Below are 130,325 nucleotides of genomic sequence, written 5' to 3' on the forward strand. Positions count from 1 at the left end.
CACAACAAGGTAAGGGGAAGATTTGTCAAATTTAATACTTGATTCTACTAGATGTTTGTTCTGATAAAGTATTCCATGGGTTGATCAATATTTAATTAGCAGTTTTTCCTGAGTTTTCTCAGAAATACTGTTTCTCTTACTTGAAATTCCCAACTATACTTGTCAAATTACCAGTGGTGTGACATGACTTTGTTATAATGTAAGTTGAACAGGGGCCACGCACATTTACACTTGGATAAAAAAATAACATCACTCTGAATTAATATTTAATAATAATAATGATCCAATTATATAATTCAATTAAACTTCCATTGGATTTGATAAATAACAAAGCAAAATGTTAATCAGATTGCTATGGGTCACCTAAACACACACTTATCTACTCTCCTGAATAGTATTACTCACATTCAAGTAGTTTGACATGTACTTGTGACATCACCACACTTCACAATGCCCTGATGATGCTATGAACATGCATTTTTTAAATTTGAAACCAGTGGGCATTGATCTGTGCACTATGCATGGTATGGCAGGGTAACTGTGGCTCTAAAGACTGTACTGTAAATCAGACGAACCTGTATATCCGTCCCCTCAAATACATTTGGTATTGATATACATACAGTACTGTAACTTGATCATGAAAAGGTGCTGCTAAATGTCAGCATAGTAAACACAAAGAACTGGCAACATATTTTGATAGTATTTTAGTGATACAGGCTTTTGTATCAGTGCATACCGGTGACGAGTTTATTTACCACAAAACAGAAGTTATACTTTATATTACAGGTGTCATTTATGCTATTAAAGAATACAGCTTCCTTTTGGTGTGAATCTTGAACCCACGAGTCCTGTGAAGGCCAGCATGATAGACAGCAGTATTGGTGATCAAGATGATTCAAATGTGTGCTCTTGAATTGGACACAGAATAATAATTCTACGATAAGAGTGAGTTTAACCAACCTCTTCAGCTCAGTTACCTATATACGAACGATTCAAAGCAGGGTATCGCCTTTTATTAATGAGCACTCTGACGTACGGTCATCCAAGCAATAATAAGCAAACAAGACGAGGGCACCTTCATTTAAAGAGGCTTCTGAAAATGACTATCACAGTGTGTTTCTCATCCCATGTTCAAGATTGTGTATGAATAGATTTGTTTTGCTCACACTTAAGTTGGTTGGACACAGCCAGTCACCCCCTGTGATTGTGATGGATGTAAACTGTGGTAAATGTTGAGGCGACCGCTGAGCAAATGGTCAGCGCAGTACAAGTGATGTGACGTTATCAGTAAGATGTCACTTATCTGCTGTACCAAATACTGAGCTACTTTTGTCATTGAAAGAATGTGTTTTGTTCATTTTGTCATGAGGTTTTGAACCTTGTTGAAATTGCGGTTACATGTAACAGGATGATGGCTTTCCCGTGTGTTTCTGAACTCAACAATAAATTGTTGTCCATTAATCTACCAAATATTGTAGCTTTTTTGTCCTCAGCATTCTTTTGTTTTGGAATCACACTTTAGCTGGTAGATATGTAAAATGCATCATGGAGGACACAAGATCGCACAAGAATGCATATTGAGAAACACCTCAAATTTCAAAATAGTTACGCCCATGACCCTTGGAGGCAGGACTTGACTAACTATAAAGTGTTTTTTCTACGACCTATTTGCTGGATGTCAGCTCCTTCTGAGCGACAAGAGATAGTGACAGTCATTGTTCAGACTTATAGATCCACAGTTTTATGCATAACCTCACTTTGACCATCACCTTTACCTCGAATGCCACATTGACTGTAAAACTTAGCAAAGATGCACAGTGTGGACCTATAGGCACATATATGCACTAAGGAGATCCCCTTCAGAACAGCCCTGGAAGTGGCCACAGAGAGGGATGGAGTGCTACTACCTCAATCACCTGATTCACAGTTTGAGGATTGAGATAGGAAAGTTGAGTTCAGTCACAGAGACACCTGTGTCCTCTGCTCTCTTGCACTCATCACTGTTTGACACGGTATGTAATTAAAATGTTTGAACACTAGGAGGAGAACATGTTCCACCTATTGGCATAATTTGCGCACATAGATGGTGCACTTGTGTTATTTAAAGTCTCTTGGACAGCTTCATGTACTGTAGGTCCTGAGGGATGGACTCATTAGCGGACATACCCATAGCTGCAGTGTAAGGGGTTTTGGATGCCAAACCTGCCTGACCATCTGCTTGGCTGGGTAACTGCCAAGAGAAACCTCTCATCAGACTGAGAAGTTCCACAAACCAACGCCTCCCCGGCCAATGTGGGGAAATCTGTAGATCTCTGTACCGCTAAGAGCTGACCCTGGAGGGGGAGAGCTATGAAATCGAGGTGTACAGCCTGCAGCTCTAAGACAGTGATGTGCTCCGAGGACCAAGGCGGCTCCTACAGGCCATTTACCATTTTGCCCTCACTGACAGCGCACCCATCCCATCAGAGAGGCATCTGTGGTCACTAATGACCTCATGGATGGAATTTCCCACAGGGGAATATGCTGGGTCAGAGGAGTCCTGTTCCAGCAGAGGATGGCCCTCGTCACGCCCTCGTCACTGTGATTCTCCTCCTCCTGTCCCACTTGGGTTGGAGGTAAAAAGAGTTAAGCTATCGCTGGAGGGGCTGAGCTCTGTACGCCCAAGGGAGTCACTGCAGTTACTGCAGATATCATATCCAGCAACCTCTGAAACATAGACAATGGCGACCGCTTGCCAAGGTGAAAGTAGTTTGGGAGAGCCGGCATGTTGTTTACCCTCCGAGGGGTGAGGAAAACTGTAATGGTTAGGGAACTGAAACAGAGGCCTATATGAAGACAACCTGTTGACTTGGTTCCAGGTTGATCTTTTTTTTTTGACAAGATCATCTCTCCTTATGGCATGAGTACCATGTTGGAGGGATCGTCTTGTGCTATACTGATAAACAGACCAGACAACTTGAAACTCTATACTATGTGACTGAGTTGAGGAATTTTAAACCAGGTAGCATACAGTGGGATCTACATTGCACATAATCTACACTCCACATTTCCACTGTTACAGAATTTACTGCACTTTCAGTAAAACATGCTTTGTTTTGATGTCTTGATATACAGAGAACCCTTCTTTTGGCTTCCGAACCATTAAAAGGCTCACATTGATTCAGTGTGATCATGTGACACTACTGACTAGTGTACAAACACTATCAGTAGTGTACAATAGTAGTGTACAATAACATTTAATTCACATTACATGCAGGAAAGTCTCTGCCAGGGCCTGGTTTGCTTCAGGCGAGAATTTATGTGCAATTTTTTGTTAAGAGGAATCTGAGGAAAGCTGGTTTTGAAAATATTCTGCCAGATAACTAAAAAAAAAAAAAAGAGCATCCATTGTTAATAGATCTATCAAATGAAGAAGAGCTATGCTTCTGTGAGCCTAATTAAACTCAAGTAATAGAGCCATGATGTGGGACTCCATGTTATTAGCTCAGGAGACACAGAGGAATTCACAAGGTCAACAAGACGCACAGTTAACCTTCTTAGTGCGGCGGGTCAGAGATCCTTCATCTGCTACATGCCAACAAGATGAATACCGGAGCGCACTTTGCACCAACAGAGTTACTTAAATCACTTGTTTTGGCATTTCTAATGTACAATTAAACACCTGTTTTCTTGGCTTATATGATAAACCACGGCCTTGTGAGTCACTGTGTGGGTGCATATCATTTTTGTAAGTGGTGTACCTAATAAACCAGCCACTAAATGTATATTCTGTAATAAGCATGTAATAGGACTAAGGACTAAGGACTAAGCTATATATTTTCATTACATTGATCTGATAAGTCTATTCCTGATACTCGTTTTGATATCATCTTGTCCATGATATGAGGCATTAAATACCCATATGACCCTATTAAAATATCAGTTGTTTATATCTTTTCCTATTAAGATCTACAGCTTCAACTAATCCCTGAGCTGAAATATCTAAGTGAGCAGAAGCCACACAGTAAACTTTGCTAGCTTCGTTCAGCAACTTCCCAGCTTTACAATATGCATGTAAAATATAATCATTATAGTTGCAGGTCTGCTTTATGAGGCACTGAGCACAACAGACGGACTATCACAACTATATAATGTAGTTTATAAGTGTAGTATTGGTATAGAAAAATATAGATGAGATAAGATGAAAGTGTTTACTGCAAAATCTGCTCTAGCCTGCAGAAAAAAGTGCTTTAAAAATATTAATTACATTTCTTTTGATGAAACCATGGCCATCAGTTCCTGAAGGCATAGTTAGTTCAAATTTTCAATGGGATTTTGAGTCATTTGTCAGATTGTGGTCATGCATAGCAATCACACAAAGTCTCACAAAGAGGTTGACAACTAGATAATCATCAAAAAATAACACTGATGTTTTGTGAAAATAACTGGAGTAACAAGAGATCTGCGTGCTCTTATTAAGGACCAAAATAGAATATATTAAAATCTTCAAAAAATTATAATATTAGAAACTCTAACAGTTAGTGATATTGTAGAACCATGTGGTTTCGCATTAAAAAGAAAGATGCCACAAATGAAACTCTCATTCATTCAGACCCCTGGTACTTTTAGATGTGTACTGTTTTTCAAATAGAACATGAAGAAATAATCACAAAACAGCTGTATGTAATATACTCTGTAATCCTGCTGTATGCTGGTTAAAAACACCTCTACAAGGACCTCATCAACAATTAGAATGTTTTTTTTTTAAATATTTTTTGGTAGGCCTTGCAAGCTCATAATTCCCACGTCAACCTCATTTTAACTGGGATTGTGACTGCTAGAGAGTCAGTGGTCACTTTTTGAGTTTAACCCGTTTAAAAAAAAACATGTGAATGATGTGATGAGGCCCCTGAAGGTGGAATTTCAATTTGTGTGAAGTATATATACAGATATACAGATCATTTAGAGTCACAGCACTATTATGGACATTTAAAACAAGACAGATGGACACTAAAACCATGATCCCCTGTGCATGAACCATGCTTTAGTGGCTTAATGCACCTCTACATTATGCTAAAAGTACATTATGAACAGAAAACAATTTGGTCTAAATGTAAATACAAATGCTACATTTCAAAGCAATGTCAAACAGCTTCACATTTTGTAACTATTAAATATCAGTTATTGACATTTTTATGCACAGTATTATCATAACGGATTAAGGCCACACTGTTAAAGTACATTATTTGCATATTGCTTGTCTTTAGAAATGTCCATTAATAAATGTCTGGCAGCTGGCTGTAATTCCTGTCCCAGTATCCGCCAGAAAACAGCCAGTCCTGAGAGCTGTTGTGGGGGTTTTGCCCCTGTTGAAACCACCTGAAAACACAGAGGAGATTATCTTTCAGTAAGAGCTTCTGGCACATCGAGATGCCAGAAAATTAAAATACAGACAACTGAGAGAAAATGAGGAAAGAAGGTAAGGTCAGTTTCATCACATGGTTATGAGTAATCTGCATGGTCAGTGTTGGTGGTGTTGCATTTGATTAAAATGACTAAACTATTGTACTGCCTATGCTGCATAAAAACGGCAAAAAAATGTATTTGGTAAGAAGGCTACTGTAGTATTTGAGTAATTCCATCAAGCGCCAGAAAGTGGAGCTGCCATGCCAGTGATAGTAAGAGCAGATTAATGGTTCAGTGTATTGTGTCCTAATTTCACCTCGACTTAGTGATTCTTTATCATCAGTGATTCTGTATCATATCTCAGCATCAACAGGCACACAGTGATAGAAATGATTCGATTTTAGAGAGTAACAAGTTGTTTAGTATTAATGAGACGGCAGTCTGTGATGACATCACACATGTAAAGCACACCAGTCAAACAGCAAGTAACTCTAACCTTGGGCCGAGGGCAGGGCTCCTTTACATCAAAGCCAGGATGCAACAGAAAAACAAGACAATGTAAGAGAAAGGCTTCAGCATTTCAAAGCAACAAAGTATAAAGCAGTATTGAGAGAGCTGATATAAATGCAGTATCAAAGATTTCAATTACATTCATGCCACAAAGCTTGAAAACGTATTATTGTATATAGTTGTAAATTACATGAAAGCCAGTGCAGCTTCGCAAAACAGGAATATTCTGAGTTGACCAGGTTGACACTTTGTAAATATTAAATATCAATTCTTCCCAGTTTTATGCACACTGTTACCATAATGGATCACGGTCATGGTGTTTAAATGCAATATTTATATATTGCTTCTAATTAGCTGGTCCATTAAAATGCAGTAACAAATACTGTGCTTGCATTTAGATCACAAAGAAAACTTATTTTTGAATAAATTTGCTGATGAGAGCTAGTTGAGTATAGCAATTTAGGGAGGAGAATACTTTTGAAGAGTTGACCAGTTTCATTAACAATCTCACCTCGTCTTCCACTCTTCATCGGTCTTGGAGCGGTTTTTGCGAGCAGCTCTCTGCTTTTCCTCTAGCCTTTTCTTCTCCTCACTTGCGAGATCTACAAGGGGAAAGCATTTCAATAACCTTGCCGAGTTTCAGTCTATAGTGAAAAGATTTAGATTTGCAGATAGAGTATGTTCCTAATAATCAATACCAATATCACCGTTCTCCATGGCTCGTATGTCTGGCCTCAGCCTACAGTCTGTCTTAGGAATGACTCCCTCCATCTCCTTGTGCAGCTCGTTCAGTTGCATTGCAAAGGACGTAAAGCTGTACATCTTCAATTAAAAATAAACAGTTAGTCTCATATATTAAAACACACATCATCAGATACATATAATATCTGCAAAGGCAAAGCATAGCCGATCACCTCCGGGATTTGTATGTTGTGTTTTCTTCATCATGTCTTTGAGACTATGCTTCAATTAAAGCCCATATACAGTATACAATAATCAATAATCAGTCTGACCTCAGTGGAGTTGGCCGGTCTGGGGGCGATCCTCCACAGCAGCTGGCTGCCAGGAATGACTTCCACAGTCTCTGTGTCTGGCAGGGGGATTTCCTCCGTCTCCTCACCTCCACCCTGCACATAAACACACACACACTCACTGCTCAGCTGCAGAAATGACACTGGACTGCCACCACTAAACACTGATGAAGCTCTCTGCGAGATGCTGTGTGTTTGTATTATTGTTATAGTGCGTTACACTGCATCTATTGACTGGTGTAATCGAATTGTGCAGTAAGGATGGAAATTAGGTCTTCTGCTATATTATCATTTTATTTGATGCCTTTGATAGCTTTGAGATGTAAATAAAGTAAAATATGTTAAAGTTCATACCTGTTTGCAGACTTTTTTCTCTTCTGCCCCCTTCTTGTCATTTCTCTTATGTGCTTCCAGTGCAGCAGGATCCATTAAGTACAAACACTCGGTCCACTTCCCATAGAGAGCACAGAGCTTCTTTTTGCTGCGTAAAACACACAAACACATCCTCAGGCCTAAACATCGGATAATGACTTCAGTCCGTTTTCACAACAACAACAACAACTCTTAAACTGACAGAAAGACTGCTTTTGGGTATATAATGGGGATTCTACTTTGCATCAGCTAAAATGGCTGCCATATACTTTAAAAAATGAAAATAATCACAGTTTCATGTGTGGAGAGCGCTTCAGACTTAGCAAGCTTAAAATAAACCTCTGGAATATTCAGCCAAGTGAAATTTTGCCAGGGAAACATTGATTTTCCAAGTCTCATGAGCCAAAGCATTGCTCATTCCTTTGGCAGTATCAAGCATTATATGCCAAAGACAAATTAAGTATTTTTATGAGGGTGTGTAGCTGATAAGTGTGAGTAAATCATGACTGAGATGTGAATGGATGGACCTGCCAACATTGAGTGTACAAACATGTTTTCGCCCATCTGCTTCTATGGCATGCTAGCTCGTCTTTCCCTTGGTTGTGTCTGTTTTAGATTTCATTTAATTTAATTTTCCAACCACGTGTCCTTCAAGAGCTGGCATTCATGACAATTAAGAATGTATTCATAACTAATCTGCCTGGGTAAATTGTTAATTTATGATTTTGTCTATCTTTTGGATACTGATGTCTTGCACTCTGAGGTAGAAATGTGCTCCAGTGGGAAACTGGCTCAAATATTTAAGCTATAGCCAATAGACCTACTTAACTTTGTAGGTCCCGATTCATAAATGAATCATATTTACTGGGGTTCAAATAAGGGAGAAACCCTTATTGTCACAGAGTCAGACAAATTCTTTGAACAACATACATAATTTTCAATATGTGCAGAATATTTATAGGTACTTTAAGGTAAATCATACCTTTTGTCCAGGATATACCCTTCCACCTTGTGCAGTTCTTTGCCAAAAAGGCCGCATGGTTTGAAATTCAAGCAGCACCTTTCTCCAGTTCTAGGCAAAAACAGAAATAACAGAATATCCTTTCACTCTCTACTGTTCCAGTCATACAAAACTTCCTCATTTTTCCAGTCTCTTTTCCTTCTTGTTGGTCAAACTTCCTCAATGTATTTACATCAACTGTGTCAGACTTGGTCTAAATATCCTAAGCTTTAAATCATGATCTTTAAAATAAGTATGGTGTCCAATATATGCCACAAAAATCTACCTAAACAAGTATTCCCAGAAGTAGAAGGGTTTATTTTTTGTCCTCTTACTTGTGGTTAATCACCTCCACATTTCCATACTGCTCAATCCACAGCTGGCCCACAATAATATTGTGAACACAGCATGTAGGGTTTGTCCATGTGTAGGCTTCATTGTGCCTGTAGAAAAAAAGACACAGTGACTTGAGTAGAGCAAGCAAAATGATAATAATGTTAATGTAAAAAATGGTCAGTAATGTTAATTTGTATCAGCTTGAAGGCCATACTTGGGCAGCTCCAGTGTGATGATGCCTTTCGGCTCAGCCTCCACACTTTTGCCCCAGAACTTGAGTTTGGGGTAGATGGAGCCGTGGAAGACAAAGTCTTTCTTCAGGCCCTCGGCGTGGAAGGCGCTGACTGGAGGATGGTGGCTCACCTGCTCCGATATCAGCCTGAAGCCCAGGTCCTCTCTGGGAGCAAGTGCACACATGTGATGTATGTTTGGTTGAGTCCGTTAAGTGAATGTAAATATTCAGTGTTGACTACATGTTATAGGACATTCCCTCTCACCTGACCAGTTCATAGGTTTCTCCCAGCAGCGGGTTGAAGGGTTTCCCTGTCCGCTCCCACTGGGAGGCCACAGCGGACACAGCAAACGCAGCCACACACTGCCAATGTCAAACAAATACACACTCAAAATCATACATTAACTCAAAATGAAAGGTAAAATCCACTCAGAATAGTAAAAAAAACAACAAAACAAAGCAAAAAAAAAATCTGTTATGTAATTGTGAATGGATAAACGCTTCCCGCACACTATTTATATTTACAAGACCTCCATCTGGCATTCATCTTAGTGTAATTGTAACGTCAACACTATTTTGACCTGAGAAATTGGATGACTGGGTGTCAACATAACATTTCCCAGATAAAACGGAGCGTATACCTTCATCCTGTCAATGGAGTCTGTGGAGGCGTTGGCCTGGTGGATGAGGTAAGTGTGCTCCATGTACTCCGTCAGGCGCTGCAAGAAGCTGAGGGGCTCATTGAAAATCACAGGCATTGTAATCTTGGAGAGTTCCTGAAAGAGAAAGGAAGTGCAATTGAGGGTGGAGGACACATTAGAGAGAGAAAATAAAGTCACTTCACAATGCGATCGCTCTATGTAATTTTCACGCTTGATGTTGAACAGACAGCGTGGAATTTGGTCACAAGATGTCCCATATTGTGGCACAAGATCACAAAGTTAAAGCAGCAAAGGATGAATAAAAAGGTCTTGTGTGTTGAATTTAAAAATCACATATGGCAGGCATCCTTCTCTAATATCTTATGGAGCCAAAAGAAACACAACTTTAGAAAATATATGATTAGTGTGAATACGGCGGTCCGTACACCCTCCACATTCCATATCAGGATTATAACGTGCTGAACCCTTTCATGCCTTCAGCCGGCAGTACAGAAAAGCACACAGTGAGACATGCTATTCAGCACATTACATACATATTTTCCAACATGCTGTTCATTAAAATGGTTTGGAGAAAGACAGTATATCATCATCATTTGCCACTTTACAGTCATCTATCAGTGAAAACTCACCATTCCAATGCACTTCCTCAGGATACTCCAAATGCTAAAGTCATTTCTTGAAAACATAGGCGCAGGTAAGCTGGACCTGAGACGACACACACACACACACACACACACACACACACACACACACACACAGAGAGACAAATTTGCATTACTTCTATAAGGCTTTGTAAGTTGTATCGACTTTGTGCCACTGCTACTAAAATAGCCACATTTCATTAGATTAAATGTGCCAGACATGCCGCGGTCATATCTTATTCAAGCGAATATAGTCTTCAGGCCACAACAAAAGCCCTTAGTGTAGTTTCAGGCACAGGTAACAATGACAAATTGGACCAAAGCCCAGAGAGACAATCAACACCAATATACAAGGCGTCCAGCAGAACTAGGAACAATCCTGCAGTAACTGTTTGACAGGAGTTAACTCATTTCTAATAGATTTAGAGGAGCAGCCAAGTGGAACTATTTTATCCACTTTAAAGTTTTAAAGGTTGAAGTTTGGATGGTTTCTCTAAATTGGAGGAGCAATAGCAAATAAGACATTGAAAAAATAAAACAACAGAGTTAAAAAAAAACAACAAGTATTAAAACTGATATCCATCTAAAAAGTGTGAACTCCACTCCACAGCCTGAAGGGATTAGTCAACGTCGGATCGTACTGCGGTCCGATTATTGCATTACACTGTGACCACATCAATATTTAACAGGTCCAACACAGAGCTCAGTCCTTTCAATACAAGCCATTCTCTTGCCTTCACCAGGCTGGCCCTCTCTCTAAATTATTCACACTCTGAACTGGCAAGACCTGAGAGAACATATGAAAATCAAAATAAAGCTCAGTCAGAAAACAGAACTGTCAGGGCAAGAGCAGGATAGAGAGAACATTAAAACAAAACACTCAGAGAGGTGATACATTAGTCAAAAGGGGCAAAAACAGAAGCTGAACCTTTGGATTTAAAATATAACGGCTCTAAAAAACATCAAACACACTGATGTGAGGAGACGAGCCCTTTTTTGAATTTGTTTCTGTTTTGATGCGAGGTGGATAAAAGCAGGGTGTCAGCGGTCCATTTGGGAAATTGTAGGGTCGTACAGCACCGCTGACCTATGCTCTGGGATCCCATTGGGCTGAGTCTCCTCCTCGTTGCCATGGTGATCCTCTTGTGACATGCTGGTGGGGTTGCTGCGATTGCTGCTTAACAGGACAGAGCCTTCCTCCTCCTCGTCTTCCTCAAAGGAATGGCTGGCCACCGTCTCAAAGCCGCTCAGGGAGTGGTCCGAGTCCGATTCTGAGAGACACGGGAGAGAGAGACAGAGCAGGGCGTCTGCAGGTGTCAGAAATATCGATTTCACACTTTTTAAGCCGTTTTGAATACCTGGAAATGTATTTAGGACCAATTTAAAAACCAAAATTAAGAAATAAAAGTTCTGAAACAATAAATGGGCAGTATAAGGAAAAAGGCACCAGGAAATTAATTATATTAATTAGCATATTCTACTACAAACTCCAAAACTTCACTACAAACTTAGTACATCTCTGTGTTAAGAGTGGACATGCAATGCAAAGAAAATATAAAAGGAGAAATGAGATCTACTACTGTTAAGGCCTTAGATTTAAATAATGCAAGACTTTTCTAACCCATGGATACCTTGCGTAGTTTAGTGGCGAGCCAGTGTACACACATGCATGACAGCAGTAGGAATAATAGATTTATGTCACTGATCAATCATTACCATATTCATTATCATGCTCAGTAATAGATCCATACTCATAACAACTATGAATATAGATCTACCATATGAGTATGGATCTATCATTAGTGTTTAATTTAATTTAACCTTGACATATCCAGGCAGTCCAATCCAATTAGTTTTTCTTTTCCAAGAGAGAACTGGGTACGTAAGGCATCCAGCAACAAATTAGATCAAAAATAAACAGAAGTCCTTTCAAGACTTACTAATGAAGTTTGAATACACAGTTAATAAGAAAAAATGAGTACATTCCAAAAATTTTCCTGCAGAATTTCTGTAGATCAAAGTTGTGTAGCCGTTGTGAAAGCAGTCACTGGGAATCAATCAGGCCCATTTTTATTTCACTATCATGCAGGTTTTCCACACAAAAAAATCAATCACAATCATTCGTGTGAAAAGGCTTCAAGTTATTTTAACACAACAGGTAAACACTTAAGCTCATGACACGCTTGAGTCGGACGTACCAAAGCAATTCCCCACCAGGAAAAAGAGTTCCAGCGCCCTACAGGTGAATGACAGAGCGTGGGATGTGTGAGCGGAGCTTGTCACAAAACCTCCTGCATCAATCCCCCAAATCCAGTCCTGTTTGACAACTGTCAACTCACCAGACACAGCGTCGTAGAACTCATCCTCGCTCAGCGCGCTGCGTGGTGAAGATCCCTTGACGACGGATTGCTCAAGTTCGTGATGCTCTGTAGCCAGAGTCTGCAGCGCTTCAGACAGGATCTTATTCTTCTCTACCTCCTGCTCCAATTTCAGACTGCGCACCTGAGCACACCGCGCACACACACACGCACGTACACACACACACACACACACACACACACACACACACACACACACACACACGACACACAATGAGCAGGCAAATCACACATAAAAACACATCAGCCCAACTGAATTTGATGACAGATAATTGTAGATGAGAAATAAAACCATGGTTACCAACATTTTATTCCAAGGCTATTTTCAAACAAAACAGTGCATGATTGTCAGAGAAACTGAGTCAGACCAGCAGTGTTGCTCTGAACTGAGCCTGGACAGCAATAGGTCAGTAAATACACAGCATAGTGACTGGCTGATCGCCCCCCTGCTCAGTCCTCTGATCAGCAGACCCAGAAGCAGACAATGCTGAGCGGGACGAGCCATGTTTATCTGTAATGCAGGACAGCTGCCTCGAAGCCGCTGTCTCAAATGGCTTGCCAGAGAACATGATTCCCATGGAGGAGAAGAGATCAAATGACGGTAATGGACTGGGATATAAACAATTAGCCAAACCTCCCTTTTAGGCGACGCATTATTGTGTATAATTTGAAGATGTGCTCATTTTTCAAACGCTCCTTTCCCCAAATATTACTTCAGCGCTTCCATCAACATATTTTCACTCGGCTGATAATGCGTGAACGCGAAGATAGGAGACCGAAGAAAGAGGCCAGGTTTCATTTAGGACTTCACCCATGTCGAAGATACAGGAAAGGCCTACTTTATGGATGATTTCTACCCAAGACAGTAAGACAAGAAATGGTACCGTTGAGTGGGGAAAAAGAGGTTTATAATAATGACAAGGTCCCACCACCTGCAGATGAATCACAAACAAGAGACTATATTGAACCCAAGGGATAAGTTATTTTTGCTTGGCCCCCTCCACCGCCTCCTGGAACCGGTTAAGGATTCAATATTTTGCTCAAGGACACTTCAGCAGAGCAGACGCTTGCTGTCACAGGGGATTGAACCCAGATCGGTCTCCCTGCTGCCCGTAAAGTTTCACTATGAGCCTGTTTCAGTCTGTGTAACATTATGTGGGTCTCACACAGGCCGAGATACGCACATTTGAGCTGTTCCTATTGAGACTAGGCCTATTCAACGTGCGCATTGAGATTTTGTGTGCCCTTTCCCTTGCGTACGGGATGCCAACTGTGTGATCTGGCTCTGCATATCAGCACAGCTGAATGATCGAGGCCCGTGTGCCCATGTGCAAATGCTGGCTGCGCCGGGTGTCCATTAAACTGAGCACATTCAAATGATTTCTTGGCACCTTCCGCGCGTCCTGGTGCTGCCGTCTCTTCAGATGATCTCTTAGAAATTCAACTGACTGGTGTGCGAGATGAAGCTGTGTGAGTGTGTGTGTGGGTCGGAGGAAAACGAAGAGACGTGCAGAAAAATACATTCCAAGCATTCCAGGATTTAGTGGACTGAGATCATCGTGTTTTTTAACATTTAATGATTTTAATGGTACTGGTTATGGCTTCAAATTTTTGTGACTCAACAATTCATATCCCATTGGATGTCTTTCGCATTTATTAGTGTGCAAATTTCTTGTTTTAGATGAGGAAATCGATGGGAGCTCGACATATTGCAGGGTTTTGTGTGCATAAAGAAAGGCATGTATAAACGGGCTGAATCTGTGTATCATAATGTGAAGGTGAACATTCCTTGATTTGCATATTCAACACCTTTAGTGTGCATCTTGCCGCTGATCCTCTTGTCTTATTATTCATTTCAGTTGCAATGAACTGCATTGAAACACTCTGGTGCATCAAAAGCAGCATTAAAAATCAATGAACAGTGATTAACCAGTGGATGATTCTCATTCTGATGTGTTGCTCTGAATGAAATTGAATGGTTCAGTATGTGCCAGTATTCTACAATTAGTAATTGTGGAAACTAAAATTGTGATACACGATTATACAAAATTAAGTGTGAAGCCCTAGCAATACATATGTGGAAACTGCCCTCTATGCATACACAAATACACAAACAAATACTTCCGCACATGCAAATGGACACATATGCACTGATCAATCAATTCCACTGTATGAACTGTATCAATCAAGACCTCAGTATTACAGCTTCCTTTGACTGCAGCTGTGTCTGATAGCTTGTAAACCAGAGCGCTGCCGGGCCGGATGCTATTACAGTGAAATCATGCGGGGTCAATGGTGTTTGCCTCAGTGTTTACATTTACTTTACCAATGCCATTTCTTCACCTGCATGCTGAACACCTGAGAGTGTCCAGCATTTTGTCCAGATTACCAGGCCATTCAGGAGTTCACATGCATCAGTAAACCTCAAGATGCCACAGCCTTCTGGACTAAACATTGGAAATGGACGCTGTTATGTAAAACACTTTGTTATGTAAAGCACTATGTAGATAAATGCAATATGAATAAAGCTTATTATTAATATTATTATTGTAATTATTATTACATTATTGCAACACAGGGTGGGTTCTGGTTGCGAGCTACAACCAGCTGTGGCATCCAGTTTTCTGGCATGGTATAATTTATCCATTGAATCCATCCATTATAATCAAATCCATTGAATCACACACAAAAAAATCCATCTGACAGCTTATAATCATTGCGCTTGAATGACAGGCTTTCATAAGATAGTGTGAATTGTGCCCGCAGTTCTTTATGAAATATGGAATTTTTCAAGGCAATGTGATTCTTCTTACATAACAAACACACAAAACACCACTGATAACAGCTTTCCTGTTGATTGCAGCATTTATATTCTGCATGTTTTTGTTTACCTGTGTTGCAACAAGTTCTGGGGAATAAATTGCTGGTAATGTACTGATAGAATAGATAAAAAAAAATGAGACAGCTCAGGCAAAGGCATTCGCACAGAGGCAATCTGCCCTGGAGAAGTGACACTTACCCCTTCCTGTCTGGAGAAGAGGCCGAGACAGACGCTCAGATTGGAACTGGTCTCGCTTGACAACTCACACACCTCCTGCATTTTCTGTAATATGGTGGATGGAAACCCTGACGGGACAAACAAGGACACAACATTTGTTGATGAGGGAAAGCTGGTGCCAAATAATTTGCTGCAATGCAAAATATCACACGTTCTCACCACTCGATATTTACTTGTAGAGTGAAACAAGATGCTAAAGAAGCAGAAAGACAAACTGCAGTTAACTCGAAGATAAACTTATGTGTTTTCTTAATGTGTTAATGTGTTTTCTATTTAATGTTCTCAGAAAAGCTACAAACAGCAACAGGCCAGATACAGAGGTCTAAATCAGTGGTTGTCAACCTGGGGGTTGGGACCCCCCAGGTGGTCGTGAGATCATTTTGGGGGGGGGGGGTCGCAAGATACTGAATAGTTTTCAGCCTCTAGACCTCCTCTGATAATGAATCAAATTAAACCTGAAAAGAGAAAATCACTCTGCATGTTTGTCATGGGGGTCGCGAATAGACATCGCTTTGTTTTAAAGGGTCACGAGCCAAAAAGGTAGAGAACCACTGGTCTAAATGACAGGAACCTTAATAATATGGATTCAGACATATTCTATCAATATTGTGCATTTAAAGTTCCTTGTTAATGTGTGTAGCTGTAATTACAAGGTTTCCATTTCTATTCTTAAGCGGCTCATATTAGTGAGGTTCTACATCTGTTATGTATATTACGTCATTTACCCCCCAAAAAAAGAAAAGACAAGAAAAAAACATCACAACTGACAATGAAATAAAAGGTTTTACTTTCTTCAAGCCCGTCATTTTTCACCATGGACAGGAAAGCTGCCACCTCCTTCTCCAGTCGTTTACGGCTGGCCTCAGCTGCCTGGATCCAGAGAGACACAGGGGCAGAGCGGATGAACAAACAGCACAGGATGGGACGTCTGGGGGCATCCGAGTACAGTGAAAACACTATAATTATGTTGACGTATTAATTATAGATTTTTTTGTTCGCTGCCACCTGTAGTGAGTCTGTGAGTTCCCCGAGTGAGATCACCTCCTCTTCCTCCTCCTCGCTGCCCTGATCTTGGGAGCAGTAGTGTGTGCTGTAGGCAGAGTGGTCCTCCAGCGCATCCAGCCAAGCCTGCAGGACAGTAACATCTTTTCACTCATGTCATTAGGAAAACCAAACATGACAGCAAGGATACCGAACTGATCTAGTAGAAAAAGGCACTTGAGATTAGAGCCAGAAAAAGAAAGACTCTCACTTTTCTTGTTGCCTCTGGGTCATTTTTGGGTGAAACTTTGAAGTGATGCACGCTGTCGTCAAAGCACTTGAGGGTAAAAAAGCAGTTATCTCTCGCTCTGATCTGGAAAGCAAAACCTAAAGATTAAAAAGAGCATTGCAGCTTGTGGGAGTGCTGACATCTTGGTCTGAATCTGGGTCAGGAGAGCAAGAATCTTTAATACTATATCTTTTATCACCTTGTTAACACAACAGTCGAAAAGGAGTATCATTTTGAAATCTTGGCTTACCAAACAGTGAGCCTGTGTCAGGGATTTACAGCCTTGCCTTCTGATATTGGCAGCTGCATCTGACCTTCAGATATATATGTATATATGAGAGAGAGAGGGAGAGAGAGAGAGAGAGACAGAGAGAGAGAGAGAGAGAGAGAGAGAGAGTTTTCTAAGACATCTTTCCATAATCTGTGTGAAAAATGTTTAAACAAGTAGTGCTGGTACCTACTGTTTAGAATACCAGGACAAAACCCCGTCCTGCAGGACGACCCAGTAGGAGCGCCAGCCGAAGAATCTGGAGGTCTGCGGGACGAACCAGAAGATCAGAATGAGCGTTCTCCTTCTCAGTGGTTTCTATCGTGTGTTATTTAATAATCATGGCCACACTCTACTACCTTCCAGAGGAGTCCTTCAAATGTCTTGACGTGGCGGGTCATACCCTGTGACGGACAGAGATTAGGAACATGAATAAAATATAAAACACATAACTTTGGGAAGGACACGATCAGCACTAAAGCACTCACTCGATGGACGTTGACTTCAAGGACCTGCTTCATCACTGTATCGTTGGCCAGGTCGAACACAGTCTGGCCTGGGAGATATTGACACAAAACGATTGGTGTTTTAGTACAACAGAAAACACTGATATGGAGGCAAAACATATGACTTGACCCCTAAAGGCTGATAGCAACGATTTGTATCTATCAAGGTTGTGAAACTGAAGTCTGGAACTTCTTTTTACCATCTGAACATGACACCTGAACCTGACATTTCATAACAAGAATCGCTTAAACAAACCAAGACAATGTGTACGGTTTCTCCCACTTTCCTTGCCCTTAAAGGTAAAAAAAGAGACAAAAACTCCAAACTCCAAGAACACAGAAAAACAAAACAGAAAGCAAAGGCGCAAATTTTCAAGCTGCTAACCGACTACTCTCAGCTCTGTTTTTTCTACTCCCAGGAACTTAGTTTTACTGCTGTGCAACAAGGCAAAATTAGCTTGCCGGACATTCTGTCATGAAGCCCTGGGAACTAATGGGGCCTCGGTGATTTTAACAGCAGAAGTCACTCTCGACAGATGGCTCCGGCTGATGAGTTTTACCATTCTTGTTCTTGGTAATTGGGCTGGCCCCGCTCTTGAGCAGCTTCAGGGCACATTGCTTCTGGCCTCGGTAGGCTGCACAGTGGAGCGGAGTGTTACCCAGCAGATCAGTGCAGTTGATGTCTGGTGGCTTCTTCTTGTTGAGCTAGAACGAACAGAGAAGAAAGAAAGAGCCATAAATCCTGTCTCTAGACTCAGAGTAACTGGCTGGGCCTAAGTGTCCTGAAGGTGTTTGGTATTCCTCTAAGCATTAAAGCATGAACGCGGCTGTGCCCGGCTGACATTTTGGCTGAATTAGCCGAACTGCGAGCGGAGGAACCAAGTGGAAACTTTGATTCCTCGCTCTCAGTCCAGGATTTGGCGTAGCTACAGCTCACACGGTGTGACTGCCACGACTTCCCAAGGCTTTACTTCTTACTGTGTTTATTCTGTGTATTTTGTTTATGTTTGTTTATGTTCCATTTTGTTATCAAGCCACTGCACGCCTGACCGTCCAGGAAGGGGGATCTCTCTCTCTCTCTCTGTGATGCCCTTCCCAAGGTTTCTTCTATTTTTTTCCCAATGAGATTTGAGTTTGGGTTTTTCCTTGTTCTCATTGAGAGTCTAAGGTTTGCTGGTTGACGTTTTTGATTTCATTTATGTTTTCATAATGTGGGTGTTGTGAAGCCCTTTGAGACTGTGACTGTGATTAAAGGCTATACAAATAAACCTGACTTGACAAGTATGCTAGACAATTTATAGCTGACAAGTACAGACATACACACACACACCCCTTTTGGCCCATTACACTGACTACAGAAATCAGCCCATTGCAGCTGTATTCAGTTGTTAGCCGAAAACTGAGAGCAAAGACAACAAACCAGAGTGTGTCACTAACCAGCTGAGTCAGAGTTGAAAGATCTCCTTCTCTCGCGGCTTCCAAAAGTTGTTCCTCCAGTTTCCTCTCCTCTGTTCTCTCAGCCGCTGACACCAGCAAAAGGATGTGATTTCAAAGAAATAATTTGAGATGATTTATAAGGATTAATACATGTTATATAAATATATTGTATGAATTGTATGTCACTCTGATTAAACATTAAACAAACAATATATTCATGGAGATTGACAAATTCAGTTTTCCATGACATCTCTTAGATGACAACACGTCTCTCAGTCTCTCACCTTCTAACATGCTTCTGATCTCTGCATTTTGAGTGACATCTTTGGGAATCTGTGCTGTCCCATTGATGACAGTAGCACATGCATCAAAGCGCAGCAGCAGCATGACAACCTCCTGATCAATACGTGATTGAGTGATTGATTGATTCAACGAGTGGATGAAAAAATACATGCACAAAATCATACTCATCAAAACAAGAAAGCATTAAGTGACAACGTTAATAAACTTAAAATCAGAGAATAAAATTCAGGAAACATAAAGGTACCTTTCGTCCTGTGAAGGCAGCTTTGTGCAGTGGCATGTCTCCCATGTTATTGGGCAAGTTGGCGTCTGCTCCTGCCTGCAGTATGTATGCAACACACAACACACACACACACACACACACACACACACATTACCCCTGCAGTTATTCAAAACCTACAGAGTGCCAATAAAAATCTCAAATCTCTGTTAATTTACAGCAAAAAGACACCATACCTTAAGCAGTTCCTCCACTACATCTTTGTGTCCAAAGTAACAGGCCAAGTGAAGCGGAGTCCATCCCAGGTTGGACTTGCTCTTACCTGAACACAGATCACATGTTACACAAATACAGCAATTCAACCATCACCAGTGGATTCTAGCTCACACCGACACTAGGGATGGGACAAAATTACACAGTTACGCAGTACAAAAATGTGACAATATGCATCGTGCGGCAGAAAAATGAATCGCGATATTAGCTTCATTTTACTCTGCTGTATGAAATCACAAATGAGACGGCTCGCCCATCGCAATTTCACAAGCTCTCCATCCACATTATATTATTTGCACTTTGTAATGCCATTTTTAAATTGTTGTTTTCATTCTAGCAAGCCAATGCCAAGATCTGTGGCTCAGAAATAAACATATTCCTGCACAGTCAGACTTTGCTGTCATTGAACTTTTATTTATTACATCGTATCCTGGTTGTATCGAATCGTGAACCCCACATCGCGTATCGAATCGTATCGTGAGATAAGCATATCCTCCCATCCCTAACCAACACACTTTTATTATTATTATTATTGTTATTCCCATCTGGTAGCGATGTGCACCTTTGCAGTTGATGTTGATCTGCGTCTCTTCCTTAATCGTGGACATGAGGAGCCTCTGAATCCCGGGCAAGTCTCCATTCCTGGCGTGACGCAGGAACTGTTCCTCCGGCTCCAGCTCCTCCATAGACCCTGCACAGCAAACACATCAACAGCAAGGGAAAAAAAACAAAAAAAACTTTGTGTTTTATATATACATTTTTTACTTTTAATTAATCAATGATGCATTGAGTGTTTGAAAACAACCCTGCAGGTGTTTGTGGTTTAGTTCATTTTGAATCATCATTAGAGCTCAGTGACAGCGCCTAGAGAAAGCTGATGAGCTTATGCTTTTATCAGCAGCATCACGTTTGCTGTTCTCTAGAGGCGACGTTAGGGGAGCTTTCTAAAGTATTTCAACAGATTTAAAACTTTAGAAGCAAGGATACATGACTCGGGAGAACACGTTTGTCTCCCAATTAAAGTGACTCCTGAAACCTCTCAAAAGTGAAGTCTGTTTTGGAGAGGTTGTTGGGGCTCGTGTTGCCTGAGAACACATCACCTCTAATTGCTTAAGCCACATAGGAAAAGGTCACAAGAGCTTGTGTTGTCAGAGGATGAGGAAATTTCAAAACAACTGTCAGAAGGGGAGAAGGAGGAAATCATAATCGTTGGCAGTCACCAGACTAGCCTCTAATCTTCTTGCACTGTCTTTTTATCTATGTCTTTATTTTTATTTTATTTATGTAAAGCACTTTGAATTGCCGTTGTGTATGAAATGTGCTATATAAATAAACTTGCCTCGCCTTGCCTTGCCTTGCAGGAAGGAAAAAGTCACCCCCTCTCTCCTCTATGCAGCGTAAATCCACATGACGTTCGGCATTTGCAGTGAAAATGCTGGTATGCGGCAAGAAAAAAGCTTGCTGTCCGTAATGTCATGGAATGTCATGTGACTATTGGGAAAGATTAATGGACCACATCAATAAGAAAGTGACAAAGCAGGCTGGGTCGTGCCGTGCCCTGAATATCTCCGAGGCTTTGAGAAGACAGAGGGTTTACTGGCACAGAAACAGGTTTACCTGGGATTCAAAAGCATGTGACAGTTATTCACAGTTACTCAGCTGGTCTTTCTACTGCTGGCTTCAATCTCTGGGCTCCAGTTAGTTATAGTAGACCCACAATCTCCTCAAATCCCCTGTGATACTGTGTAATGGCATGTTTAACGTAATCAGATTACATTACGGCATGAACTTTATTTAATCTTATTTTATTCATAGACTTGCTTTCATGTAGCTAATGTCTTTTTTTTTTTTTTCCCAACTTTTCAATCTTGTGTTGGCTGTGTTTTAATTTCATTTCATTTATAATTTATCTTTTATACCCAGTTTCTCTTTTGAATGTGTTTCTCACTGTTATTTCTTCTTCATACAATTTACTATTCATGTGTTTTATTCCTTTTAATAAAGTACTTTGTAAACTCTGATTTTAGGCAAGTGTTGTACAAAGAGACTTAGTTTAATTTAGTACTTTGATTTCCCTTTCTCATTTTCAAGCTGTAATGCTGAAGACTATAAAGAGCCTAAAGTGCTGAGCAGCAGAGTCTGGAGATGGTGGTCAAGATTGCAGCTTGTCTTGTGACTTCCTTTATATCTTCCATTTCCAGGTTTTTACAAAGAACACAGTAAAGTGAATCTACTCTAGACTGAGTGAGGATTTGCAGTTTGGAAGCTTCAAGTCCCTGTTAAATACAATTCACACCATTTCTTTTCATAGCCTACACATTGACACTAGTAGGCTGAATTTGTAGTGTAAAATCAACATGAAGTGATGTCAGGTTAGTATCAAATAATTACTACAAATTAGTGGCATAAGGCAAGAAACTGATTGGGCCTTTCATTTTTCAGGCAAACCTTGAATGGATAATTACAATTCAGTGGTAATGTAGAGCAAACAGGGGAACACAGTCTGCCAGGCACTTACTGATTAAACTCGGGGAATCCTAGACAGAAAAATCCTATTCAGCCCGGAGACAGACAACTGCTCTCACATTGTCTCCTGTTGAGGTGGTTGAAGAGGTCGGCATGTGATTTTCTGAGCCCCCTGAGGCGTTTTCCTCCTCCTCCTCTACTTGATTAGAAACAACCGCACGGCCGGCAGGTCGCCTTCATCCTCCGAAACAACATCACTCTCATGCGAGCTGCGTTTCAGGCTTATCTTTTAAACCGACGTGAACCGGTGGAGCAAAAAAGCGCGTCACACACACACCTCTGTTTTCTGTTTACACTGATATCAGCTGATCTTTGCACTGCGGAACTCGCCTGGGCCAGACTCTTGTACGTTTCAAAATAAAAGCCCCATGTCTCGTTTTTAAAATAAATCTTTGTAAATCAATTATTTTGATATTTTAATATAATTTCCCAGACTAAATCCACTCACATGGCCTTATAGATGATCTACGATGAATTAACATTCACAAATGCCGTTTAGTTTAGTTTACGCTCTGGACGTGTGCAAGACACCGCTATTCAGTCAAAATGCGGCAGACTCCAGAAGCCAAACCGTACGCACCCAATGTAATTCGCCCTGGAAGTAGTTTAATAACTCCACACATACATACTGGTCTCATGGGCTGTACAGTTGTCTTATTTTCTGACTGTCTACCTGTAGTGACTAATTCATTGTCATCATTTTTCTAACGTTGGTTAGGCGATGATATAAATAAATGGCCGACATCCTAAATCCGGAGAATGCAGGGGATCTTCAATCTCAAGTAAGCTGCCTGTCTTGACACTCTCTCAGATAAAGTTACAACCCAACAGCCTGGCAAATAGTTTAGTGCCAGTTTAGCTGTAGTGTTTAGAGGCGGCCTGCAGAGAGCGTAATTCAAATAGCCACTGTCGCCAGATCTTGATCTTGAATATCCCAGAGACCAAATTAACAAACATAAAAAATAAACCACTAACAACCCACAAATGCAAACCCAAGAGCTGCAAGAATAATGTTCATAATGCATGAGCACAGACTGCAGAACAAAAGAGGAGAACAAACACTGCAAGTTGTTCCCAAGGAGTCTGGCTTCATTAACACCTGTTCATGTGATGTGTCAAGCTCGTGCTCTTCATCAGACCTCACACTGCGCACAGAGACCACAAAGCAACACACTGCAGCCCCATCATGACCACTGGCTGCAAAGATAAAAAAAAAAGATGAAAGAGGCACACTAACATCATCACAAGCACACATGAATAATGAAAATGATTTCCACTACACTTGTATTTTTGTGTGCTGTGTTGAGTAAAGTTTATTTTATTTTTACCCCTTTAGTCTAATTCCCCATCAGTTGTAATGTAACATTGTTTGAGTGTGAAGTGTGTGTGCAGATGGGCAGATTTTCTTATCACAAAGAATGAGATGCTGGTGCTCTCTATTCTAAGTATTCTAAGTTCTAATTTCTATTCTAAGTATTCTAAGTTCTCTATTCCTTTTCAAGTACAATGCATCAAAGTTTTTGCCTGCAGAGAGTGAGAGTTGAAACTTGTGGGTGTGAGGAACAGTGAGGTCTTCAGTACAACACATCCAAATAATAAAATGTTAGTTGTAATACAAGCGTAATACCTGCAGACTTATATCACTGCTGTATTATTGATGATGTTGCTACATAATTGTTTCCTCTCATTTAGATTGAAGAGGTCGAGGCGCTCTCCTCCATATATGGTGATGAATGGTGTGTTATAGATGAAGCAGCTAGAATATTTTGCATCAAAATATCCAATAACTTGGAGGAGCCAAAACTGACTGCATGTTTACAGGTAAAAACAACTCACTTATTAAACACGTGTGTATCCTTGCAATATGTAATAAAATGTATGTTTTTTTTTTAAATGATCAGATAATTCTCCCTCCTGATTATCCGAGCGCAGCACCGCCCATCTACCAGATTAAGTAAGTCCATTTACCTTTTAAATTGAATCTTAGGGCCAAGAACTGAATTCACAGAGCAACATCCCACTTGAAGCCCCACTCCTCCTCATGGAGCGTCCCACTCAATAACCCTCTCACTGCTCTCTGCTTTTGTAGTGCAGCCTGGCTGCGAGGCCTCGAGAGGGTAAAATTGGCAAACAGCCTTGAAGACCTTTATGTGTGAGTGCTTTTCATAATTTCTGACTTTGTGAGCTATTGTAGAGCGATAATAGCCACAAAAAAAAAGTTTCTGATTATTTCCATAAACAGCACAATACTTTCCATAGTATATCTTGTGGAGAATCGACCCTCACAAGGAACTATTTCCATTTCAACAGAGAGAATGCAGGCGAGAGCATCCTCTACCTCTGGGTGGAGAAAATTCGAGAATTTCTCATTGAGAAATCCCAAAGCACAGAAACAGGTGAGGTGTGAAAAATGAAATTTTTGATTAAAGCCCACACTTCCATGAGAAATTTGTAATAACCTGAAATCATTTGATAGACATTTATGAATCCAAAACGACTTACTGCACAGTACTGTGAGAGAAACTGGTCTCCACTAAGTTACAGTACATAGTAACGTCTAATTGACTCTGATATGGCCTATTGTTCATCAATAGGTAAGTTATTGAACCATTCTTTTTAAATAAAATGGTTATATCAAATATCCATTTAAATCCACTTCCCCCCCTGAAGCCTTGTCTAACAAGCTTTCCAGTTTAAGTTGTGCTAAGATACTCCTCCATTCGTAATACAGCTATGTGATGTGGTCCGAAGCGCGGCTGTGATAAGATGAGCACAAAGACCTGTGGGGGCAGTAAAAAAAAAGCTCCCTCCTGTGTCTGAGTTTGAGTGACTGCAGTGAATTAAGATCCCTATCTAAGTAATGACTTCTGTTACCTAGACAGAATCTTTTGAAGTGTAAAAAGAGTAAAAGATATCCAAATTAAAGGTTTTCTCTAAGTGTCACGCTGGATCAGGTTTTTTGGGGAGGTTTTCTCGGTTATCTATGGATGAGCCCGGCAGTATCTATCAGTGAGTCAGACGGCCTCTTTTGAGCAACAAGCCTGAAAAATATTAACTGTCTTCACCATTGTTGTGAAGCGCAAATCTTCTCCTCTCGATGATTCATGTGGTAATTAGAGTAATTGGTCGCCGTGCTTTAGCTCAGAGAGCTGGGATTGACAGCTTATTCCCATTTAAATGACAAAAATGTGGTGGAGAGAGAGGAAGTGATAATGTTCGAGATGCACATTTCGGAGAAAAGGAAATGAAAAGGGAGTAAACATGACAGAGAGGACACTGAAACTAAAGAGGAATAATGGGACAGATAATGAAGTTTAGATGAATGACTAAGACCATCAGAGAGACTTAATGTTTGTGCATCTAAATATGAATGTTTTCACACATTTAGAATGGATTTTGGCAGTGTGCGTACGTGTGTGTGTGTGTGTGTGTGTGTGTGTGTAAGGTTGTGCATGCACACGTGTGCAATTATGCATCTTAGTAAAAGTATATAAGTAGATTAAGAAAATGCAAGCATATTGACTTAATACAGTACTCAACTTCAAATTGTTTTTAGATGTGTAACCAATTCAACTTCAAACATAATGTTTTTTACTATTGTAATACTTATCTAAATCACAGCTTTTCCTATTTTCTTTAAGGTTTTAGAGAAATTAAAAATCTTACATATTAAAAATATTTACTCTCAGAGCCTGGTTGCTATGTATTTCTACCTAATTGGTGTCATCTGCTATGAGGACTCTGTCTATAATAGGTCATGAAACTATATTAATGGTAGTGTTAAGGTCACGTAATGGTAATTTGGTCATGAGTTTCACAGTAGGTGTCCATTTTAATGAGAAGTTGCCTGGCCCGCAGAAGGGGCCTTTAGGGACACAAAAAATTTTGTCTGTAAAAAAAAAATCTTTACATCAAGGCATAATGTTTATTACATTACTACTTCAGTGGAACAACCAGAAAAGGTGAATATGATGACTGAGGAGGAAGAGGATGATGATGATGATGAAGATGTTCCAGACTTCAGGACACTGAAACTGAACACAGAAAATGCTCATCTCTTCATGGATCATGCAAATGGTATGGCCCATTGAATTAGCAGCATTTTTATTATAAATTCCTTATAACGCCCACGTCTCTAAGGCACGATGTATGACATTTTCTGCTGCAGATGAAGAGGTTCCTCCAATACAACATGGGACGACCATCACAGACCGACGCAGCACCTTCCAGCCTCACTTAGCACCTGTGGTGACGCCCAGACAGGTGCAGCACGTTTTAACATGTCATTTGCATTCAGTTTCCGAGTCGACAATATGTGTTCAGCATGCTTGATTTCTCAACAAAATACCAATCAAAGATCTAGTTCCTATGCATCAGATCCTTCAATGAGAAAGTTAAAAGTTAAAATATTGTATTTTTCACCGACTGTTATTTCATGGTGTGAGAATGTGTGTCCCCGTCTTCAAATATGTGAACAGCTCCTGAGCGTTTAGGTAGAAATTACCCCTGAGATGAGGATCTTGCACAGGAGCGGCATTCGGTGTCCTAATTTACTCACCAATTTAGAAACTGAAACATCCTCTGGCTGGTTCCCGGTAGCTAAATCTCACTCTCCGGGTAACATAACAGCTCCTCTTAAAAGCTTCCATCTGCTATGAAGTGCCGTTTGTACAAAAATAATTACAGACGTTGCCGTCCTCCAGAGAGAGGATGAACTGAGTAGACTAAAACATGTAATTACTCAACACATTGTGTTCATTAAGAGTCTGCCTTCCACCTTCACACATAATTTACACATTTCCTTGTTTTTCAATTAATATTTGTAAACTTAAACAGGAAATTAGACCAAATATTCTAACCAGTGATTTAATTTGAGACACAAAACCAAGAGGTGTTCCACTGACAACAAATAGGAGACTGATTTTGTGAACTGATTTCTTCAAGCTTTTTCATCCAAATGAGCTTTATTTTATTGTAACACTACCAGGAATGACCATATCCCTGTAAAATCACACCGGGTTGTATCACTGTTACACTAGCTTCGGGAGATAGTTGCTAATGTACACAAATCCTGAATAAACTATGAGCGCATTTAATGGATCGCCCCAGCGGGAATCAAACACTTGGCAGTCTTAGCACCGTGCACACAAAGCCAGTTTTCCAAGATCACGTAATATATGAATTCTGTTTTGGGTGCATTTCACTTTAAATTGCACAGGCATATGTGCGTAAGTGACTGGAAACCTAAAATGATGTTAACTCCTTTTGAATAGAAATGTAGTCTTGGCTCCACTGGTAAAGCTCTTTAGACTGTTCCAAAATTTTGATGTAAAACAAAACACAATTTTGTATTTGTCATAAAGCTCCAGCGGCTCTGGAATAGCTCGGCTGAAGGCAGTTAATATTTTGAATTTAGAGTTTTCTTTCTTGTGCGATTAAATGTTCTGACAGCTCTGTAATGCTGTTGTGTGCATTAGACAACTGCATCCGACAGTCTGATGACCTCAGTAACCCTGTCATCTCCTCAGCTGCAGCATCAGTTTCAACCTGATATGTAATATATACTCTGGCTTAGAGCGCAGGGTAAAATCACGTTGGCCATAGACTTACAAAAACACCTCCACAGTGCTGCATATTGATGTGTCAGTATTTTGTTTTTAATAGAATGGATGTAGAGGCACAGTAGGAGTGGAGTGGGGAAGGAAGAGGTGATCATCTGCTATCATTTTTATTGCTGTATCCGTTTTGTGTTGCAGGTTAAAGCGGTCCTGGACAAGCTGTATGAAAACAAGAAGATTGCTAGTGCCACTCATAATATTTATGCATACAGGTCAGCTATGTCAGATACGTGTGATGTGATGTCCACATTGGCTTTATTATGCAAACCATGCTAACATTCTCAGTTACATGGTTGGTCTTTTAGTGTGTGTCATTAGTGGAGAATAACATTACATAAATAAAGATTCAAGGCCTGTCAATCCTTTCAAAAGTGCCCATTACTGCAATTAAAGGTCAAGAAAGGCAATGGAGAAAATGATGTGGCTTCTGGACAATGTTGTGTATTGCATGAATAAACGTATGTGTGTGTGTGCGTGCGTGTCTACTCACACATGCCTGTGTACACAACTTCTCAGCTTGGCCTAATGAGGTCGATGAAGAGCTGCTGATGCACTGCCTGGGTGGCCATTACTCAGAGGGAGGAAATGTTGACATTTAGACCACTTTAAAAAGTTTCCTCTGAAGAGGCTGCCAGGCCTCGGTGTCACGCTCTGACCAAAACGTCTCACGTTCTCTTACCTAATGCCAAGCTGTTGTGATTCTGTCTGTTGTAGAATCTACTGTGAGGACAAGCAGAGCTTCATGCAGGACTGTGAAGATGATGGCGAGACGGCTGCAGGGGGGAGATTGCTCCATTTACTACAGGTTACTGCATGTTTTTAATCTGCTGTGCTTGACCCAACAGATCACTCTTTCAGCTGTGTGTACTACTGTATACTGGGCTGTATACTGGTGCAGCACACACAAAACTAGTGCATATTAAATGAAATGCAAACTGTGACCAAACTGTATACAAAGTGTACCATTCCTACGCAGATTTTTTGTAACCACATCATTAACTTTTTGGTTGCAGAATCCAACTTCCTTGCATGGTTATTTGGTGTTGGCTCATTTTCCTGGTCTGCATAATTTGGCACCTGTTGTACCTTTTAAACTGTGATTGGTATGGATAAGGAGCCCGACTCCTGAGAAGAACTTGCGCCAAAATCTAATTAGTTTGTCAAAGGTGACCAGGTGGCCATGGCAACTGTCTCTCCTAGATCATTAAGCGACTGTTAATGAAGAAGCCAAGTGATGTGAAAAAGGATAAACTACCGTATCAATGGGAGAGCATTTGAAATCAATTTTGAGAATATCTGCTATTACACCACCAACACTAGGTATCCTGTGTGAGTGGACATGAGATAAAATTGGGTTGATGTGGCTTAAATCAAAGGGACAAAGCTAGTTTTGTTTGAGGCAGTAGTGCAAGCTAGAGGCAAACATATAATTTAGATTATTTTATTTCTTGTGACAACAGTATGTCTAGACAGAAGCGGAGCTCTTACAGAGTTCTACAAAGTGACAGCACTAAGAAACACACCACCAGTATTTAACTTACTGTGTTGATTAGTTAATGTGCAGTTTGCCTTTGAAGCATCTCTTCTTATTATTTTTATGCCCATACTCCACTGTGCGGCTTCCCTATATTGACAGGTTTGCATAATGCGTAAATTTCCCTTTCATCCCTTTCTAGAGGAATTTGGTACCATGACAGTAATTTCACACCGTTACTAATCTTTTCATTTTTCATATCAAAGAGCCACTTGTCACCGCTTTATGTTGTCAGATGGCACAATGATTCACACACACACCCACATCACACTAAAATGTGCTATTGTCCACACACTTTTTGTTTCCCCTTCGTATTGTATGAAGGTTTGTGAAAACAAAAAGTTATGATGAGTTGTAGCAATTCTGTCGCAGTCAATACCGGCTGGTGCTGACTCGGGTACGAAGTGTCAAAGCATTTCCAGATGAGATCCATGACTCGTGTCCATGTTCATACCCATTCATAAGATGGCAGTGTGACCCCGTTACAGAGAGAGATACATCTGACATGGTGCATTGGATTCTTGCTGAGTGTCAGAAGTCGTGCCCTACTGTACACAGTTCAGATGAATCAAGCTGAACAGCGAGAGTGGGCCATTTACAAAATACATTACAACATTCTTGGCTCTAAATTACTTAAATTACTACTTTATCAATTACTGATCATTTGAAGAGCTATGCTTCTACAAGCAACCGTTTCAGTTAAACATAATTAAATGAATATAAAATGAAATGTGAACCCAGCTAGTTCCCCTGATACATGCTCTTCTTAATCTATGTGAGTATATCACCAGACTCAAAGGTATGTGAGGATCGTAGGCGGTGACTTGCTGCAGCTGACTGACCTACTGTAACCAGCAGAGTGATAGCATCACCTCTGTCTTCCTGCTCATCCTTTCGTGCAACATACTGATTAATCTGCCACTTGTGACACTCTCAACACACTGAGCAATTTACATTAAGAGCTTTCTCTTTAATCTGTTCCTCTCTAATCTCATTCCTCTCTATCCCTTTCTTCCCGTTTCCTCATTTAGATTTGTGCTTTATTCATTTCTGCCTGTGAATGGGAAGTGTGAGGTAATGAATAAAAGAAGACTCTGATTAATAGAGTTAGCAGCCAGATGAGGATGCGTCCCCTTACCCACCAGATTGCACTTTTGTGTGTCTTGCAACGCCGAGCCAAATTCTCCCTCTCTGTGTTAAAGGCGTTTGATTGACAGCTGATGGCCTGAGTCAGATATGCTGCACGGAGACGCGTTCTCTGTGTTGCATCTGGTGTGAATTGTTTCCCTGGTGGAACATGGCTGCCAAGCAAGGATGTTTTCGCCACCATTTGCAACCTGCGTGGCTTCTCAGTCATTTCTCTGACCTCTCTTTCTTCCTCTCTCTCTTTCTCTGTATTTCTCTCTCTCTCTCTTACTCACTCTTGCCCCGTACGCATGCAAGCGCACACTCACATAAATGCCTACCTTGCCTTTTTGTGTCTCACTACAGATTCTCGACGTGCGTAACGTCATGGTGGTTGTGTCTCGGTGGTATGGCGGTATTCTGTTGGGCCCAGATCGCTTCAAACACATCAACAACTGTGCTAGAAACATCTTAGTACAGGAAGGATACACCTCCTCCACGGTGAGACACTATTTGGGTCACTATCTGCTGAGAACCACTTCTGTGTCTTGTAGTTTCATTGCTAAAGACCCCACCCTGTGAAAAGTAACGGTTTAGCATTTTTTGTTTTGCAGCGTTGTTTTCCGGCAGCTAGACAAGCGTCAGAAAGCAAGAGGTCTAGCAACAGCGCAGTGTCAGTCTTGTCCAAGTTTCCCACGTCTGCTATATAGATAAAGGGGATATAATTATTGTTACAGTAAAACATAGTAAACAATATTTTGTCTCTTTTAGCTTGGCTTGACTATGCAGTCGCTGTCACATTATGGATATTGGTTGATTTGAAATGTCTGTCTGGCTGCAGCACATGTTCTGGAGATCAAACACTTTCTCCTTGCTTTCACCAGCTAAAGTTAGGGGCAGTATGCTTTGAAGTGTTCTTTGTGTGCAGCGAAGTCATCCCATTGATAACATGATTGACCTTTGAGCTGCAGCCACAGATAGATTAAAGGTACTGCAAACCTGCTCTTAAAAGTGTCCCACTTTAAAACCCCATAAAAACACTGTAGAAGTCGGCGCTTGGTTCAGCTGCACATGATTTCCCCTCTTTCTCTCCATCATGTTCATATTTCCTCGATGTAAAGTTAATGAGTTTTACATTTGCTGTAGTGGTGTTTTCTTGATTAGAGGAAATTATTTTGTAGCTTTTTTCCTCATGCTTGCGGAAGCTCCTTAAGTCAAACGGAAAACACACAACAGGAAGATTGAATCACCACTCTGACGAACACAGTCCCACACCTAGGCATTTTACATCAAACAAATTTCTCCAGTTAAGATGCATTTCTCGCAGGTTTGAAAGAGGTTCATCTCTTGTGCAAACTGTCAGGGGATTGGAAAAACAAAACCCAATATTTCACATCACTTTATGCCTGTAACTGTTCCTACAAAATCACATCCTGCTATCAGCTCAAAGTATGAAGAACTCTCTTGAGTGTTGAGTCTTTGCAGCGCCTTGGAAAGGAAATTATTTATACAGCGGCTTCAGAAAGTATTTAACCCCCTTGACTTTTTTGGCGTCTCTTGGTGTTGCAGCCTGAACTCAAAATGGATTCAATCAGGATTTTTTTGTCAAATCTACACAAATTACCCTATTTTTGCAGATTTGTTGAAAATGAAATACAGAAATATATCATTTAAGAAGTATTCAATCCCCTGTGTAAATACTTTGAAGCACCTCTGGCATCGATTACAGTTTAGAAACATCTCTATCAGCTTGGCATATTTTTTTGGGATTCTCTCCCGTTCTTCCTTGCAGATTTGCTCAAGCTTGGTCAAGTTGGATGGGGACCATCTGTGAACAAAAAATTATTCAAGTCATCCCACAGATTTTCAATGGGATCCCAGTAGGGGGTTTGGCTGGGTCACTCAAGGACTTTCACATTGTTGTTCTGAAGCCACTCCAATGTTGATTTAACTTTATTCTTAGGGCCCTTTTCCTGTTTGAACAAAAGTCGTCATTTCAATCTAAAGTCTATGGCACTCTGAAGCAGGTTTCCCTCAAGAATTTGCCTCTTTTTGGCTCTATCTCTCTATTGTTACAAGTTTCCCAGTCTCTGAAAAGCACTCCCACAGCCTCACCACGCTTTACAGTAGGGAAGGCGTTCAGTACAGTAGGTGATGAGCTGTTCCCGGTTTTCGCCAAACATAGCGCTTTGTATCACGGCTGAAGAGTTCAATTTTACTTTCATCACAGCAGCAAATCTTTTGCCTTGTGCTTTCAGAGTCTTTCACATGCCTTTTTGCAAACTTCAGACATTGCTGTTGTGCCTCTTTTCCAGGAGTGGTTTCCCTCTGGCCACTCTGCTGTGCAGCTTAGATCTATGAAGTGCTGCACTGACTGTTGTCCTTCCAGCGGAATCTCTCATCACAGCCATAAACTCTAGCTCTGTCAGATTGGTCCTTGGGTTTTCTCTGACTGAGGACAAGCAGCTGTAGGAAGAGTAGTTCCACAGGTAGTTCCACATTTTTTCCATTTCCAGAAGGACTCTACTACTATGCTCTTGTAAACTCTCAACGCTTTAGAAATTGTTTTATACTCAAATCTATGCCTCCTCCTGTTTTTTTACTAAATCATGGCAGGTCAATTCATTTGATCATTGGTGGACTCAAACCAAGTCACTGAGGACATTCAAAGGAATGAAGATGTATCCTGACTCAATTCGGAGAGCAACTGCAAAGGGTTGAATACTTACTGACTCAAAAATGTTCTACCTTTCATTTTTATTTAAAAAAATGTTAATGAAAACCTTTGACATTATGAGTTATTATGTGCAGATTAAATCCAATTTTTATCCATTTTTAATCCAGGCTGTAACACCACATTATGGGGAAGAAGTCATGTTTGACATTCTGCAGGCACTGTATGAATATGTAACGTATTTTGCAGGCTGGGTTCTGCATTTAACAGGATTATCAGTAATGTTTGTTTTTTGTCTAAACAAGCTGTTGAGCGGTTGGGTGAGCTACAAGTTGGCAGACCGGATTATCAGTGCAAATATTAGCAGAAAATGTTTGATAGTAGTATTTTAGATTGCAATGTTTGGCTTGATGCAGTAATTGGAATACATTAAAACAGTACGGTGATTACCAATCAGTACATTGTAATTTGCACATTTTAGTAAGGCAGGGAAACGCAGCAGGAAACCAGACAAAGGCGTCTGTCAAAATGGAGTCATGAGCTGTTGAAAGATAACATTCAAATGTTCAGCATGGAAAAAGCTTTTGCACCGTTAAGTAGAGTGCTAATGTTAGATAATCATTACCCTGATCGTGTTCTAATCTTCTTCTATTGTTTGACAGGATGAGGCTACCAAAACAGGAGGGAAGAACAAAAAGCCAAGGAACAAGAAGACCAAATGAATCTGAAAAAAAAAAAAAAATCTAATCAAACACATTTTGATGATGCCACCTGCCAGTTTATTTCAGTAGAAGTCATTTTGAGCTGATTCACAGACATCTTAACAGGGTTGAACAGGGAATTCTTCTAATAAAAATGAATGAAGTCTATTTTCTGGCAATTAATGAACCGTCACATTATTTATCCCAAATACCCCTGAGAACCCCAGGGCTATTTCTAATCTCTTCTAGGATTTTTTTTAATGAATTTATATTAGGAGCTGATCTCTTTCATCCTGTTTTAGACCCCTGAATTTTTACATTACTCCATTTGGTTTGAGAAGCTTTGATATGTTAATTGCCATGCAATACACATGTTTTCATTAAAACAATGAAGCCTTGGGATGCATACAGAAAATCTGACTTTTACTGTTTGTTTCCTTCTTTGTTTATAGGCTAGTTGGTGTCTCACACTGGCATTATCCATTCAGGTTTATTAAAAAAAATGAGAACATAATCTTTACATACTTAAAAAGCTGAGTTTGTCCATGATAAGACAAAGACAGTCTTTAAATAGTAATTCTGTTTAAGTAGTAGTCCTGCTTTCCCACTGCTTTTTATGCACTCCTTATTCCTTGTAAATATTAATTCAGCCTTCAGCCAAAATCTGCATCCCAAATTCACAGACAATTTATTCAATGTTGCTCCCAAGAAATATGATCAAACATTGCTGCCCTGCCAATGTCTAATTTCGTTGAGTTTCATTGACTCGCTCGCTCTCTCATACACACTTCACATGTATAGTCCCTTTTCCCCACTGCATTTGGCATCCACTTCAGTCCTGCTAAATATTCAGCTTTTCACAGTTGCCTCTTCCCTCTGAGCATTTACCTCTCGCCGTGGCTCCTGTGGGGTTTTGCCTCACCTCTCCGTTTTTGTGTCACTCAATCCCTTGAAAGACGTGGTCTGCATACTAACCGCTCTGGGCTTGGCTTTAGACAGCAGAGGATTGCTATCTAAAAATATCCTGTTCATCTGCACACTTGTCAGTTTGGCTTCCATTGCTGTCACTCGACCACTGTGATGGACAAAGTTGACTTTTATGTTGAGTGTTCAGTGTTGGGAGAACAAAAATGATGACATGATCCAGGAAGGACGTTTTACTAGACTTGATAGACAGTAGGCAGTTTTTACTCCAGGCTCATATAAAATTACCTTCAAAATTTGAATTGTGGCCAATGCAGATGGCAGGCCAAGTGCCTAAAATCCTTGAGGTCCATCTCTGGACTTAAAGCTCCCCATTCATTTCAGCTATTGAGAATAATTACACCCCAATTCATTTAGCTGAGAGCCTCGTCCTTGACAAGCTGTCATCATGCTGAACTATCGTAGCCCCTAATCACTTCTTTTAGTGTCTTGTGGAGAACTCATGGAGCTAAATTCGTACTCAACACAGAGGAGCATAATTAGCCTACTTAAGAGACTTGAAATTTCTGTTGCATCCATGCAACTTCAGTTGGCTGTTGATTGTGACACATGAAGTAGGAAATACAAAAAAGATACAGGCAACACAAAAGTTATAAAATGAAATGTGGTAAATTGTGCCGTCCACAGTGGGAGAGCTTCTCATTATGTGTAGGCTGGATCAAGTTAGAATAGGGCTTCAGTTTGGTTTTACGCTGCAGAATGTCAACAAACTTTTGTGTCTTTCGTTTGGATTCAAGTTACAGCAATAATCTCAGAATATAAAGCCAAAGTCTGCAATGATGATTTTGAATAACTCAGTGATAGGCCACTGCTTCCATTCAGCATTCAATTAATATGCAGCCAGTATTCATGAGAATACTGTCAGGGCATTGATCAGGATGTTTTTCAGAGGCTGACAGACTTTGGTCATCAAGAAACCTTTTTGACACAAAAGCCAAGTTGCTGCAGCTTTGAATAGCCTTATCTGAAATAAAATAACAGAATACTAATAATGCAATACTAAAATACTGTTAGCACTGACACTTTCCATATTCCAACGACCGCTACAGGTTTCTGCCATAATCTCTTCCAATGGAAATACTTAATTTGAATTTCATGGTGGGAGCACTTGCCTTTCATATGTTGATGAATAGTGAGATTAGTGAATCTGCTGTTTGTTTGGATAATCAGGTGAACAAGCCATGCTGTGACATAGGTATTAGTTTAAGGAGAATCTTGGAAAAACAAAGGAAAAAAGGGATGGTAATGCCTCATTTATTCAGCCTTTTGTGAAGTGGATTTGTGTGAATCCAAAATGAGGAGTTTCACCTCAGCATCACATCACTGAACCAGAATTAGTTGTTAGTTTGTGTAAATCTCTAGTCCGCCTAAATGCGGAGAACTGCGTCACTGCCGTGCAGGCATGTTGCGGTTCTAATCATGTCAAATCAGTGATCACCTTGTCTGCAGGCAGCGGCCAGCCTGCTGCACGCGCCTCTCCACACTCCAGCTTTTGATCGACTGTCGGGCGGACAAAGGAGCAAAGCGTCAAGCAAGCAGAAATCACCACAGTGAGGCCGGAAGTCACTTTACCTTCAAAATAAAAGCGTAAATACTTGCTCGGTCTCTCTCTCTCTCTCTCTCTCTCTCTCTCTCTCTCTCTCTCTCTCTCTCTCTCTCTCTCTCGGCCCCAATAAGAAACAATTGCCCCACTGCTATAGCTTAAAATTGCTCTGTGCAGTTGCAGTGTTTCCTGAGTTTGCTGTCTTTTCAATGTCTTTTTTGTGTAAAGCACAAAAACTTACTTTTACTTACTTTCTAAAATGCACTCCTAAAAGATTGTGGACATCTTTTCAAGTTGTCTGGTAGGCTATAGCCCACGTTTTGTGTTTGATTCTTTACCTGTTGCATTTTACATAGGCTATGCCTCCATGAATAATAGGCTAGTACATCCTGTGAAAAGGATATTTTGAGGAAAAACAATCGTATTTTAATACATTACCGGTTCCTCCTTACATACATTCCTCAATGTTTTATTTGAACCCCCGAAAGACGTTGCAATATAATTTAATCAATAAGGGTTTTATTTTGGAAAATGTGACCGGACGTTGTCTTTATGTTTTACTCTGTCTGTCTTGACAGTGGCGACAAAAGCAACGGTGCGCTCCGCGGTGACCGCACAGCAGCAGCGTTGTTAACCAACTGGGTAACCGGAGAGGAGAGCGCGCACAAAGGATCTACAATCACTATTATCATCCAAACTTGTGTCTTTCCAGGTCACAGAATAGGCTATTCTGGGACAATGGGAAATTTGGGGAAAGTGTCTTCATTTAATCATAGGTCTCCATTCATGTTTGACTCCTTGGTAATGTGGAAGGCAACGGCGGAGCGCGTGCCTCGACTAGTTGGGTGTTTGTGCTTGTTGAATCCAAAAGGTCTATAATGATTTTGACATTAAACTAACTATGGGCGCTCACATTCTGGAGTCCAACTCCAGCGGCAACTTGACTCCTGCGGTGCACGAGGCTGGGACTGTCCTCCCGGGCTACCTGGTGGTGATCTTATCGGTCCTCATGGTGACTCTGGTTGTCGTTGTTGTGGCTGGAAACGCACTTGTCATCATGGCTTTTATTGTGGATAAATCCCTGAGAAATCAAAGCAACTACTTCTTCCTGAACCTTGCTATATCTGATTTTCTCGTGGGTGAGTTGGCACCTCTCTCTTTCTCTGTGTCTGCCTTGAAATTCGCTCAAATGGCCCTCAACAATCTTTTGTTCGTCCCTAATGAAAAAAAATCACCAAAATATAGGTGCTATTTTCATTCCCCTAATACAATCTTCCTATTTACTTGTGTCTGTGGTACTCAATAGTGAGTTCATGGTGACCTTATCGTCCTTTATGGTATTTTGTTTCGTTTTGTTTGGGTATTACTAAAGGATTTATCATGTTTATTTGCACAGCATCCTCTTAAAATTTATCATAGCATTATAACATTTATTTTTGTAAGGCATCCACCCGCTCCTCTCAGTGTGTCTCTCTTACTGCATCATTGGTTACATTGTACTCTCTAATGAAGCCACCAATGCTGGGTGCTCTTATTTCTAAAATGTCTTTCACCAGGAGAAAACACTGCAGGGATTGTCGGTAATGTGCAGCCAGCCACCAAAATCCATGAATTTATCCATTTAATTGATCCCAAATCTTACGTCAGACTGTCTGGAGGTGTTGAGAAGTGTGAATGTTGTTCTTATTTGACCTGTCTGCTGTGATATTGCGTTCTGGCATAGAGGGAGGTGTTGGTTGGGGCTAAGTCATCATCCAGTGCCTGTTCCAGGTGCCTTCTGCATCCCCGTGTACATCCCCTACAACCTGACAGGCCGGTGGATGCTGGGTAAGGGCCTCTGCAAGGTGTGGCTGATCATGGACTACCTGCTCTGCAGCGCCTCAGTCTTCAACATTGTCCTCATTAGTTATGACCGCTTCCTGTCAGTCACCAGAGCAGTAAGTAGTAGGCTGCAGAGATACTCATTATCACACACACACACACACACACACATGAACAGTTGGCATATGTAAAAGGGGCTAACACTACACCATTCAATTCTGAAATGTGTTACTGCCCAGGAAGAGTTTGCCTCGTATCAGAAGCTCATTTGCATTCACTGCTTTATTCCCTTACAGAGGCGCCTGGCTTAGATCTATCATTTTGCCTGATCAGTTTCAACACAGAGCTTGAACAATATGGCTAGTTGGTTGGTAAATATTTTGAATGCAAACAGTCACAGTTGCTGTCCACTCTGCTTATCAGTGACAGCAATACAGATGGAGGTGGTAAACAAATATAATTGAGAAAGAGGGTTCTCTAATCGGGACAAAAACAACCTCATCTTTACTGCTTCTGAGTTGTTGGCTCCATCAGTGTAGGACCAGCTAATACATTATTTAATAACTTTGTGTAATATTAACACAATGACTTTGTAGTATGGCCTGAATCATCCCATCAATTCAGCTTAATTCTGAGATTAAAAAAAAAAATATATATATATATATATTTAAAAGTCTCCCAGAGAACATGCTGTTTAGCTCAACTGGTGGTTGATTGGCATTAGTACTTACATTTTTGTATGTGGATAATGTTTATGGACTAGTATCCTGTCACATTTTTTACTTTAATAAAATTCTTAGCAGCCAACTTTTCAAAAAAGTAAACGATTTATTTAGCTGTATGTGGTGCGGAAGAGGATTAGGGTCACAGGTGAGAAATTTATTTGAGTTCTGAGATTAAAGAAAGTCAGAATTCTGAGAATAAAGTCAGAACTCAGAATTCTGACTTTAATCTCAGAACTCACATTTTTCACATGTGGCCCAAATCCTCTTCTGTAATATGGTAATGGCTGCATTTGGAGTCATATAACCCTTTTCTATAGTTTTGAATGATAATAATAATAATACAAATCTCAATAGTTTACTAGAATTGTAATCATATTGAATAAATATACTGTATTAGCATACTTAGCCACAGCAACATTAAGTAAGCATAGTTGTGTTTCTCACAGCGAGTAACCCAACTATGGTGATTGAAGCGATATTCGTTGGTTTGAGGCAAGGAAAAAGAAATGAGAACAAAAAGAAAACAGACTAAGTGCTGCATAGAAAACCTAAAAGATAGAGTTTAAACTGAGAGGAAGTGAACTGCAAATGGAGCGAACGTGAAGAAAATGAGTGATGGGTGAAGACTGGGGAAGGAGAGGATCAGGAGAAAACAGATGTCTCCTTCACACTCTTGTGTTGCATCAGTGACTATTGCTCTTAGCTTGAAACTCCCCTCCTTCCCCTGGCTTCACTGACACTCCATGGAGAAAAGGCCCCATAAGTGGGTTTTATTTACCACATCGCACTCTCCCAGCCGCACTCTCCATGGCCGTACAATACAAACAGTTTTGGTTCATTGTAATGAGCTGCTCAGAACAAAAGCCAGCATGTTTGTCAGCCAGTTGGAATGTGAACAGCCGTTAACTGTTTGAAATTTAACAAATATTATTTATTGCATGGCATATTTTATATCGCCTTTCACCTGTTTATGTCATTCGTTCGTCACGCACAGTGCATCACTGCATCACTGCCAGTCACTCTTCTAATGTACTTTTGATGCAGGTTAAATACAGGGCTCAGCGAAACATGACCCGCCATGCTGTGACCAAGATGGTGGCCGTGTGGGTGCTGGCCTTCCTCCTCTACGGCCCCGCCATCATCTTCTGGGAGACAATCATCGGCCAAAGCATCGTCCCGGCCAACGAGTGCTTCGCTGAGTTTTATTTCACCTGGTACTTCCTGCTAAGCGCTTCAACCTTTGAGTTCTTCTGCCCCTTTGTGTCGGTGGCCTTCTTCAACCTCAGCATCTACCTGAACATCCACCGCAGGAACAAGAGCCGGGCCGCCTGCATGGAGGACGCCGCCGACACGCAGAGAGAAGCCAAGACGCACAGAGACGGCGGCGCCTGGTCCGTGTTTTTCGTTAAGACTCGCAAGGTGTCGTCCAGCGAGCCCACTGCTATTTCTGCAGTTATCGAGGATGATGACATTCTGTCCCCCTCTTCCTGCGGGGACCCCAACACCAGCCAGATCTTCATGCAGAGGAAGAAGTTCTCTCCTTGCCGGAAAGACTCCAGGCTTTTTCAGCCCACGGCCGCCTGCCTCGCACCTGGCCGCAGAACACAGGGATCTCGCCTCTCCCGTGACAAAAAGATTGCCAAATCTCTGGCCATTATTGTCTGCATTTTTGGGATTTGCTGGGCTCCTTACACGCTACTGATGATTATTCGCGCCGCCTGTAGTGGTAAATGTGTGGAGAACCACTGGTACGAGATTACATTCTGGCTTCTGTGGCTGAATTCTGCCATCAACCCCTTCTTGTACCCTCTCTGCCACAGTAGCTTTCGAAGGGCTTTCGCTAAGATCCTGTGTCCTAAAAGACAATCAGTCCAACCTCAGATTGAGACTCAGTCTTGCTAGATGGACTCAATTGCACTTTGATGTTTTATGAATGCAGTAACTATTGTTGGTCAAACACTGTAAAAATCCATCTACTGTTTTTCCATCAAAAATCCAGCTTTCGGAATAAGAATCAAGTTTGCATTAAAGTTGAATTAAAGTCAGGTCAGGATTTCACAACATATTTGACAGCAATACCACAACAAAACAAAGCGCAAGAAAGAAAACTGCATTTGTAACAGTCTTGTAACGTGGTAAATCAGTGGACTTTCATGCCACATGTAAAGGTGAATGTAGTTGCTGCTTCTTCGTTGACAGGCAGGCATGTTGTTACACCGGAGCGGGCCTCTAAGAGCAGGTGCCACTTTTTTCAAATGGCATACGTCTTCATTTCAAAATTTCTACTAGCCTTCACAGGCACTCTGTGCGAGTTAGACAGGACAGGAGTGACGCTTCCTTGCTGCTGAGTTCTTTACTTTCTGAAATCTGTGTAGTAATGGCTTTGGGCAGCCAGATAGGAGATAGGAGAGTATTACCATAATCTAGTCTGAGATCTTGCAAAAGAACTGCAGCACATTGAGTTGTTGAATTCTGGTCTATATGTCTGAATGAAGGCATAATGGAGTGGGACAAGGCAAGAAAACCTTTTAACTCCAATATGAGTCAAACTGACACGAGGGTTTGTGTGGTCTTAAATGGTTTTGTCAACTTTCATGACCTTAGGTACGTGCGGGTATGTGAAGACTTACTATTGCTACACCCAGTAAAGAAATGGAATAAAAACAAAAAAAATTCATGACCTTAGGGTGCATGAAACCCATTCAGTACTCATCGTAGAATTTAAAAAATGCATTAGTGTCAACTTGAAAATAAGACCTTTTGCGTAATTCCTGAACAATGTATTTAGCGAGTACAAGCTTTTCATCATGCAGCAATAGGATGACAAATGTTGAGTATTTAAAGTTCAAAGCACCTAAATGAAAAAAAAGAGAAAAGCTATTCGTTTACTGACTACTGAGTGCACTTTTATCACTGTTGATGTTTTTTAATCACTTTATCTTAAAAGTGGGAGCAGCGGAGCATTAATTGTATCCGAGTGCCAACACTGAAAACGCACTCAATTTTAAGAGTAGTTTTTGTTGCTGTACAAAAATGTACAGCACTGTAACATGAGAGAAGCATTAAAATTTTTGTACAATAATGTCTGTGCCAAACTACGTCATTGTGTTCTTTTAGTGTGGTATCTCTTCAAAGATTTCATTGGTTTGTACTACAGAAACAACTACTTGACTACTTTGTATCTAGGCTATGAATGTGTGTGAGTGTAAGTGGCAAAAGTCCAAAGAAAGAATAAAAAGGAGACTGTCTGCAATCACGTAAACTTTGTAATTGTACATGTTAATACGACAACTTCTAATACAGAGAGAGTTAAGTATTTTGAGACGGTTCAAGGTTTGTAATTGGTCGTGGTTCCTATGATAAGATAAGGAGATGAAAGATTTACATGTGTGGGTTGAGAGATGAGTGGGTGGAGTGGAACGTTACAGGAATGTGAATGGCACTACCTGGAGGTTCACTGACGTCTTTATATTTCTCCACCACATTCATTCATCTCATTGTCTGTGTCATATACAGGCTAGCAAATCACTTTTGAACTCAGAAAAACTCCCATCAAATGTAAAGACTAAACCGAAAAATGTTAAAACCATTGAAACGCTGACACTGCTTTCAGATGCATTTAAGAAGGAGGAAGTCTCCGAGGAACAACAGAGTCATCACTGCAGTGCAAACAAGGAATTCTTGTTTTCAAGAATGTTGTCACGCTTTTATTATCTGATAACAAGCACAAGACAAACGAGAGACATGGCAGAAGTTTAGGGCTTTGACCTTTGTTACATATTTTCAGCATAGACATGCTGAAAAAACGTCCGGAAAAGCATCCTTAGGGATTGAAGAACGCCAGGAAATAACAGTATTGCTTTGCCTGTGGGAATTATGTGGGACTTGTTATTTGGGAGAAAAAACAGACCCTGAGAGATCCTTGGAGCAAACCACAAAACCATGGGACACAGAAAGCGACCAAATCCTAGTGTTGAGAGGAATGACATTGTAACTAGATGGTGATTTCTATCTGACCTTGTTTCAGTCAATAAATGGATCAACATGTGTTGAAGGTTAAGTTTTCTAATAATCCTACAGAACTGGAGATATAAAGCATGTAGTATACATTTTTTAGAAGACAGGTGCACAGTCAAAGGTTCAAAAATGTGTAATTTTTAAGCCAAAAAAGGGACAGATGCATAAGATCAATATAGATCTTTACTTGAGCATTCAGTGATTTTGTTCAGCAGATGACTGTGTACAGATGTGTATGTGCATTGTTAGTAAAATCTCAGTAAAACTGTGGTAAGGTTCATCCTATTCATCATATTTTCTATCTCTAATTCTGTTTTTCTATTAAAACCCCATCCAGAAAAAACATCACTGTGGACAGAAAAAAAATCCACCACTTCACATCCTGCTTGTTATTTGAAATCAAAACATCACTCAAGGGAATTATTAAGCAATGTGTCTCAGCTGTATAACTTGTTAATATTGGCCAGTTGCTATTAAATCTCCCATGGTACAACCTGTGATTTTAAAACCTCAGATGTGCGGTGACACCTCCAGATTTTGTGGCTGTCCTCTTTGACATGGGCTCATTAGGATAAATACATCTTTGTTGTTACACATTAACCCCATTTAATACTGCCGGCTGACAACGGCTTTAATGCACTGGTTAGGTGTGGATGCAGACGTTAGTTGAAAACAAAAACGCTTTCCCTAAACAGACCCAACAATTTGAGTCATTTGTGACAAGACTTTCACACATGCTTCTCAGAATCTAGCAGTTAGAATGGAAATAAACCTCGGAGTCAAGCAGTACGAGTGGCTTTTTTTCAGAATGGGTGACAAAGTCAATTTGGAGGCATTTTTGAAAAGGTCAGCAGAGGATGAGATGAATAGACTGTGGTTTAGGTGACCCGCACAAAGACACAGGTGGACTTGCAAATTGAAAACAAATTGCTCAGTGCTAGTATTGACATTGTTTCTGTGAACTGCAGGAGACCAAAGAACCAATATTCACTGCCTTTCAAAAAGAAAATTGCTAGTGGTTCACATCCTTCTGGTTTGCATTTGGATTTCTCTGGGATACAAATGCGATGATACAAATATAATTGTTATTGAACAAAACGTCTCCTTGTGAACACACAACACGTAAAAACAAAAAAACCCAGATGAGGTCCTTGAGGACGGGAGAGTGAATACATATAGAATTCTTGAATAGAGGTTTATGTCAGAGAGATGCTCAACTGCACATAGACTAAGTGCCTGTGACAAGATATGGCAGCATAAAGATAGCTGCCTCTTTCTGAACAATGTAACAAATGTGCTTGAAAGATGACAAGCCACATGCAGTCATGTCATTTGGAAAGGACAAGAGAAATATTACCCTTTTGTATTTCACTGGAAATGCTTTTTGAAAGCCCCACTCTCTACCTGCAGTACGGCACTCTGCTGAAATGTTATTGCCCACTGCTAGCTTTGTTTATATTGGAATTACTTCGACTGAAAGCATATTCTTCACACTCAAAACTGATAAACTGAGTTGTTGTTGAAAGAACTGGCAGTATGTAACAGCTGAAATTAAGTTTTATATGTATTCTGACACTGTAAAAGGTTTGAAAAGAAGAAACACAGACAGTATTTTGAGTTAGGACGGGTTATGAAAGTTGCAGAGTGGTGTAGTAATGCATTTCTATTTTCCTCAGAAACCTGAGTGCGAAAAACAAAACCCAACACAACAGTATTGTGACGTCTATGTAAGACGGGTCCTACCTCCATGGTCATTCAAGTCTTTGCTTTTCCACCATTCAATTCAATGTTTCTTGTCTGTTTCTGTATAAGTTGTTTATGATGATTTATTGTGTTGTATGCCTCACTGCAAACCAAATTTCCCATTTGGGAAGAACAAAGTCTTGAACTGGAAGTTAAATTCTTTGGGACTTTAAGTGACATTAAAGTGCGGTTAACTCAGTGTAGAATGGCTTCACTCACATTGGACTTTTCAACTGTGACTACACAGTCGTGTTATATTATTGTGAGTAAATTTAACTGGCAGATAGACTTTGTACTTGGATAAAAGAGTTTTTCTGCCAGAGGGTTTGTGCTCAGTGAAGAGGTGTCAGGGTGAGTGACGTGTAGCGACGGGCTGCAGACTGGAGAAATCTTATTTATCTTTCATCATGACACTGCTAAACATTGTTTTGGAAACTTTTGTTACAGATCATGACCCACAGTTACTTTGTCATTATATTGTACAGCCAACGACAACAAAAAAATACTGTCTTGAGATCATAAAACAATAATAAAGAGTAGTAATATCTGTGCCATAGGAGCATACATCTTATGAGCGTGATATATGCAGATAGAATTATACATAACAACACCTCTTAATAGCACTCAAAATATTATTTAAACATTCTTAGTAAGATGAACCATGCTGGTAAAAGACAACAACAAAAAAACAAAAGAAATGCACACCTGCACCGGAGAAGAGCTGACCACCACAAAAAAAAAGCCAAATAAATTAATAAATTAATGATGCATTGAGGTTTTGAGTGTGCAGCAACTTTTTTTTCAAGATAGCAACACGATCCTGGCAAGAAATCTTGTTAATTGACATTGCTTAATTTTTGTTGCCACTACTGTTTGAGGAACTGTAGCAGTGGTAGATGGTAGAGTGGTGGAGATGAAGCACAGAAGTATGCAAAACAAATGAAGGACAGGTCAAGCTGAGTTAACCACCGGACCTCAGATGGATTTCATTATTATTAATATTATTCAATGACATATATTTTAATTATTCTTTATTTATTCACAGTCAAGTGAGCAGCTCAGCACCACCCTGCTTCGTATTCATAGTTTCATACACTCGCACCTGAGAGCTGCCCGGTGCAGTCAGCTGGGGGTCAAGTGCCTTGCTCAAAGGCACTTTGATGGAAGTTGTTTAAGAAGGGGGAGAGTGTTTCTCGTCAGTCCAGGATTTGAACCTTCCATTCACAAGGCCGCTTCTCCAACCACCAGACTACCGCATGTGGAACAGCATGTTTTAACTGCAACTTTGTGGGAGCGACTACAATCCATGAACACTGTATGTACTGTATACATGATTTGTCAAGAGTTCAAGGGCAAAGCCACTAAATTTTACACTACTAATTTTATTTTTATTAAACGTAACCCCTATGCCCCAAGGCATTAATATCACCAGTAACTTCATTACTGTATCCAATACCTAAAAATGAGTTTTCCCAGCTCAGTAATCTGTATCGTAGTTGCCAACACCTTCTTTTTATCTGGGATTTTGCACTTAATTTACAATTCCACTGAACATCACTAGTCAGTAGTCAGGAGACAATTTACAGGGGATAAGGTCTGATAGGTATTTTTGATTTGAGAGCTGAAGCAAACGAATCCTCACAGGTTTCGGTAATGCTCTCTGGTTTCTGTTCCAGAGAAGAGTTCCTGTGTCCTGAGTAAAATGAGCATTATCAGGCTGCCAGGCAGTGGATTTGACGAACAAAGCTGACATGATGTGAGACAATAATATTGCTTTGTCTTCCAGTTGGCCCATCAGACGCCAAGATTAATACTGTTTTCAATGTAGATGAAAGGTTTAGATTATGTCATATTGTGTGACATTTTTGAAGCCACCTAAGATTGGACATCATCCACCCCTGCTATTTTGTGAATGATGCAGCTGATGGGATTGTTCCAGATTCAATGCATCATTGACAAGTCAGCCTTCTGTTCCACTTTGTTACCGTCTTGTACGTCTGTTCCCTAAAATAGCATTGCTTAAATATGGTAGATTCTAAGAAAACTCATGAGTAAGCGCTGATATTTCAACTGACGCAGCCCTTTCATGTAGTGTTTTTGAGGTGCAGGAACAAGAGAAAGCAGACATCTGAGGAGGGTTTAGATGGTCTGTATACAGGCTCAGTGTGACCAGCAGAGACTTGGAGATCAATCACTTTAAACCCTCAAATGTATTTTCATGTGTAGGGCGCTCTCTTTAGGTAAAAATACAGCATTGCAAAGCATTATGAATTACATGAGTATACTACTATGTATTTATATCCTTATCTATTCAGGTGGGTAATTGCTTTTTGTGTTGCTCTTGCTGGTTCTGCTAGCCTTTGTCATTTCTTAATGACTAGTACTATTATTAGCACTACTTAGAGTCAAAGGTCAGCTGCAAAGTAAAGGTTAGCCTCAATATCCTGCTTAAAGCTTCTTTCGTCCTGATTTGGAAAACACTACACCTGGAGAAATTGTGCATCCACAGTGAGCGTTTTGATGTATCGGTGTTGTAATAAATTTGAATAGTGCATTGTGAATCTTTATCATAAGCATATTTAACATTAAAAAAAAACGGTACAACTTTAACATATGGTGCTGAAAGAACAGGGTAGCTGTTGGATATATACAAGACGAATGTGAGTATCGTCAATAGAACTTGCAGCAGTTACCTGTGAGATACGTCAAATCATTTGCAGTTATTTCACTGTAGCTACCATGTAGGTTCACCAGGTGAACACCTTATACTAAAGCAAACCATTCCCAGTAGTTTTACGTCATTTCAAACTCGAGTTTGTACCATTGCCTTCTGTTGGCAATAGCCAGTGCGATAATCCCTTTCCACCCAACCAAGTCTCAATTTGGCCTTGACAGGCTGTGATAGGACCCCCCAGGCTCTGCGTCACTCAGCCCGCCCAGGCGCTATATATACTGTCACTGACTGTCAATCAAACCATTCCCAGTAGTTTAATACTAACGTCATGCCTATAACCGATAATTTACCAGGTCCTGTGGAAAAAGCCCCCGGGTAGGATCCATGTTGTGGTGATGGACTATTGCAAGCATTACCAGACATTGTACAGTAATTTCGGCCTTTGAGCACCGTATGCTGAAGTGAAGATGTTCAGCATATTTCCAAGTAAAAACAAACACAACCTAACCTGTTAAAAGCCTTTTAATAGTGTAAACAGTTTATATGTAAAATAAGCTCTTTTATTATGTTCACCCCAGCAATTTAAGGTTGATTAGCTGTTTAAAACACATCTAAATGGCTCATAGCCATCTATTGATTGATTGATTGATTACATTTATATAGCGGACTCAACTCATCCACCACCGGTGTGTAGCACCCACCTGGGTGATGCACGGCAGCCAGTGAGCTGAACGCTCACCACACATCAGCTATCTCAGTGGAGGCTAGGCTAAATTTAGGTTACATGGGGTTGAAAACTGAAAGTTTAGTAGACGTCTACGTCCTAGTTAGACCAGGCTATATGTATGTTTAGATGTTCAGTTGACGACTGCTGCCCTCGTTTCTCTGAATTTTTAGCGCTGACCTCAGCCCCTTCCCATCGCCGCATGCTGCCTCTCTTTCTTTTTTCCTCTCTGTTTTCTCCTGTCATTGTTGCCCATGATTCTCTCATTGTTTTGCCCGGCACCTATTGCACGATGAGCTGTCCCGGGGGGATCCCTCTCTGCCTCAGCCCGCCCAAGGTTTCTTCCAAGTTTTCCTACTAAGGTTTTTCTTGGGAGTTTTTCCTTGTGTGCAAAGAGGGTCTAAGGCTGGGGGTGCCAGGTAGGTTAGGCTATGATTGTTTGTCTTGCTAAAATCTGCTCTTGTGCTTTTCGCTATACTTGTCCTATATTATTTTGTTCACCGCTGATTTTTGTTTAGCTAGATCTAGTTAGACTCATTCTCTGTAAAGTCCTCTGAGACATGCTTGTGATAAAGGGCTATATAAATAAACAAACAAACAAACAAACAAACAAACAGCTACAAGATATGATGTAGACATATACTAAACTTTAACTTTTCAACCCTATTTAACCAGGTTAGCCTAGACGTTTAACCAACACATTTTCAACACTTAAAGGAATAGTTCGGTATTTTGAACCCTGGGCCCCAAATAACATGTTTTCTGTCATGATCCCTATTAGTAGAAACCATAACTTCACTAGCCGCCTGCTCCGGCCGTCCGGTAACACCAGGAAGCCCCTTCCCACTCTACTGCAATAGTTTGAAAACTATGATAAACGTTGTTTTGCAAAACAGGACACCCACAGTATAATCATACCGGTTTCAGTATGATATCTTGAAATAATTGGAAAAAAACGTTATTTTTGGATTCTTCTGGCTCTCGTGGAGCTTACACCGGTTTAGAAGGTAGTCCGTCTGAGAAAAAACAGTTCCTATCCAAATAGAACACAATTATTGACACTTGAAAACAGTAAAAGATAGACTAAATCACCTTCACCAAAAAAGGAAAATGCTAAGTGACAAACTATTGATATATGTAGGCCTAAGTTTTGAACACAATTAAAACAGTATTTAAATACCATCTTTTTCTCTATTAGTTATATATTTTTTCTTTTACAGTGTAATGTGTCTACATGGAACAAGCACAGATCCTGTACAGACCCACGCCGCGTTTTAAATTCTATGTACTGAAGCACTGCGACACGGTTAAATGACCTAATTCCACTAACGTTACTTAAATACCACAAGGTAACGTTAAAGGCACCTACCGTTTAAGTCTGCATGGCAGCGAAGACGAGTTACTGTCTACAAATCCCCGTTACTGACTGTGGAATGTGAAGTTTCACTTTTGTTTTCACACAGGAGATTCTGTGGACTGAGTTCAATGCTGCTGGTCTGCTGTCTGTACATCTCCAAATTACAGACATGACATGATGCGCACATCAGGTGCATTAGAGATCGATTTAGATCCATTTCTATACAGTGAGCAACTTTTGATTTTGTGCCTCTGTATGGGAAACACTGCACCGCACAGTCAAAAACGCCCTCTAGAGGCCATCTGACGAAGCGCATCATCTCACTAAGCGTTACCTGACTGACTGCCTGACTGACTGCCTGACCTAAATCTGCCTTGTGATGCCCTCGGCTGCGCCGTGGGAAAAAAGGGTAACTACATAAATCTTAACAATGGAGTAAAGATCAACACAACCAACTATCCTACATGAAACGTGCATGGCTGCACACATATTAGGCTACATTCTCTTGTTTAAAGACCACTAGCATTGTATTGTGGATCTGTAATGCTCCATTAACTTACATTTTCACATCTAGCACCTCTAGCAAGCTAATGTAAAGCACATTACAATATAAGAAGATAATTAATGAGAACTTGAGGCTGATACAATTCAAATTATTCAACAGAGTTTATTATTCCCACCCCACCCCACAGGTACCATAACATTGTGTGTGTGTGTGTCTGTGTGTGTGTGCTAAATGTTATTGAAGTGATGCATCTATTCAAACGATTTTCTTCCCGTCTGCAGCTGGCCTCATCAACAAGCCCCGGGACCCCCACTGACACGGACCCTTATCCCCTCCCCCCATAGGCACTACACATTACATTAATGTACAGTCTCCACATCTGACTCAATGCGTTACATTAACGCACATCCTTTTGGACATCTTTTTGATCTCTGTACTGTGAACATATTCTCTATACTCCATACTGTTAACCTTTGCACATTCTCTGGTCAATATTTTGCACATTCCTGCACAAACTGTACAGCTTTTTCATTTCACTTTAAAAAAACAGATATATTGCACATATTTTTTATTATATTTTTTTCATATTCTGTATTATTTATGTTTCTTGACTTTCTTGACTTGCAGTACTTCCTCCTCCTCCTCCTCCCCCATACTAAAAACAGGAGTGAAAGGCCCAGGTCAAGGATTTCAGTCCAGCTACCGTCCCTTGCAGTTTGAGGGCTTTTATTTTACAACTTTAATTTTGCTGGTTAATTTGATGCCCACTCACTGGGTTCAGAGGTATCAAACACAAGGCAGAGTCCAGTTTGGGATGAGGTTGGGATATGATTGGCATGCTTGGTGATTGATGACATATGTGATTTCGATAGTGAATGTCCCGTATCACAAACTGAATGAATGATGCCGTGCCGTATGAATTTGGCCGAGCGCCAGGATGCTGTGCGTCGGCCATATAGGATTTAGCAGACATTGATCTGACCGTATTTCCTATTGCAAATGATTGTAATGAGTCAACTTACATGGGCAAGAACGCAAAAAGACAATCAGTTGTTAAACTGAAGATCCAGATGCAATTGAGTCAGACGCGACAACCTCTTCCTCCATTCACAGCGTATCCAAGCTGCTTATAAGGATTGCTCAGAAAGGGCGTGTGACGGCCGCGGAAAAAGGAGACCTACAGGAAATTCTTCACACAAATATTGCAATTACTTCCTATCAGACATTGTTGGGTAAAAAGGACTACTTGGACAGCTTAACTCTATTCATATACATTTATAATTTTTCATTTATTTTCTGAACTCAGCCACACAATTTCTCTAATTTCTTTGAGTTGTTCGCTGCTTTCATCCCGGTGCAGCTGGACCGGCTGGAGGCTTGGCAGCGTGTTTATGCTTCAAGGCTGTAAGACATTTAGGCCTATATCACACACACACACACACACACACACACACACACACACACCTAAGAAGCATATGACATCCAATTGCACACACATTTTGACTTATTTTACATACATTAGTCTTGAAAAGTTTGACATGTAAATGCATACATCTACAAGCCTACTCCAAATACAAATAAAGGGTAAATATCATTTCAAATAATCCAAACTCATTTTTGGCATTCAATAGGCAGCTTGGCCCGCTGTTTCTCCTCCACCAATCAGAACACAGCTTTGCATCGCCATTCTAACCGATTATGACATCATTGGATGAGCTGGAGTCTGCTCTACCAATCAGAGCCTGTCTCAGCTGCACTGATGTCATCACAATCAGAATTCTGACGTGTTTGGTCACAGCAGCTCAGGACAAAAAGCCCAGCTGGAGGTCTTGAGCTTCAAGACCAGTGCCAGCCGCTCCAAAGGTGCGGTCTGGCGGTTAGCGATGGCGATTCGTTGAAGAGCTGGTGGTTGGTATGAAGAGACGCAGTTCGCCTCCCACTGTAGCAAGCCTGCCAGCCAGCCCAAACGGTGGTCTGGCGGTCGCAGTTGAGGCGCAGTTTGCCTCCCGCTGAAGCAAACCCGCCACCCAGTCCAAACTATCAAAATTAACTAGAAAAAAAAATAAAAACTTCAAAAAAAAAGTCGACGCGAGAGACACCACCAATCTCGTTCGTCCCCCCGCAACCTACCTGAAAAGCAGCTTCACGAGCTACTTTTCCTGAATTTCCCCAAGGGGATTGATAAAGTGCTATCTTATCTTATCTTATAGGGTTGTAGGCCCTTCTCAAAGTCCACAGTAAGAGCTTTACCAGGGGTTCCAGGGAATGTGCTGGGTGCTGCCGCTGCTGCCCTTGCAGCAGTACCATTAAGCCAGGTGGTAGTTAGTCAGTAGTGGCAAGCAACAACACCGCTGCTGCTGCTGCTGCTGCTGCTGCTGCTGCTGCTCCTACAGCTGCTGCAGCAGTATAGGCCTAGTAATGGTAGTTCCAGTACTTCTCATTACAGATATCTTAAATATTTTAAAGTACCATTTTGGCTAGTCATAATGTAATGAGAGATATTGTAAATTAGCATTTAAGATATCTCTCATTACATTATGATCAACCAAAATGCTAATTTAAACCTAACAAAGAACCTTTTACCTATTGGTTCTTCAAAGAACCCTTTGTATTAAGTGGTTTAAAGAACCTCAGAAGGTTCTTAAATGTGATGCCATAAGAGAACCTTTTAAGTTTGTACAAAGGACCTTTTACCTAGTGGTTCCCTAAAGAACCATTTCAACTGGGTACCCATAAAGGTTCTTTGACATGATGCCATAGGGGAACCTTAATGGTTCCATCAGGAAACTTTCATAGATAGTTTAACCAACCAGGGTTGTTTTGAAATCTGCCAGCTAAAAGCAAACACCTGTACCAGCTGCTTCAGTTACTTTCATTTTTATGAAAACCCCTGGTGGTTCTTCACAGAAACACGGCAGCACATAAATAAGTAGGTTACCAAAGATAAGAAATGTAAATGCATTTAACAAAGTAATTAAAAACAAGCAATTCAGCCCTGTTTTGAATGGACTACAAGCTCAACCACCTCAACTATCAGCTGCAGCATTTCTATGAAAACACATATAGGGATTACTATAGGAGTCCAAGCTCACAGAGTGAGCTAAGGTTGAGACCTTAAGTAAAATAAAAGAATCTTGAAAACTGAAACAATGTTCTGTTGTCATTCATTTGTTAAAAAGGAATACAAGTGTTGAGTAACAATAATGATCCAAAAATGCCTCCTCTGGCACATAGCCTTGTTTTAGTGTGTTGGCAATAGCAAAAAACAAGTTTTCCCATGAAATTCCCTTTTTTTTTTTCCACAACTTTTTTTTCACTTGGCTGGCTACTGCTGTGACAATTTGACAACTCTAAAACACACGATGTCAAAGTTTTTTCAGCAGCTTCATTCCACCAAAGGTGTTGGGCCTTGTTGGGGAAAACATCTAGCTGGTGCTCCTTGAAATGTCATCTTTAACATATCATGTTGTGAGGGTAAAATGGCCCATAAGATGCTGAACATCAATGATGTAGTTTTAAAACCATCACCACCAGCTGCTGGGAGAAAATCAATTGCATAAGGAACCCTAACAGAGTCAAATATTCAAATCAACAATAGGCATGATGAGTAACACAGCACAATATATCAACAGCATAAAGTATATTTTTAATGCGTTTACCCTGGCAACAAATTAAGATCAGAGACAATCCTACAAGGCAGATTAGAAATAAAAACCAAAATATATTCAGATTTTTCACCGAAAGCTAGAGATGTATCTGGGTGAAAAGGCATGTACAACTGCACTTAGACCATCTGCATTAAAAACAGTCATTTTAAAAATAAAATATTTTCAGACTACATTTTACTGCTACTACTGCATTTTTTAATTAATTTCAATGATGGGACTTAAAGTCAGGGTCCTTGTTCAACGCACTGAGAAGGAACTGCAGGAATCGAAGCTAGAAATATCCCATGGTGGGTTTCGCTGACTCATCTGGTTCTTCGCATGGCAGTGATACATCCTGTTCTTTTCTAATGACATAAAAAGAAGCAAAATAAAAACGACTAAATTTAAAAGGTCGTCCAGTTACATCCAGGGTTCCCACACATTTTCCTTTTCAAAAACCCATGCTTTTCCAGACTGAATTTTGAGACTGGATTTGTCTGTGTTCACTACTCGTGGCTGGGCACTTTGTCTAAACTTTTGCCGGACCGCTCAGCAGGCCGGCTAATAATAGTCAATGTCCCTAACTGACTCCCCATTATTGAAACGTGCATGCACGACTCTATGTCTGACTGACTCCCGGTGTTTCCCATACAAAGACTCATACTGGCAAGGCCGCCACAAAATCAAAAGTTGGTCAGTGTATAGAAATGGATTTAAATCGATCTGTAACACGCCTGATGTGCACATCACATCATGTCTGTAATTTGGCGATGCACAGACCAGCAGACCAGTAGCATTGTACTCAATCCAGCAAGCCTCCCGTTGTGAAAACTAAATGAAACTTAAAATTATATCCATGGAGCCACGAGATCTATCTTCTGGCCACATCTTAGTAACTCATTGGGAACAAAATCTGGGTATATGTCATGGCCACAACTTACTAACGCGTGGGAACGAGATCCTTATGTTGTGGGAACGACTTAGTAAAGTGTAACAGATCCAGGTCTCCACAGCACAAAGTGGGCCTTTGAGTAACATTCTTTTCCCAGGCATAAAGATGGCCCTTCACCTTTAAGGGTACACAACTGTCACAATGACGCTGATCAAGCCTAAGAAGTGGATTTTCCCCACCAGTCAGAGACATCTAAACTAAAATTTTCAGCGCTTATCTGCAAACATCTAGACTGCAACAGACCAGGGGCCAGTTGCATAAACATAGACCTAGTCTTAGACTTAAATGTGACCTTAAGTCAAACTTGCTATAGGCACTTTTACTTACCTGTTCCTACTATTTCTTAGTTGTAAATCCCTAATGGGTTGTTTATGTCTCCAAAGACTCACTCTCTTCTTCAGGTATTTCCAAAAACCAAAGATTTGCCATCTTGTATGAAACAGCTTCAGTATTTAAACTTCCCACTCTGACAGTTAGGCCGACTCGTTGTCATAACAACAAAATTATTAATTCAAGATTAGCCAGGGGGAAGGTGGATAACTTTCCTACCTCAAAATAAATCAGTCGTAATATTTAAGTAGGCTACACACAGTCTTAAATAGCCTAGTCCAACCTGAGAATCTAAGACCAGTCTAAGGCTTATAGACTAGTCTTAAACTAGCTTTATGCAACTGGCCCCCCTCACACACACACACAGACTCACACGCTGGATAAATTTGAGTAGTGCATTGTGAATGTTTATCATAAGATTTACATAAAAAAAATCTTTACATATTCAACACAAATAGTTGTCTTCGATGAGCCTGTGATATTGCAACATGGCTGCAACTGTCTTGTAAATTTAAGGGATATGTTTCAAATAATAACAATAAAAGAGTCACAAAAATATTTTGTATTAACAGTCACAATCTTGGGGACCATTCAGATTAAAATATTCCAAATAAAACAAAATAGGATTTAGTCTATAGCAAACACATGGAACAACAGTGTGTGTGTCATAGCATCATGTTCTTACGCTCTGTATTACACAAACAGGTCGCTCCTGCCTGAGACTGTAACATTACAGAAATATGTGAAATGCAAAAAATGACACACTAGGAATATCTGGAAAATGGGAAATACAGAATGCTCTCATCCCACAAATGTTTTGTGGCTCATTTTCTGCTAGCAACTTTTGCTTCAACTATATAATGACTTTGTACTTCAAAAATCTCTATCTCATCTGAAGTTAGGTTATGAAACGGCAACAAATTCAAATTGAAAAAGCTTGTGGTTAAAACCCTCATTAATTTTCCCATAGAGAAATGGACTACAGATTCAGGAGACTTATTGGGCAAAAAAGTAGTCATGCTTTTGTGCCCTATACTACCATGTCATTGCTGCATTATAACTTTACTCTAGTGGCTCAATACAGTCTCACTGATATGATGAAACCTCATCCCCTTTTGCAGCCTGATTACTTTTGACCTCACTGTGTATTCAGACAGCATGCAGAGGTGAGCGGCTCTGAAAACACTCAGCTGAGTATATAGAAAAGTCATTTTCCTAGCATGACTAGACTGATGCCACTTGGGATGATGAAGCACCACTCAGTCTCAGGTTGGATTTCCCCCTACTGTGCCTCCTTCTCTGAAAAGACCCAGACCAAGGCGCTTCAAAATATTTATTACACTTGGAGAAACTGCAGGGCTTCTGTCTGAATGTGGAACTTAATGCATCATCACTTCCTTTTCAAAAGGGAAAAATTAAACTTATCACACTGAATGAGGCTTTATTCTTGCATGCTGTTTTATCTCTTCACTGAGAAGCAATCTGCAGCAGTAGCTTGTATTACACATCACAGAGAACATTCTCTTCATAAAATGAATAACAGTACTAATATATGCTATGTCATATTGCAGTTATACTCTATGCACTAGTCAATTACATTATCATTGATACTCACCAGGAATACTGCAGTCTTCTGCTCATGTCAGTTTTCACATTTCAAGTTTTTATGGTCATCTGAGATTAACAGGAAAGTTTCAGTTCACACAGAAAGATACGCCATTTATTACCTTTACAGTATGAAAGGGCACGAGGGCATCCTGATGGCTTTCCATGCATTTCTCAATCAGCAATTAAGTTGGCTGATCAAGATATCTAGAATATTCATCTCAACTGAAACAACATGGTATATTTACATACAACCATTTAGATAAAATTAAAAGGCACTATTTTGTCAACAAATTAAAGAAAATCAACTTCTGAAATAATATCCTGTCTAAACAATGTCTAAAAAATGAGAACAGTTGCTCCCGGAATAATCCATCACAGTTGATGGTATGACACAAAGCACTGCTGTCTATTGGTTCACCAAGAGACAACTTTCCATCACCTCACTCACTTTCCCACATAGACACACCCTGCTGCATCCTCCATGTTGTTCTCCAAAGACAGGCCAGCGTCTGAAACCGTCACAGCAGGCAGCATCAAAAGGCTGTGAGATTCTGGGCTTGACCTGCTGCTTTAAAGCTGCTTTTGAATCAGAAGCAACTCATAATTGGGCAATCACAACTGAGGCTTTATTGACTGCTGAGAGAGTGCCTGCCACTGATAAAAAACCTTTTCAGCAGCACTGCTTTGACCATGTGGCGACTGCAATCTCATCTGCACATTAGCCATGAATTGGCAATGCACAGATGGAGAATGTGTCTGTATAAAGTCTTGCGTAGTGTGGAGGGTTCGGAGATTCAGTCAGATTGATGTCTTATTTTTTTGGAGTACAGGCAAAGATGACGGATGGGTAAGGGATTTCAATGCTCCTCTCGGCCTTTGTATAAAACTATCTGACAGACTCCAATAGTTATATTCCATGTGAGTTGCTCAACATTGAAACACTCTTCATGTCAGGCCAGAAACAGCAATCATTCCTTCCTGGGAAACACAGCCAGCTGTATGTTCCTAGGCTGTGTTTTGCCTAGTACTTGTCAGCCACAAATGTGCTCACTGAATCCAAACATTTCACACTGAGCCTCTTCTGCAGGGATTGAAATCAATGAAGCAGGGATCTCAAAACCAACAGTGGCATCTGGCTGCTTTGTGGTCCTGCAGTGTGTGGTGAGTGACAGCCACGTTTCCATAAAGCCGAGCTGTGCACCCTCGGCACACCCGCTGTCAAAGAAACCTGGTGTCTCCCTGGTACAGTACAGCCAGTCTCGGACAATGCCTGCAGAACCGCAACACAGAAATGAGCTTAAATCCGAACATCACTGGCTTATTGAAGTATTAAGAAAGATTTCCTGCTTCTGCAACACACACAGCCCACTGTGATTTCAGCTGTGCTTTATTGTCTGGTGGCATGTGAGCCGCAGCCAACACGGCATGTTTAACAGAGAGCGGATCCTGTAGAAGTAATCACGACTCAGATTTGTGTGCTGTAATTGAAATGAAGGAACCAGCAGAGCGAGCGGCAGATTCGCGCAGATAAAACATCTGCCACAGATGGAACGCGCGAGTCACAATGCCAGTAGTCTTCAAAGCAAAAAAAAAAAACGTGAAAAACACCCATGCAGATAAGGGAGCCAGCCAGTTGATAGGTGTAACAGTTGGTTGTTCAGCAACATGTGCCATCATTTTATCAGCAAATGCCATATTAGAATATTGAAAGGGGATATTTCCACATTCTGGAACAAAGAACACCAGGTCAGGGATTTGAAACACCTTTATGTCCGTCTTCTGCCAAGATTCATATAGGCTTGTAGGTGTATTAAATCTGTCTTCTTGAGCAGGCATGGAAACTATTACAACATCCTTCTGACCTTTTCCCTTCTTATTTTCAGGATATTCTGTTGTGATAATGTCATCTTTCAGCTCACAGAGAAGCAGATTTTTCAGGTTCTGGTTTTGACGCGCTGTATAGGTTTGCCATCATCGAAGCCATTCCAGTCTTCCATCTCCGATTCTTAGGCGTCCATAGTACAACGGCACAACATCACGGGGGATATTTATCTCTAGGAGCTGTAAGAAGAGAAACATATATCACAATAAATTCAAGGAAAACACACACAAGATTGAAATTTCGATCAAAGGGGTAAATCATTTCTTTCATCCTTGGCCAAACCCTGTTTACAAAGAAGCAACTTCTTCCATAAACAACTCACACGGACCCTTCAGTTGACTTCACTGTCTGAAGACTCCAAGGATCCATAAAGTTCTGACATTGCATCTTCTTTAACCAACACAAACTTCTCTCCGTCTTGCGTCACAACAAACTTTTCAACGTCTTCACACAGCGTGAGAGAAGAAGATTCCTCTATCTCTTCTTTCATCTCGTCTGGTAAATGTAGTGCCTGAGGTGAAAAATTGTGAAAAAAAAAAAAATGTTTTGAAGTTTTGAAGAGCAAGTGGATGAAACTGTAAACCTCCCTCCAAATCCTTTCACTTCTTTCTCTCAAAGGTATGACAAGCCCACAGATCTACTGACCTGTTCAGTAAATCCATGTGTGTGTGATATGCTGGCAGAGGGAGAGACATCAGGCTCTTCTTTAACTGTAACACACTGTATTTCTCCAAATGCCTGGTGGCTGTCTTGTATCAGAAATTCTTCCGTCTCCACCTTCACTTGCAATTCCCCGTGCAGCGACTGATAATCCTAGAAAGTACCAAAGTTCATAAGGTTAAGGCAGTCTGAGCTGATATCCGATCAAAACACCTCGAAGTATAAACAAGGGTAAATTTAAGTATTTTTAATTAAGTAAATTTGCTACATACACAGATAAATGACTATGTAATAAATACATTAAGAGAAACATCAGACTTGGTGGCCATGATGAAATCAAACCTGATCAAACTCCAAGCAATCTGCCATTTCATATCCTCCAGCGGTCTCTGCCAGCTTGTCGCAGGAGATCTGCACACGATCTATTAACACACATAAAACAATATGTGCAACAAATGTTGGCTGTCTTGGCAATTAGCAAGCAAAAGTATGAACCACAAAAACAGCATCCTGCAGGAATGAAATTAAGAGATTAACTTCTCCTACACAGAAAGAGAAGTGACAGAAGACAGCCTTAAAATTAAATTAAGGACACAGTTATGAAGCAGACCTTATATAAGTGTCTTTACTCCAGTGAGCACAAGGTTTAGTTCTATGTGGCTCACTGAATACACCCACAGAAGTTACCAGACTGATATCTTGTAACTCCATTTACATATGAAGCTTAATTAATAGGTTCCACATAGAGTTTTTTTTTTTTAAAGAGTACGGAGGAACAGGAGAGAAAGTTGTCGTGTGACTCAACCCCAGACCAGCAGGGCTGTGTAAGGATCCAGACTGAGATAAGGGTCCTCACCACCACACCACCGCTGGTATAAAAAGCACAGTATAAAAAGAGCCACCCACCCATTGTCAGTGTTTTGCAGCAGGCAACAAATGGAAAATTAGGCTGCTAAAAGTGTCATTTCAGAACAAGGAACAATTCCTAATTTGAATGCATTATGTAAAAGACCAGACTCAAACTGAAGTCTCCACAGGGGAGCCCACCCTCGCAGAGAACATAATCAACACTCACCCCACCACGACCTCTGACACACATAGCACAATTGTAGTTGATTTTCTGGAAGAGCTTAATTGGCTTAATGATATACAGCACATTTGTTTTTACCTTTGAAGTTTCTGTTTTCTAGTTTCTTGCTTCTCTTGTGTTGCCCACACCCTGCCTGGCCATCAGAGGTGAAATACTGGTCGCCCATATTAAGAGAAGGTATCCAGTCAGGATTTGAGACATCGTATAATGTGGCAGGGGCACCTGAAAAATTTAACAGATCGAGTTAACACCAGTGTTTCCTACACAAACTTTGAGATATCTGTGGCACTCCAACACAATATCAGACAGACCCGCCACAAACAGATTTCCCAGACTGGCAAAATAACAAAATCAACATTACCTTTTCAGTTACAACAGTCTTTTTCCATTGCACTGTGTTTACACTGTATTATGCACCTCAGCCTAGCCCAAAGTAAGCCAAGAACCTGTTGGAAACACACAGCAATCTCTACTTGCTGCTTGCATTATCACTGTAGGGAGTCTTTTTTAAACAGAACTCCTTGCAGTGTCTTTGATATGCCAGTAACTGTTTCAGCTGCTCATTCTTTTAAATGGGTTTGTGTTTATTTACTGTTATCAGCAACACTTTCCAACTACTATTGGATCATAAATTCAATTAATCTAAGCCCAGCAAGACATGAAAAAATGAAAATACAATCCTTCCACAACCACCTGAAAATATTCTGATTAGTGATAGCTACCTATCTTTAGATAGTGGTCATATGAAATAAGATAAAATAAGATTAGATAGCACTTTATTAATCCCCTTGAGGAAATTCAGGATTGGGTTATTCTTTTGCACCTTGCCTGCAGCATCGAGCTCAAGTCCTGGGACCAGTGCAAATCTCCAAGGAGTTACTGAATGGCAGATGGGCTGATTACTTAATGCATAGGTAAATTGCTAGTAGGGGTGGGCCGACTGATTGGACAAAACAAGTTATCCGGTTTCACCGAGTACGATTGCCATCTGAGCGTTTTGGGCTTCCATTCTAGAAAACTAGAGTAGCCAGGGGCAACATGAATTCTTATGAGGAGCTTCCCTTAGGGATTTATAGACCAACGAAGTGTTGTCGTCATTTCGGGGATGCCGGATCATTCCTCGTTCCTTTTATTAACAATTAAATAAATCCATATTAAATCCAAAGATCTTATCCAAAATAGTCAGTGTTGGTGTCGGATGTGGCAATGGACCCGGAATCCCTTATTTGGGCAGAAAATTTACGTGCTTCGGTGGTCTATTAACGACAACTATATGTCAGCGGCACCAAAGACAATGAAGGTTTGGAGGTTTTGGATTTTGAAACACTAAACAATACTTAAATACTTAAAACTAATTGGCTCATTAAATTTTTACAGAACCAAGATTGCACCTGGAATACCTTTTCTAAGCACCTGTGGATAAGATGCCAATTAAATTGTCCAGATTTTATAAGCAAGCACTAATAGTATGGACATGAGCTTATAAACACAATTTCTCTCTACATAGATTTTTGATGAAGATATTCAATTTAAACACAATACATTGTTCATCCAGAAATGGTCCTTTGGTTAGACAACTTTTGAATGAAAGTGGCTTATTACATATAATTTCTACATACATTTAAGATTACTATTAGGCTACATCAAAGGAATAATCCATAGTATTCGACACCATTCCAAAAGTCGCTCTGCTCTGCAGGTGTTCAACTCTCTGGATGTAACAACACACTTGAAGGAGCAGAGGGAATATAATATATTGGTAATGTGAATGTGTTAAGGGATAGATGTAGCAATAAGCAAATTAGAAATATTATTACAGAAAATTATTTTACTCCAGCTAGATTTTTCTGGTCATATATTTTGGCGATCTGAACTGGAGTAGGCATGGAGGATTTCAGACCTTATTAACTATTGAGTTAATAAGGTGAAAGAGGTTTCATTTAAAAAAAACTGTATAGAAACTGTATATATAAACTATATAGAATATATCCTGTGGAACATGTTCTAAAGGGTTTAAACTGAGTATTTACTAGTCGTGTGACTTTTGTGCATTGAACAAAGAAACAATATTTCATTTGTTTTATCATTGTGTTTACACTAAAGTCTGTCCAAAAAAACTGGCAAAGTGATTGCTCTGTGTGGAAATGATGTGATTTATTTTGACGATAATGTAATGGAGAAGGATGTTTAACTCACTTGTTTATAATTCTTGGTAAATCTCATATCCACAAAAAGAAATTAACTAACTCAAAACCTAATTTTACCCACTGGTGAAATTAAGCATAATAGCACTACTTTAGATAAGGAACAAAAAAAGCTATAAGATAGTTGAATAATTCCCTGGCACTTTCCTCTTTTTGTTGTATTTTTTATTTGTAAATGTGTTTTGTTTTGTTAATGTGTCCTATTAATGTGTTCAATAAAAAAAAAACAAAAAAAAAACAGTGAGATCAGCTGAGTGAACGTCACGTGATCAAAACGTCGTATGGCATACGGAAGTGCTAACATTAGCCACTTAGCTTAGCAGCTAACTTCAAACAACTGCTTATTCAGGATAAGATTACCTGCCGGCTTGTCAAACCACTTGCTAGGGTCTGAATAAAGCTGAGCAAGAACACGGAGTGGTTACAGGTTTAGGTCAAAGGTAGAAAAGGTTAAGTTTTTTATGCACAGTGATGGGCTGGGATTAGCGTTAGCCAAAATGTTAGCAATACGTTCGTTTGGATCGAATGTGGGGATCGAACTCGGGTACCTGTTCCATCACGAGCTCGCTCTCATTAGCTAAACCTAATAAACACCTACATTGATGAGCCTAGGTGTTAATATTACGCTACCACCACTGGTAATACTACTCAGATGAACGCATTTGAGTTCGCCTACTGACTAACTTCATTATTGGCTTTACAACACGTCACTCACCCTTGATGAAATGATCGGAGCAGATACGGTATTGATCATATTGATAGTGGTAGTTGCTCTGCTTCAGGTTCAGGTTCTTCCTTCTCAGCGCTTGCAGCCACCCTGCTCGTCGTTTGATGGTCAACAGACGCGTCTTCTCGCCTTGGTGGCTCACTATGCTCGGTATTCTGTAAAATGATTTCTTAAGCCCTTTCCCAGAACGGTTTGAGCACCCTACCACCGCGCAAAAATTAGGCATTTTTGCCGCTAGATCCTCTACCTCTACTGTACCTTTTCATTGTTTTGTTGTCACTCTTCCAACATGGCGGTGCGCCCCCGTAACTATTGGCAACCACTGTCCAAACAGTCCGTGACAGGTCATCACGAGGGAGACACCGCTACGGAAAGCAACACACAAGTTGTACACACAGAATGTGCACTGCAATCTGCAATATCAATAAATGACCACACTTGGCATCTTGAATTCATCACTTTTTATGTTGATGCAAGAGCATTTACATTGGTGTGAGACATTTAAATAAAATGAACTATACTGTCAACACATTGTCATACGAATAAAAATAAATACATTTATAAATACATACAATAATGTCAACTAACAAACTGCCTTTACAAAATCACAACTCGTTCATTTAAGCTGCCATTCTGTCCAACCTCTGCAAACACTGTAGGAATCTCAGGAATCGTAGGTGCATCATGATAGGACATGCATACTGTACAAATGTGCTATAAGATCTTCCTTATTAAAAGTAAATAGAACTTGATGTAGGCTAAGTTAATACTGATTTCACAGAATATAAAACATTATGCCACAATATCTTATTCTAAGATGTAATCCTATGAGCAACACACAATTGTCATGTTTTCATATGTATTATCTCTTTGTTCTATTAGTAAACTTAATCAACTCTAAACTCTAAATACTTTGTTTTCTACAGAAATTGCATAAATAAGGAGAGAGACTTCTCCACAAAAAAAAAAGAAAGAAAATCTGAGTCAGTGCTTTGGGGAAGACATGGCTGTCAACATCCAGTGTGAAAGTGCCTCAGTTTCCAAACCGACCAACAAGGGCCTATGGAGTCACTGTGCTTTTTCCTGCACCATGATGTCGGTTACGCCATGAACCTGTGTGATCTGCTTGCAGTCCAGTGAAGCCAGTAATTTCCTTGGTCCAGGCAGGGTGGGGACGAAGTGCTCAGTCAGAGTCTTGGAGGCACGGCTGCCAATATCGCTGAGGGTGGGATAGGAAATGACAGTGACAATCACAACGTGATACGGTGTGTGTGTGGGAGAGAAAGATAGACAAGGTAGATGGGGAAAAAATGGCAAGGAAAGTGAGCAAGATAGAGATTTTTCTCCTTACCCGAAAGCAATCTTTCGAGCACTCAGCAGGCCTAGTCCTTCCACGTGGATTATCACTCCTTTCAGCACCCGTGGGAGCGGATTGGTAAAGGAGATCTCTGCTGCCATCTTTGCCCCTACCATGGCCTCCCCGATTGGCTGCGTGGGAGGGAAACAAAAGAAACAAAGTAGGAAAACGTCAGAACTGGAATAGCCTTTTACCATAATCTCTCCAGTAATATTTTCATTTTGGCTCACCTTTATGATGAGGTCTGGAGTCCTGAGTCGGAAGCTGAACTGCATGGCCAGGACCTGCTGTGTTTCAGTGACCCGTCCCGACAGCGTCAGCATCAGAGCGGCCTGGTCCACTAGCTGGTCCTGGTAGTCTTTGTACTCGAGGGTCCACTCCAAAGACTTCACTGTAGACAGGGGATGACAACCAAAGTAAGATAAGGGTGAGAGTTCTGGTCTGTGATTTCATGATAATGTACTGTATGTTTCTTCTTCCTACAGGTGATTCCTCCTTGTTACTACCTCTCTCTCTCACACACACACACACACACACACACACACAGAAAAAAATGCCAGATGGAGAAAACAAGTGTATCCACTCTTATATTAGATTGTGTTCAATATTGAATCTTGATGTCTTTTTGTGATGTTTTGTGAATTGAGTCGTGGTTGATTAAAATGTTCTTGGTCATCTTCAGTGTCAACTTATCTTACAATATCTGCTGAGGATATGTACTGATTTATGAATTTACAGGTTGCGTGATCTAGGCTATTTAACACATTTAACACACACACACACACATTATAGTCTATTGTGTAGTGCGAACTTGAAGCTAGATACAAAACACACAGTTCATTGTTAATGTCTGTAAATTGTAAATACTCCTGATTATTAAAGAAACAGAGTCTCCACTTCCCTTCTGTTCATTGGTAGTTGTATGGTGAGAGAAAAGCCTGTGCACACTGCTACAGTAATGAAACACTTGATGTTGTCACTAGTAAGATGTGATTAAAAAACAGCCCTGGGCCAGTTAATCTTTGCGTCATCACTGGCAAGAAATAAAGTATTTTCTTACTGCTGTTAATGTACTTGCAGAAAACCCACTCTCACTGAGCAGGAGCTCCACTCACCCTCACTGGGCAGCAGTTCCACCTCTGTTGTGTCCTTTCTGACCGTGGCCTTGTGCACACCGGTGTAGTACATGACTGCCACCTGGCTGTGGAGGAGGATTTTGCGATGCTGCGTACTGCTGTTTCGCAACACAATAGTCAGCTCTGCATCGCCTCCCATGCGAGGACCTTCGCCATCCAAGGTCACATCGACAGAGACGTCCTCTGCTGTGGGAGAGGAGTAGGTTTCTGGCTTGGAGCCGTAGCGAGAGGCTGTTTCCACAGCAATGCGCTCCTCCTCTGTGCCTGAGAATAACAAAAATATAGAGCTTAATCAATAAGCAACATCAATACCTGTAATCCAATGCCTGTAATTTTCCCCAAATTGTATTTTAGTGTCAATGCTTTATTCGATGATACCTTCAGGGTATTTGTAAAGGTGTGTGATATCATCGCGCTCATCAGAGCCAACAGCCTTGGTGCTGATGAAGTGGCCCACAGCCTTTTTCTCACTGTGAATTTGACTGAAGGTCCCATCTAGGTTCCTCTGCCAGTAGATTTTATCACTGTTCACCTACAGGTGCACACAGAAAAAGAGAGAGAGAGAGGTTAGCTAATGAGACTGCAAATGTCTGTGTTGTAATGGTGTGAAGACAATATTTTCCACAAATGTTTCAAAAGGCTAGGAGAGAATTTGAGTTAAGAAATGTCTATGAGGAGAGAGTAAGGGGAATTGTGTGATACACCAACCTCAGCAAAGACGAAGGGAGTGTCATGTTTGAGGTACACCTGCCCGTTGCGGACAGCAGCGACCGAGGCGGGGCCGCAGCGGAAGGTGCCCTGGCTGGTCTCCTGAGGCGTGGCGTCAACAGCCTGCCAGCCTCCCATGCCTGGAGGCAAGTCCAGACGGGCCATCCAGCAGTCGTTCCACACATGGAAGTTCCTAGAGGAGAAGAGGTGAACGTCAGGTTTCGTAAACTAGAGAGTGATGCGGATTACAGGTAAAAGTGTGTTATGAGTGAAACAGCATGACAAAGAGTGACAGAACGCACCAGACAGAGTCGGCGTTGAGGTGATCTAAAGGCTCCAGGTTCTCATCAAAGTACACATCTGTCGTCAAAGAGACGTCCGTGTCGTGGGCGGAGTTGAAATTGGTGACGCTACGACTGGGAATGCCCAAACACCGTAACACTGCAGAGAAGATGGAGATGTGAAGGGTCAGAGATCAGTGTGTGGCACTCACACACACTGTCACATACACACACAAACATAACGTCACATGAACACACATAGTTGAAAAACAGCTAACCTGTATTGGTAACACCGGAAAAGACCCAGCACTGGCCATATTTGACAGGAGTGCCTCCGCTCTTATGGTAGTTCTTCAGAATTTCCACACTGCCGCTCCAAACTGTTGGAGAATTTCCATCTGAATAGTTTCCAGACCAGTTCCCCTCCACGACGCCGCGGTCATCAGGGGAGTTGATCTGGATGAGGAAAGTGGAGGAGTTGCTATATATTGGCATCACATGAACAGAAATATGAGGATAGCTCTGGTGTTAAATGTTTTTAACAGTTGCAATCCATGTGTTTCTGTGCGTGCAGCTGGTGTAGTCTCACCATGGCTGAGACGACTCGCACCACATTAACAGGTTCTCCCCATCCAGATGGAGGTGTCCCACTCTTTTCCAGGACGTACAGGCAAGCGGCAAGAACCCCCTCATCAAACTAATGCCAAAACAGAGAAAAGAGAAGGAGAGTGGGGAGAGAGAATCAGTTGGCTCTACTCAATTCATTCACCATTCATCATCAAACACGGATGTGGGGAGACCACACAGTCAACTCACCTGTCCATAGTTCCATGTCCGAACTCCTATTTGTTTCTCTGTGCCATAGTAGAGTCTGCCGACGTCGTTCATAACATACTCCTTCCTCTCATCCATCTCATCCATCCTCTCTTCAGCATCCATGAAAACTGTGTCATCTGATAGAAGGAGTGAGAACATATTTTTCTCTAAAATGGGAAATAACTCCAACATGAGATCGGTTTCAACAGTGGGTAGGCTGGACTATTTCTCTCTGAGCTTCTATAGTAGGGTCTATGGTATACTGTATATTAGCTGGCAAGGTTCAGCTTTTGTTTTCTCATATTCTTGCTCACAGTTCTGTGTGTCAGAAGCAACAATAGCACACTACTGGCTGACACCTGTATTTATAATCTCAGTGAATGGGTTATTATGGCATAACGCCGTATCCTCAAAAAAGAGGGGCCACTGAGTGAAATACGCAAGAGAAATTGTTCTGAATTTATGTCAGTCAACCTTTTAACCATGCAAGCAGGAGTGTGGATGGATGGCTGTCAATCTTGACAATGCTGTGTTTTCCCAATTCTTATATTCTTGTTGCAATTCACTAGAAGGCACTCCATGATTCAACTGGTCGATAGCGAACCCCAGCCTATGTCCTCAATTTTATCATGCTTACATATCAACCTTGTATGTGACTTGCATGGTTAGGTTCGGTTGCACTGAACCACTCAGAGATCCAGTTCAAACAGCCACAGATCTATTTCTTGTGTAAATGTATGTGTGTGAGGGAAGGGCTCTATTAATCTCATGTAAAAATTTAACTTTTTTATCCCATATTTACCTTCACACCAGGGGTTGAACAGCATGTAGATGTCATTGGTTGGGTCGTGTGTGGAGGTGGCCTCGCCTTTTGGGCAACGTGTTGCCACAGTGAGTTGGTATCGGCCAATGACGGCTGTAGGTAGAGAGTTGACGGACAGCTTTATCCTGTTGCCATCCTGTTTCACAATCGCAGCTTCCCAGCGATCGTCCTCCAAGTGTTCCACCAGAGGAATGATAACATGGGTTCCCTTTGACACTGTTGGCAGGGCCCCTAGGGAGACACACACCACAGGGATGTTAAGTATGAGGACAGAGGCAAATGCACTATCAGTTTGACCGATTTCAGATGTAATAAGGAATATAGGAATATAATGTAGTGCATTAAAGGCATACAATGTTGCTGACGTTGTGGAAAACCATGCCCCAACAGAAGCCCCCAGTTTTTTTTCCAACTTCAGAAACACCATCTTCCCTCAGTTTGTACTAAGCCACACCTGCATTCCTACCTTGTGGGGTGTGTTTGAGTAAACAGAGGCAAAATAGAAACAGCCCCGGATGCTCACTCTCGCTCCGTCACATGCAAACGCGCTTACACACACACTCTCACACACACACACACACACACACACACACTTATTCTGCATGTCATGACGGCATCTGATCTCCATGCTGCTGTACTATAAATGGAATCTCAGCCTAGGCACCAGTTTACTGTGCAGCTATTACTGAACTGCCTGTCATGCACCAGTCTGACTACTGCTGTAACTGCACATTATCCACTGTATCATAGGTGTAGACATGAAAATATTAAACAAAAAAAATGAGAACAAAATAACATACTGCATAATTAGACTTAAGAAGTCTGTTTAAAAAATGAAGAGAAAATGGTGACGTCATCTCTGAAAAACATGACAGCTGACATCAAAGTAAAAATCACTATTATTAAATCACTATACTACTATTATTGACATTATCTTGACCACTTTACTTACAAAACAGTAAGTACAATTTAGAGGATTTCATTCATGTTCAGTACTGAGCAATGAACATAAGGAAAAATTGTATTTTGAAATGAGACCTTTTAATAATTCTCTCCAAGCTTTATTTCCTACAACATGCAGCTGTAATTGTAGGATCTATATTCTTCTGTGTGCCGTCCTCTCTGTCTTGCAACATTCAACACAGAGAGAAATGATCAATGGGAAAATAGGCAGCGGGTAAGTCTCTGAGAGGCAGTAGTAGGAGTGCTGATGGTGAATTGTCAGTGGAAGAGGGTTTTTAGTTAGGGCAGGACTATGAGAGACTAGGCTTCTGTAAAACACTCTCCCTGGAGCATGGTTGCTATGCTCCAGGGAGAACGACTCCAGAATAGTTACCATAGCAATAGCAACCAAAAATCTCTCTCTGTCTCTCTCTCTCTTTCTCTCCCTCTCTCTCTCTCTCTCTCTCTCTCACACACACACACACACACACACACACATGCAATGCACACAAATGCATAGACACATTAACATTTGCAAACATGAGCATAAAAAACAGATGTGCATTGTCTCCCTCTTGCTTTGTACGTCTTGTTTCCCTCCCACAGCGGACTTCCCATCCCCCTTCTCTCCATCCCATGACTCCTAGAAAAAGGGAACTCTTATCATGCGCACCTCTGCACAGGGTTTCTTAAGAGGGGCAGCAGGCAGGCAGGGAGGCACGTGAGCGCACTTTGGCCAGGGTGGCTTGTGGCCATCCAGTTTCCCACTTGGCCACTCAAGATTAGAGGCCAGTATAAATGGAATTGGTATTTATAAGCATGTCTGTTGCCTGCAGAATGTGAAAACCTTTTACATGTGAATCTATTTTAGTGTTGCAAGAGTCCACCAGATTGTCTAATTCATTCACAAAACATGATCAGTCCAAATGAGGGCACTTGATAGAAAGATCTTTTTCTTTTGTCTGCTCAATCAAATCAAAAAACATTTCAACATTTTCAAAGTTTTGGTATTCATAGTATTCTGTTCCATCAGTACACGGCCATCTTGGTAGGAAAATAACAGGTGACTGTAATTAATTAAGATTATAATCAAATGACAGTAACAGCCAATGAGATATGAGTATGGTAAAGCACCATATTGGTAAGAAATGCATGTGACATCATGGGAATACTACGAATACTTATATTGGAGAATATTTTGCAAAGTTAACTGTAACATTCAAATTCAGTGTATTAAAAATGTTTGCTGATGAAGATTTCTGTCAGGGAGTCTGACTGACCTATTTTAAGTTCCAGATGAAGTTGGTCGGTCTTGGAGTTGAAAGGTCGTGAGAGGTCAAGCCACATCTGGAAAGTCTGTCCCCGGCGGATGATGAGGTCATTGCCGTGGTAAAGATCTGTGTGATGCTCCTTGCGGTTCTGCCCCGATTTGTTTTTCATCAGGTCTACCGATCGCACTTTCAGAAGGAGTTCTGCGAAAACAGATGCATGTACATGAGAGAAGGAAATCTATGGGTGACACTATAAGGGGGTCAAGGGTGTCATTATTTTGTTTGACGGATGATACGATCGTGAGCTTTCAAAAGCGCCAGTTACCGTCAAGCTCTGCATCACCATTCACAGGCTTCTCGCCGTTCACCCCTTCATCCTTGTCCACCTCGTCGATCCCGGTGACCACCGTGTCTGTAACGTCGTCGTCGTTTGGCCTGGGACAGCAGCAAGGGCAGACCTTACGCAGCCAGCGGCGACACGCCCCTTGCTCAGCATCCTCTGCTTCTAGTTCTTCCTTTTCTTCCTCTGTGTCCTCCTCCCATCCAAGAGTGACAGCTGGGAACCGGCCGACTGCAGATCTGTTTCTGATTGACCGTGTTTCTACAGGCATCCTGAGAAAAAGAAAAAGAAAATGGGTATGGTAAAATAAGTTAATAAGACCTCTGCCATCAGGCTCTTGCTATAGACCCACCAGGATTAAGAGTAACAGGTTTAAGCATTCATTCATACCCTCCGCAATTACCCTGTTGAACTCTAAATATGATGATGCTGGACTCTGAAAGCTGGTCTGGGGTGTGTATTTGTTTTTTTTTAATAGTTTTTAATTAGTCTTAAATATTTTTCAATTCAGGGAAGTGCAATAGACTAATGTATATTATGTCATGAGTGCATGCTTGCTGTTGTTTTAATACCTGACTTTTCTCTGTGAGACAATAAGGATAAACTTTGAAGAGCTAGATTACAATAACTCCTAATATGAAAATGATAATCTAATCTGACAATCATTTAAGTTTCTTTCTCCATCCACTGTGCAAGAAAGTTGTATTGTACCTATAGATTAGAGGAGTACATTATTCCAAATTATACTATGGAACATTCATAACAAACAGCTAGCTAGCAAAGGTATTTACATTAATATCCCTACTCTACTTTTAATAGAAGCTGAATTTTGGTTATTGGTTATTGGCTACTAGGTGTCAACACTCTACTAAACAGCCAGGTAGCAAAGCCAAATGCCATAGCTAAAATACACATTTTTATGATACAACCTACTAGAAAGAGGAACTGATCTTTTGTTTGCATTCAGAATAAAAAACTGTTATGAGTAGAAATATTCATTTGATCATCCAACACTGCCTGCTGCTGAACAGATTAAACTGGTCACAGTAGGATCAGATCAGCCTAGATTTGTGAACATAAACAAGTCTGCCTCTTGGCGTGAAATAGAAAAACTAAACTATTAACTCTGTGTTGCCATCAACACACATCTGGAGCTGCTCTACTGACGATGAATTAGAGTCTGATTTCTGAGTGTTGTGACAGTATCCAGGTTGATTTTCTGGGGAGATGAGCACACTCCACCCGTTTTGCTATGATGAAATAAACTTAATTTGAGTGTAAAAGCTCAAACAAATACTTGATCAATTTAAAAAAAACCTTTTGCCACCTCATGACACCAAAGATTAGAATCTTGATTCTGCGGTTTGTAGCATGTTTATTTCACATGTTCACAAATCCCGGGTGAAGTGTCCAAGAATCAAAGAACAACATTTAGGAATTCTGCTGGATTTTAACTATAAGATGCTTCAAATTCACATCTTCACACCCATGCACGACTGGTAGTTTTCTTGTCCTCTCTTCTTCAATTCTCCTTTATTCACCCCAATTGTAAGGACCTTTGTAGAGACCTCTCCAGTAACTGCTATGGTCCCCCTGAAAGCCTTTCCCACACTTTCTGCATTCCTCGGCCTCAGTGACAGTAACATGGTGCCATAACAGGCTCTGATGAAGCAATACCAACACAGGGCACAATGGACTCTTTCCTTATTCATATGCCAATGAAGATACTCAAGAAAGAAGTTGAGACAGTGAATATAAGTCGCAGACACGATGGAAGGTAAGTGAACGTCTCCACCCAGCTCAGGCGAGGCTCATAAAACAGAAAAAAATCCAATATCGAAACAATTTGACTATAAGGACGCATAAGTACATAAGATGACACTTGATATACTTTTGAATGATGAACTGGACATGAACTTGAAAACTATGAAGTCTCGATGGGACGCCAAAATTGAACAAAGGGCGAGCCCATACAAACTGTTTGTAAGTGAAAATGGAATCCACCTCAGCCTCAGTGCCAAAAATATAAGGAGGGTCGAGGAGAAAGACTGCATGGAATGGGAATGTGCTCCACATGGCAGGGATTACAGTCTGCTTGCAGTGTATCTTGGCCCAGAAACAGGATTCACACACACACACACACACACACACACACACACACACAAGTCAATACACTTCTTCCTTGCTGCATCTGACAATCTGTTAAATGACACAGATATTTGCACAATCTACTCGCCTGAACCGCAGAGAGAGTGGCACTGTGTGACACGGAGTGAAAGTTGAGATGTCCGACAACTGAACCCAGTATGATTGATGAAATTCTCACTTAATCCACCTCATCTGCTCTGCTGCGTCAAAACTACTCAGACCAGACTTTCTCAGACTCCCTACTGGACTGCTGGACTGCGTTGCTCCTTTCTGGCTGTGTGCATCCAACATCTGATCTCACAGCAACATGTACAAGTGAATTGGTCATGTTTACAGATTTGGCAAGCTCGGTGTCTTCAAGGTCACCAATCAATTCAAATCAAATGGGGGCTAGCTTTACTCACATTACGTTAGCAACAGATATGTCACACGCATGTGCTACTCATCAAAGTAGAATATTTTCCTTGAGGAGGGTGGTGATCCAGTAAACATCTCTCATCTACACCCATGACCCGTTGCCTTGGGGCCACGGTGCTCAAGCCAAAAAAACAGAATTAAAGCATTCACTGTGTTCAGTTTCAACACACAAGCACTGAGTTTAAAACTCTGAGCCAAATAAGTTTAAATGTTTTTCCCTTTGCGCCTACAAGCATTTAGCTTGGGCATTTGACTTGTCTCTTTAGCAGATAACTGTAACACACTGTTGAAGTCAGTTTGGAATATATTGTGTGAGTGTGAGTAGTCTGCATTGACCGGAGCATACACCTGACTAGACATTACTACAGAGATTTGGCTGCTGTTGATAATGTTCTATTGTCTCCATAATTGTGATTTAAGTGTGTAAAGGAAGAAAATAGGCTATATCAAATTTTAAAACATTGTCTCACAGACTTATTGATGCCATAAGTGGTACCCTGTGAAACTTCATTAACATAATGTTGGCATGGCAATATGAAGTCAATTAACATCTTTCTTATAGGGCAACATCCCCTTTTCCTATGAATTTATGGTCACACAAAAAAAGGAATCTGATTATACACTTTTAAGAATACAGGTTCAAGTACATTTGGATGTTAATTGAGTTAAAAACTGTCTACAGCATTTAAAGTTATAAATTATAACCACCCTCATCAAATTGGTGAGATGAGATCATTAACACTGTCATTGGCTACAGACCAAGCTACACGTGAAACAAATAAAAAATAATAAAAATTCACACTCACTCAGTTCAGCAACAGTAGATGTGATAATGCAGTGAAGGAATGATAATCTTCGTCAGTTGTCCTCGCGTGGTGTTTAAGTGTTTGACAAATACAAGTTCAGACCTCCTTTTAAACTTGAAGACTGTGGCACGCCTTCCTCGGTCTAATGCGTCACAGCAGGTTTATAACGCGTTACAGTAACGCCAGTACTTTTCATAGGAACGACAGTGTGAAAAGTGGGTAGTTATCACCCCCTCTTAATATCAAATTGAAGTTGAATTATGCAGAAAGTTTGGTTCGTTTTGAAGGTGAAATTAGTCGCCGTCCTCTCACAATAGAAGAGAAATGGCAGAAAAGTTCGCTTACTCCAGGTGGAAATAGTCACACTACTTCGATTTTATCAAGCAAAACACTAGATACGCTAATTGGTTTCTCTGGTCATTCACAGGAGAGGCAAAATTATCTTGAGTTATCCCCACTTTTGAAGGTGGGGTGCAACCGCGAGTTTTGGGGCTGTAACAGAAAAGTGGTGTAACGACAAGTGTACGAATTACTGAGCCCACGAAGTAGGTGGTGCGTATGCTAATTATTTTACTTTGGAAATGACTGTCGAGTAATGAGTAATTATTTTTTTGCACAATTTTACGCCTACTGTGTCCCATCCTTAATACATAGGTAAGACAGACTTACCTGACAGTGCTCACTTCCCACTGTCGCAGCCCAAAAGTGAACAGAGTCAGTGAGAAATACAAGCACAAAGCCTTGCAGACTTTGATTGATGTTTAGATTATACAGCAGTGTGACAGAAACATCTGAATTATCTACACAGACTGGTTAAGTTGCTTCGAGTCTGAGCAGCAACTGTGAGAGGTTGTAACAATCAGCCTGATCCTGTGATACAATTCAAAGGGATATTGTACAAATATCAAGTAGGGCTATAGGAATATTATTGGGATATTTCACTGATACCGTAGGAGATTAAAAGGCCGTTAAGTAGGCCTACAGTAAGGTCACCATAAACTCATTGAGTAGGCTACCAGAAACGCACCATAAGTCCCTATTTGGATATTATAGTCTAGTGATTTTTTGTCAGGGAGAGTCTAGATAAAGATGTATCTGTATAATTAAGGCCAATTAGTGCGTTAGGCCTATCTACAGAAACAGGTTCAGTTGGACACCAGAGGCAGTTTTCTTTCTGTTGAAATTCGTTTTGTGTTGTATTCACCTTTAGGCTATAATAGAGCTGAGAAGTGTGGTTTCTTACAAAATCACTTTCATTTCAATTAATTTCTTTTGGTTAGATGATTTTGACTTGAGGTAGACTATGTGTCAGAAAAGGTGGATTCTGTGTGCCACATTTTATTTGTAAAGCAAAAAAACATCAACTTTCTTTGTATGTATGATTCTTTTTAGGGTATGAGCAATTTTCCCAAAATGGTTCAGAGTGCGACTAGTCCCCCAGAAACTTATTTTAGAAAACAATCAAGTGTTCAGATGATATTTATTAAGAACTCTACAGTCTATTTAAGTCCAAGAATTAATTGAGATAAATTAATTAATTAAATAAATACAAAATCAGTTTTTATATGCTATTTTCTAGTATCTTGGACATTCAGCATGATTTGGGGAGAAAGAAAGAAAGAAATTTGGTTTAGCCTATATGAAGAAGTACTTGGACCAGTAGTCTACGTGATACGCAGGTATACGCCGTATACCCACTAAGAAAGCTCCAGGATTTCCGTATACCCACTTAAAAATGCGCCAGGATACGTAACAGTATAGTTTTGTGACAGAACTTTCACTTCAGTGATTTTGTTTCGTAAATACCGGGTAGAGTGTAACTGCAATAAAATAAGTTTTGCAGGGGAAGGCATCTCCTCCATTCACACTTCCATTCATTAAACTAGTGCAGTGCCCGTTCACCCCGCTGCCGCACAGAGCGCTGTTCGCTTGTTTAGTCAAAGTTTATTAATATTGAACGTGTCGCGTGTCCAAATTGCACCAAATCCGACACTGCACGTCCTTGGGTCCCCAGCAATACACCCGCCAAGTGTGAAGTAGATCGGACGAACGGTTCTCGAGATATGCGAAGGACACACATACAGACAGACAGACAGACAGACAGACAGATTCCTTGCTCCTGTGCGCTCTGTCTGTGTCACGAAGCGCGGAACGTGGTGGCTTCCCATGTAGGAGGGGCTTTGAGTTTGGCCGTGGCCCGTGACCTGGACCTGACGTCACCTACCAACGAACACAGTTGCTTGATGGTCATTTCCCCGGCTCGACAGTTAACATTATACAGGGTTGCTGTTTCTTGACTTAATCCAAGAGGTTAGGTGGTGTAGAAATGGAGGACATTTGTTTTAAATTACTTTTTTTTTTCTGGGGCCAGACCCACCCCCCAGACCCCCCCCGGCCAATTATATATCGCCCCCCCTGGAAACAAATCTCTGAGTACCCACTACAATAAACTAGACTACACTACAAGATAAGTAGCAGAAACAGAAAAACTGGTCGATTGGCTTCACAAGCACATTGCATCATCTATTCAGCAACCCTGAATTTTTCAGATGTCATGGAACAGTTACTGGGAGTTCTTGTTGACAGACACCTGTTGCTCATGTACTGCACTGTTACAGCTGAGCTGTCTCACTCATAAGAAGCACAATCATACAGCATTTACTTTAATAGTTTTCTTACTATGGCCACAAAATAAAAAAAGGTGTTTTACTTCATTGTCATTATTACCACCACCATCTCCCCTCAGGTTGCTTAGGGACATTCCCACAGTATAATTTGGCATCAGGTCCAAAAACAACAAACAGCATATGAGCAATAAAAAGCGTTACCAAAGGTGCCAAACATGAAACAGGCAGTGACACTCCCAAATGACAAAGTGTTCAACTCCAGGTTTTCTTTGGAACCCCTTTCAAAATGCCTTGACGTCAAAGTAAAGCAGGCGTCAACAGCTGTTGCAAAATCAGATTTAACTCACAAAACGACAATGACAATGTTGTAACTGAAGACAAATCTAATTCAGACGACACACCCTTAGTGGTGCTGGCACACCTATTGAGCCACCTGGTGAATAGGTTATGATATATTTGTCTAATTTCAGGAAAAGCCTGTACCTCTGATGTTCCCATGTCGTCGACCACAGAAAACCACACAGGAGGCTTGTTGGAAGGCAGTGACACCATGTGTGCTGTTTTATTGGTGGATCAGTGACTTACTGTGCAACACTATAGTGTCATATTTTAAATGTTTTACACCTTTCAAAAAATATGTATAAGAACTATGCAACGCTCCGATCATCAGCTTTTGTTAATAAGTCTCAGCTTTTCTCCAAATTTAACCGTGACATTCGACTTTCAAAGCTTGCTAGAAGCAATAAGCCAATCCATGTACAGTCGATTTACTGCATTATCAGTGTTACAGCATGCATTTGGGTGTGTTGTGTTGAGCACCACATCCGTACGCACACACAATTGAACAAACCGATGCAACAGAGAGTAATACACACTTGCAAATGCACAGGTATGCAGACAGACACATTATACATACACACACACACACACACACTCACACACATCTAGACTTTCTGTGAAGGTGTTTCAGTGAGGTCTTTGACATTATGCTTCAATGCATCAAGCATTCAAATCTTTCGGGCCGGTGCGATTCAGATTCTCCCAAACAAGTGGAATAAACAGTGGTATAGTCACAAGACACTTGGAAAACACCCACTTGCTTTTCAAGAACATACATGCCCAGAAACGGGGACATAAGAACAAACAAATGACGATGGCAGTGATTCCTGCCCTGCGTCTGATCAGAGCAGGAGGTCGGTGACTGACGGCAGCAGCTCGGCTAACTCCGCCTGGATGTTGGCAGTCTGGGTGACGGGGTTGCCACGGAGATCAAGGCGTTTCAGCTTGGGGCAGGAGGCCAGAGGTTGAAGGTCTGCCAGCTTGGATATTTCTGTGCATTCAGGTTAATGAAAATCTGTACTAATGGTCGGTAACATTAGTATCAATGAACAAAAAAGAAACTGCACATATCCTCATAGTGTTCCTAACACTGATGCAGACGATAAAATGAAAAATTAGACATTCATTTATTTTTCTATCTCTAAAATTGGAAGACTTGGATACAAACAGGTGTATGTAAGTACGTTCAGGTCGTATACACACTGAAATGTCATTCAGTGTCTTAACCTGCAAAGATAATTAATTCCTGTCGGGCGAATCAACTGAGCTAATGTGGGTTAGTGAAGCGTGAAGGGGAAGCGGTCTACAGCGGGTAAACGTTGTTTGTCTCTCTCTCCCTTCTCATTGATGCTGGTGTTTGTGAGTTGAAGAGTCTGTTGTCGCCGCTGCAATTTCTCAACTCTGTAAACACAACCCTTGTATTCGAGCACCTTTTATGTTACATCCAGGCTGGTAAAATGAGCCAAGGGGATGTGGCCCGACGCTCAGCAGCCACCGATTTTCACACCTAGCCAAGCAGAATTTGATGGGGGTCGTTTTGCGGCATCGACCCTTTCACACTGAATGGTGACCCACACATTTCCGAGTCACTAGTACACAGTGAAAGAGGTGTGAGAGGTGCTGACTGTTTCAGCCATTTAACCAATTCAATAACGCCAGAATATTATAGGGCAAAAAATAAAGGGAAACCCACTGCTATTTTTTTTTTTTTTAAATAATAGCTTAGGACAGCCTGCTGCTAGACGCTGCTATTGCATCCCCCCTGTCAAACCAGCTGAATCCCACACACTTGAGCCCTGTGACATCTGTGTCACATGACTAACACACACACAACCTCACTGAGTCAACAAACTAAAGAATATGAATCTTTGATTTAAGGATACTGTTATTCTTTAAGATGACTTCCTCCAGTTTGGGAAGATGATGCACTCCTTCCAAGTTTTCTATGGAATTGTTATCAGCCTCCAAGACCTGGAAGTGTGAAGCAGTCATTTTAATCAGAACGTAATCAATATGTAAATATATATTTCCTATGGTAATCTACCAACCGGGCTGAAGGACAAACAAAATAAGAAATGAAAGACATTCCTTGTATAACAGATAATTGGATTGGAATTGCAGCTTTATTACCTCCAGGCACTGCAGCATCGCAAACTGAGGAGGCAGCCGCTGCAGCTGATTGGAGGACAGATTAATATGGGTAACCAATAACAGCTGGTCCAGGTGGCATAAAGTGGTCAGGGTCTGTTGTGAAAGAAAGGGGCCAAAATCACTTTACATTAGACCTTTCCAATGGGCAAGATATTCCTACAGGATCTCATAACAAGTTAAAATAATGTAATTGTCAGAATAATTATGAACCAACCTTGTCAGAGATACTGAAGACGCGTACTTCTGCATACTCCATTTTGAGAATGGTGTTTTCAATCATAAACTTACTGCACAGGTCACTGTAATAGGCAGAGCGCATGGAGTCCACCTCCTGAGGGAGAAAGCGGGACAGTTTACTCAGTGTCCTGTACCAGCACTATGTACCAGTATAATCTATCAGCTGGTACTCACTTTGAGTGTTTGGAAATGAGCCAGGGTCTCTTTCTCGTATCCCAGGGGGTCTAGTGCCCTCATCAGGAGGATGATGGTCAGCAAACACCCTGCCAGAGGGAGGAGAGGATCAACAACAGGATCAGGGGAAGACTTCATTGTGATCTGTTTATATGCGTGTGGTTGCCCATTTGGCTCTGTAAAAAAACCGAGGAACCCTGTGGATGTAAGGAATATAAAAAGCACTTACACTTATTCAGCGGCTCCAGTTCTTGCAGCTGATTGCAAGATTGCAGCTCAGACTGTAACACTGAGGTCTTCTCCACTGACAGTTCACTCCTACAGAGAAAGGTCACACTCAATTCTTATTCCTCAAACAAACTACATGATACACAGTCATCGTGCAAACGCAGTACCTGAAAAGTTCCTGATCAGTAGCGGAGTCCCGACACCAACTCTCAGTTCGACCTGGGGAAGTTAAAGATGATTTTCAGTGAATGGAAACTCGAGGAAATGTAAACGATACAGCCCCTAAGAGTACATGACATTTAAATCCCAGTGGATGCACAATATGCATCACCTGTGTACAGAGCACAGTCTCTGTGAGTGTGTTTTTCAGTCCAGTGCACAGTCAGATTATGTTCATTGGTGATGTCACTTATCGTCCCAGGAGGAAGATCGCAGATCTGAGCCCGAGTTAAGGTTCAAATATGGACAAAACTCCAGATGTGCTTTAGTACAGAGAAATGTTTGCGATACTCTATTTATTCCTTAAGGAGAAATGCTATTTTTGCTTGATCCCTTCAGACCGTCAGATCAGCTACAGAACAGCACCCCGGGAGCTGGGAGGGATTCAGTGTCTTGCCAAAGGACACTTCAGCAGAGCGGATGCTTGCTAAAAAACATCTTAAAGCTGTTTGACTGAAGTGCCTTCTGTGCCACTCTGTATTGCGAGGTTGAAGAAGCTAACAAAGAAATGATACACAGTACATTCCAGTCGTAGTGATAACATTAACATTGCATCAGTGCATTGATCGATGTTACAGTCTAATCTTTCTCCACCATGCTCTTCATTGTTACACACGCCATAGCGAGGTCTTATCAGCAGGTGGCATGTAAAGAATGATGTGAACAGAATGTTAAACCGGTATCCTGTACAGTCAGCAGCGTGCAGTGACAGTCAACATTAACGGGTGTGGTTATAACCTGGTGTAATACTGGAAAGGATACCCAAACGGGGCTGTGTTTGAAGCGTGGGTGGACACTCCTCCATTCCACTCTCTGGGGCTGGCCGTCCAGCACCAGCATCAGACCGACAGACTGAGCCTCCGAGAACAAAGGCATGAAGGGAGGGGATTGAGAGAATGTATGGCACAACCAGGGTGTATGAATACGGGATTAAGAATGAGCCCACTCCTTTCATGAGACTATGTGAAGGTACTCACATTGACGGGCCTGGAGAAGGCCACGGCCACTCTCTCCTCGTCCCGACTGACATACACACAGCTTATCATCTCCTCACGTTCCGCTGTGACAGAAAGTTAGGTGTGAACAACTCGCATGTGATAAATGAACACAGCAAATACACACAGCATATAGACACGATTACAGAGACACACACCTCTGCCTAGCAGCCACCGATAGTAGAACCAAGCGCTCTGGTCATTGGGGTCGGTGAAGAAAGCATTCTGTACGAGCTCATATTCTGGACAAAAACATGAATAAATTGATATTGTTATATGCTAATTGTAATAAGGTGGATTTTGCAGTGTAAAACAGCTACCATGCATACATGAAGTTATCAGGCATCACTTGTTAAACCAAACTATAATGCTTACAGTGCCTGTTAAGATGCAGACTGCCCCCTGTCTGTCTCTAATCAGTATTGCCCAACTACAGACAGCTGACTAGACAATACGACCACTCATTTGCCAGGTCATGATGTGTACCTTTGAGCAGCTGCTCCTCACAGACGCGGTGGGAGTGGGTTTGTGGGGAAGGCGGAGGGGAGGACTGGGGGGGCTGGCGGCAGGGCGAGGGGGGCTCCGGAGACTCCGGGTGGAGCAGCGGCAGCAGAGTGCTGCGGTAGTGCCAGCTGGAGTAGTTGGAAAAGTTGGAGCCTATGAGACGATCAGTGAACTGCAGCTCCTGATCCACGGGCACGCCGGACATCTTCACTACCATCCGGCGATAGTCCCAGCAATGAACTGGGTGAGATGGGAGGATAACGGTGTGAGAAGGGGACGGAAATGACAGCAAGGAAATAATGCAGTGAGGTGTCGTGTCTAGCTAAATTGAAACAAAATACAGAATTGTCAATAGCCTCCCTCCCTCCTCATCTCTGTGAATCTACAGTCTCCTTAAACCTCCTCCTCCACCCCACAGCTAACACCCCACTAATGAAACACATTTCCTTGCTCTTTCCTTTTTTCCCCCTGCACTACTCACAGTTGCGGTCGTCCAAGCTGAGGCAGCGATCACACAGGCTCAGTTCTCTAGCCCAGTCCGGTCGAGGCAAGCGGACCGAGACCCAGCCTCGGTGGTGCCAGCTGCCGTAAGACTTGGGGTTCACCTTCAGACAAGACTCCAGAAACGACAGCTCGGCCTCGTATATCTTCTGCACATCGTCCTCCTCCCTGAAATAAAAACATCATCCTGCTGTGATATCTCAAGATGATTTATTCGTCAAAACACTTTATGCAGTAAACTATTTGGAAGCTGCAGCATAACTGACAGTGATCTAACCTCACAGTCTCCAGGTGCATTAGAATCTCTCTTCTGTAGTTCCAGAGGGTCGCAAAATCAGGATTGGATGACAGTAGTTGCTGGGTCAACTGGAGGGCCTCGTCATCCCAAACACCCTCCTTCCTCTGACAAACACAACAGGGCGAGTGAGTGTGTGAGAAAGGCAAACAGACGGACAGGAGGGAGGGACATGAGACAAATGAGCAGAAGCGGATTAAGTGATTAAGTGATTCTGAATCATAATTCAATCTAGTGAGGATCATTTATAAACAATGGTAACAATGAATTAACAAATCTGAAACTGCTTAATGGCTGGTCAATCAAACTCCATCCGCAAAGCATAGAGCCTGCTGAAAGTACTTTAACTTTCATATACAGCCTGCAGCCTTTTCTTTATGGTGCAATGTGCATTTTTTTTTTGAAAGGACCTTAGAAAAACAGGCGTCCCGTGCAGCCACATATATCTTCAGTTTCTTCTCCCGCTCCTTTCTTTTCTCCTCCTCCTGCTGAGCTGTGGATTTAATCTTTACTCGACCATGCTGTCAGTGACAGAAAGAGGGGGAGGTGGTTACAGTTCATTATGATGAATAATTGACTCCCCCATATATGTAGGCACTCTGACAATAAAGTGTATGCATTTCAACACAAAATGAATGAAGAATGAGTCTCTTACCATCCTTTTCGTCTGGGAAAGAGACTTCTCTAAAAATCTATTAAACAAAATAGCATATGAAGGGTGAGATTCTAGGTTAGGCCTAGGTAACGTTAATATTACACAGACGCACAGAGAGCTGACAGATTCATATGGGCTCAAAAGTTGTGACAAGTAAATCTTGTGAGTCCTAACGCTAGTCGATCATCAGTGTGCATGTATCCTGCCCTCGGTGAAGTTAAAAAACACAACACAGACACTCCTGAGCCATCTGAAGTTAGCTTGCTACGTTAGCTACGTTGCCAGTCAACAACACTGGGTTGGGCTGATTCACTGTTCATTCACACCAGTGTAGATTAACAGGAACGTGCGACAGAATATGTATTTTAATTCTAAATTTTGTAAATCGCTTTACTTACCTAACAAACACACGACTGGTTTAACTTCGTTTGCTTTATGTTTTCCGAAATACGGTTAGATTTGTCTGTGTCACTCTGGAGACTCTAACAACTACAATTTTTACTTCCGTCTCATAAAATTGACGTCACGGAAGGAATATTTCCATAATCATAATGTTATGGCGCTCTCTAGTGGAGAAATCAGCAAACAACAGCACAAGAAATATTGTTCCACTTATTTATTTTACTAGCAAGAGTTTGGTCGTACATATACACACAGGAGGTAGAGTTAACAGTGTTTTGGGGTGGAGGGATTTCTAAAAGTCCACAAAAAAACAGATGAAAATGAGATGACAGTGACAAACAGCCCCTAAACAGCATGGTAAGTGAAAGTTAGCCTCACAAGTTGAAGAGTCTATTGAGTTTAATGTGAACTCAATATATTTTGACATACATAATTTACTAAAATTGCTCTGACATAGTGAAGCATGTCTTATTATTTCTAATTATGCACATGCACATAATAATGCACATACACACATACACATGCAGATCATTATTTATGAATCAAAATTAGTTAGTTTGCTCATTTGAATCATGATGCATATCTAAATGTGTATTTGCAAAATATTTAAAGAAAATCACATTTGTATCTAACAGCTAATGTTATTGGTTAAGTTTACTACAAACATATACTGACATCCAGTAGAAGTAGGCCTACCCCTGTTATACACCACTGAAACTCCCCAAGTAAGTGCAAATTCTGCAGTGCTATAATGCAATTTCCATTTTCAACAGTCTATTGAGACTATGCAAAGAGAATGGCCTCTCATTTCATTCAAGATCATACATTTCTCTGTTGGGGTCAAAGAAGTCTTTGCATGGCAGGGATCTGTATCCTGATGTCTGAGAGAAGTTGAGGGTCAGCTGGTCCTCTATGTTTCTGCCGATTTGAAGTGTGGCCAGCCAACCCAGGACGTTCTCAAAGTTGCTGTTTGACTTTTGTCTGTCCGGTAAAGACGACGGTGGGCTGTCGTCACTCACTGTGAATCAAACAAAGCACAGATTGATTTTGGTGTCATGGTGAATGCTTTGGTGAACGCTACAAACCATAAAACCATATTTTTACTTACGGCTTGGGATCAAGAACTCCATGCTGTTCCGAAGAAGATTTGAGGATTTCAGTATGTCCTTATCCAGTTTTTCAATTTCCTGGCTGATTTTCTTCTCTATCTTTTCCTCTTTCTCCTTTCCATCTTTCTTCTTTTGACCAATACCTTTCATTTTTGGCGTCTCACCAACTAATAATCGATCATCAAAACGAAAGATTAAAAAATAGAGCATTTATGTTAACATGAAACAACGTATTGATCATCCCCATCACAGCATAATACTCACTCAGTGACTTGTGCTTGGTGGTTGTCACACTTCCCCTGAGCTCAGCTTGCAGGTCGAGGAGTGTTTGCCTGAAGCCCGTCATCAGCTCCAGCTCTCTCCTCCTGTACTCCTGCTCCAGATGTTGCTTCAGCACTTGCTTGAGCTCCTTCCTCCTGAACTTCTCCTCAATTCTCCAGTGGATGTCTCTCATGTCTGGGCAGAAAAGCTGGCCGCCGTTCCCTGCCACCATTTCCTCTATCTTCTCAAACAGCTCGGTAACCTGGTTAGTGTCCATCTTCTTCATGTTGTTGAGGACGTGGTACTTGTTCTCACACTTGTCTACCAGCCATTGTAGAGAGGCTTTCTCCCTCTCGATGTGCTCCTCTATGGATTTGTCTTCTAGCCTGTCTCCATAGGTGAAGACGACCAGCGTGTGTTTCCACACACTGGCATCGAACAGGCTCATGTGTTCCTCCATCGCTTTCTGCCGAGCTTCTGTGAATGCCAAGTCCAACGGGACGACCAGCAGAACAGCATGGGCTCCCGAAGGGCAAAGAGACAAACCTTGGACGATTTCTTTGTCCTTCTCCTCGGTGCACTGGGAGGGACCCCTGTGCCACCCTGGGGTGTCAATCACTGTGATCAGTCTGCCTGCAACGTCTCCCTTCTCCGCTTGACAGTATTCATTCTGACAGGTGGCAAAGACTTCTTTGCGCAGGAGGATATTTCCCGTTGCACTCTTCCCAACCGTCTTTTGACCAAACATCACCAGCCTGAGCTCCTGTAATTTATTTCTGGAACCTGAGAAGAAAACGACTATCTGTCATTACAAGGTGAAAGACAGCATCACATACACACAATATGAAGAAACAGTGGGGTGTTGTTATACCACTACCATACATTTACCAATAGCACATTTACTCATAAATAAAAATTGCGACACTAATGTTGCAGTGGAATCTGAACTCTACCTTTGTAACTCGCTCTTTTGGCTTTGATTTTGCTTTGCCTCAGTTTTGCTCTTTCTTCCACTTCCTTTCTTCTTTCCTCAATGGTCAGAAAGATCTGCTCATCTGGGACAAAATGGTTCCAACCATTTCCAGCGACAATTTCACTGACTTTCTCCAGCATCTCTGTGACCTGAGTGCCATCATCTTTATTCTTATTATCAATGACATGGTATCTATTGCCGCATTTGTCAACAAGTGACTGCAAGGCTTTTCCCTCCCCTTCGATGTATTCCTCTATGGTCCTCCTCCCCAGCCAGTCCCCTCTGGTGAAAACTACAACGGTGTGTTTCCACACATCTTCCCCGAGCAGCTCCAGGTGTCCCTTCACTGCGTCTTGGTGCTTGGCATTAAAGGACGCATCTGCGTCGATCACCAGCAGGAACACATGGGGCCCGGGGCGGCACAGAAACATGCTGCTCATAACTTCCTGTTTGATCGTTTCGGGGGTGTCAGAGGCCGGGAAGCCTTTCCACCAACCCGGAGTGTCAACCAGAGTTATAGCAGTTTTGTCCACATAACCCCGCCTGACCGCTGAGTGTGTGGTTCTTTTCCCATCCTCTTGCTCTTTGACTCCTAAGATGGTGTTCCCTACTGAGGTTTTCCCCACGTTTCGACTTCCCAAGAGAACCATCCTGAGTTCTGGGATTGGCTTTTGGTTTTCTGTTGTCAGAAAAATCAAAGCATAGTTAGCCATGGGCCTTACAGCAAGTCATAGATTTTACTAAAGTGATGACAAAAATATTGCAAACAATGATACAAGAACAAATATTACAGTAGCTGTAATGTTTGAGTTTACCCAGCATTCACCTGGAATTAGTGCTTTCATTTTCTGCTTTTGTTCCTCTGCCCTCTTCCGTCTCTCATCTGCCCTTTCGGCTGTTGCCCGTTGCTTCTCTTGAATGATTTGAAAAGTAAGTTCATCTACCTCATAGCAACCGCCGTTGTTGCGCCACACCATCTCGTCTATCTTCTCCAGCAGCGATGTGACCTGCGATGAGTCACTTTTATCCTTGTTATTAAAAACATGGTACCTGTTCCCGCACCTCTCTACTAACCACTTGAGCGCCACTCCCTCGCTCTCGATATGCTGCTCTGTTGTCTTCTGCTGGAGGAAATCCCCGCAGGTGAACAGCACCATGGTGTGTTTCCAGACCCTCTCTCCCAGGAGCTTCATGTGCTCCTCCAGCGGTTTTCTCTGCTCCAGGGAGAAAGCCGAGTCTATAGGAATGACAAGGAGAAAGGCGTGCGGCCCCGGAGGACACTTGGACACGTTGAGCTTGAACGTCTGTTTGTCCCCCTCCGGGATCTCAGTGAGGGAGTGGGAGCTGTTCCATCCCGGGGCGTCGACCACAGTGAGCCTGCGCCCCTCCACCGCCACGTGTCTCAGTTCAGACTGAGCTGTCCTGGTTCTGCCACACTCAAACCTTTCCCTCCTCAGTATGGTGTTGCCAGAGGAGCTTTTACCAGACCATCTCCCACCAATCAGAATGATCCTGACCTCTGGCAGGGCAATGCTGCCTTTCTTCCCTGTGAGGCAAAAAAAATCATGAAAATCACTCTTATTGGACCAGACATACAGTATAATGCAGAAACAGAGAATATTGACGTTGTTGGGTGGAAACCTTGTATCTCCAAAATAAATTTTAAAAAATGCCTTGTTTTAGCTTGATAGCAATGCATTTTTGGCATTATCCAATTGATTTTGAAAGAGTTTCATAAGCCCCAAGAGGTCAGAGGATTTTCTCAACCATAGAAGATCCTTCAGTTGAAGTGAAAACATGAAAATCATCAAAATTGGGAATGACAAGGTTTTCACAGCAACATGTAAAAATGTTTCTGCTGCTTTAGATTATGACGGATAGAAAAGAAATGTTGTTGTAAACGTGTGCTGTGTTGTTCCTCAGTGAGTTATTTCTGAGAGTTATTTTTGACTTTGTCATGCGAGTCATGCTTTGGACAAATCTGCGCTGATGCCTGGAGAATAACAACAATGGGAAACAAGATCAGAACAGTGAAATATTTTTAGAATGTAGCATCTTAGACCTTGAATCAAAGCAAATTATGTTGGATGTCAAATGAAAAAAACTTCAAGGAAGTGAGATCAGTGGAATCAGCTGAGAATGAGTCATCATCCTCCATCAACACTGGCGTTTTGTGATGTTTAGAAATAATAAAAAAAAATCCTCACTTCCTTCCTGACATTTCACTTTATCTAAAAATATACAATGGCAAAGGAAAATGCATGAAACGTCTGCCAAAGGGTAGGATCATGAAAAGCAGGGTTTACCTTCTTGGAAGGTGATATTTTGGGTGTCATATGTAGTTCTGGGAATCAAACTTTTCCTCCTTTCTTCCTTACAGGCAGACAGGAATCAGGTCTAGCTGGTTTTGTTTGGCATTGTACCAGAGCCTTCAGTATTCAGGTAGGGCATTGTTGATCTCTGAACGCATACCACTGCTCTCAATTAGAGACTGCCTGTTTTTATTGTATCGTTACTGACTTATCTAGTGATCAAGGCAAAGTAAATGGTCTCCACACATTGTTGACTGCTATACAGCAGTGTAAGGATTGTAAACAATTATCCCTTTAGTTAACAAAATATGCTGTTTGACTGAGCTGAGTTTGAGCCCACAGTAGTTTTGCATGTTACGTGAGAAAAATACATAATCTGAATATTTGATAGTGCTAAATCTACACAACATATCAGCCAGAAAGCCCTTGATAATGGGACACTTAAGCTTAAAGTAAGTGTGTCTTGAAGCACCTTAAACTATGCAGCTACAGTACGTATGTATTAAACGATACCATCTTGATTAACTCACCAAGGTTTGTCTCCATGTTGTCTGGTCTGCTTCTTGTCTTCAGCCGGAGGTCTCTCAGCTCAGCAGAGGTCAGTGAGGGTGAATCCTCTCAGAAGTTGACCCTCAGGTTAAATATGTTCAGAAAATGTGATTTCCTTCTCTAGGAATTTCCATCAGACTTCACTCGCTGCCGGGCTATGCTTCTGTGATTGCGTGCAATGTGATGGGAAACTGAACCTTTAGATAGAGCCACCTAACTGGTTTCACCGGCATGAAAAGCTGAGAAGTTGTTTGTTAACCCTAACCCAGCCCCTATTTGTATGTAGGTCAAATAAAATAGCACATCAATTACAGTGGATAACAAAAGTTTACACACCCTTTCAAATTTTCTACTGTTATTGCCTTGAGGTCTGATTAAAAAACCCATTAAATCAGACTTTTCCCACTTTAATTTAGATATAGTAGCCATCAAACTCAAGGTAAAAACAACTTATTTATGATAATGTATTAAAAAAACAAACAAACAAAAAAACTTGGTTTCGTAAATGTACAAACCCTTGAGTTAATAGTTAGTAGAAGCCCCTTTAAATTTGATAACCGTCTGTTTGGATACATCTCTGCCAGCACATCTGGATGTAAGAATTTTTTCCCATTCTTCTTTGCAGAAAAGTTCAAGCTCACTCAGATTTGAAGAGGACCTCTATGCTCACTCCGCTTTAGGCCAAACCAGAGATTTTCTACAGGATTGAGGTCTGCACTCTGACTGGGCCACTCCAGGATACTGATACTCATTTCCTCCAACCATTCCTTGATTGATTTGGCCGTGTGCTTCAGATTCTTGTTATACTGAGAGATTAACGTCTTATTTAAATTGAGCTTTTTTGTTGCAGAGGGCAGCAGATTTTTCCTCAGAATATCTTGTTATCTGGAGCTATTAATTTCCCTCTCTATCCCCTCTGAAGAGAAACAGCCACATATCTCCATGCTACCGCCACCATGCTTCACAGTAGGTACTTTGTTCTCGGGGTGAGGAGGAGTTGCGTTAGCTCTGCACCAAAACATATCTTCTGGAATTAAGACCAAAAAGTTCTACTTGGTTTCATCAGACCATAAAACATTTTTCACATGATTTTGGGAGAGTGGCTGTGTCTGCTTGCATAATTTAGATGGGACTGGATGTTCTTTTTAGTGAGAAGTTGCTTTCATCTTGGCACCCTAACCCACAGCGCAGAATTATGGAGTGAAAAGTGAAATGGTTACACACACACACACACACACACACACACACACACACACACACACACACACACACACACACACACGCACACACACACACACAGTCCTGGAGATGCCAGAACTCCTCCACTTCTTGATTATAGTCTTCACTGTTGCATGGTGTATTAAAAGTCTTTTTATATCCCTCTCCTAATCTTAACATTTCAACAATAACATCTCAAAGATATTGTGTTCGCTCCCTGTTGCCCGTGCTTGTCTCCTCACACTGATATACACTATGCAACAAAGAAAACCTCCAGTGAACTCCTAGTTTTAATTAATCTAATTAGGATCACTTCATTTAATTAAAGCTGGAGGAAAATTAGCTGTTACCATGCAGGGTAATGTGATTGGTTAAATCATAACGCAATTACAAACCACAAATTGAATGGGTGTGCGCCACTACGGTGTTTTAGCTCTCCATTTTTAATACATTATCAGGAATGAGGAGCGTTTTGTTTCTACTTTGGTTTTGTAGCTTATTTTATTCAAAGGAAAGTGAAAAAAGTCTAATGGGGTTTCATTTTAGGCCTCAGGGCAATAAAAACTAGAAGATTTGAAAGGGTGTGTAGACTTTTGATATCCACTGTAAATAAAAAGCATGATCTTACTTTAGAACAAACTAACTGCAAACAAAATATATGTATGTTGTACACAAATATTTATTTTAAAGTGGTGTACTTCATTGAAATTTAATATATTCAAATATGCGTGACATGCCCTCACAGCAATTGTCACTGAGATGCAGTTCAGGACTGTGTGTCTCTCCAAGACCTAACAGCATTTAAATTCAGATTTTAAATTCACATCCAGTGTAGCAGGAGAGTAAAAAACAGTGTTCAGTATTTTCTGGACATGTTTTCAGGTGAGAGCAACCCTTTAGCTGACGGGGTATAACTGCTTGTCCAGCAGATTGGACATCTCCATCCAGGACAGATCCCACTGCACCTCTGTCACATCCTGCTTGGTCTTGGGAAGCTCCACTGCCGGTAGTTCTTCTTTGGAAACTGGCCAGCAGCTACGGGCACACAATATTTGGTACCTTCACCCAAATAACAGACATTTAGTGAACAGTTTGACTTGTGATTCATTTTATAAACAATACATATGTACGGTAGAGAGAGTGATAAGTAAACTGAGCCAGTTTTACAGATGCTGTAACTAACCTGTAGTGATAAACCAGCCAAACGATCAGAGGAATGAAGAGCAGAAGTCCGACAATCCAGCAGGACAGAATAATCCAGGTCCAGGTGCCTGATCAGAGAAACAAATCATATTTATCTATACACAGTATTCTGTTACATCACTGCATGGCCATCTTGGCAGGAAAACAACAATGAGCTGTGTATACTGTAGGAAATGCATGTGACATCATGGGAATACTATGAATATGTGTCACGATCTGCAACACCTGGGTAGTAACAGAAACTGTGTAGTGTGACTGCAAATCAACACAAGATACTTTTCCAAGTGTCATACAGTAATGTGATTTGTAGGTTTTGTGCTGATGTTAGAGTACTGAAACGTGGACATGACAATTTGAAAAAGCAGCTCAAATGAAAAACATTTGTAATTATCCCTTCAGATTTCATTTCTAAAGCAGAAATACGCACATTAGGCATTGACTGAGCACCGTTTCAGAGGTTTGAATGGGTGTAAAACGCACCCCAACACTGCTGCTACAGAAACAGTGAGTTAAATTGAGCTATTCTTTGGTTCTTGGAGCTTATTATTTGGTCTTTTTTTTATCATGCATGCAGAAGATAATTCTCTCTGAAGGGCAGCCTCACACCACTGAGAGTTATATAAGATATAACAAACTGAATTTTCAAACATTATGCTTGGTTTATGCATAGCCCGCTGTATGTCTGAAAACATGACAGATTTTATCCAAAAAAGGAACCAGAGGTAATTTAAAAAGTAATACAACAGTAACATATTTACACATTTCAGTAATCAGAAACTGATTACTTTTCTTTGCCTGGTAATCGTCACAGTTCATATATCAGTATTCCATTTAAAACTAGTGGGTGTATCAACAATTTGAAATCAGTTTACCATGAGTGGAGACTGTTGTCCCATCTGCTGACGTTGAGTTTCCTAAAACAAAACAGTAACACTTTACAATAAGGGTACATTAATTAAGGGTTAGTTAATGCTTAATATGCATTAACTAACCCTTAATTAACAGTTAACTAATGTGTCTGGTAATCATTTACTAATGGTGTTCATGTTAACTAAGGTATTAATTTATACATTATTTAATAGTCATCTTTATAAACTATTAAATAATGTATAAATTAATACCTTAGTTAACATGAACACCATTAGTAAATTACACATTAGTTAACTGTTAATTAAGGGTTAGTTAATGCTTATTAAGCATTAACTAACCCTTAACTTAGTGTACCCTTATTGTAACGTGTTACCCAGAAAACAAACCACATCCTTTCAAAGATTGACTTTCGGTGATGCAACATAGAATGTTAAATATTTGAATGAAATTGAATAAATTAAACAACGGCCATCCTTCCTCACTTCCCACTGATAACCAGCTCTCTGGGCTCTCCATCTTTCTGTCCTGGGAAGCACATTTGTAGAAGCCTTCGTCTGCCCTCGTCACATTGTCAATCGTCATCGCTATTACATTCTCTGAACTGTCAGAGCTGTGAACTTCCACTCCATCTTTGAAGAAGGTGGTTTTGCTGCGGTTGCTGTTCCAGTACTGGCAATACAAGACCACTTGATCGCCCTCTGGAACAGTGAAGGCGGGGCTCTTCATGATGATGGTACCATCTGTTGGACAAAGATTATCATCATGTTTAATAGATACCTTCGTTGTAGCTCATTAAAAATACCTGTATGACCCCTGGACATATCAATCATTATCATTTTTCTTATATCAAATACAGTCTCTCTATCATGTCACTTTAAAGCCCCAGTCTAGGATTTTTGGACCATCTACACTCCCAGTCAAAAGTTTGGACACCACATTTTCTTTATTTTTTTTATTTAGAATAATAGTAATAAAGACGTCAAAACTATAAAATAACACAGATTCTTTAAAGTAGCCTCCCTTTGCCTTGATGGAAAGGCAAAGGCTTTGGAAAGAAATTCATACATAGGCATCAACTTCACTATTTATATTTGTCTAAAAAAACAAATTTCAAGCATTTAAGCATAAGCCTTTAGATCAAAATGGCTTTGAGATGATGAAAAACATAATACATTCAATCAGCTGTGTCCAAACATGACAGACTGGACCAGTGTGTTTGTGTCTTGGATGCACTTTGCACTACAAAGACTCACAGCTTACGGTGATGTTGACTGCGTTGCTGCGGCCCTCAGCACTCTCACACCAGTACAGTCCACCGTTCCCACTGTAGACCCCGGAGAAGACACACGCGTCGGGGACGTCCGCACTAACGGCGCCCTCTAGCGGGGAACACGGTCCGGTCTGGACGTCTGCGGTCCTCAGTCCAAAGTCCTGAGAGAACTGCCTCAGTCTCCAGCCGGAGGAGTTGCTCCGAGACGCGGGGCACCGCACGGTGAGACGCTCCCCGCGGAAAAGCTGCCTGCTGCTGGGAGTCACAGTCAGCAAGGGAGGGGGCAGGTCTGAAAGAGGGAGGGGGGGGGGGGGGGGGGGGGGGGAGAGAGAGCAGAGCACAATTGGGAATGCAGTTGTAGTAGTTGCCTGACATGACACATGGTTGCATCTCCTAAGGTTTACCTGCATCTGCATAAATGTACTAGCCATTGTGTGCCTATAGGCTGCTGAGTAATGGGTTACATACACTACAAATATACTGCAGACTATGAAAAATAAAGTGCATGCCATTACAGTTAATAAGAAAAACACAGCATTTAGATTCTAGATGCACTAATAAATACTTGTTGGATTACACACATGATTGAAAGGAACAAGGCCTTTTTGACTGTGAGATTAGACATTTTCACACAATTAAAAAGTATAGATGTAAATGACAATAATCAGATCATTCAGACTCAATTCCAAAATAGGATAGACACACATTTGAACTTAATTGGTTGTGGTATGCATTTTGGGGGTAAACTAATGTAAAAGTACCTGCAAATAACCAGAGTATGTTGTCGCGTTAGAATAATCCAATAGATTACATTACTAACTCTACATTATAAACTGGAACTGTACTGGATTACATTTTGAAAGTAACCTTCCCATCCTGCTGTGTTGTAGTGTGTATATAAAAGAAACCCACACTGCAGAGCCTGTATCTGCTCCTGTAGCTCACCTGACACGGTGAGCAGGGCTGCGTCGCTGAGCAGGACGGTGGTGGAGTTGCCGCCCCCCCCTCCCCCTCCCCCTCCCCCTCCCCCCTCCACCTGGCACCAGTAGCTGCCCTCGTCCTCCCTTGTAACCCCCGTGATGGAGTAGCTGTCACCAGAGAGCAGGTGTCTGGGGTTCGGGGTCGGAGCTGTGTGTGGTTTGTGTCTGAACCAGCGGTAGGTCCACAACACAAACCTGGAGCCCAGCGGTGCCACGCCACACTGTAGCAGCACACACTCGCCAGGGAAGACGTTCGACCCCGGAGGCCAAACAGACACGCTGACCTTGGGAGCCTCTGCAGAAAGATAGAAACTCAATATTTTCCTGCTCTTTTCCTGCCTGTGTCAAATAAAGCGTGCAAGCTCTTTATCAATATGTAAGTCGCTTGTCTTTACCTTTAGATGTAGCAACGTGGACGACAAATGCCGTTACACCTGAAAAACAGAGAAATGTATTGGACACAAACCCATGCAGAACTATAGCAGCCAGTATAATATAAATAGTGAAGTTGATGCCTATGTATGAATTTCTTTCCAAAGCCTTTTCCTTTCCATCAAGGGAGGGAAAGGGTGGCTACTGCAAAGAATCTAAAATATAAGATAGTTTTGATTTGTTTGACAATTTTTTGGTCACTGCATAATTCCATTCGTGTTATTTCATAGTTTTGATGTCATTACTATTATTCTGTGTCCCTGTAGCCGCTCCACCAAAGCTTGTTCCTGCCACATCGGTGCCATTTTGGGTATGTGAGTCCCAAGAGCCTGTAGTCAGCTCTGCCAATCAGAAGTAATGTATTAACATGAGAATGAATCGCAGCTCAGATGGCTTGTTCCCAGATGGCGGCACGCCAGCGGAAACTGGTCAATTATGGTCTAGTGCTGATTTTGAACCAGAGCATTATTTAACCAAGACAATGAAATGTAAAGCCCCGAAAAGGAGTGAATCTAAATATTCAAGTCGTACTTTAAACATTACATCCAACATGACCGACTGTGTGTGTGTGTGTGTGTGTTAGGTCTAGACACTATTGCAACATTCCCTCATTCTGTCAAGACTTGGCTATAAAAAGACATCCCCATCCAGGCTGTATTGTTTATATACATGGATGCTCATACTGTACCATGCACACACACACACACACACACACACACAAACACACACACACACACACACACACACAATCAGAGTGCTGCCACGCACTGTGACAGTGGGGAGCTTAACATTTCTTAATGAGACTGTTTAGACGGTTATCATCCCCATGGGTGTGGAAGGAATGTACACACATTCACTGTATTTTCCTGTCAGACAGCTGTAGCATCCACAGATAATATAGTGCTGCTGCAGTCGTACAGTTTGGAACATAACTCATGTTCGTCAAAGACGTAATTCACAATGATTTGGCAGCCCTCACCAAATCATTTCCATTAGCCCTATTCAGATTCTGGTCGCTGAGCATAATTTTAAGTTAGCACTCTCTGAAATTCCCTGCTGCAGGCTAGCAGTCTAGTAACATTTGTATCCCTGCAAACTGTACTGATATCTATATCAAATAGAGAACATAGCTTTAATCCTAAAACAACACTGCTCTGACAGCTGAGACATGATAAATGCAGACCCCCCCTTAAAGTGCAAACAGAAAACTTGGACAGTTTTCTCCACCAGTGGAGCGTGCTTTAAACTGGATTCACTCAAAATGTAAACATATGTTTTTCTTGTAACGCTGCACAGTATTCTGGCCCAACTCCACATAAATAATGCATTTAGTTTTTACCAACCGTATGTTGGTAAAAACTAAATGCAGAGCCAAACAGATAGGCCTGTGTGAATTCAATCATTCATCAGCAACAAAGAGGCAGCTGTGCATCAGTCAATCAGGTTTAATCTGCTGTTTAACTCACCCAGAAGCCTGGAGATGAGGATGATGTTCATTCTATCAGGAATTGAACGTCCAAAATTAGACGCGGAGTTTGGCACAGTTATTCTCCTCTATGTTTCCCTGTAAAAAACAGAAAGTGATAAAAGTCATAATGGGGATATCTATCCACCACCTGAAATTACATATATTTGACAGGTCCAAGGTTCTGATCCATAGGGTTTTTATTCTAGAGGCTATAAGAGAATGAAAGATGATCTGTTAGGAGGAGCTTCGACTCCCTATCACAGAAAACCCTACTACAGAGATGGCCATCTTGGTGGGGACACTTCCTTCCTCCTTTATCCAGTTAACAGGCGGAACCATTAGACAGCAGAATCCAGAGACAGAGAGGAAGGCAGCGAGGTGAAGCTCCCTGTGGTGAGACGCCCCAAACCACCATACAGCCAATTTACTGAGATTCTCTGTAGAACTCTCCATTTAGTACTTGCCTCTCTGATATCATCATCATCATCATCATCATCATCATCATCATCATCTATCTAACACACCTCTTCTGTACATATGTATAACCCCCCCCTATAAACCTGATTTAAATCCGCTATGAAAATATTTTTCATCTTTTTCATAGCGCACATTTTTGACATTGTTTCTGTATCTGTAGGTTCTGCTGCTAATGACATTGCTGCTATTCTGCATATCCTGCACATGCTGGAATCCTTATCTTTTTGCATTTTCACGTTTTCATTTCTACAAGTGTTGGCATTGTTGGTTGTGTGTTTATACAATCCCCATTTTCTCTATTCTTATTTATATCCTACTTTTCTTTGATGTATTGTTATTTGCTGATGCAATAGCCCAATTAACCCATGGGGTTTCATTTGATATAATCTAATCTAATCCAATCAGTTACAACCAGTGATGTAGTGGTAAATAAAAGGTGGACAAACTATGATCTCCAATCATAAAGCAATCAAAAATCAATTGTATCTCCAGAAAAAAGGCATTCAATTATGCTCGTATCCACATATAACCTACATCAATTTGGTATTAGTTATTATCTATACTATGAATTTATGTCATAATAATTTAATAATAATTTAAAAACTAAGGTTCACTCTTCACTACATCCCTTTTTACAGCCAACCACAGTTTTTTTTTTATGCATTAGCCTACTTATGAATGTCTCGCTTGCATGCATCTGTGCTTTCACAGGTAACTACTGCCACCTCATTAGTCCTCAATGATCTCCCAGCCTCCCCTCCCCTCCTCTCCTCTCCTGTCCCCTCCCCTTCTCCCCCCTCCCCTCCTTCCTTCCTTGCCTCCTCCTGCCCCCCCTCCATCCTCTGTCGCTCCCACTAGCCTCCCACATCTACATCTATAGGGTTTCTTCCAGGAAGCGAGCTGGGCAGTCGGATGCTCTGCTGGAATGCCTGGGAGAGAGACCATCCTTTCTGCTCATTACTGAGGGAGAGCAAGGGGGGCGGCGATAGCGGACCAGACATGGCTTCTAAAGAGATCACTGCCTCTTGTTTCGTCAGTGTCAGCAAGGATATTACAGGTGGGTAAAAGACAGCTGTTTATTATTATTATTTTTTAGTCCTATCTTCCTTTTAGTCTTACCATGCCATCGCCCTCAGCATGTGTGCGATCGGAGCTCACAGGATGCTTTTCCTCCGCGCGTCTGGCGGAGGCTGCGACCGAACAGACGCATTGGATGATTATCATAAGCAACACCTTACATGTTGTCCTAAAGCTCTCCGGGATGAATTTTCACTGAATGTTGAATTAGTTATCCGCGGCTGAATTATTTAGAGTGCGTTGTGTGTATGGTGTTGGGGGGGGAGGGAGGGGGGGACGTACTCTGCTTTAAATATGCCCCTCGGGGAGGATCAGGTAGCCTAATAAAAACCCTCGCCTTAGGCCAGAGAGGAAAAGGGGCGTTGTGAAAATAATGGTGTGTAGCGTGGGTCTTCTCAGCGGTCTGTCCCCCGCTACGTTAATGGTGTGTTCTGCATTTTTATTATCATATTGTAACTGAGAATATGATTTTTTCCTCACTGAGCGTGAGCCTTGGAGAATAATATCTTTGTTTCTCTGCAGCGTAACCAGCTAGCGCGCAGTAGTGATTGTGTGTGCGCGCGTGTGTATGTGTGTGTGTGTGTGCGAAAGTGAAAGAGAGAGAGAGAGAGACAGACAGACGGACAGAAAGAGAAAGACAGATGTTGACCGTATCTTGCCAACAACGTGCACGAGCTCGCAAATCCGACTGTGCAACAGTATGCACAAATATTTATTCCTTTCTCAAACAGGAGCAGCTCACACAAGCCAAAGTCACAGTAGCCTTTAACCAAACACACACACACACACACACACACACACGCACACACGCACACACGCACGCAAGCACACACACACATACACACACACACACCACAACACAACACGTTCTCCGCACATGCTCAGGATAGCAGGGACTCTCTGCTGTGTTAATTACTCCTAATGGCTCTATTAAGCACACTGTGATGATTAATCCAGCGGAATCCCTGCCTCTCCATTCAGTCACCTGCCAGGCGCAGCGCCTCCTCCTGCCCCCCCCCTCTGCTCCCGCCCTGCCCTCACTGACTGACAGGAGCAGAGCATCGGGCCACCGTGGCCCAGGTGGCCTGCAGGCTGCACAAGGTCATCCGAATGAGATCTGCTCAGCCCCCATCTCATCTCTGGATGGACTCAGATTATTGTCACCGCTGTCGGTTCAGTCTTTGTCACTGTCACCATCTGTATCACCAGCTCCGTTGTCATTACTGTTAAACTGACTCCCTTAACCCTCGTAACTGTGTGCAGTGGTGCTGAGGTGAATACAAGTCCTCCAGTAGGTGATTATCATACAGTCAACAACCATCAATATAAATAAAAATCAATTCTGTTTTTTAGGAAAGCATTCATTTATGCTTTTGTTCTAGGAAAAAAAAACAATCTTCTTTTAGCTTACCTAGTTTGATACTTACTGTGATGTATATTAGGACTTTGCCTGAAAAGGTGGATAAACTCTATTCCACAAAAAGAAAAAGGTACGTTTGTCCAGTGCCTCCACCACCACAGCTTAGTTCATTCATTTCCACACTGATCAGTTGGGTTAAGTTATAGTGTCCATCCAGGGCTACTATACTGTAGTCCTATAGCCTGTCAATGAGAGACTTCCTCAGGCTCGGGCAGGTTATCTCCTCCAGTCACGGGTCACACCGCTGAGAGGAACGCCTCTCAGTGAATCACAGACACTGATGCACGGACGCGTCACGCTCATATTTTGTCTGTAAGGAGGCGATAACACTGACTTGATTTCAGCATACAGCCAGACAGCATATTGTTAACCATTTGGATGGCACCACAAGTCAGAACAGTTTGGAAATGGCATTGCAGTGGGCTTTCTTGAAGAATATACAGTTGGTAGGTCGCACACAAAACAATAAATGATGCTTATCTTCTGTATTTTCTGGCACAGAAGAACAAAGAGACACAAGCATTTAGTTTCTGACTGCCTTCTTCAGTGGGACACACTGAATATAAAGAGGATAAATATAGAGAATATAAGCATCATTTATTGTTTTGTGTGTGACCTCTATATTCTTCACCAGTTGTGCAAAGGATCTGCACCAATCAGGGGCTGAGGGTGAGGTTTGATATTTTTCGGTGTGCTTACTATATACTCTCTATATATAATATAGAGAAAAATACAAAACACAGAATGGCCGTGATCCATATAATATTGGCAATTTGATCTCCAAGGAAGAAAACTGTTTACACTACACACAAAAACATTCCACTTTGCCAATGTGGTAATCAATACAAAGCCAGAATGCATCTTCCATCCCGACTTACCGGAGACTTAAATTGTCTCCTCTATACTTACAGAAAACTGTCAGGACACTCTGGGCTGCTCCAGTGTTACGTGCAGATTTTATGATTTTGCGTTTAAAAGATTTGCAAATTTCATCAGGATGTACGCAGATTCAGAGGCCGCTGGATTGTTTCCCTATCTGAAATGCCACAACAACAAGTCTTTTCAAATGACATGCCTGGCGCTGCCCTCAGTTAGCAGATGAAGGGGTGGATAAAGGCCCGTCCACCCAAAGGTCAAGCTTGTTTACTGCTCCGTTTTGATTTGAACTGAGTTGATTTGTGTGGTCATCTCATCTCTAAACCCATTCTAAAGGATGGAGGCAGACAGGGAGAAGAGAGAGAGTCCCCTATGTCTCTGTGTGTGTTTTGCTAACGTGTCACGGTTTTCATCCACAGAAAGCATCAGGAAGATTATTGATAAGTCATCAATCAAGTTTGTACGTGGCATTAAGCTTGACACCAAAAACGGCAAAACAGAGGACAGAATATTGGTAAGTTGAATCTATTCACTGATTTTGGGGCTGGACTGTGTTTTACTATTGGGTTGCTGCTGTAGAAGAACTCTCTACCCTCTACACACAGAAACTATGTTATTTATGTTTCCCATTGAAACTATCTTCCACTGGGTCAATGGATCTCTGCGACAGTTATGAGATGTCCCATAATGACAGCAGAGGCAGAAGCAGGATGGCAGGGCTTAAGCGCTCCGTGATACAACAGTGCGAGTGAATGTCTTTTAATTTTGCGGTCACTTACTGACTCCAATAGAACTGCTGCCCCTCTTCTGTGACTGCGCCGGCAGCTTGGAGGGATTAATAAAGCATAGACAGTATCTGTGGGAGCGGGGCGTGGGTTCCTGTGAGGCTCGGTTTCTGTGAGCCCCACTGTGGAGGCAGTGGGGGGGCTGAGCAGCTCACCGCCTTTGATTCTGGGGTGCTTTCATCAGAGAATATGGGGCAGAGATATGAAATCTCTATTTGAGTGACTGAAGTCCTGCCAGCTATCTGGACAGAATCTGGGGCAATGAGCTTTATCACTGTGGATCAAACTGTTAGACAGGACATTGGAAGTTTGCCATATTGTAACATCCTAAATACATACTTCACATACACCTCACGCATGCTCAGAGGACACACACACTGTAGCTCATCCCACACGTGTAACATACACACACAGAGTCCGCTGTATTGATTCGGTTCTCCTCCAAGCGCAGCAACTAAACCACGTGTTTGCATAAGCAAGACCGAGGCTCTGTGACAATTCCCTATCCATCTGCAGTGCAGCCAGTGTGGTGTTTTTATTCCCTCCAAAGACTAGTAACTCCCGCTGCCCCTCCTGCAATCCCCTGATGAGCCAATGAGCTTTCACCCCCAGCTGAGCAGACTTTGGCTTGGCAGAGCGGCGCTTTCGCTCGATGGATGCTTTAATGATTCATCATGTGGCGAGGACGGGGCGGTTAGGAGAGTTTTTTGCATGTATGCACTTTGATATTCAGAGACTTTGATATGTCTATCTGCCAGGAACATCTTTCCAGTCATCTCCGTCCAATCGGAGTCTCATTTACTGCTTGCTCTTAAAGGCTGAACCGGAAAACTAGAATTTTTACTCCTGCTGGGTTCGCGTGTGAGATCGAAGAAACGATTGGAATTTGTCGGGGTTTTGGAAAAAAATTAGCTTAAATATGCGAAGGTTTTGTGTTCATATTTCACAGGAAGGTCAAGATCAGACTGGATGCAAGGGGCTTGCTGGGTCGGAGCGTGTTTAAGGTCATGATGAGCGATAATGAAGTTGCGCTCTATCTTTGTACCTGCGCTAACCGGGTTGCATGAAGTTGTCTCGTTGATTTCTTTCAGAGGCCTCACCACCCAAAACAGTCAAACAAGAGAAGATCAGAATATCTGTCCCGCAACCGCACTCATGCATAATTATATGCCACAATAAGCATGATGTGTGTGGTCTCCCTTTGATGTGGAAGACTTTGATAAGGCCCTCTCTCTCTTGGGCGCTGTCTCTCTCTCTCTCTCTGTCTCTCCTGCTCCATCAGCATGATTTACTCCTATTTACTCATACACTCTCTCTGTACTGCCACCCAAACCCCCAACTCATCACCGTAATGTGATACAATCTGGTCTTTTTAATCAACTCCTTCAGACAGTCTTTGAAGTGAAATTCAGAACCTTTGCTCGCTCGCTCTCTCGCTCTCTATGTCTCTCTCTCTCTCTCTCTCTCTCTCTCTCTCTCTCTCTCTCTCTCTCACACACATACACACACACACACACACTTTGAGTGACTACATTTCAGACACCTCCCTTATTGTGTGGGTGTAGAGGCTGTCAGAACGTGTGGTGCTGACAGGCCTGTGTCAAGCTCCCCTCTCTACAAATGCAACTGGAGTGGGAGTGCCATAATTTAATTACTGCTTTTCATTGGGGAGAGAGAGAGGTGGAGGGAGGGTGGAGGGGGGGGGGCGTCCACAGGGAGTGTTTTCAAAGGGGCATCAGAGAGAATGGAGCAAATGATTGGGAGCGACGGAGCAGAAGAGGAGGAGAAAAAGAGCAGAGGGCAGCGCTCAGGGGCAGGTTGAGAGCCATAAAATTACTCTTTGTTTGTCTGGTGGGTAAACAATGTTTTCAGCGAGGTTTACGTAAGAAACATCGCCACTCACGATCGACAGTCGGCAACAGAATCACATTTGTATGACAGAAAATGCACCTTGCCGACAATAAATGGATGCAGACACAGAAATAAGCTCCCAGGTCGCTTAGAAATGGCCAGGTTCATGTCTTAGATTACATTGACGTTGCATTGTACTGGAAAAGGGGGCGTGCCGAATTAGCATCCGAGCTACTTAAGCTGCTCATGTGACCCGACCCAGCTGGGCAATTCTGGCTCTGGATCTGAGTCAAAGTTTTTGCCTGTGATCACAGAACTGCCCGAAGAGAAGAGAAAGACACATTTTACTACTGAAAAATAGACGGCATTCCCCTTTAAGTTAGCAGATCCGGGGAGATGGTGCTGAACGACTCGACACTGTTGGTCATTTAGCCCAAAGCCATGCTGTGTGTCTAAAATTAGATACAGTAGATATATGGCTTTGGTTCAGCCACTGTAGCCATCATAGACTTTCACAATGGATACTAAATGATAAAGGAGGACAGATGCATGATGGGACAGTTCTACGTTGGCTAGCTGACACCTAGAGGGTGTGTATGTGTGTGTGTGTGTGTGTGTGTGTGTGTGTGTGTCTCAACATGTGTGGGCTTGTGTGAGATATATGTATTATGTTACTACATGAACAGTTTTCTAGACCAAGGAGGGGGATACAGAAAATGAGAGAGAGAGAACGTGTAATGCTAATAAAAATACATCTCTTATTTGTGAGAATATGATTAGACCATGGCATCATACTATCATTTTTCAGACTGTAATATGCAATATGTAAATCTATTTTTACATAGCGTCAAAGAACATGTCTCTGACATAAAGGGCTTTAGCTGGATCAATAGTATGAATATAGAGAGGACTTCTCATTTCACCCTCAGCATTACCATGGTAACTCACAAGAGCATTTTCTCCCCATGGGGAGTCTGAGTGTGCAGTGAACTTTTGCTCAGTCTTGATTAAATTTGCTTTATTCCCTTTCTTAGGTCCTCACAACATGGCGGCTCTATTTCTTGGCGCCGAAGGTTCCCACTAAGGTACTAAGGCTCTCCATCTCCCACTTACAGCATGAAGCCTTTTTTATGATGCCCACTAACATCTTTATATATTAACTACAAAGGCGTCAATTGCATTTCTGGCTACAGGTAGAAACCACATTCAACTTCTTGGAGATTCGAGCCTTGAATTCCCATCCAGAACATCAGGTGAATTTTAACAATTATATTCAAATCTGTATGCACTGCACAACCCCGTTACAGCTAATTTATTGTCTGAACAGTCATATAATGGAGTGGTTACATCATGTTGGCCTTCAAGGAATGAGCGGAAGCATTTAAAGCATTTATCAAAACAGCCATCAAGACAGTGAACGCTCTCTGATTAAGTTTTCATTTTCTATTGTTGAAGATAATCTAAAGCAAGATAAATCATGCAAAATCATCTGCGGTTCCGTTCTTACCAAACGCTAACGCTTTGTTGTGGATTTCTGTGCAGGTTATCATCGACACTGACAAGTCCAGCTACTCCCTGAGGTTTCAGTCACGCGAACACCTCAATCATGTGATCAGCCATGTTAATTTCGCCCTGTCTCGAATATTCAACAACTCTGTTTTTGCGTAAGTGTCTCACAGGAAAGTCAGTTTCACTCCAAAACATGACATATCTCTTTAGCGGTCGATAATTGCCAAATCTAAAGAAGAGTGACCTTTATTTACTCGATTATCAATAGATAAATGATTCTTTCTTATGTCTCATACTTCTCTGTGTGTTTTTTTTCTTTCTTTCATCCTTGCAGCCCTTCCATCTGTCATTCAGACAGTGACCTTTCGGAGGGCAGCAGGAAGTATTCCCCCAGCTCCGAGACCTCAGTGGAGACCCAGAGGGCCTGCGGTAAAGGAGGCATTACCATCGAACATGGGATTTTGCACGCATGCACACACACGCAGTCAACATTCGCCTGCACATGACACACATACACACACACACACACACACACACACAGATACACACTGAGGCACAGGCACCCTACGAGTTGGCAGACTGGAGAGAGGAAGCAGGCTAGCGTGCCTCACAAATGGTTTCCCAGATGTTCTTGTTAAACTGCTCTGTCACACAAATAAAAGATAGATTATTTGGACAAATTTTTACGTGTGTACTTTCTCCCGTTCTCTCCCCACCGCTGAAGGAAGCAGCTGTTCACATCATCTAAAATTCATTCTTCCCTATCCTGTTTTTCCTCCCGCCTGTCTCGTCTCAGGAGGCTTCTCAGAGACCTACGCCGCTCTGTGCGACTATAATGGTATCAGCTGCAAGGAGGAAGTGCAGTGGGTAAGAGCTGTGGGACTGTGCCTGTGTTGATGTGAGTGCTTTTGAGTGTTATATGCAGCACTGTGCACAAAATTAGGGGTCATATACTGTAGCAAATAGGCTCATGGGTAATCTTGCTCCTAGGATGTGGACACCATCTATCACTCCCAGGACAACCGGGAGTTTAATCTGCTGGACTTCAGCCACCTGGAGAGCAGGTGAGGGAGAAGGAGACCGGAGCGATCGAAATATATCACGTCCCAACCTGGTACCTCAACCCAGATAAATCTAGATGCAGCATTTGATTTATTTTTATCTTTTGCAGGGATTTGGCAGTTATTGTTGCGTCGATGGCCTACAACACTTGGTTCACTAAGCTGTACTGCAAAGACCTGCGGATAGTAAGTATCCACTGAATCGCTGTTATATCTCTCTTTGTTTCAGCTGAGTAAAGGTTTTAAGTAGGATATATGCCAAACACAAACAGGTGAAATGTGATGTAGTTTGAATGTGTCTTTTGCCTCAGGGGTCAGAGGTCACGGAGCAAGTCCTGCACACGCTCAGTAAATCCTCCAGCCTAGAGGAGATCACTCTGGAGAACGCTGGGCTAAAATCGTGAGTTGAAATTCGTTCGGCACCTCTCATTTACTTCCCATCCATTTTTTATTCTATAAACTCTGTTTGCTTATATGTTTGTCTGTGTGTGCAACGTGTTTGTCTGTATATGTCTGTGGACCCACGTTACAGAGACTTCCCACAGAAGATGTCAGTTGCTCTTTCAGAGAATCCTGCTTCTGTCATCCACTCGCTCAACTTGGCCCACAACTCACTTGACAACCAAGGTATCATGAACCATCAACTGCTCATGGTTGTCTGATTCAGCGGTTCCCAACCTGGGGTCCAGGACCCCCTAGGGGGACTCCAAAGATGTTTGGGGGGTGGGGGGGGCATGATGATCTGGTTAAATAGCCAAAGAAATCCCGATTTCACTGACTTTTACTGGTCTAGATGACATGAAAGGTGTGTTTGAAAGACATAAATGTACAAACCGTTTGGCCCTGGGCTTTCTTCCTCCACTTTATGTTTTTTTCTTCTTCATATCTGTTCCATGCATGGTATAGGTGTGTCCAACTTAATCCAGCAGGTGTGTCGCCTCAGCAAAGGACTTCGTCTCCTCAACCTCTCCAAGACCTCGCTCTCCTCCAAAGGTTCGGATGCTCCCCTCTCTCTTTCTTTCCTTGCTTTCCCTATCTACCATCCTTTGATTTCAATGAAGCCTCACCATATTATTTCCCCTACAATTACTACAATCTCTTCTGGTATTTAATGCAAGACGGTAACTCACCAGGCAGGAGGAATTCAAGTGGAATTAACAACTACAACTGCTTTTATGAAGCCATAGCTGATTGACCAGCTATCAAAGCTTGTGTTAGATTATAGGTTAAGGGATATAAACCTCAATACCCCAAAATAATTCTCCCCTGAACAGCTTTGTTTCATGTTTCTGTCCTGCTACAGCAGCGCAGTGATTTATGATGTTTCCACTGCCAACCATCCTGCCCTGCAGGCAGCACGCCCCCCGTTACTGTCTCATCTTACCTTGTGCCCTGTGGAGAATTTAAATATTAAATTGAAGTAGTCAGATACTACGCACTGGTTCACATTACCTCTGCTGCTGCCTGCTGCAGATGTGTATGAATAATGCAGGGACGCAAAATGTTTTGAGAGCGCTCTCTGTCTTTTAATAGTTATACAACTCCCATGTCTCTCTGCCTTGTTCCCTCTCTCTTGCTTTCTCTCATTCCTTTTATCTGTCTGTCTGTCTGCTCACCTTGCCTCTCTCACTCTCTCTCTCCCTCCCTCTCTCTCAGGAGTGGTGTCTCTCTCTCAGGCTCTGTGCTCCAGCGATGAGTACTCCAACTCTCTTCTGCACCTGGACCTGAGCAAGAACCCGGGGGTCCTCTCTGGGGAGGATGCCTCGGTCAGAAAGCGCAGCCCATCTGCAAACATAACACACAGCGCTCCATTTGCATGGAAACATAACACACACTGCTGCATTTGTATGGCCCTTTCTCCACTTCGTTTGATGCTTTTCTATCTCTCTGTCTGCAGAACTTGTATCTCTTCTTATCTCAGCCCAACTGCCTGGTCCATTTGGATCTGTCTGGCACAGATTGCTGTGTGGACTCAGTAAGTAATTAATGGCTTGGATAAAGTCATGTTTATTTGCAATGTTTGAAAAAAAAAATGCATCTCTCGTCTGCCCAGAATAACTATTTCCATCCTCTGTCTCACGCAGTTATTTGGGGCTCTTCTGAGGGGGTGTTGCGCTGATCTCTCCTTTTTGAATCTTTCCAAAAATTCCTTCTCTCACAGGTTAGTCATATCTTTAAGATTGTCTATTCTTTTAGTTAGATTTGACAGAGACACACTGAGTGGAACTACAAATCTAATCTTCAAAAGGATTACCTTTTTTATTTCACCTTATAGGCTTCATCCCTCCCACTGTCTGTCTCTTTCCCTCTCTCTCTCTCTCTCCCTCTCTTTTTATCTGTCATTATCTTCATCTCTCCTTTAATGGGAAATCAGAAATGAGCTTTGTGGGAATCACTGGAACATTGTGTTTCCTCTCTGTGGGTGTGTCTAATGCCGTTTAAAACGAGAACTCTCAGCCGTCTGCATAGATAAGACTCATGAATATTTAAGCAGAACTATCTATCATTTGACCCCACTAGCTCCCCCTCTTTCACCGAAGCAATTTTCACTCTATTTCTCATTCAGTGTCAGTACTCTCCACTCAATACTGCACTCATATTTACCCAGCATGTCAACAATGTAACCTCACCTCTTCTGTGTGGCTAGCCTCACCTCACTCTCTCGGTATCAGTATCATCTCTCTGCCTTTATGCGTCCTCTCTTTAATATCTTGTTTTTTTGATCCGACAGAAAGGTGAAGGATACGCTGCCATTGTTCCGTCAGTTCTTCAGCTCAGCCTTCAGCCTCACCCATGTCAGCTTGGCCTCCATGAAACTGCCCCCTGATGTTCTGAGGTAATCTCCATGCCTCCTCTCCTTCTCTCTCTAAATGTCTTTCTTTTCATCCGTCCTCCCTCACAACCCAAGGCAGACTTTAAGTGTGAAATGCTACTAAACCCAGGATATGCTCAGTAGAGCCAACCAGACCCCCACTTCTTCCTCTGCCTGTCTTTTCGCCGTCACTCAGTTTTCTCCTTTCTGTCTCCATAGGGCTCTCCTGATGGGCTTAACCTCCAATCCTCATATTAACGACCTGCACCTGGACATCAGTGGCTGTGAGGTAGGAGTTCATCTGACACATCTAAAGGCCTGTCAGCTCACCTAAAACGGCACTGATACATGCTTAAAGTGACAATGAAACGTTATTTTGAGAGCATCTTCTTGCTTCCTTAATTTGATGTATGTCCTGTTGAAACAGGATGCTGGGGGCGGGACATAATGCAGGGAGGGATCATTCAAAATTGTAAACCAATGGGATATCCGTTAGGGAGAGAAAGGCAGTTTTATTTGATGGGAGGGGGGATTGTTCAAAAATCTGTGATGGTTTTATTGGTTGGAATTTTTGTTTACACCTACTGGTGCAGCATGAGGTCACCATTAAAGACACACTGTTTTCCAGGAGGTAAACGTAATGGGATTCTGGTGTAAAAATACAAGAAAATACAAATTTTGTCAATTTTCTGGCCATTTATTATTAAATAGGTGTATGGCATGGAAAATTAGCTACCAAGGTGAAAAAGTACTTTTTCATGTGATTGTGAATTTAAACCTGATTATGTGTGCACATGTTGGTTTTCCCCCCCCTCTCTCTCTCTCTCTCTCTCTCTCTCTCTCTCACCCCAGCTCAGGTCCCCAGGTGCTGCTGTAGTCCAGGAGCTCTTCCCCAGAGTTTCCTCCATCGCCACTCTGGACATCTCAGACAACGGTAGGGAGGCACTCTGCAACACATCGCTCTTTGAACTAAAACTCCTAAAGTGGCCTTGACTTTTTGTCTTCGGGCAAGTGAGGTCTGTGTGGGCTGTTAGTGGATCACACAGTGTTGAGCTGTGTGTGTGTGTGTGTGTGTGTGTGTGTGTGCATCCATGTGTGTGTGTTGACAGGTCTTGATGCAGACCTGCTTTCAGTACTACCAGCCCTCTCCAGACACCCCTCCCTGAAACACCTTCATCTGGGCAAGAACTTCAACATCAAGAACAGGTGCTGCTGCTGCTCTCTCTCACTTCACTGCAGTTATTTGTTTGTGCGTATGTGTGTGTGTGTGTGTGCGTGTGTGTGTGTGTGTGTGTGTGTGTGTGTGTGTGTGCGTGTGCGCGTGCTGCATGTGCCAGCTTGAATATACTTGTTTGTGCTTGTGTGCATGACTTTCTTCCATTTTCCAGAGAGCGCCTGTCGTTCCTCAGGCAGGCGGCATGCTAGCAGCAGGAAATTGTTTGTGCCAGCTCATGCAGTCTCGTCACTCTCTCTCTCTTCTCTCTCTCTCTCTCTCTCTCTCTCTCTCTCTCTCTCTCTCTCTCTCTCGCTCTCCGCGGTTTGTACCTGCAGGCTTCTGGACGAGGTCCTGCAGAAGCTGGTTCAACTCATACAGGAGGAGGAATGTGTGAGTGATAATGCAGAGTCAACACGCATAAGAAAACATACTGTACAATGCAAATTTTAAAGGTGTGCTGGCACCGCTGCTTTAAAGTCCATAACAAATTGTACGAATGAAAAATGGATCTGCTGTGAAGACACAGAAAATTTCAAGTCCCTGTTTCACTCCATTATGCATGAAGAGGAAAAATAACAAAGATAATGAACCGACTGAACTTTCTGTGAATTTTCTGTTACCTTTGGCTAAGGACAGTGCAATGTAGGTAGTCACACATTCATTTACTCCAAGTGAAAGCATTATTACATTAGGTCCATTTAAAACTCCTTTTCAATATTTACACTTGCAGTTAATATTCTGGATTCTTGCATACACAATTTTTATGTTGCTTTGAACTCTAGCCATGTCAGTATGTGATTATTATACTCCTTGCATGCACAATATCTATATAACCACACACATATTGTAAATAATTCATACATACACAATGTAAACTCATGCTCTCACTATAAAACTCGGTCACAGCACTATGCAGTAACCTTCCCCACTACAGCTCTTGTGTTAAGTCCCTTGCTCTTTTATTGAAGGATATGACATATTGTGCTTTCTGAATTATTCACTCTTTTTACAAAGCTATGACACATTATGCCATGTTCATGTAGCTTTTATATTTCCCAGACCTTAGCTGTTACTCAACCTGCTCCCACCTCCTGCTCTCTGTTTCTCTCTGCTTTTCCTCAACCTCACTTACCCTTTATCCCCCCATCCCTCCTCTTCCTCGCTTGTTTCCCCCCCTCCCTCCCTCTCCAGGCCCTGCAGTCTTTGTCCCTGACTGACTCGCGACTGCGCTCTCGGGGCACAGTGCTGGTCAACGCTCTCGGCAGCAACACCTGTCTGAGGAAAGTGGACCTCAGCGGGAACAACATGGACGACATCGGGGCCAAGATGCTGAGCAAAGCGCTGCAAATCAACACCACGCTCAGGTAGAGCGAGAGACACAGAGGCGTTGCTAATGGGGATGCTGTGTCTCTGTGGGCGAAGGCATGAGAGGAGAGAGAAGTACACATCATAGAGAGGATGGGGGAAGAAATAAAGGGGGGGAAAGAAGCAAGAAGGGAAGAATTTAGAGGGAGGGGATGCCTTGTTTTTGCAGCCTAAGCTGTGTTCTGACATGGAGGTTTGGACTCAGTGCAACTCACGACTTTGCCCCGCAGGAGTGTGACATGGGATCGCAACAACACCTCCGCAACGGGATTTCTTGATGTGGCCCGCGCACTTGAACAGTAAGAGTATCAAAACATCATGAACATAAACCTTTAATTTGTATCTGTACACCAGAATTTAGGCAACAAATAAGACGATATGATATCCCATATAGCTGCTGTAATAAGGCTAATGTCTTTGAGAAACTGTGATATAATTTCCTGCTATTTTAGAACATTTAACCATGTTGAAATTTTTAACGTGAACCCGGCAAATTGTTGCTTTCCACTTTGCTATCTTAAATGGTCCAGGCTTACCTTTAGGCTAAGGATGACATGGTTGCAAAGATCAAAGTATTACTCACTCATCGCATGGCATGGGAGGGATATTTTGGGACAAGCTCTGTCCAGTGGGGATATTAACCTTAACTAACCCCAGAATCTGTAACCCACTTAATTGTCTCTCTCTTTTTAGTCCGTTACTGTCTCCTGCAATAACTCACCCCCTTCCTCTGTTCTTCCTTCCTCTTCTACTCTTTCCTCTCTCAGTAATTTCACCTTGCAGTACATGCCCCTACCCCTCAGTGACATCAGCCAGGCGTATCGCAGCGCCCCCGAGAGGACAGAGCAGGCACTGACCAAGGTTGGCATCTGAGACCAACCCACTGTCAAAAGAAAAAAATCAACCCAGAATTCAAAATTGAAGTCAACAGATAAAAAAAATTGTAGCAGCTTTGAAGAAATCATTCTGGTTTGCGATAGAAGTCCTTTCGTGTGCTTTTGGCAGAAAATATCTTGGATCTCATCGTCTCCAAAACAAGTTTCAGTTCTACAGCTGGCATTTGAAGCATTAGAGCACCCCGGTTCTAAGGGCTTTGGATAAGAGATGAGCAGACGTTGAGGCGTCAGAAATTGTAAATTCCTGATGAGATGAGAGAGAGAGAGAGAGAGAGAGGGAGAGAGAGAGAGAGAGAGAGAAAGAGAGCAGATCTAGCGCTCCATGTAGGGTCAAAGGACAGATACTCCTTGTCTCATGAAGGAGTCTTTGTAACTCTAAAAGCCTGCCTCTGGAGAAATCAATACACTTCTATACAGAATAGCGGCACTGTCTGATTCAGCTAATGAAGTAATGACCAGAAATGTAAGATGTGGGTTGACTTTCCCTTCATGTCTTTAGCCTCTTCTCATCTGCCTCTCAGCCACTGCACCCTCCCACTCCGCCTCACTGCACGCCGTTTCCTCTGCAACAGTCTGCCCGTGGCGTCATCACCTCCCTCTCTTTCGCCTCTCCTTGTCATGTGTTTTTGTGGCCACCGGTATATTCGTGATAGTGTGAATGACAGTGGGTGACAGCGCCTCTGCTGTGCCCCTTCTGGTCCTCAGATCCAACGCGCTCTGCTGAGGAACAACCAGACCCAGCGCTTCTCCCAGAGACAGGCTCTCCGGCTGCACCAAGGCCTGGTCACTAGCACTGCCGAACAGGTACTGTTTATCTGTGTGTGTGTGTGTGTGTGTTTGTGTGTGTGTGTGTGTGTGTGCTCGCCGACGGGTACGCATACCACTTGTGAGTTTGTAACACTTCCCCGCCTGTCTGTTTCCAAGGTGATGGAGCGCCTGTGTGTGCGTGTCCAGCAGCAGGTGTGTATGCTGCGAGGTGTCGGAGAAATGGAGGAGATTCAAGCTGCTAAACAAGTACTAAAAGAGGCCAGGAACTCCCGCGCTGTGAGTGATGTGAAATGTGTTGTTTCGCGACGTACAGTATGTGTATAGTATTTTGTATGTGTGAGACGGTACTATCGCACCAATAACAAATTCATATGTTATCTCTGTTACTCCAAAGCTGTACCCTTCACTGTGTGAGCTGGCTCATGTGCTTTCTGTGGACGGACCGGTCAGACAGAGACTGGATTCTCTGGCCGGGGAACTTGCCAAAGCTGCAGACAAGGAGCTGCAGGTACTTTTAATTCACAGTAAAAAAGTAATTTAGTCTATTATTGAGTCCTAAAATGGTTATTTTCTTAAAATAAGTGAAGAAATCTGCCAGTGGGTTGAGATAATTTCACTTGTTTCCAATGCAAATCAACTTGTTTCAAGAATTTTGTAGAATCAAGTGTCATTTTCTTGATAGTAGTGCAGTGATCTGCCTTATTCTGACTTGTTTCAAGATATTGACACTCATTTCTAGAAAATTCCTGAAACAAGTGAATCTGCATTGGAAACAAGTGGAGTTAACTGTGTTAGAATGTTTCTCTTGGTTTAAGAAAAATAAGATTCGAAGGCTGAAAATGAGACTAAATGACTCGTTAAGATGGATGTTTTTTGCAGTGAACACCCTCTATTCACATTGTGACCCATAACAGATGTTTGGGTTACTAATCGAGGGATGCCTTTGCAGGTCATCGTTGACTCCATGGTGTCTCTCTGTCGTGAGCTGTGTCCCTTATCGTCCTCCGCGGCAGAGAGACTCAGTCCTCCTCTCTCGTCCGTCTCAGAGCGAGTGTCCATTCCTCGCTCCGCTATCCGCACGGCTCTGATGGAGCGAGCGGCGCAGGATATTCACCGAGCCTTGGAGTAAGAGAGGGGTGGATAGAGGGAAAAGGGAGAGCAGCGGCTGCAGTAATAAGTCTGAATTTGATAAGTAGGGTATTGATTTGCTCTCATTTTCTTTTTTACCAAACTCTCTCCCCGTCTGTCTCTCCCCCTCCTTGTTCTCTAACTCCTCTTCCCCAGAGAAGTGAAGCTGTCGGTGGTCTCCTATCTCACCAACTCCATCGTGGACCAAATCTTGCAGGAGCTCTATGCCACCCATAAGACGCTTGTAAATACACAGCAATTATTGTAAAGGTTATAGTGTGTGTGTGTGTGCTTGTGAAAGAAAGAAAGATTGAGTGAGTCTTAAAGGGACTTTAGCGTACTGTGTGTCTCAGACCCGGCAGGTGTCCCAGGTGAAGCGCTGGGACGGGACGTGTGAAGGCGGAACCGGATGGAGGTCCCACAGACACAGAGACTCTCTGGACATCACTGACGAGGAGCTGAGCACCAGCATAGTGAGTGCTGCTGAAATACTTCTGTGTTTGTGTGTCTGTGAAATTTGGGGGGACTATCTGTCTGTCCGTCAACAGTAATATCTCAAGTGATATCTCAGACAATCACTCGTCTGATTTTGACGAAAGGTGGAGAGATGATGGATCTTCACAGTGTTCCGGAAATGCTATAATTAAAGGTCAAAATTTCAAACACTGAAAGGTCACATTGAAACATCACAAACACTGAAACTCCTACACCGTAAGTCTGTTTGACATGAAACTTGCTACACAAATCAAGCCATCCTTACAAATTACAGCGATTAGCCTAATGGGGGCATTACTGCATAATCACAGGTCAAAATGTTCAACTTAAATGTGGTTTCTCAGACATCACCAGGACGATTTTGACAAATCTCTGAGAGCATTTTGGCACTGATCGGCTGCCTGCATCATTCGCAGTGGATGACATGTTTTACTTGTTCCTAGCTGTATACTTGTGTGTCTGATTCTAATATTATCCCTCAGCATCTCCGTATCTCCCTCTTCTCATCCAGGACACAATAGCCATTAAGAAGCACAGCTCTAGAACGAGACGGATACGACCCGTCTCCACCAGGCTGAGTGAGTACTGAATCCTCTTATCCTTTTCTCCTCCGTCTTTCTTCTCTTGCTCTTTACCCCATCTCGTCTCTTTTAGAGCTCCATTAGTGTGTTTTTCAGTCGGGTCTTCTTTTCCTCTCCCCTCTTTCTCCCTCCATCTATCTCATCTAGTCTATTAATGGCTGTTTTAATCTGGCCAGAGCCGAGACCCGAGTCAATATATTTCACAGCCGCCGGCAATTGTTTTAAATTTGAAGTTACATGTCTTTGAAGCAGAGATGATAGCTCCCCATGATTCCTCCCCCCTGTCTGCTCTGCTGCACCTTCTCAAATCTCCTTTTCCTTCCCCTCTCTCTCTCTCTCTCCCTCTCTCTCACACACAAACACATCCTTTAATCCTTTCATCTCTGTCTGCTGTCAGGCCTGTGTGACGACTCCAGCTCCTCTCCGCCCCCCTCTGTGCCGTCGTTCTCCTCGCCCCTGTCCCGCTCTGCGTCCTGGGAGGGTTTGTCGGAGTTGCCCACACAGGGCGTACCGCTCCATCATGTGACCCGGGTTCGGCCAAGGCCTCCGCGGAGGCACAGAGCAGGACACATCCCCTCTGAGACGGTGAGGCGGGGTTGATCTCAGCACCCTTTTATACATGACAATCTGATACTGTGTGTGATATACACTGTCTGTACTCACTCTAATAGTCACTCATGAATGTTTGATGGTAGCGGGAGATCCCACTGTTTATGTTTTCTTGTCCAAGAACAAAATCTAGCAGTCAGATATAGTTAGCCTGCAAATTATACACGTAGAGACTTAATTACATGGAAACAGACTATCTATCTATCTATCTATCTATCTATCTATCTATCTATCTATCTATCTATCTTTATTTCTATGCATAATTCCCATCTGCCATTTCCTAATGTTCAGGCCTGCTGGCAAGGGCAATGCGCTGCTCTATTTTTCAGAATGATTCCTGCCTTTGTCAGGCGTAATCTATACAAAGTGGATCGCTGAAATTAGGTTATGTCATCTCTCTGAAGCCAGTATAATCCATTTGTATTATTGCATACAGAACATTTTGCAAATGAAACCCAGTACAAGTAAACTGACCTCGCCAAAAAGACATGAATGAAAGTACGCCAAATCTGTGTGTGTGTGTGTGTGTGTGTGTGTGTGTGTGTGTGTGTGTGCGTACAGCACTGCAGTGAAAATGGAGGAATAAGTCCTCTTGATGATGGACTCCCAGATTTCTACACTAAAAGAGTCCTCCCTGATAGGTAAGTGTCCCCTTTACTGTTCTATTTCCTCCAGCGCTTCTAAAATTGTCCGACCAAAACTCAGCTGAGGTGTCTTTAATTAAAACCAGGTGAGCTCCACCTTACAGCACTTTCCATATAGACCCATCATGTTGGCGAGCCTGTCACTTTGGGTGAGCTGAAATGAGAAATAGTTGCAGTGAGTGGCCTCTGGCTGCCACAGCTTGTCAGAATAATGTTGTTCCCCTCCACACACCACACTGCAGATCATCTGGTTAAGTAGAAGCTTTTAATATTATTACATTTATAATATTAAATAAATGCACTCTAGATAAATCATTGTGTACCAAGAGGCGTAGCCTAGCAACACTCAAGCGGCTGAGGTACTAGAAGCAGAGGGGTGGAGAAACGCCGGGCGTGAATGGCTATGAATAAATAAAATTACAGGTCCTGATAAATGACAAATCTTGTAACAATGGCGATGACTCATGTGTGAACACAATGACGATTTTACTGTGTGTCTGTGTGCGTTCCACCTCTCTCACCTTCTTCAGTCAGCTCTCCTCTCTGCACAAAGCCCACTCTCTGAGGAGGAAGAAGAGGCGCAACATGCTCGCCATCTTTGGCTTCCGTAAAAACCGCAATCCGACTGTGTCCAATCAGGGGCCGGAGTCTGGAGGAGAGGTTTATGGAGAAGAGTGTCACACTGTTGCCACAGCACCCACAGGGTTCGTGTGTATTACTACCCCTCCCCCCCACCCCCCACCCCCACCCCCACCCCTCCACCCGCCCATACAAACACAAACGCAACTCAGTCTGTAGCACAGGCAATTACCGCTGAGAAAGGAATGGCCTCGAACACACAACATGGCTGTGCGATGTATCAGATATTTATACACCATGCCACAAAGCACTGATCCATTTTCCCTCCCCCATTTTATTCTACAAGTTTTCTATTATTTTATGACAGGGCCCTTTCTACTGGCTATCTCTTCTGTTTTCTGTTTTTTTTCCCTTATAAGGACAATGAGCATTACTGAACTCCATAAATACTCTGACAAATAACGCTCTAAATCTCCCTGTTTTCTTTGTTGATATGAGAAATGGCTGATAGCTGCCAAAGCGCAGACAGGCTGATACCAGTTTGTGTACACAGATGTAGATGACAGCCGGTGCCTCCGATACCGGATCCAACCGAGTGATGACAATTCAGCCCAGTGATTAGAAATTAACACGTTGCACGTCTAATACAGATTATGATAGCAAGATAGCTGATTTCTGGGAGTAGTATGACACAGCCTAATTATAATTCAGTTCAGTCTGTTGTCAAAGCTTGTTACATTTAAGACAGGAGCAAGCTGCAGCCTCGTCCCTCTGTATTCATATCAGCAGACTACGTGGCAAATACTGCGTGCAGACTCATTTCTTTAATTGACTTCTGTTCTCAGGACGGCCACAGAGAATGTATACACGCTCCTGCAGCCCCCGAGGTCCGCTGCCAGAGCTGGATCTCCTGGAGAGGGGGCTGATGGGAAAGTGAATGATCATCAGGGGAAAAACGCCCTCGTTTTGAGCCCACCGCCAGTGCAGGGCATACCGCATCCAGGCATGGGGGGAAGCAAACACCCATTTTACTCTCCCAAAGAGGTACAGTCAGTGTAACATGAGTATTCACTATACTGTAGGTTTGCATCGGGTGTGATCTCTTTCTCTTTTTCTCCTTTGCCAGAAACCTGAAGTGGATGCAGGTCTTGAACAACCAGTAGAAACAGAAAGGCATTGGGCTGATGACAAACAACGGACGGAGGGGCTGCACACAGACAAGCAGTGGATGGAAGGGAGGCAGACTGATCGACATCCTGAGAAACACGCAGAGAGACAGCCCAACCAGCTGTGGTTAGATGACAGGCTATCAGAGAGAACTTGCGCAGAGGTGAAAACAACAGACAGACAAACAGACAGGTACTGGACCGAGAGCAGGCATCCGGATAGACGCTTGGAGAAGCAGTGGACGGTCGACAGACACACGCAGAGGCAGATCGACAGGAAGATGGAGAGACAGTGGACCATCGGCAGACAGGCCGACAGGTCATGGTCAGAGAACAGGCCGACAGACATACAGATTGATCATCAGTGGCTGGAGAGCAGGCATCCAGGCAGGAAGACGGACAGACAGGTCCAGGCGCTGCATCTGGCTCAGAGGCCCCTGCCTCCGTACCCGTCAGACAGGACTCCCTCGCCGAAGCAGGAAACGGATCCCCCGAAAAGCGCGGAGGCGACCGCGGCGGACTGGCATCTGTGTCAGCAGGAGGCGCAAGCAGATAGACACGCGTGTGCGGACGCAGTGGGAGGGCATGCAGAGGGATGGAGGGGCGGAGGAGGGGCGTCTTCTGGTCGAGCTGCTCCCTGTGCGTCCAAACCCGACCCTCCTCCACAAAGCAGTAAACCTAACCTGCCCAAGCTGAGGCTGAGGCATCGACAAGAGAGCTCAGGTACTCTACCAGGTACTGCAACATCCACCACTAATGTGCAGTATGTAAGCTCGGAATTAAGCACATACACAAATAATTTTCAGTGAACTAGCTACCGAACAAACTGCAAGCACCAAATCTATTTTTCTGGTCTGTTCTGCCTGTCTTTTTCACATTCAAAGGAGCCCCAAAAAAGACTGAGCAATCTCTCTTCTTGCCAGCTCAGATGGCAGCAGTCTAATTTGTATGTAACACTTTTCATCCCAGATTACAATCACTTCTCTTTCATCTGTAGGTGCAGAGGAGGAAGATGCAGAGAAGGATCCTGGAAAAATAGACAAGAAAGAGAGAGAAAGAGGAAGAGATTCAGAAGGTCAACCGCCTCCTATTCCAGAAAAGGTGTGCAATTTTTAGTCATCTATATTTGGTCGGCAAGCCTCATCTGCACAATTTGTCATGTTTGTAACAGCGCTCTGGTTTTGTCTTTTGTGTGAAAGAAATTAATCTTGATATACTACAGAGTGCGCGCTGACACTGGCAATTACTGTAAACTACAGCATGTTTGCCAGTTGCTATGGTCCTCTTTGTCCTTGTGGTTTATTCATGTTTCCTATTCTGATCTGATGAACAGCCAAAGATGTCCTCGTATGTGACTTTTCCAAAAGAATCAGCCATTGAAAGGAACTTGCCCCCTCCTCCTGTGCCCCCTCCTGTCAGCAAGCCGATGCATGGACTGCCAGACAGAGCTGCAAGTCAAGGTACTCACACAGAAATGGAAAAAAAAAGTTACAAAGTTTACAAGTACAGAGAAATCCATTCTTAACCCAGTTATTTAAGTAACCTGGTGTTAGGTTGGCACATGTAAATGTCATAACTCGGTTAGAACAACCTGGGTAAGCTCAAACCAGGTTAAGATGCCTGGCTTACCGTGGCATTAAACTGTTTACTGAAGCATGTAACCGTCTCCTTTCACTCCTTTCACTCTTGGTTTTTGCCATCTGCAAACTGCAGACTCACACAGCATTATGGGTACATTTTACAATTTACAATTTCCCATTTGGCAGACGCTTTTATCCAAAGCGACTTATAATTTTAGATTTTTAGAGATTTTAACACAAGCAAGGATCTAGTCAGGAGAGAACGAGAGTAAGTGCCATAAAGCCATGTCAACATAAAACAACAAAGCAAAAAAGAACAGCAAAAACTCTGGCGGCGAGCAATACTTACTCTTACTACTGGGATAATTTCTTCCCTACAATTTGTATTAGAAGTAACCAACTATTGTTATCTGTGGGCGGGACAGTACAGGTGGACAGGAATATTCTGTTAGTTGGTTTATTGATGGCAACAACGATATTCAATCGCAGGATATCAACAGCTCAACCCGAAGAAGACCTTAACCGCAGGATGGCCAACAGCCAGTTTCCTCGGTGCATGTAAACATAGCGAATGATTGTGTGTTTGATATCTGTCGTTCAGGTGAAGAAGGGATGAGACCGCAGGCACCAGTGAAGCCGCAGAGGAACAGAAAGGCGATGTCATGTGACGCAGGTACACAGATGTCTTTTCTGTACTATATTCTCTTATCATTTATCTAACAGGGTGGAATATACTTGTGTTCGGTATGCGTGTCTGTTACTCTGTGCGTAAAGCGTCTGTATCTAACTGTTGATTTGTGTTTCCTGTCCTCACTCACCTCAGGCACTGACAGGGATAGCCCTAATAACCTTGAGAAGCCCCCAAATCGCAAACCCCCTGTGAAAAAACCTAGACTACCCCAAAACAGAAATAAATCACTGGACTTGTCTGGTACATGTCTCTCTGTTTCTCTTTTTTATTATGTCCTTTCCTTTAAAGTTTAAATGTGTGTGTGTGTGTGTGTGTGTGTGTGTGTGTGTGTGTGCGTGTGTGTGTGTGTGTGTGTGTGTGTGTGTGTGTGTGAGTGGGGTGGGGGTGGGCAGTATAGTGAGTGACAAGTGGTAATCAACCACCAATAGTGAGTTGATAACTATGTGCTGCAATTGGAAAACATGATTATTATTATTACTATTTATAGTCTGAAATATCATAAATAGACAAATGTAAATATATGTTATTATATGCACTTATATAAGGGCATATTTAAAATGGATATCGTCATTGTTAGGTGAAAACCAAGTAACTCCAGTTTTGGTGATTATCATGTTTTAACTTCTATGGATTGAAAAGGTTCTGCAACCCTTTAGCTGATGAAAACCTTTAAAAACCTATTGGATAAACTGAAAAATGCATGATTGTCAAGTTAAAAACAAGACAATTTTTCTTAGTTCCTGACATTTTGGAGATATGAGGTTTTCACCAGCAGCAATATGCTACTGTATGTTATGTGGTTGACTTGCTGCCTAGACAGTGTTAGACGGTTTCCACTAGTGCCCACTTAGGACAGCTATTATCCTTAGCACAAGGCTTAATTGATCACCATCACATCTATTAGTCTGCCTAGTGGATTCTTAACCAGTGTTTCTATGTAATAGTCACTGTCAGTGATCAGGAACCTGTCCTCTGCTATATTACAGACAGCATCAACTCAGCACCTAGTCACAGTGAGCTGTTGTGATGGCTGGGAAATTCACCTGCCGCTGTCCAGCCAGAGCGTTGTCATGACAACTGTGGAGCATTTCATCGACGGTGGAAACAAAGAAACATGTGCGGGGGGAACCTGAACATAAATGTCGCACGGCGCCATATGACAGACATCATAAAGCATCACTTGCCTATGTTGAACTCTCACTCCTTAATGTGCTGTTCACTCTCTCTCTCTCTCTCTCTCTCTCTCTCTCTCTCTCTCTCCCTCGACCCTCACTGTGTTTCTGTCTTTGCTTTCCTCTCACGTGAAACGAAACCTGCTGAACTCTTTTGTGACTACAGTATTTGAATGGTATTTGCTACTTTAGAAAACCCAAAATGATCATTGTCTGATTGTTGCCACTTTTGTGCTATAAAGCCAATGGACGGAGCCAAATGCTTGAGCATTGTGGCTAATGCTAGACAGGAGAGAAATGTCTTTATTAGAATGTTATTTCTAAATTTGAAATGCATTTTTGACTGCTGATACAGTTGATTGCCTTGGTTGACACTTGAAAATGAGTTGCTTCTTATCAAATGAAACTTGATGATTTATATCTAGTTTTGCTTTCAGGAACTGAAAGGTAATATATTTTATAGAAAAATTAAATAAGATATTATGTATGAGTACCCTCACTGTATGAATAAAACACTGTAATGGAAGAACGGTGAATGTCTTTGTTCTTTGTTCTATTGTCACCTGATCTCATATCTGTGTGATATGAGATTTATTTTGATTATTTTGAGATGTATTTTGTCACAGTTGAAATATACTGGAAGACAGCTGTCTCAACATTAATACAGTAGTAACCTGATACATATGAAACACTGCATGACTGTAATTATTTGTAATTAGTGTCACTATCCCAATGAAAATGCATCATCTTATTTAGTGAAATGATTAACCTGACAAGCTAAGAACTAAAACACATATGAAAAGTGTGATTTTATGGAGTAATGTCAGTAATAATAATCCACCTGAATGGTTTGATTTTCATGATTGCAGGTAAATGCTAAATTTACTTCCTCAGTTCAGAAATGCCTCCCTTGGTTGGCATGGCAACCGCAAGTATTCAGAAGTCAAAGAATCTGAAACAGCAGGGGGCGACTGATCCCTACAAATGAGGGAGCCGCTCACACACAACTCATCTGAGCAGAGCAGCAGTCTTGCAGGTTGTCATTAGCAACCATGCCATGACCTTTTTTCTAAAGATGCTGTAATGAGTCAGATACGGCCTGGGCTAGAAAACTGCCATCGAGCAAGGAGATTTTCTTTGCAAGTTGTTGAAATGGAGATTAAGAGGCCATTTCACTAAGTCAGTAATTATAACTAGCAAAGAGCCTTAGGGGGAAATGCTAAAGAGATTTCTCAAATGACCGAAACTCATTATTTTGTTCACCAAATGTTGCATGCATGTACTTTGCATAGTTTTAGATGCATTTCTGCTATGAAGCTCACACTGTTTTGTCTTTTCCACACAGTTTTTTATGGCTTGGTGAAGACAGACAAAAGATAAGTGAGATAGGTGTGGGAAATTTAATTGATCTATTTAATCATTGGTTCGCATATGCCTGTCAGTTAATTACTGCAATTTTGCTGATAAAAAATATCTTTTTTTTAATATCCTGTCCCATAAAGGGAAAATCCACTCTAAATCAGACAGCTTAGATAGCTCAATCACTCTGTGTGAAGAATGAGCAACACTCCCCTGATGCATGAATATGAAGAGTCTCAATTTGATTTATGGTGTGTGGAGGAGACTGGAGTTGGTGCATTGGCAATCTGTGCAACAATGACTTCATAACAGAGTATAGTGGAGTCATAATATAGTGTTGGTTTGAACTTTTACACCCAAACCACCTTAACTTTATTGTAGTGTGACAAGTTGTGAATCCTCTCATGTACCGATATCGCCAGAAGTCTAAAGTGTCATTCTGCTTTTAATTGTCAGTTGAGCAGCTGCAGAAAGTGAAGCTTGACACTTCAGTCTGCTCTGAGTTTTGCTTTCTTCCAGCACTGAGAGAGAGTTGTGACTTTTCTATTTCTTTTTTTAACTTTATCTTTTCAAGGAAGGTTTTTTTTTTTTTTTTTGACAAGCATTACACTCTCTTTTTCTGCACCATCCAGCTTCACTTTCATACAGTTACATTCATTCAGATCAGGAAGCTCCCCAGTGCAACCAAAGACTTGTTGGCCACCGAGGAGGTGGGTGTTCAGTGCCTTGCTCAAAGGCGCCTCCACAATAGCTGTCAAAGGAGGGGAGAACATTACTCTTCCACCTTCTCACCTAGATTTTCAGCCACAAGTCTCTTCCCTTCTCTAACGCCCCACTAACCATCATTAGTTTTAACATAGAAACCATTTTCCCATTCCTAAACAAGCTGATTAAAAAAGTTGTGAGTTTGTCAGCTCAGGTAGCGCCCAACACACAGTTACTTTGAAAACACACTGTCCTTCTCACAGTGAGCTGATTAAAATACACAACAATAAGTTTCATTCTGCACTTTTTGTCCTATATTGCCCAGTATGCACATCGTCCTTTACAGCTGGTGTGAAGGCACATCACATCACACAGGAGACACCCGAACACATCCTACTCTTCTCATCATTCTTCTGCTGTTACCAAGCAACATGATCGCATAAAGGCTGAGCAAAGAGAGGAGCCAGGGAGAGAACATGTGTGGGTAGAGGAAAAAGATGTGAGAAAATAAAAAGATGCAAGCAATCCAAAGCAATGTGCATGTTGTGCTCACATAATACCCCCCATCCTCTCCTCTTCCTTCCGGGTTGAAGAAGGATCTACTGTATGTACAAAAAAAAAAAAAAAACGGGCTAGTAAGGCTAGATTCACTCAATTCATGTGTGCAGCATGAAGAAAACAGTATGCAAATTACTCCTCTGCTACATCTATTTTTAAAAAACTTGTTTTATTTTTAAAAAACTTGTTAGAAGACATTTGATTATGAGTTAAGGTCAAATTCTTAATTTTAGTTCTACTTGTTTTTTGTACGATTGCATCCATACATCTGTATTTCATTCACGTTTTTGTTTATTTGAGCTTGTCCTTAGCCTTTTGATATGTAAGAATCATTGTTCACTGTACAAATGTGACTTATCTTATATCTTATTAATATTTCTGCTTGTCTTTCATGCTGTGGCCCATGACAAATTGGTCCTATTTTTTTATTTTATTGTATCCTGGTTTTAAACTTTGTGCATTTGTTTTGGATGTTTATTGTGTTTTAGTGGGACGCCAGGAAGAATAGCTGACATGGGGATCCTTATCAATAAACAAATCCTTATCAATAAATATAAATGCTAGATATAACTCTTTTTCCTGAATGAAGTTGCTTAATGTCTTCCTCCATGCTGCCACAGTATCAGCAGGCTGTGAAACTCTATTTGCTGTTGGATATGCACAGCAGGCCTTGGTGGATGATATTTGTGCCACAGCAGTTATGGGGGGGAATGGCTCATGAAAGCAGGCAATGATAAGATGCGGTGTAATCTAATGTAATTACAACCATGTCTACAAAAGGTCATAAGTGAGCTGTTCAGCCTGGTAGTCATGGGAACCGCCGCCGTAATAGGTGACATGGCTGCTGCTTTTGGAGCCACCTCACAGCTTAACAGCCTGTTTTTATTTTGGGGTGAAGTGGCTCAGAGGCTCACAGAAGACGTCCTGTGTCAGCGGTGGCACACTGTAGATCCTCAGGCTGCAGTGACTGAGAGACGCTGCTTTGTGTGCCAACTAATCAACAACAGATTAACCGTGACACGTCCCTCCCTGCTGACTAACAACATCTATCCACACTGAAGGCAATCTTTCATAGTTCATAAGGGCAGAATTATTTAAAGGGAAATGGGGATATTGTTGGTGACACTGTGCAACAAAACAAAACAAAAAAATTCTGCCTTTGTTTTCCTGTTTCATTAATTCAAATGGGGTTGATTGGCATGAAATACAAAGGTACTTATTGCCAAAGGTACTTATTATATTATACAAAGGCACTTATTGGTACTTATTGTTTCCTTAATTAAAAGGTGCACCGTTAGCCACAAGCAACATTAATATTCATGGACACTATTACACCCACACCAACACACATGCAGCTCCACATGCATGCACACACCTATATACACACAATAATGCACATGCATGAGCGCACTCAGACACAATTACATGTAAGGCCGTCTAAAATGCAAATCAATAGTTTGTGTTTACATGTGAAATGCTACACAATTAGCCTTCTGGGTGCCTGCACTGCACTGTGGGTAAACTGCAGAGGAGCGCTGACTTCAGTAGCTGCCAGTGGGGAGCGCCTCCTCCACAGAGCCACAGCCCGGCAGGTCACATTACATGTTAACGCCTCCTTAGCTACAGAGCGTAATTACAGTAAATATCTGGCTTTAAATGTGGTTATCACAGTTCCCTGCAATTACAATTGTGTCCCTGTCTCTCTGTGTGTATACAGAATTGCCTTGAAACACCAATGAACTTCCACACAACTCATGTTTCCCTATACTTTTTTCTCCCTAATTTACATGTGGATGAGGATTTAGGAAAACATCATACAGACTTCTATGAAAATCAATCTTTGACTCTGGACCAGTCAATAGGATGGACTTCTTACACATTCAGAATATGTGTATTGGATATCGGGTGTTTGTTGCCAGCAAAAAAATTACTGTAATAATCCTGAAAGAGGGGGATGGAGGGGTGAAGAAACAGAGCAACGCTATCTATGGGAGGAGGAGAGGAGGAGGGGGGTGAAGGGGTGGGAACGAATTAACAGATTTAGTGTCATCTCTCAGTCTGGGAGAGGAGCCAAAGTATCGACCACCTTAATCCGTTCATCCCTCTCTTCCTCCTCATCCTTCCTAACCTCTGTCTCTGTCTACAGTGCGTCCCTCTGTCTGTCACCCCCTGATTTTCATCTCTGTATGTCGGTGTTTTTTGTCTATTCAGATTAAAGTCCTCTAATGCTTATGTTTGTGTGGCCGTTTGAAATCTAACTCTGCGTGTGTCGGTGCTGGTTGAGAGGTTGCACCCAGAGACACTCTAAGCTGTCTGTCTAGCTTTAGATCTTTCCTTTTTGCTGCATTGAATTTCTACATAAAGACATGAGTGGTGATGATTTATTGCAAACCGTTTAGTATCACTTGTAATTTGTCAAAGCAAATGAGCTGGTGATTTATTTATGGATATTTAGAAAACATGCTCTCACTGAATATTTCATCATTATGATGGCAAATAATTAACATGCAGCCAAGCGACATCTAACATTAACATCTGTATGAACTTCAGTCAAGATATGTAATCTTCTCCTAACCCTGTTTAGTCTCCCTAATGCCACAGTACCTATGGGAGTTGGCTTAAGCACCTAAATGTCCCTAAACATGACCCTGTCTGACACTGTACAGTAAGCATTATCATGGCAAGTGCCTCTATTGATCTGAGTGGGGATAGACAGTGGAGGCTGGGGTGGGTGAGGTAATAGCAGGGGTACCAACAGCTTATTTCTACATTACAGACGGTTTATTAAGGCACGGGTATCTGTTAATCTGACACTGGTTACAGGGGGAGAATCAGCACTAATCCCATGACTAGCCTGATAAGTCCACTCATAATGAGACCCTGAGCGTGGACAACACCAGTAAACACACACACACACAAACACACACATACACAGATAGACGCAATCAGAAGTAAGATGGTCTGGAATGTAAATCAATAAAAGACACTAAACGGCTTAATAGGTATGAAATGTGCAGTCTTGTAGCTACACAAACTCCAAGAAAAGCTTAAATGGGCAATTTAAAGCTTAACAGTTGAAGTGATGGATTAGATCCTTGTTACAAAAACACTGAGATTAGAGACAGCCAGAAGAAGGGGGAGGAAGTAAGGTGAATGATAAACAATGTTGCTTAAGGCAGAGCGGATACAGAATATTTGCTTTTGCTAAAGAGAGTATCTGGATAAAACAGCATTTTTAGGAATACATTTGATTATAATGAGGGCTTCACAATGTACTACATCTGTTTTTCCTAAATTCTTATTTCTTATTTGTATTAAAACAGATGCAAAATAAATCATACTGGTCAGTGTGACATTGCAGTAATGTCTCAAATCAGAAAAAGGAGAGGGAAAGAAATAATGTTGGGAATCTCTCTAAATAAACAGAGGGGACTACTTTTTTACTTTGTTACATGCTACTGCACATCATTTTGTCAGAAGACGATCAGTGTGATTTGTCATATAATGTTATCTTTTACCTAAGTTAGACATACTTGGTTCTTTTTTTATTCAAATTTAGACATAAACAACACATTACCAGCGGACCTTGGGGAAACAGTAATTGGAATTGTTTTAACCTACAGTACGAAGTGAGTTTACTACATCAAGACAGAAAATACTAAATTACTTTAAAATGACTTTAAATACTTTGCAGTGATTGTCTAAACTTTTTGGCAATTTCATTATTTTGTCATTTGTAGCAAACCGCACCCATCCAGGACATAAATGGGCTTAATCAAATTATGAGAAAATATTTGGCTCAGGTGTGATTACCAGGGTATTCATATACTTTTTCTCACCACAGCTCCATTTAATAACTAGCTTGGTACAGCCTTTGTGTGTGTGTGTGCGTGTGTGTGTGTGTGTGTGCATGCGGGTAGAGAGTGAAGGAGACAGATCCTCAGAGGGAGGGAGGGGGCCCCTTGTGAGGTGAGACGTGTAAGCCTGCCGCTTGTAGCAGAGTTAGTCAGGATTAGGACATATATCTGTGGGATAAGGTGGAGTTAGTGGGACCCTACAGGCCACAACCTCGCACCATCTGTCCAAACAGGCCCGACCCGTCCTCAACTCTGTCACTCTCTCACCACCTCGCCTCTCCTCTGTCTATCTACACTCTGCGATTCCCCCGTCTTCCTTCTTCTGATTCTGTCAGATGCCGTCTCTTCTTCTCTTCTTCCAAAACGTAGTTCTCCTCCTTAGAGTTCAGCCTCGTCCAAACTTTCTCCCGCTGCAGCAGCTCTCGTCTCATGACCCGGCCTGGCCTGCAGAGCCTGCAGAGCCTGCAGGGCCTTTAGAGCCTGCAGGCCCTGGGAGGATACAGGCTGTTCAATGATATGAAGCTATAGGATAAAGAGGTGAGAGAGGGGTCAGCTTTGCATTGAGGGGTTTTTGGCCCTATGGGCAGGAAGCTCGAGCTTAAACTGGAGCCGGCAACCACTGATCGACACAAAGACCCTAAAAATGTTTGTCATCCAGTCCATCAAGTGTTCATGCAGGATCTCCTCAGAATGACACCCAGTATTTAGCATGACACTCCACACTGCAACTAAAGGAACAGATACCGCAGATGTTATATAGGGAAGAGTTTCTGGAAAGGCAGATGCTCTGTTGCACAAATCTATTTAATAACAACAACAATTATAGCAATAATAATAATATTAATATAAAAATAAGACAAATCAATTGAAATGTGCTGAATGTAATGAGGTGAATTCTTTAAATATTTATTGTGTATACAACGTTCATATATGTGAACAGTGTGATTTCATGCAATTAACTATAAATTTAAATAAACTACAGTAATCCCAAATTACCATATAACAAAGTAAACCTGTTTTAATACAGGTAATACAGAGCAAGATGGTAGGTAATATACAACACCATGCATATACGCTACTGCTTACTACTACTATACTACTATTACTACTACTACTACTAATAATAATAATAATAGCAATAATGATAACAACAAAAACAATAATAATAATGATAATGTTTATTTATATAGAACAAATCAAAATAAAAAGATGAAATCAACAGTAACAGAGCAATGAGAAGTCTTAGGGTATAAATGTAATATCTCCCACCTGACTGAGGTGCTTTGAGATTCCTCTCACTAGTTGGAGACAAAATGTTTGTGGTTGCATAAGCAGCAGGGCTGGTGATGTATTTGGCATGAAGTATGAGGTAAGTTCCTCTGTGTCTCTGCCTCTCTTTGTCCCTCACTCTCATGGGAGGCCCTGTTGGTTTAGCTGCTAAGCTTTCCCCGGAAACATGAAAGATGGAGAGATAGAGAGGTAAAAATAGAGGAAGAGAGGAAGAGGGAGAGAAAGAAGGGAATAGTAACTGTTCTAACAGTTTTTTTTTTAAATGCAGCATTATCTCTTGATTAGCCCTCGCATTTTACTTATCTTTTAATAAGTTATTTTATCATCAAAGATCCTGATTTCAATTTAACGGCACAACTGAAAGAGTTGTGGAAAATGTTCTCAAATGAAGGAAAATGGATTAAAGGAATGTTTGTGAGCTTGTTAGTTTCCATGAGTCAGCGTGTCTGGGTGTCTCAGTGTGTCACTGGTTTGTTTACTGTCCAAATCAGATTTGTGCAGGCAACTCACTGATTCCTTAACGAGACACTATTAAGACACAGAGAGACTCCGGATTAACAAGTTTAGCTTTTAAGGAGCATTGAGAAATGCTTGTTATGCATTTCTCTGCTTGATGAACTTAAACGGGTTGGAAAAAAACAGAATTACTTTACAGATTTTGAGCCTAAGCACAAGAGACAGGGCAGTGTGGGGACATAGCGGGTGCTAATTTGTGAGATGAGAACAAAAACAAAGGCCATGCCTGAAATATTGAGATCCTAAGACAGCGCCTCTCGCAGCTTTTGTTTTTCAACAATGTTGGAAATTTAGAAGAAGAAAATAGAAAAAATAATGTAGAAAATAACTTTAATTGCAAAAAACTTATATTGTTATTATAAATTATTGTTAACATTTTCATCTTTGATAAACCAAAAAAATTGTTTGTACTGACATTCATACACTATAATCATAACCCAGATAGTGATATTCAGTATAATGAATTCACAGAAATTGTGCAAATGTATTCCTGCTTTTTAGAATGGACAAGTAGCATACATGCAGCTTTTTTTTTTTTTATAAAGGAAAAGTGTTAGTTTACATGGTGTGGGGCAGCTGGCAGCTTGGGGCCCCACTTCAGTCTGTAGGTGCTTTAATAGACAACAACACCTAAAATTATATATTAAAACATTTTTTCAGAGCGTCATGATTTTCTAATACCAAACATTTTACCAAACTTGTTATTAATCATTTGAACATCTCAGTCAGATGAGCACAGTGGTCCCTGGAGGGGAAGTGATCTTTCCCTTCTACCTCACCTTTTCTCACCTAAACCATGTCGCTGCTGCTGTGGAAGTTTTCCCTTCTCTTACTTGAACTGAAAGTTTACATGGGCATTTATGTCCTGAGTGAGTTTCATGGACGTTGAGACCTTTTTAAAGCCCTTCATATGATTTCAAAAAGACATTGGCATCAGTGAGAAAATAAGCATTCCTCTCTTCTTTCTTAACAAGCTTACTTTCTGCAGATATGTGTTTTTGGCCACAATAGC

General features: G+C 41.8%; 9 protein-coding genes across 11 annotated transcripts; 3 read left to right on the top strand and 6 right to left on the bottom strand.

Moving 5' to 3' along the window:
- Positions 1 to 4,661: 4,661 nt before the first annotated feature.
- osbpl1a (oxysterol binding protein-like 1A) lies at positions 4,662 to 22,677 on the bottom strand. The gene is made up of 30 exons (XM_078285702.1): positions 22,401 to 22,677; positions 21,532 to 21,623; positions 20,445 to 20,573; positions 19,846 to 19,931; positions 19,634 to 19,708; positions 19,371 to 19,482; positions 19,087 to 19,172; positions 18,210 to 18,354; positions 17,632 to 17,699; positions 17,503 to 17,547; positions 17,337 to 17,410; positions 17,126 to 17,189; positions 16,858 to 16,959; positions 16,611 to 16,733; positions 16,394 to 16,475; positions 15,567 to 15,673; positions 12,509 to 12,671; positions 11,257 to 11,440; positions 10,158 to 10,233; positions 9,508 to 9,642; positions 9,132 to 9,229; positions 8,849 to 9,031; positions 8,634 to 8,741; positions 8,281 to 8,370; positions 7,281 to 7,407; positions 6,909 to 7,022; positions 6,594 to 6,717; positions 6,407 to 6,497; positions 5,882 to 5,902; positions 4,662 to 5,358 (listed from the first exon to the last, which is right to left on the bottom strand). The coding sequence occupies exons 3-30, from the start codon at positions 20,566 to 20,568 to the stop codon at positions 5,256 to 5,258; spliced, it is 2,910 nt and encodes a 969-aa protein (XP_078141828.1). The 5' UTR covers positions 20,569 to 20,573; positions 21,532 to 21,623; positions 22,401 to 22,677; the 3' UTR covers positions 4,662 to 5,255.
- Positions 22,678 to 23,049: 372 nt separating this feature from the next.
- On the top strand, positions 23,050 to 34,455 carry impact (impact RWD domain protein). The gene is made up of 11 exons (XM_071895665.2): positions 23,050 to 23,190; positions 24,101 to 24,229; positions 24,310 to 24,362; positions 24,498 to 24,560; positions 24,719 to 24,804; positions 26,354 to 26,485; positions 26,577 to 26,671; positions 28,165 to 28,238; positions 28,741 to 28,831; positions 31,052 to 31,186; positions 34,022 to 34,455. Exons 1-11 carry the CDS (start codon positions 23,143 to 23,145, stop codon positions 34,079 to 34,081), a joined length of 966 nt encoding a protein of 321 aa, XP_071751766.2. The 5' UTR covers positions 23,050 to 23,142; the 3' UTR covers positions 34,082 to 34,455.
- A 2,789-nt stretch (positions 34,456 to 37,244) lies between these two features.
- Positions 37,245 to 42,454, top strand: LOC139908799 (histamine H3 receptor). The gene is made up of 3 exons (XM_071895625.2): positions 37,245 to 37,726; positions 38,358 to 38,524; positions 40,178 to 42,454. Exons 1-3 carry the CDS (start codon positions 37,489 to 37,491, stop codon positions 41,033 to 41,035), a joined length of 1,263 nt encoding a protein of 420 aa, XP_071751726.2. The 5' UTR covers positions 37,245 to 37,488; the 3' UTR covers positions 41,036 to 42,454.
- A 15,047-nt stretch (positions 42,455 to 57,501) lies between these two features.
- On the bottom strand, positions 57,502 to 63,659 carry LOC139908810 (uncharacterized). Of its 2 annotated transcripts, none has more exons than XM_071895639.2 (6): positions 63,242 to 63,659; positions 60,401 to 60,544; positions 59,575 to 59,654; positions 59,218 to 59,385; positions 58,901 to 59,083; positions 57,502 to 58,751 (listed from the first exon to the last, which is right to left on the bottom strand). In XM_071895639.2, exons 1-5 carry the CDS (start codon positions 63,477 to 63,479, stop codon positions 58,904 to 58,906), a joined length of 810 nt encoding a protein of 269 aa, XP_071751740.1. In that variant the 5' UTR covers positions 63,480 to 63,659; the 3' UTR covers positions 57,502 to 58,751; positions 58,901 to 58,903. The 2 variants fall into 2 exon arrangements, with proteins under 2 accessions (XP_071751740.1, XP_071751742.1); XM_071895641.2 differs by having other exon boundaries at positions 58,895 to 59,083.
- A 40-nt stretch (positions 63,660 to 63,699) lies between these two features.
- Positions 63,700 to 74,452, bottom strand: LOC139908806 (protein-glutamine gamma-glutamyltransferase K-like). Its single transcript, XM_071895633.2, has 14 exons — positions 74,299 to 74,452; positions 70,913 to 71,199; positions 70,597 to 70,788; positions 68,354 to 68,605; positions 67,552 to 67,688; positions 67,325 to 67,432; positions 67,014 to 67,191; positions 66,757 to 66,895; positions 66,455 to 66,647; positions 66,125 to 66,278; positions 65,726 to 66,010; positions 64,841 to 65,001; positions 64,605 to 64,741; positions 63,700 to 64,472 (listed from the first exon to the last, which is right to left on the bottom strand). The coding sequence occupies exons 2-14, from the start codon at positions 71,196 to 71,198 to the stop codon at positions 64,322 to 64,324; spliced, it is 2,373 nt and encodes a 790-aa protein (XP_071751734.2). The 5' UTR covers position 71,199; positions 74,299 to 74,452; the 3' UTR covers positions 63,700 to 64,321.
- A 2,930-nt stretch (positions 74,453 to 77,382) lies between these two features.
- Positions 77,383 to 83,723, bottom strand: rabggta (Rab geranylgeranyltransferase subunit alpha). 2 transcript variants are annotated; one of them, XM_071895615.2, is made up of 17 exons: positions 83,622 to 83,723; positions 83,224 to 83,260; positions 82,979 to 83,089; positions 82,551 to 82,675; positions 82,254 to 82,441; positions 81,755 to 82,012; positions 81,427 to 81,510; positions 81,251 to 81,333; positions 81,036 to 81,125; positions 80,386 to 80,491; positions 80,222 to 80,273; positions 80,056 to 80,144; positions 79,827 to 79,915; positions 79,630 to 79,746; positions 79,395 to 79,508; positions 79,148 to 79,235; positions 77,383 to 78,255 (listed from the first exon to the last, which is right to left on the bottom strand). In XM_071895615.2, exons 2-17 carry the CDS (start codon positions 83,224 to 83,226, stop codon positions 78,107 to 78,109), a joined length of 1,746 nt encoding a protein of 581 aa, XP_071751716.1. In that variant the 5' UTR covers positions 83,227 to 83,260; positions 83,622 to 83,723; the 3' UTR covers positions 77,383 to 78,106. The 2 variants fall into 2 exon arrangements, with proteins under 2 accessions (XP_071751716.1, XP_071751715.1); XM_071895614.2 differs by having other exon boundaries at positions 81,036 to 81,131.
- A 101-nt stretch (positions 83,724 to 83,824) lies between these two features.
- On the bottom strand, positions 83,825 to 88,989 carry LOC139908791 (GTPase IMAP family member 8-like). The gene is made up of 6 exons (XM_071895613.2): positions 88,811 to 88,989; positions 86,795 to 87,514; positions 85,949 to 86,647; positions 84,999 to 85,778; positions 84,734 to 84,901; positions 83,825 to 84,643 (listed from the first exon to the last, which is right to left on the bottom strand). The coding sequence occupies exons 1-6, from the start codon at positions 88,824 to 88,826 to the stop codon at positions 84,435 to 84,437; spliced, it is 2,592 nt and encodes an 863-aa protein (XP_071751714.2). The 5' UTR covers positions 88,827 to 88,989; the 3' UTR covers positions 83,825 to 84,434.
- A 1,719-nt stretch (positions 88,990 to 90,708) lies between these two features.
- Positions 90,709 to 96,520, bottom strand: LOC139908815 (uncharacterized). The gene is made up of 8 exons (XM_071895651.2): positions 96,269 to 96,520; positions 94,766 to 94,804; positions 94,336 to 94,665; positions 93,374 to 93,679; positions 92,603 to 92,860; positions 92,123 to 92,164; positions 91,231 to 91,318; positions 90,709 to 91,106 (listed from the first exon to the last, which is right to left on the bottom strand). The coding sequence occupies exons 1-8, from the start codon at positions 96,297 to 96,299 to the stop codon at positions 90,944 to 90,946; spliced, it is 1,257 nt and encodes a 418-aa protein (XP_071751752.1). The 5' UTR covers positions 96,300 to 96,520; the 3' UTR covers positions 90,709 to 90,943.
- Positions 96,521 to 97,746: 1,226 nt separating this feature from the next.
- LOC139908796 (capping protein, Arp2/3 and myosin-I linker protein 3-like) lies at positions 97,747 to 121,416 on the top strand. The gene is made up of 40 exons (XM_071895622.2): positions 97,747 to 97,804; positions 100,540 to 100,634; positions 103,791 to 103,841; positions 103,950 to 104,009; positions 104,299 to 104,420; positions 104,600 to 104,694; positions 105,062 to 105,132; positions 105,256 to 105,329; positions 105,437 to 105,512; positions 105,638 to 105,726; positions 105,859 to 105,953; positions 106,233 to 106,319; positions 106,983 to 107,092; positions 107,224 to 107,301; positions 107,411 to 107,487; positions 108,058 to 108,162; positions 108,358 to 108,427; positions 108,991 to 109,072; positions 109,248 to 109,344; positions 109,690 to 109,744; positions 110,546 to 110,718; positions 110,950 to 111,018; positions 111,487 to 111,580; positions 112,321 to 112,419; positions 112,540 to 112,659; positions 112,778 to 112,891; positions 113,333 to 113,508; positions 113,668 to 113,755; positions 113,865 to 113,984; positions 114,518 to 114,584; positions 114,985 to 115,172; positions 115,758 to 115,837; positions 116,371 to 116,544; positions 117,265 to 117,463; positions 117,546 to 118,320; positions 118,583 to 118,686; positions 118,919 to 119,045; positions 119,767 to 119,838; positions 119,989 to 120,096; positions 120,843 to 121,416. Exons 1-40 carry the CDS (start codon positions 97,747 to 97,749, stop codon positions 120,881 to 120,883), a joined length of 4,635 nt encoding a protein of 1,544 aa, XP_071751723.2. The 3' UTR covers positions 120,884 to 121,416.
- Positions 121,417 to 130,325: the final 8,909 nt, after the last annotated feature.

The sequence above is a fragment of the Centroberyx gerrardi genome, chromosome 9 (assembly GCF_048128805.1).
Source record: "Centroberyx gerrardi isolate f3 chromosome 9, fCenGer3.hap1.cur.20231027, whole genome shotgun sequence".
NCBI classification, from domain to species: Eukaryota; Metazoa; Chordata; class Actinopteri; order Beryciformes; family Berycidae; genus Centroberyx; species Centroberyx gerrardi.

Excerpts from the sequence above, each read along its gene's own strand:
- osbpl1a (XM_078285702.1), bottom strand. The coding sequence starts at position 20,568 with ATGGAGGAGCTGGAGCCGGAGGAACAGTTCCTGCGTCACGCCAGGAAT. Across the intron at positions 9,032-9,131 it reads GAAACCTATGAACTGGTCAG|AGAGGACCTGGGCTTCAGGC; the intron begins GTGAGAGGGAAT and ends ACTTGCTCCCAG. Across the intron at positions 8,742-8,848 it reads ATCACACTGGAGCTGCCCAA|GCACAATGAAGCCTACACAT; the intron begins GTATGGCCTTCA and ends TTTTTTCTACAG.
- impact (XM_071895665.2), top strand. The coding sequence starts at position 23,143 with ATGGCCGACATCCTAAATCCGGAGAATGCAGGGGATCTTCAATCTCAA. Across the intron at positions 24,363-24,497 it reads CCGCCCATCTACCAGATTAA|TGCAGCCTGGCTGCGAGGCC; the intron begins GTAAGTCCATTT and ends CTGCTTTTGTAG. Across the intron at positions 28,832-31,051 it reads GATTGCTCCATTTACTACAG|ATTCTCGACGTGCGTAACGT; the intron begins GTTACTGCATGT and ends GTCTCACTACAG.
- LOC139908799 (XM_071895625.2), top strand. The coding sequence starts at position 37,489 with ATGGGCGCTCACATTCTGGAGTCCAACTCCAGCGGCAACTTGACTCCT. Across the intron at positions 37,727-38,357 it reads TATATCTGATTTTCTCGTGG|GTGCCTTCTGCATCCCCGTG; the intron begins GTGAGTTGGCAC and ends TGCCTGTTCCAG. Across the intron at positions 38,525-40,177 it reads TCCTGTCAGTCACCAGAGCA|GTTAAATACAGGGCTCAGCG; the intron begins GTAAGTAGTAGG and ends CTTTTGATGCAG.
- LOC139908810 (XM_071895639.2), bottom strand. The coding sequence starts at position 63,479 with ATGCCTAATTTTTGCGCGGTGGTAGGGTGCTCAAACCGTTCTGGGAAA. Across the intron at positions 60,545-63,241 it reads CTCCGATCATTTCATCAAGG|GTGCCCCTGCCACATTATAC; the intron begins GTGAGTGACGTG and ends TAAATTTTTCAG. Across the intron at positions 59,655-60,400 it reads AGAAAACAGAAACTTCAAAG|ATCGTGTGCAGATCTCCTGC; the intron begins GTAAAAACAAAT and ends GTGTGTTAATAG.
- LOC139908806 (XM_071895633.2), bottom strand. The coding sequence starts at position 71,198 with ATGCCTGTAGAAACACGGTCAATCAGAAACAGATCTGCAGTCGGCCGG. Across the intron at positions 66,648-66,756 it reads CTCAACGCCGACTCTGTCTG|GAACTTCCATGTGTGGAACG; the intron begins GTGCGTTCTGTC and ends CTTCTCCTCTAG. Across the intron at positions 64,742-64,840 it reads CTCCAGACCTCATCATAAAG|CCAATCGGGGAGGCCATGGT; the intron begins GTGAGCCAAAAT and ends CCTCCCACGCAG.
- rabggta (XM_071895614.2), bottom strand. Across the intron at positions 82,676-82,978 it reads GGGACGCCTGTTTTTCTAAG|AGGAAGGAGGGTGTTTGGGA; the intron begins GTCCTTTCAAAA and ends TGTGTTTGTCAG. Across the intron at positions 82,013-82,253 it reads CAGCTTGGACGACCGCAACT|TTCATTGCTGGGACTATCGC; the intron begins GTGAGTAGTGCA and ends CATCTCACCCAG.
- LOC139908791 (XM_071895613.2), bottom strand. Across the intron at positions 86,648-86,794 it reads AATGAAAGCACTAATTCCAG|AAAACCAAAAGCCAATCCCA; the intron begins GTGAATGCTGGG and ends TTCTGACAACAG. Across the intron at positions 85,779-85,948 it reads CAAAAGAGCGAGTTACAAAG|GTTCCAGAAATAAATTACAG; the intron begins GTAGAGTTCAGA and ends TTTTCTTCTCAG.
- LOC139908815 (XM_071895651.2), bottom strand. The coding sequence starts at position 96,299 with ATGAACATCATCCTCATCTCCAGGCTTCTGG. Across the intron at positions 94,666-94,765 it reads CCACGTTGCTACATCTAAAG|AGGCTCCCAAGGTCAGCGTG; the intron begins GTAAAGACAAGC and ends ATCTTTCTGCAG. Across the intron at positions 91,319-92,122 it reads GACAACAGTCTCCACTCATG|GCACCTGGACCTGGATTATT; the intron begins GTAAACTGATTT and ends TTCTCTGATCAG.
- LOC139908796 (XM_071895622.2), top strand. The coding sequence starts at position 97,747 with ATGGCTTCTAAAGAGATCACTGCCTCTTGTTTCGTCAGTGTCAGCAAG. Across the intron at positions 107,302-107,410 it reads CAGATTGCTGTGTGGACTCA|TTATTTGGGGCTCTTCTGAG; the intron begins GTAAGTAATTAA and ends TGTCTCACGCAG. Across the intron at positions 109,073-109,247 it reads TCTGGACATCTCAGACAACG|GTCTTGATGCAGACCTGCTT; the intron begins GTAGGGAGGCAC and ends GTGTGTTGACAG.